At 41.9% G+C, this 144,179-nt stretch overlaps 4 pseudogenes across 1 annotated transcript; 3 read left to right on the top strand and 1 right to left on the bottom strand.

The window, feature by feature from the left end:
* The first annotated feature begins 49,531 nt into the window (after positions 1 to 49,531).
* Positions 49,532 to 115,509, top strand: LOC104666726 (annotated as a pseudogene).
* LOC104666721 lies at positions 99,286 to 99,824 on the top strand (annotated as a pseudogene). Its single transcript, XR_748594.2, has one exon. The product of XR_748594.2 is annotated as a 40S ribosomal protein S23 pseudogene (transcript).
* LOC104666720 lies at positions 99,885 to 101,104 on the bottom strand (annotated as a pseudogene).
* LOC104666719 lies at positions 101,116 to 101,862 on the top strand (annotated as a pseudogene).
* Positions 115,510 to 144,179: the final 28,670 nt, after the last annotated feature.

Raw genomic sequence — 144,179 nt, forward strand, 5'->3', positions numbered from 1 at the left:
TCACCAGCGTGCTGCTTTCTTGTTTGGAAGTGATGATCCTAATTGTTGGCTTGGTATGCCTATGAGAGTCACAATCTCACTCTGTGCTGGGCCCTTATTACACTGTCTGTATTACTCAAAGTATTTATAGAATATGCTTACATTTTATCAACTTCTATTATCCTTCTAAATGTAGGAGACTGAAGACTTTACCCACTACTCAAAGTCTAGCTAACAGAGTCAAAATGACTCCTAGTGGCTGGTTTTCTGTATGAGCATGGTCATAATGCCCGTGAGCTGGGAAAAAAACATGGGTTGAAATTTAACCTGTGAGAAGGGGACAGGCAAGATAATCAGATCATCTGAATGCTGGACCAAAAAGATGTCAATATCCACTCTCTGGGCAGGGCCATGGCAGTAAAGTCACATGACCTGGGAACTGGGCCTAACCGTATGTCACAATGTCTCCTGTGGGCAGGGTTCAGGCAGAAAAGTTACATTACCTGTGTGCAGGGCACAGTATCATGACAATAATATGTCACAATCCACCTTGTGTACAGGGCCCAAGCAGAAAAGGAGAGTCATAATACCTAGTTGATGGGCCCACTGATATGTCACAATGCTCATATTGGAAGGGCCAAGGCAGGAGCATCATATCATTTGAGTGCACGGCTCAGTGATATGTCACAACCCACACTGAGGCAGGGCCCAGGAAGAAAAGTAGAGTCACATTACTTAAGTGATGGGTCCACTTATATGCCATAACGCTCTGCGTTGGCAGGCCCAGGCAAAAGAAGAGAATCATTTAACCTTGGTGATGGGCCCAGTGATACATCACAATCTCCCCTGAGGACCTATGCAGAAGAATAAAATAACTTACATGGTGGGCTCAGGTGTATGTCACAATTCCATTTGTGGGCTTTTGCCTGGCAGGAGGGTCAAATAATTCAAGTGCTGGACAAAGGTATATGTCACAATCACACCAGCAAAAAATGTCCAGAAAGAAAATTTAAACTTTCACACATTTTCTGGCTCCAGGTAGGAAAGTCAAGACCTCCTGTGAGTTGGATCTAAGTACATGAGTCACAGTCTTAATAATGGGCTATATCCCTGCATGAGAGCCACAATTCTAAACACAAATTTCTCAGTGTATGAGTCACAGTCTCACAGCATGCTGAATCCTGGTCTTTGAGTCACTACCTTACCTGTGGACCAGATGTATTCATGAGTCACAATTCCAACTTTCGACTACCTGCACATGTGAGGTTCACAGCCTCAACAGTGGACGGTTTCCATGTGGGAGGGTGACAATGTTTACTGTTGGCTGAGTGTGCATAGGAAAGTCACAATTTCACCTGTGTCCTGGGTCCTGTTATGACACTCTCTGTCCCAACCAAGGGCTTTATATGGTATGAGTAATAGTCACAATCAGCTTTGAGACCTTCATGCTGGTGTGAACCAATGATCGTACCCATTGTTCTGTTACCAGGTATGTATCAACATCTCTCTTATTGGTTAGATATATTTATGACAGTCATCACAGTGCTTGTAAGCTGCCTCCATATCAAAAATAAGTCACCATAGCAACTGTCCCAGGACACAAATGAAAGTCACAAATCCAATTGTGGACTATGCCTGTGAGATTTAGGACCTCACCAGTGGGCTCTGTCCGTGTGTGAGGGTGACAACCCTGTTGTCAGCTGGGTTTGCCTATGAGAGTAATAATTTCATGTGGGTACTGGATCCTGTAACTAAACTCTAAATGCCACACAAGGGCTTTAGAGAATATGCTTGAGTGTCACAATCTTATGTGACCTTTCTTCACCCTGAACCTCATGCTTCTTCACCCAGAACTTATCCATTGCCCTAAGCCTAGAAAACAGAAGCCAAATCTCCCCTATTGACTGGGTCCATATATAAGGGCTATCATTACACACACCTCTAAACTCAGCCTAGATATATGCCACAATACCTCCTGTGTACAGAAATCAGAGAGTCACATCACTTTGGTGCTTGACCAAAGATATGTCACAATTCTACTCATAAACAGGACCCAGGAAGATGTGTCACAAATGGCCACTGTAGGCAGGAGTCACATCACTCGGGTGGTTGACCCAGCTATATGTCACAATCTATTCTGTTGGCAGAACACAGGCAGGAAATAAGAGTCACATCACCCACGTGCTGGGTCTAGTTTATATGTCACAATCCTCCTGTAGGCAGGGTCAAAGCAGAGCACAAAAATCATATCACTGAAATGATGGGCCCAGTGATATGTCACAATTCCCACTGAGGGGAAGGCCCAGGGGGAAAAAAGAGTCAAATCACATAGGTGATGGGTTCAGGTATGTCACAATGCCTTTTGTGGGAACAGCCTAGGCAGGATTGGAGAGGTACATAACCTACATATATGGCCCGAGATACGTCACAATCCCCCCTGAGGACAGAGCCCAGGCAGGAGCATCAGATACTCTAGGTACTTGGCCAAGATAGATGTCAAAATCTCAACTATAGAATGGGCTTCTGCAGGAGAGTGAAATTCATCAGTTCTCTGGCAAAGATATATGTAACAATCACCCCACCGGAAGATACAGACATAAGATTGACAATCTTGCACTTGTCCCAGCTTCAGGCATGAGAGTCAAGTACTCCTGTGAGTTGTGTTCAAGAATGTGAATCGCATTTTTAACCATGGACTAGATCAGTGCCTGAGAAAGCCAACCCCAACTCTGGACAGTGTTTCAGTGGGGCAGTCACTGCCTCATAGGTGTGATACATTTTGGTCTGAGGATACAATCCCAACTGTATCCTACCTGTCACCATCCTACCTGTGAATCCGATCCACCTATAAGAATCACAATTCCAACTTCCGAATACCCCTGAATGTGAGATTCAGAGCCTCAACAGTGGGCTGTGTCCATGTGAGAGGGTGACAATTCTTACTCTTGGCTGCCTGTGCGTACAAGGGTCTCAATCCCACTTGTGCTGAGCCCTGTTATGACACAATCCATACCACCCCAGGGCTTTATGCAGTATGCATAAGAATTGAAATTTCCTGTAAGACCTTAGTGATGATAGAAGCCCACGATCTTACCCATTGCCCTAAGCCTGAGAGTCAACATTTCTCCTGTTGGCTGGGTCCAGGTATGAGAGTCATCCCTGTGACTGTGAGCTGGGTTCAAAAATGTGTCCAAAAACTTGTGGCCAGATCCACATATGACATTCGTAATTCCAATTGTGGACCGTGTTTCCACGTTAAATTCCAGACCTCATCAGTTGGCTCTGTTCATGTTTGAGGGTGACAAACCTAACTGCTGGCTGGGTGTGTTTAAGAGAGCGACAATCTCACCTATGTGCTGGGTCCTGCTATGACACTCTCTGTCCAAGGGCTTTGTATTATAAGCATGTGTATTAATCCTCTGTGAACCTCATATAGGTAGGGGAACCAGGACCTTACCATTTGCCCTAAGTCTAGCTATGTGAATGAATATCTCTTCTTTTTGATGATTCCAGATACAAGATTAATCATCATGTCTGTGAGCTGGGTGCAATAATGAATCACCATCCTACCTGTGGCCAAACGCCTATATGACAGTTACAACTCTAACTGCAGATTGCATCTGCATGTAAAATTTAGGTCACCAGTGGGCTCTCTCCATGTTTGAATGTGATGATTCTAATGGTCAGCTAGATGTGCACAGGAAAGTCACAATCTCACCTTCAGGTGAGCCTTGTATCAGCACTCTCTGTACTATCTTAGGACTATATGAGACATGGGTGGGCTTATCATGTTCTGTGACTTTTGTACAAGTAAGAGACACAAGACCTTATGTGTTGCCCTATGCCTTACTATGTGAGTAAAAAATCACTTTTATGGGCTGGGTTTATGTATGAGAGTCATCATCATGCTTTTGAGCAGGGCTCATGTATATGTCACAAGGCCCACTGTGAACAGGGCCCATGAAAAAGAGTAGAAGCACATTACCTAGGTGCTGGGCCCAGTGATATAATTTTGTTTTGCGGGTAGGGCCAAGACAATAGAGAAATGTCACATCACTAGGTTCTGAACTTAGTCATAAGGAACAGCTATCCCTGAGGACAGGGCCCCCAAAAAATGCCACACTACCTAGGTGCTAGGCCCAGGTATATGTTAAGATCCTAACTGTATGCCAGGCTCAGGCAAGAGAGTTAAAATACTCAGGTGCTGGGCGAAGCTATATATCACAATCATACCTGCAGAAATGTTAAGTGATAAGATTTACAATCCCATACATGTTCCAGCTCTGTGTATCAGAGTGAACTCCTCCTGTGAACTGGGTCTCAGTCAGTGAGTCACAATCTCAAGGGTGGACAGGATTTGTGCACGACAGCCCCAGTCACACCTGCAGACTGCGTCTCGGTAGAGGAGTCCCAGCCTCCAGGTGTGCTGCCTCCTGGTCTGGGGTCATCACCTCACCTGTGGACCACATCCACCTGTGAGAGTCACAATTCCCACTTTTGACTGCTCTGGCTGTGAGATTCAGAATCTCAACAGTGGGCTGTGTCCATGTAGGAGGTTGACAATCCTTACTCTGCATATGTGCAAACCAGAGTCACAGTCTCACCTGTGTGCTAGACCCTGTTATGACCCTCTCAGGACCAATGGGGGACTTTGTACAATATGCATAGTATCATAATCCTCTGCTACCTTTATGCAAGCAGGAGACCCAGAACCTTATGTGCTGCCCTAAGCCTAGTTAACAGACTCAACATCTCTCCATTTGGCTGAGTCCAGGTGAAAGAGCCATCACCGTTTTCTAAGCTGGATCCAGAAATGAGTCACCATCTCACCTGTGATCATATTTCAATATCACAGTCACAATCCCAGCTGTGAACTGTGTCAGTTTGTGTAATTTAGGACCTCACCAGTGGGCTCTGTTTATAAGTTAAGGTGATGGTACCGTCAGCGGTGTCTGCATAACAAAGTCACAATCTCACCTGTGTGCTGGGCCCTGTAATGAATCTCTGTAGACCAGAGGGCTTTATACAGTATGCATGAGGGTCATAATCTTCTGTGACTTTCATACAGATAGGAGACCCAGGACTCTATTAGTTTCCTTAAGCCTAGCTATAAGAGTCAACAGCTCTTTTATTGGCTGGCTCGAGGTATGAGGGTCATCACTGTGCCTGTGCGCTAACTCCATAAATAGGTCAACATCACACCTGTGGCTGGATCTACACATGACAGTCAAAATTCCAACTGTGGACTGTGTCCGTGTACAAGATTCAGGACCTCACCAGAGTTCTCTGTCCACGTGCAATGATGACACTCATAACTGTTGGCTGGATGAGCATACAAGAGTCACAATTTCACCTGTGTGCTGGGTGCAGTTATATGTGAAATTCTCACCTGTGGAAAAGAAACCAGCTAGGAGAGTCACGTATTTTAAGTGCTGGGCTAAAGATATGTTACAACATCCCCCATGGGCAGGGCCCAGGAAGGAGAGTTAAATTACCTGTGTGCTGTGACCAGTGATATGTCACAATGCCTTCTATGGGAATGGCCTGGCAGGAGTTTTAAATTACCTTTGTGCTGGTCCAAAAATATGTCACAATCCCCCTCAATTGGCATGACCTAGAGAGAATAGAAGAGTCAGAGCACCTGAATTATGGCCATAGAGATATATCACAATACCTCCTGTGGGCAGGGCCTAGGATGGAGGGTCACATCACCTGCAATCTGGACTCAGTAAAATGATTCAATCTCCCCTGTGGCCAGGGTCCAGACAGAAGAGGAGAATCATATCACCTAAGTGCTAAGACCTGTGGTATGTCACAGTCCATTTTGGGGGGACAGAATGCAGGCAAAAGAGGACAGTTACATCACCTAGGTAATGAGTTCAGAGGAATGTCACAATACCTACTGTGGGCAGGGACCAGGCCATACGGTAACATCACTGAGGTGCTGGACTCAGTGGTATCTCATAATGGCTCTGTGGCCAGCGTCCTGGCAGAAAATAAGAGTCACATGACCTAAGTGCTGGGCCCAGTGACATTTTACAACACCCTCTGTGGGTAGGGCTCAAGCATAAGAGCCATATCACTTAGGTGTTTGACCCAGGTATCTGTCACAATCCCCTCTGAGGGCTGGGCCCAGGCAGGGAAGTAAAATTACTCAGGTGCTAGGCTAAAGTATATGTCACAACAACACTTGTGGGAAGGTCCAGGGCTAAGATGCACAATTCCACACATGTCCCAGCTTCAGGTAAGAGTCAACACCTCCTGTGAGTTGCATGCAAGTACATGAGTCACAGTCTCAATGATGGACTGAATCCATGCATGAGAGTCCCAATCCCACCTGCAGGCTGTGTCCTGGTGTCAGAGTCAAAGCCTCACAGGTGTGATGAACCTTGATCCTAGAGTCATCATCTACCTGTGGACAAAATCCACAAGTATGAATCACAATTCCACTTTTCAACTGCCTCCAGATGTAAAATTCAGAAGCTCGTCAGTGGTCTATATTCATGTGGGAGGGTGACACTTTTTACTGTGGGCTGGAAGTGCACATAAGAATCACAATTTCAGTTGTGTTCTGGGTCCTCTTATGACACTCTCTTTACCTCCATAGGGCTTTACATTGTTTGGGTGAGAGTCACAATCCCCTCTGAGACACTAGTGCTGTATAAACTCACAATCTTACCTCTTTTCCTAAGTCCAGGTATGAGAGTCAACACCTCTCATATTGCTGGGTCCAAGTATGAAACTCATGACTGTGCCTCTTAGTTGGGTTCAGAAATGAGTCACCCTCTTACCTGTGGCTGGATCCACACATGACATTAAAAATTCAAACTGTGGACTCATCTGGGAGTGAGATTCAAGACCTCACCAGTGGGTTCTGTCTGTGTGTGTGGATCACAATTCTTATTCTTGGCTGGGCGTGCATTTGAGAGTCACAATCTCCACTTTGTGCTGAGTTATGTAATGACACTCTCTGTACTACCTTAGGGCCTTATACAATATGAGTGAGTTTGATAATTTTCTGTGACCTTCATACAAGTGAGAAACCCAAAACCTTGCCTCTTGCCATAAGCCTAAGAGTCAACACATTTTCTATTGGCTGGGTTCATTGTGCAAGTGAGTTGGGTTCAGAAATTTGTCACCATCCACCTGTGGCTGAATCCACATATGAGTAACAGTTTCGATGGTGGAATAGGTTCATGTGTGGATTCAGGACCTCAGCAATGGGCTCAGTCTGTGTGTGAGGGTGGCAATTCAAACTGTTGGCTAGGTGTGTATAGGAGAGTTACAATCTCACATGTGGACTGGGCCCTGTAATGACCCTCTGTATTCCCCAAGAGCTTTATACCATATGTGTAAGTGTCATAATCTTCTGTTACCTTCTTACAAGTAAAAGACCCAGACCCCTAAGCCTAGCTACCAGAGCCAACATCTCTCTTATTGGCTTGGTCCAGGTATGAGAGTTGTCACCATTCCTGTGAGCTGAATCCAGAAATGAGTCACCATCCCACTTCTGACAAGAAATGTGTATGACGGTCACAATTCCAGCTGTTGATGTGTTCACATATAAGATTCAGGACCTCAACAGTGGTCTTTGTCCATGTGTTATAGTGATGATAGTAACTGCTGTCTGGGAATGCACACAAGAATAAAAATCTCATCTGTGTCCTGGACCACGTTATAGTTCACAATGTTACCGCTGGGAAAGGCTAAGAAATGAGAGTAACATCACCTGAATTTTTTACCTGGAATATGTCTCAATCTCCCCTATGCACAAGACCCAGGTTGGAGAATCAGATCACTTGTATGCAGGGCCTAGTGACATATTATAATATTTTCTCTAGGTACAGCTCAGGCAGGAGAGTCACATTTGGGTGCTGGGCTCAGAGATATGCCACAATCCCTGTTTTGGGCATGTCTCCTGCAACAGAGAAGAAGCACACTATGTAGAAAATTGGTTCAAAGATTTGTCACTATGTTTCCTTTTGGTGGTGCACAGGCAGGTGAGGAGAGTCACATCACCCAGATAATGGGCCTAACAATATATCACAATGCTCCCTGATGGAAGGGCAAAGACAAGAAAGTCACATAACCTACGTGAGAAAACCTGACATATGTCACAATGCATGTTATGAGTAGGGATCATGGAAAAGGGGAGAATCACATAACCTAGGAGTTGCACCAAGATATATGTCATAATCCCAGTGGGCAGGGACTAGGCATGAGAGGCGAGTCACATCACGTTAAATGCTGGGGTTAGCGATATGTCACAATCTCCACTGTGTACAGGTCCCAGAATAAAGAGTCATACCATCTACATGTTGGGACCAAAGATATATATCAATGACTCTTGTGGGCAGGGACCAGGCAGGAGCGCCACAGCACCTGGGTGCTGGGCCCAGTGATATGTCACAATGTCTTCCATAGGTAAAGCCCAGGTAACAGAGAAGACTTACATCAAATAGTTGATGGGCCCAGAGATATTTCACAATGCCCCCTGTGAACAGGGTCCAGGCAAGAGACTCCTATCAACTTTGTGCTGGGCCGCTATCTTTTGTGTGAGCAGAACATAGGAAAAAGGGGAGCCTTGGCCAGGCGCGGTGACTCATGCTTGTAATCCCAGCACTTTGGGAGGCTGAGGAGGGTGGATCACCTGAGATCAGGAGTTCGAAGCCAGCCTGACCCACAGGATGAAGCCTCATCTGTACTAAAAATACAAAATACACCAAGTGTGGTGGCAGGCACCTGTAGTCCCAGCTGCTCAGCAAGCTGAGACAGAAGAATTGCTTGAACCCAGGAGGCGGAGGTTGCAGTGAGCCAAGATCATGCCACTGCACTCCAGCCTGGGTGACAGAGTTAGACTCCATCTCAAAAAAAAAATAATAGTAATAATAAAGAGAAGTATCATATCAGCTGAGTACTGAGCCCAGATATGTCACAATCTCCCTGTGAGCAGAATCCATGCTGAAGAAGAGAGTCAACATACATGGATGATGGGCACAGAGATATTTCACAACATCCCCTGTAGGAAGAGCACAGGCAGAAGTGTAACATCACTTGAGTGTTGGACAGTGCAATATGTCAAAATAGCCAATGTGGTCAGGGCACAGGCAGAAATCACACAACCTGGGTGCAGGGCCTGACAGTGCATCACAATGCCCTCTATGGGCAGAGCCAAGGCAGGAGGATAGGTCACATCAGCTAAGTGCTTGGTCAAGTGATATGCCATAATCCCTACTGGAGGCTGGACCAAGGCTGGGAAGTCAAATTGCTCAGATTCTGGGCATACATTAGAATCACACCTACAGGAAGATCCTGAAATGAAATTAATAATCCCACACATGTCCCAGTTTCAGGTATTGTAAGAGTCAACACCTTCTGTAGGTTTGGTTTAAGTACCTGGTTAAGTCACAATATCAACAATGGACTGGATTTGTACAAAAAAGACCCAATCCCTCCTGAAGATCCCTCCTGAAGACTGTGTCCCCTTATTGAAACCACAGCCTCATAGCTCTGGGGAATCTTGGTCTGAGAGTAACCAACCCCTCTATGGATCAGATACACATATAAGAGTTAATTCTTCAACCTCCCATTGCCTCTGGGTGGGAGATTCAGAGCCTCAACAGCGGGCTGTGCTCATGTGGAAGGATGATAATATTTACTATTGGCTATCTGTGCATAAGAGTGTCACAATATTACCTGTGTGCTGGGCCCTGTGAGGACAATCTCTCTACCATTCAAGGGCTTTATATGCTATGCATGAGAGTCAGAATTTGCTCTGAGACCTCCATGCTGGTATGAATCCATGATTGTACCCATGGCCCTAAAGCCCATGTATGAGAGTCACCATCTCTTTAATTGACTTGGTCCAGAGAGAAGATTCCTCAATTGTCTATGAGATGGGTTTAGGAATGAGTCACCATCTCAATTGTGGTTGGATGTTTACATGTGACAGTCACAATTCCAACTGTAAACTGCGTCCATGTATGAAGTTCAAGACCTCACCAGTAAACCGTGTCCTTGCATGAATGCAATAATCCTAATAATTGGTGGGGTGTGCACACAAGATAAACAATCTCACCTGTGTGCTGGGCCCTGTAAAGACACTCTGTGTATCACCTGAGGGCTTTATACAGTATGTGAGGGAGTGGAAATTCTCTATGACCTTCCTACAAAAAGGAGACTCAGGATTTTACCCATTTCTCTAAGCTTAGTTATAAGAGACAGTATCTCTCCTGGTGACTGGTATGAGAGTCACTCTTGCACCTGTAAGCCAGGCCAAGATGTATGTTACAATCCCATTTGTCAGTAGACAGTGAGCAGGATGGTCACATCACCTGAGTGCTGGGAAAGGGTTATGTCACAATTATTTCTGAGGCCAGGGACCAGGGATAAAAGAAGTATCACCTTATTACTAGGCCAAGGGATATGTTCCACTGTTTTCTGTGGGCAAGGTGCAGGCAAAACAAACTCATCGCCTTCTTGCTAGGCCCAGTGATATGTCACAATTTTCCCTGACAGCAAAGTGGAGGATAAAAACAAGCATCATATCTCTTAGGTCATGATGCAGAGCTACATCACAAGGCCTCCCGTGGGCAGGCCACAGGTAGAAATTGCCAATTTCCTAGGTGTTGGAGCCCGTGACATGTCAAAATAAACAATGTATGCAGGGCCCAGGCAGGAGAGAAGAGTCACATAGCTTAGGTACCGACCCTAGAAATACATCCCAATTTCTTCTTGGACAGAGCCCAAGAGACAGAAGAGTCTTATTACCCAGGTGTTGGGTCTAGCTGTATGTCATAATATTCCCTGAAGGGAGAGATCAGGGAGCAGTGTAACCTCACCTAGGTGGGAAGCCCAGAGATGTTGCTGATTCTATGTAAGGCTCAGGAATAAGAGAAGAGTCAAGTAACCTAAAACTAGGCTAGATTATATGTTGCAATTACCCAAGTGGGAGGGTTCTCATGAGAAGAGAGTCACATCTTATAGCTGCTGAGCTAAACGATGCATCACAATTCCCACTGTGTACCGGTCCCAGAAAGAAGAGGAGAGTCCCATCATCTAGGTGATGGGCCCAGAAATATGGCATAGGCATCCTGTGGGCAAGTAACAGGCAGAATTATCTCAGCATCTCTGTGGTAGGCCCGGTGTTAAGTTACTCTCCCTTCTATGGGCATGACCCAGGCAGAAGAAGTCATATCGCCTAGGTGCTGGGCCCAAAGATACATCACAATATGTTTTGTAGGAAAAGACAGGGTAAAAGAAGAGACTCACATCAAATAGTTGATGGGTCTAGAGATATGTTACAATCTGTCTGTGGGCAGGGTCTAGGTAGGAGACTCAGTCACTGTGGTCCTGGGCACGACACTATGTAAAAATACTTTATTTTGGAAGAGCCAAGGCAGAAGAATATCACCTGTCTGTTAGCCCAGTGACATGTCACAATATCCCCTGCAAACTGAACCTTGAAAGAAGAATAGAGTAATGTCAGCTAGGTGCTGGTCCCAATTATTGTCAAAATCCTTCTTTTGAGCAGGAATTGGTAGAAGAGGATTATCAAAACACAAAGTTGATTGGTGCATAGGTACATCACAAAAAACCTTGTAGGCAGGGCCAGGCAAGACAGTTACATCACCTGGGTATTGGACTCAGCAACAGGTTAAAATGGCCCATATGGGCAGGGCACAGGAAGGGGAGTCACATAACCTGAATGTGGTGCCAAGTGATATGTGACAATGCCCCCTGTCGGCAATGTGAAGTCAGAAGAGACTCACATCACCTGGATGCAAGGCCAAGCAATATGTCACAATGCTCCCTTTTGATAATGCCAAGGCAGGAGCATGCAGCTGCATCACCTAATTGCTGGTTTCAGTGAAATTTTATAATTTCAGCTGTGGGCTGGGCCCAGGGAGTAGAGTTAAATCACTCAGGTGATGTGAAGAATCTATGTCACAATCACACCTGCAGGAATGTCTAGGTATGTGATTAACAATCCCATATATGTCTAGGTTCTTGGTATAAGATTCAATAGCTGGCCAGGCGTGGTGGCTCATATCTGTAATCCCAGCACTTTGGGAAGCCAAGACAGACAGATCACCTGAGGTCAAGGGTTTGAGCTTTGGTGGCCAACATGGTGAAACCCCGTCTCTACTAAAAATATAAAAATTAGCCAGGTGTGGTGGCAGGTGTCTGTAATCCCAGCTACTCTACTCAGGAGGCTGAGGCAGGAGAATTGCTTGAACCCAGGAGGTGGAGGTTGCAGTGGGCCAAGATCATGCCACTGCACTCCAGCCTGGGCAAAAAGAGTGAGGCTCCATCTTAAAAAAAAAAAAAATTCAATAGCTCATGTATGTTGGGCCTAAGTAAAGGAGTCACAATCAAAGTGGTAGAACAGTCTGTCCATAAAAGCCTTCATTCCTCGTGTGACCCGTATCTCCTTAGTGAAGTCACAGCCTCAGACTTGTGTTGAATCTGAGACTCACCTTCCCACCTGTGAATGGGATCCAGGTATGATAGTCAATTTTCTGACTTTTGACTCCCTTTGAGTCAGATTCAGAAGCTCAATCATTGGCTGTTTCATGAGAAAGAATCACAATCTTTACTGTTGACTGAGTGTGCATATGAATGTCACTATCTCACCTGTGTGCTGGGCTCTGTTGGAACACTTTCTGCACCACTTGAGGGCTTTATAGAGTGTGCATAAAAGTCACAGTCTGCTCTGAGACCTTTCTGCTTTTGTAGACCCATGGTCATACCTGTGATGCTAAGTTCAAGTGTGAGTATAGTTGGCAGGGTTCAAATTAGAGTCCTCACTCTCTAGTCAACAGGGTCTAGACTGGAGAGTCTTCACCTGCCTATGCACTGGATTTGTTAATGAGTCACCACCTTACTTGTGGCCAAATGTTAATATATGACAGTAACAATTCCAACTTTGAAAGATGCCCACCTGTAAGATTCAAGACCTCACTAGTTGGCTTTTGCCATGTGTGAGGGTGACAATCATAACAGTTGGCAGTTTGTGCAGTTTAGAAACAATCTCACCTGTGTGCTAAGCTCTGTGAAGACACTCTTTGTGCCACCCAAAAAGTTTATAGAACACACTAAAGATTTGTAATTCATTATGACATTCATACAAAGAGGAGGCCCAGGGTCTTGTTTCCTAAGCTATGCTACAAGAGACACTATCTCCCCTATTGGCTGATTCCAGGTATCACCATAGCACCTATAAGTTTGGCCAGGATATTTGTCGCAATCTCACCTGTAGGTAGAAAATGAGCAGAAGAGTCACATCACCTGGGTGCAGTATGAGGGATGTCACGATATTTCCTGGAAGCAAGGCACAGGCAAAAAGAGTCACATAACCTGGTGGCTGAGCCCAGTGATATTTCACAACGCTCACTGTGGGAAAAGACCTGCCAGAAAAGACACATCACCTGGTTACTGGGTGCAGCGATATGTCACAATCTTCTCTATGAGCAGGCTCCAGGCAGAAAAAGAGTCACATCACTTAAATGATAGATGCAGACATATGTCACAAGGTCACCTATGGGCAGGGCTTATTCAGTAGCCTCTGATCCAATCCTGTAGGCGTTGGGTCCAGTGACATGTCACAATACCAAAAATATGCATGGCTCAGCAAAAGAAAAGATTTACATCATTTACGTGCTGGATCCAGTGATATGTCACAATCCTCTTCTTTGGCATGGCTCAGGAAGAAGCAGAGAGTCACATCACCTAGGTGTTGGACCAAGCCATATGTCACAATACGGTTAATACAGGGCTCATGAAAACAGGAGAGTCAAATCTCTTAGGTGCTGGAAACAGTAGTACATCACGATTTCTCCTTTGTCAGAGCCACATCACCTAGGTGACTGATCCAGTAATATGTCACATTTCCCTTGAGAGGTGAGCCCAGGCAAGAGACTCACATCATTTAGGTGAGAATCCACAGATGTGTCACTATTTTCCCTGTGAATAAGGCTCAGGGAGAAAAGGATAGTCACATCATTTAAATGATGGGCCCAGAGGTAGATTACAATGACTCCTGGGTACAAAAACCAGGCAGAAGAATTATATCACCTGTGTGCTGGGCCCAGTGATAAGTCACCTTCCCTTGTGTGGGCATGGCTTCAGCAGAGGAGAAGAGTCACATCACCAAGGTTCTGGTTCCAGAGATATGTCACAGTCTCTCCTATTGCCAAAGAAAGGGTAGGAGAGGAGGGTCAAATGAAGCAGTTGATGGACCCAGAGATATGTCACAATGCCCCCCATAGGCAGAGTACAAGCAGGTACCTCCCAATTCTTTAGATGTGGTGGCTAGGGACATGTCACAATACTTAAAAAATGCAGAACCCAGGCAATAAAACAAAGTCACATCACCTAGGTGCTAGGTTCAGTGATATGTCACAATCCCTAATTCAAGAGGGGAGATCAAAAGAGTCATATAACCAAGGTGTTAAATGTAAAGATATATCATAATACTCCTGTGGACAGAGACCATTCAGGAGAGTCACATTATCTTGATGTTCGACCTAGCCATATGTCACAATACACAGCATATCCAGGGCTCAAGCAGGGAAGAAAAAATCACATTGTCCAGTTGCTGGGTTTGATAATATGTCACGATCACTTGTTTTTGTAGAATCCAGACAGAAGAGTCACATTTCCTAGTTGATGGAGGCAGAGATAAGCCGAAAGGCTCCTTGTGGGCAGGACCCAGGCAGGAGGCTCTCACGCCCTAGGTGTTTGTCTCAGACATAGGTCACAGTACCAAATATACACAGGGCCCACGCAAACAAGGAGAGTCATAACACCTTGGTGCTAAGTTTAGTGATATGTTATGATCCCCACTTTTGGCAGGGCCGGGACACACACACATAAAGTCACATCACCTAGGCAGTATAAAAAAAGATATGTCATAATACCCCTGTAGTCAGGGTCCATTCAGAAGAGTCTCATCACCTAGGTTTTAGACTCAGTTATTTGTCACAATACACAATTTATGAAAGACTCAGTCAAAAGAGGAAAATCACATAACCTAGGTGCTGGGTTCAGTGATACATTACAATCTCTCCTTGGGTAGAGTCCAAGCACTAGAAAGGAGTTACATTACCTAGGTACTTGGTCCAGGAATATGTCACAACACCTCCTGAGGAAAGAGCCCAGGAAGGGGAGTCACATCACCTAATCGAGGGGTCCAAAGATATTTCCCAGTGCTCCTTGTAGGTAGAGCTGAAAAGAGTCACATAACCCAGGGACTGGGCCCAAAGTCACAACCACCCAAGGTGGCAAGTCTCTGCTATGAAAGGAGAATCATCACATAGGTGCTGGGCCAAGCAATATGTCACAATCCCCACCATAGGAAGGTCTCAGAAAAAGAGAAGAGTCACATTATCTCGGTGATGGGCACAGGAACATATCACAATTACCCTAGGCAGAAGTGTTACTGTCACACGTGTCCGTGTGAAGAGACCACCAAACAGGCTTTGTGTGAGCAATAAAGCTTTTTAATCACCTGGGTGCAGGCCGGCTGAATCCAAAAAAAGAGTCAGCAAAGGGAGATGGGGTGGGGCCATTTTATAGGATTTGGGTAGGTAGTGGAAAATTACAGTCAAAGGGGGTTGTTTTCTGGTTGGCAGGGGTGAGAGTCACAAGGTGCTCAGTAGGGGAGCTTTTGAGCCAGGGTGAGCCAGGAAAAGGAATTTCACAAGGTAATGTCATCAGTTAAGGCAGGAACCAGCCACTTTTACTTCTTTTGTGATTCTTCACTTGCTTTGGGTCATCTGGATGAATATGTGCAGGCTTGGGCTCAGAAGCCTGACATTCCTATCTTCTTATATTAATAAGAAAAATAAAACAAAATAGTGTTGAAATGTTGGGGCAGCAAAAATTTTGGGGGGTGGTATGGAGGGATAATGGGTGATGTCTCTCAGGGCTGTTTTGAGTGGGATTGGGGCAGAGCGGGAACCTAGAGTGGAAGAGATTAAGCTGAAGGAAGATTTTGTGGTAAGGGGTGATATTGTGGGGTTGTTAGAGGAGGATTTGTTGCAGGTGATGGCCTGGATGTGGTTTTGTATGAATTGAAAAACTAAACAGAAGACACAAGGACTAAGAACTGGGAGGACCCAGGACATCCAATTAGAAAGTGCCCAAGGGGGTTCGGCGTAATTACTTGCTTGGTTGGTGGTGAGTTTGGAGCTCTACCCTTGACAGAGACCTCCTTTTTAAGTTGGAGACTGAGTCTGGTGAGGTGTGTTTTTAATAGATCATTAGTCTGTTCTACCTTTCCTGAAGATTGAGGACAGTAAGGGGTATGAAGGTTCCACAGAATACCCAGAGCCTGAAAAACTGCTTGGGTGATTTGACTAATAAAGGCTGGTCCATTATTGGACTATATAGAGGCGGGAAGGCCAAACTGAGGAATTATGTCTTACAGAAGGGAAGAAATGATGGCAGTGGCCTTTTTCAAACCCTATGGGAAAGACCTCTACCCATCCAGTGAAAGTGTCTACCCAGACCAAGAGGTATTTAGTCAGGAGTCTCGAACTCCTGACCTCAGGTGATCTGCGCACCTTGGCCTCCCAAAGTGCTGGGATTACAGGTGTGAGCCACTCGAAACCAGTCTGGCCAACATTGCGAAACCCCATCTCTACTAAAAATACAAAAATTAGCCGGGTATGGTGGTGTGTGTCCATAATACCAGCTACTAGGGGTTTGAGGCCGGAGGATCACTTGAACTTGGGAGGCAGAGGTTGCAGTGACCCGAGATCCTGCCACTGAACTCTAGCCTGGGCAACAGAGCAAGACGCCATCTCAAATCAACAACAACAACAAGAAAACTTTGAACAGTCACAAGAAAGATTGTCCAGGCTGTCTAGATTCCCTAGACTAGCTGGAAACTGGTGCTTGCAACATCCCATATCCCCTAGGAGTTCACTGCTGCAGTCTCAGTCTCAGGTACACATCTGCCCATGTGCCATTCAAATGAAACAACCGTTATCATGGAACCAGAGTTCCTGCAATGGTGGTACTTCAGTCTGGGGTGCAGTAGTGACCAGCTAGCAGGGCCTTGGCTGCGTAAACCAAAAGTTATCTGAGACAGTCTCAATGTAGAAAGCTTACTTTCCCAAGGTTAAGGATGAGCCCGTGACGCAGCCTCAGGAGGTCCTGGTGACATGTACCCAAGGTGGTCAGGGTACAGCTTGCTTTTATACATTTTAAGAAGACAAATTAGCTGAGTTTTTTGGCATATGCCTGTCATCCCAGCTACTCAGAGTCCGACACAGGAAAATTGCTTGAACTTGGGAGGTGGAGGCTGCAGTGAGCCAAGATCACACCACTGCACTCCAGCCTGAGTGACAGAGTGAGACTATGTCAAAAGAAAGAAAGAAGACATAAGACATCAATCAAAATGTATAAAATGTACATTGGTTTCACCTGTTAAGGGGGGTCAATTTGAGATTAGGGCTGCCAGGTCATAAGTAAATAAAAGACAAAAGGATAAATTCTTTGGAGTCCTTGATCAGCCTTCCACTGAATACACAATTTAGTCTGGCTCAGTGAATCTGCATTTCTAAATTAACAATAGGGGCCAGGCATAGTGGCTCACGTCTATAATCCCAGCACTCTGGGAGGCTGAGGTGGATGGATCACTTGAGGTCAGGGGTTCAAGACCAGCCCGGCCAACATGGTGAAACCTTGTCTCCACTGAAAACACAAAAATTAGCTGGGCATCGTGGTGGGCACCTGTAATCCCAGCTACTGGGGGTCTGAGATAGGAGAATCACTTGAACCTGAGAGGTGGAGGTTGCAGTAAGGTGAGATCGCGCCACTGCACTCCAGCCTGGATGACAGAGTGAGACTCTATCTAAAAAATATGAAATAAATTAGCAGTAGGGCAGAGGAGGCAATCAGATATTCATATGTCTCAGGCAAGTCTCAGAGGGATGACTGTGAGTTCTGTCTGTCATTTTTCACGTAAGAAATGTCTTTGTGGGCAATTTGTGAAGAAGGTATGTAGCTTTTTTTAATCTTTGAGACTATCTTGTTTAGAAATAAAATGGAAGGCAGGTTTGCCTGACATCGCTCTCAGATTGACTTTTCCAGTGGCCTAGTAATTTTCAGATCACGAGATTTATTTTCCCTTCACAGCAGTGACCCCTTTTATTATCAAGTGTATCTGTTTAAACTAGACAGACTAAAACAAGATGTTTATTCATAAGTTACAAACGGAGGTTAATAGAAAACTAATAACACAAATATAACTATTCCTACTTCTTTCAAAATAGCCCATCCTAATTCTTCCACTTCTTATTCACTGTAATTCAAATAGATTTTTTTTCATAATTTCATAGTGGATCTTAATATCAGAGACATTCAAACCAGAGCAACTCCATCTCAAAAAGTGGCTGGGTAAAATGAAGCTGAGACCTACTGGGCTGCATCCCCAGGTTAGGCATTCGTAGTTACAGGATGAGATAGGAGGTCAGCACATGATACACTGCACTTAGCAAAATGTCACCATCTTCCCTGCGAGCAGGGCACAGGCAGAATAGAGGAGTCACATATTTAGGTTATGGATGCAGAGATTTGTCACAAAGGCCCTGTAGGTGGGGTCAAGAAAGGAGCTTCCCATCCCCTAGGTGCTGGGCCCAGCAATGTATCACAATACCCAATACACAGGAAAAAAGTAGAGTCACATCTCCTAGGTGCTGGGTCCAGTGATATTTCACAATCGTTCTTTGTGGCAGTTTCTAGTCAATAAAGGAGAGTCACAACACTTAAGTGATGAAAAAATAATATGTCATAACACGTTTCTGAACAGAGCTCATGCAGGAGACTCATAGTACCTAGGTGTTGGACCCAACTATATGTCACAATACACAATGTATGCAGAGACCAGGCACAAAAAAACAAAAACAAAAATAAGTCACGCCAGGAGTGGTGGCTCACACCTGTAATCCCAGTACTTTGGGAGGCTGAGGCAGGCAGATCACGAGGTCAGGAGACCGAGACCATCCTGGCCAACATGGTGAAATCCCATCTCTACTAAAAATACAAAAATTAGGCCCGGTATGGTGGCTCACGCCTGTAATCCCTACACTTTGGGACGCCGAGATGGGTGGATCACCTTAGGTCTGGAGTTCGAGACCAGCATGACCAACACAGTGAAACGCCATCTCTAGTAAAAATACAAAATTAGCCAGGCATGCTGGTACATGCCTGTAATCCCAGTTACTTGGAAGGCTGAGGCAGGAGAATTGCTTGAACCCAGGAGGCAGAGATTGCAGTGAGCTGAGACGGTGCCACTACACTCTAGCATGGAGACAGAGCCAGACTCTGTCTCAAAAAATAAAAATAAAAAAGTCCCATTTTGGGGCCAGGTGCAGTGGCTCACCCCTGTAATCCCAGGACTTTGGGAGGTTGAGGCAGGCAGATCACCTGAGTTCAGGAGTTCGAGACCACCCTGGCCAACATGGCGCATATCCATCTCTACTAAAAATACAAAAATTAGCCAGACGTGGTGGCAGGCACCTGTAATCCCAGCTACTCAGGAGACTGAGACAGGAGAATCACTTTAACCCAGGAGGCGGAGGTTTCAGTGAACCATTGCACTCTCCCTGGGCAATAGAGTGAGACTCCATCTAAAAAAAAAGGGGGGGGGGTCATATTTTGTGCAGAGTCCAAACAGTAGAAGAGAGTCATATCACCTAAGTTCTGGGTCCAGAAATGTCACAGTCCCTTTGAGGGAAGACCTGTGGCAGAAAATTCACATCATCTAGGTGAGAGGCTCAGAGACATGTCACAATGACCCCCGTGGGTAGGGGCTCAGGAAGAAGAGAAAGATCACATAACCTGAGAGCTGGGCTCAGCTACATATCACAACCACCCAGGGTGCAGGGCCAAAACATGAGAAAAGAGTCACATCACATAGGTGCTAAACCAAGTGATACATCACAATCCCCACTGTGGACAGGTCCCAGGAAGAAGAGGAGTCACATCATCTAGATAATGGGCCCAGAGATATGTAACAATAACCCCTTTGAACAGAACCAGGCAGAAGTATTACATTCCCTGTGTGCTGATCCCAGGGAAAAGTCACTCTCTTTTATGGGAGCATGGCAATGGCAAGAAAAGAGTTACATAATCTAGGTGCTGGGCCCAGAGATATGTCGCAATCTCTCCTATAGGCAAAACCTAAGTAAGAGAGTCACATCATACAGATGATGGGTTCACAGATATGTCACTATGTCTGCTGTGGGCAGGGTTCAGGAAGAAGGCACATATCACCTCGGTTCTGAGCCTGACAATATGTCACAATACATGATGAGGAAAGAGCCAAGACAAAAATGTAACATCACCTTGGTGTTTGGCCCAGCAGTATGTCACTATCTACACTGTGAGCAGAACCTAGGTAGAAGAGAAGAGGCACATCAGCTGGGTGCCAAGCCCAGTGACAGGTAGCAATCCTTTCTGTGAACAGGGACCTGATAGAAAGAGAGAGTCACATTACCTGTGTGATGGGAACACAGATAGGTCATAATGCTTCCTGTAGGCAGGACCCAGGAAGGAGAGTTACATCACCTGGATATTGGACATAGCAATACGTCACAATGGCCCATGAAGGCAGGGCAAAGGCAGGAGAGTTGCATAATCAAGTTACGGGGCCCAGCAATATATCCCAATGCCTTCTGTGGGCAATACCGAGGCAGAAGTACAGATCACACAACCTAGGTGGTGGATTCAGCAATGTGTCACAATCTGATCTGTGGACTGAAAACCAGGCAGGTGAGTCAAGTCACTCAGGTGCTGGGCAGAGGTCTATGTCACAATTACAGTTGCAGAAGAATGTAGAGATAAAGTTAACAATCCCACACATGTCCCATTTCTAGGTATTATACTTAACACGGTTTTTTTTTTTTTTTTTTTTTTTTTTTTTTTTGAGATGGGATCTCACTCTATCGCCCAGGCTGGAGTACAGTGGTGCAATCTTGGCTCACTACAACCTCCACCTCCTGGGTTTAAGTGATTCTTCTGCTTCAGTCTCCTGAAGAGCTGGGACTACAGGCATGCACCACCACATCCGGCTAATTTTTGTATTTTTAGTAGAGACGGGGTTTCACCATGTCGGCCAGGCTGGTCTCAAACTCCTGACCTGTGATCTGCCTGCCTTGGCCTCCCAAAGTGTTGAGATTACAGGTGTGAGCCACCACTCCTGGCAAGTCAACACCTTTTGTTATGTTCAGTCTGAGCACATGAGTCACAGTCTCAATGGTGACTGCATACATTAATGAGAGCCTCAATTGTTGCTGGGGACTGTGTCCCCTCAGTGGAGTCAAAGCTACACAGATATGCTGAATCTTGGTGTGAGAGTCACCAACCCACATTTGAACTAAATCCATGTATGAGAGTCAATTTTCCCACTTTTGGCTAAGTCCAGGTGTGATATTCAGTACTTCAACAGCTGTGTTCATGTGGAAAGATGACAATCTTTACTGTTGGCTGGGTGTGCATAGGAGTGTCACAATGTCACCTGTGCACTGGGCCCTGTTAAGAACTCACTGTACCAACTGAGAGCTTTATACAATAGGCATGATAGTCACAATTTGTTTTGAGACCTTAGTTCTAGTGTGGACTCATAATCGTGCCTGTGGACCTAAGCTCGTGTATTAGAATCAACATCTCTCCAATTGGCTGAGTCCAGAGAGACGAGTCCTCATCTGCCCATGAGCTGGGTTTAGAAATGAGTCACTAACTTAACTGTGGTCACATAATTACATGTGACAGTCACAGTTTTTACTGTGGACTGCATTCAGGTTGCAGCAAGCTGAGATCACGACGCTACGTGCCAGCCTGGGTGACAGTGTGAGACTCCATCTTAAAAAAAAAAAAAAAAAGAAAGAGTGGTGATTCTCTATGACCTTTGCAAATAGAGGTGATTCAGGATTATGTTTGCTTTTCTAAGCCTGGCTAAGCCTGTCACTAAGAGAGTGACAAAAGCCAAAATATGTCACAAGACCTCCTGTGAGCAGCGCCCAGGCAGGAGCCTCCCATTTCCTAATGTCAGACCAAGTGATTTGTAACAATATGCAAAATATGTACCATTCAGGCAAAAGATGAAAGCTACATCATCTGGGTGCTCGGTCCAGTGATACATCATAATGTTTTTTGGCAGGCTGCAGGCTAAAGAAGAGTCACATCACCTACGTGATGAATGAAAAGATAGGTCATAATACTCTTGCGGTCAAGGCTTATATAGAAGACTCGCATCACTGGGCTGACAGACCTGGCTATATGTCACAATAAAAAATCTATGCAGAACCCAGACAAGAGAAAAGAGTCCCATCACATAGGTGCTGGGCCCAGTGATACACCACAATCCCTTTTTGGTCAAAGTCCAAGTAGTAGAGGAAGTCACATCATCTAAATGCTGGCTCCAGCAACATGATACAATACCCTCTGAGAGGAGAGTCCAGGCAGAAAAGTCACATCACCAAGGTTAAAGGCCCTGAGCTATTTTATTTTATTTTTTTAAAGAAGAAGACTTTTATTATTATTATTATTATTATTATTATTATTATCATTATTATTATCATTATTATTATGTTTGAGATGAAGTCTCTGGCTGTCACCCAGACTGGAGTGCAGTGGCATGATCTCGCCTCACTTCAAGCTCTGCCTCCTGGGTTCATGCCATTCTCCTGCCTCATCCTCCTGAGTAGCTGGCACTACAGGTGCCCCCCACCATGCCTGGCTAATTTTTTTGTATTTTTAGTAGAGATGGGGTTTCACCATGTTAGCCAGGATGGTCTCGATCCCCTGATGTCGTGATCTGCCCGCCTCTGCCTCCCAAAGTGCTGGGATTACAGGCGTGAGCCACTGCACCCGGACTGTTATTTCATAATGTTATATGTTTGTAGGGCTCCAGAAAAAGATAGAAGTCGGATAACATAGGAGCTGGGCTCACCTATATAGCACAATCACTCCAGCAGGTAGGGCCTAGGCATGAGAGAAGAGTCACATCACAAAGATGCTCAGCCAAGTGATATGTGGTTACGAAAAAAAAAAAGGAGAGATCTATCATCTAGGTAATTGGCCCAGAGATATGTCACAATGACCACTTGGGCAGGGACCAAGCAATAGAATTACAAGGACCAAGTGAAAGAATTACATCCCCTGTGTGCTGGAATCTTCTGTCAATAAATCTCTCTCCCTTCTGTTAGCATGACCCAAGCCCAAAGATATATTACAATCTAACCTATGGGCAAAGCCCAGATAAAAGAGGAGAGTCACATAAAATAGCTGATGGGCTCAGAGATATGTCAAACTATTTTTAGTAAGTGGGATCCAGGCAGAAAACTCACATCATCTAGGTTCAGGGCTCAGCAATATGTCACAATGTCTTACATGGGCAGGACCAAGAAAAAAAAAAAAAGAGTAATATCCCTTTGGTGCTAGGTTCAGCAATACTCCACAATCTATTTTTTAGGAAAACTAAGAAATAAAAGAAGAGTCACATCAGCTATGTGCTGTGAAAGGTCACAATCCTTCCTGTGAGCAGGGAGCAGGTAACAGAGAGTCACATCACCTGTGTGATTGATGCAAAGTCATTCCAAAATGCCCCCTGTAGGTAGGGTGCAGGCATAAAAGTTACATCACCTGGTTGTTGGACCCAGTAATATCTCACAATGGCCCAAGTGGGCAAACCACAGACAGAAGAGTCACATAATGTCTGTGCAGGGTCGGGCAATATGTCACAATATCCTCTGCAGGCAAAAAAGAAAAAAAAAAAAAAAGGAAAAGATCAGAGTAATATCAGCTAAGTGCTGAGCATAGCAATATGCTATAAATTTCCCATATTTGTGACAGGGCAGAAGAAGTCACATCACCTGGATGCTGGGTCCAGTCATATTTCAACAATCTTTCCTGTAATAAAGACCCAGGCAGGAGAAACACATCATCTGGTTGCTGTCCACAGCAATAAGTTACAATTTTTCCTGTAGGCAGGGTGCAGGCAGAAGAGGAGAGTCACATCTCCTAGGTGATGAGTGCAGAGATATGTCACAATGCCCCCCACAGGAAGTGCCCAGGTAAGAGACTCCCATCCCTCAGGTGTTGAGTCTAGCAATATATCACAATACCAAAATATGTGTGGCCTCAGAAAAAGAGGAGACTTACATCACCTAGATGCTAGGCCAGTGACATTTCACAATTTCTCTGTGAGCAGAGACCAGGCAGGAGAAGAGAGTAACATCGCCATGGTGATAGGCATTCTGTTATGTCACAAATATGCCTCCTGGCAGGGCCTAGGAAAATAATGTTACATCACCTGGGTGTTGGACCCAGCAATATGTAACAATGTCTAATGTGACATATTTTGCCACAATATGGCACAAAATATAGGGCACAGTGGCAAAGTCACATAACATGGGTGCAGGATCCAGCAATATATGACAATACCCAAAATTTGTGGGGTCCCCAAAATAGAGGAGAGTCACATCACCTAGGTGCTGGCTCCAGTGATATATCACAGTCTTACCTTTGGACTGTGACCAGGTAGAAAAGTCAAGTCACTCAGATGCTGGTTAGAAGCATATGTCACAATCACACATGCAGGAAGGTCCAGTGATGAATTAACAGTCCTGCACAGGTCCCAGTTCCAGGTGTGAGAGTCACCACATTTTCTATGTTGGGTCTAAGCATGGTAGTGACAATCTCACCAATAAAGTGGATCCATGTATGAGATTCTACATACCTCCTGTGAACTGTGTTCGCTGTGGCCTTAAGCCCAGGGATGAGAGTCAGCATGTCCCCAATTGGCTGGGGGACACATTGACTCCCATTCCTGGGCTTAGATAGATAGAATGCTCATGGGTTCAGATAGAAGAATTCTCACCTGCCTATGAACTGGATTTAGAAATGAGTCATCATGCCAGGCCAGGTGGCTCACGCCTGTAATCCCAGCACTTTGGGAGGCGAAGGCAGGTGGGTCACCTAAAGTCAGGAGCTTGAGACCAGCCTGGCCAACATGATGAAACCCCATCTCTACTAAAAATACAAAAAATTGGCCGGGCATGGTGGCGGGCACCTGTAATCCCAGCTACTTGGGAGGCTGAGGCAGGAGAATCACCTTAACCCAGGAGATGGAGGTTGCAGTGAGCCAAGATAATGCCATTGCACTCCAGCCTGGGCAGCAAGAACAAAACTCCATCCCCCCCAAAAAAGAAAGAAAAAAGTCATATTTCCAACTCTGGCCGGATGTTCACATATGACAGTCACAATTTCAACTGTGGACTGTGTTCATATGTGAGATTCGGGACCTCACCAGTGGGCTCTATCCATGTGTGAAGGTGACCATTTTAATAGTTGCTGGGGTGTGCATATGAGAAACACAATGTCACCTGTGTTCTGAAGCCTAGAATGGCACTCTTTGTACAGTTAGAGATTTATATAGTATGTAAGAAAGTGGATATTCCCTATAACCTTTGTAAAAGAAGGAGAGCCAGCATTGTACTAATTATTTTAAGCCTATCAATAAGAAACAGCGTCTATCCTACTGGCTGGTTTGAGGTATGAGAGCCACCACACCCAGCATGATGGCTCATTTCTAAATCCAGTTCATAGCCAGGTGAGAATTCTTCCATCTGAACCCGTGAGGTATGAGGTATGAGCGTCATCATCACATCTGTGAGCTGGGCCAAATTATTTTAAAACCTCATCTGTGAATACGGAGAGACAAGAGTTACATCACCTGGGTTTTTGGCCAGAAATACATCACAATCTTTTCTTAGGGCAGGGACCACACAGGAGTGCCACATCAACTGAATACTCAGCCAGGAATATGTTATGACTTTCTCCTAAGCAGGACACTGACAGTAGAGTTGTATCCCCTGGGTGCTGAGCCCAGCAATAGGTAACAATGCTCTCTGTGGTCAAGGCCCAGGTAGGAGAAACACATCACCTGGTACCTGGGCCTAGTGACAATTCACAATTTTTCCTGTGAGCAGAGTGCAGGCAAAAATGGAGAGTCACATCTCCTAGGTGAGATTGATGAAGAGATATGTCACAAGGCCCTCCGTAGACAGGGCCCAGGCAGGAGCCTCTCATTTTATAGGTGTTCAGCCTGGCAAAATGTCCTAACATGTGAAATATTCAGGGCACAGGCAAAAGAAAAGAGTCACATAACCTGAGTGCAGGGCTTAGCCGTATGTCATAATCCACCCTGTGGGCAGCACCAAGGCTGGAAGAGAAAGTCATATCTTCAAGGTGCAGAGTCAAGCGATATGTCACAATTTTATCTGTGGACTGGGTCAAGGCAGGAGACTCAAATCACTAAGGTGCTTAGCAGATGTACACAATCACACCTGCAGGAAAGTCCAGGAATGAGGTTAGAAATTCCATATGTGCCCAGGTTCTAGGTATGAGAGTCAACACCTCCTGGATGTTGGATCTATTTATTTATTTGTTTGTTTGTTTTTGTTTGTTTGAGATGAAGTCTTACTCTTGTCCCCCAGGCTGGGGTGCAATGACATGATCTCGGCTCACTGCAACCTCCACCTCCCGGGTTCAAGAGATTCTCCTGCCTCAGCCTCCAGAGTAGCTGGGATTATAGGCGTCTGCCACCACACCTGGCTAATTTTTGTATCTTTAGTAGAGATGGGGTTTCACCACATTGGCCAGGATGGTCTTGAACTCCCGACCTCTGGTGATCTGCCCACCTCACCCTTGCAAAGTGCTGGGATTACAGGCGTGAGTCACCGTGGCCAGCCTTGGATGTTGGATCTAAGTGTGTGAGTCACAGTCTGAATGGTTGACAGACTTTTTGCAAGCGAGCCACAATTTCTTCTGCAGACTTGTCCTTTCAGTGCAGTCACAGCCTCACATGTGTGCTGAATCTTGGTCTGGGGGTCACCAACCTACATATGAGAGTCAATTATCTAACTTTTGACAGCCTCTTTGTGTGATACTCAGAACCTCGACAGTGGGATGTGTTTATGTGGGAGAATGACAATCTTTACTGTTGCCTGGGTATGCATTCGAGAAACACTATCTCACCTGTGTGCTGTGTTCTCTTATGACACTCTCTGTGTCACCTGAGGGCTTTATACAATATGCAAGAATGGTGATCCTCTGTGACCTTCATACAAGAAAGAGATCCAGAGTCTTTTCTGTGGTTCCAAGTCCAGATATGAGAGTCAACATTCTCCAAATGGCTGGGTCCAGAGAGGAGAGTCCTCACCTTCCTATGAGCTAGGTTTAGAAATGAGTCATCATCCCAACTGTGGGCAGAAGTTCACTTATGACAGTGACGATTCCAACTGTGAACTGCATTCATGTATGATTCAGGACCTCACCAGTGGGCTCTGTCCACATGTGAGGATGACAATTCTGAAGGTTAGTGGGGTCTGCATAGGACAAACGCAGTCTCGCCTTTGTGCTGGGTCTTGTTATGACATTCTCTGTTACACACTAGGTCGTTACAGATATGAGAAAGTGTAATTCTCTATGACTTTTGTACAGAAAAAAGACCTTCCTTATGTTCCTAAGCCTGCCTTGGAGCAGCATTATCTCTCCTATTGCCTTCTTCGAGGTATGACAGTCATCATTACATCTTTGTGCTTGGCCATGATATATGCCACAGTCCTACCCGTGGGTAGACAGCAAGGACAAGAGTGAAATTAACTGTGGACTGGGCCAGGGTTATGTCTCAATCTTCCCTGAGGGCATGGACCAGGAAGGAGAGTCACATCACTGGGCACTCAACCGAGGATGTTACAATTTCCTCCTAAATTGGGCAGAAGAGTAAGATCTTCTGGACATGGGCAGAAGAGTAAGATCACCTGGATGCTGGGCGAGGAGATAGTCACAAGACTCACTGTGGGTGAGGCCCAGAGAGGACAGACACAATACCTGGTTCCTGGGCCCAGCGATTGTCACGATCTTCCCAGTGGGCAGCACGCAGAAGTAGACAGTTTCATCTCCTGGGTGATGGATAGAGAAATACGTCACAAGGCCCCCTGTGGGAAGGGCTCAGTCAGGAACCTTCCAACCCCTAGGTATTTGTTCTAAGGATATGTTACAACATCCAAAATATGAAGATCGCAGGCAAATGAGGAGAGTCATATCGCCTAGGTGCTGGACGCACTGATCTGTCACAATCTTTTCTTTTGGCTGGCCTCAAGCAGAAGAGAAGAGTCACACCACCCAGATAACAAATACAAAGATGTGTTATAATATTTCTGTGGGAGGGTCCATGCAAGGCAGTCACATCACCTCAGTGTTGGACCTAGAGACACATTGCAGTACACAACATATACAGGGCCCAGGCAGTAGAGGAGAGTTACGTCACCTAGGTTCTCAGTTCAGCAATATTTCACAATACCCCCTGAGGGGAAGGCCTGGGCAAAAATGTCATATTACCTAAGTAAGAGGCTAGGGATATGTCACAATGCCTTCTGTGGGTAGGGCTCATAAACAAGAGGAAAGACATAACCTAGATGCAGGACTCAGCTTTATGTTCCAATCACCCCACTGAAAAGGGCCCAAGCAAGAAAGAAGAGTCACATCACATAGGAGCTACATCAAGTGATATATCACAATTCCCACTGTGGACAAACCTCAGAAGAGAAGAGTCACATCGTGTAGAAAAAAGAGGGCATTTACCTGGGCTTTGCCCATAGGAGAACTTGCAATGGGTAAAGAGATATGTTACAATGCTTCCTGTGGTCAGGGTTCAGGCAGAAAACCCACATAATCTTGGTGCTGGACCCAGAAGTATGTTTCAGTGTCTTCTGAGGGTACAGCCAGAGCAAAGAAGTAACATCGTCCTAGGGTTAGATGGCATGGTATGTCAAAATCTCATTTGTGGGCAGAAAGTACCCCCTGTGTGTAGAGAGAAGGCAGGAAAAAAAAAGGCACATTCCCTCAGTGATTGGTGAATATATATATTACAATGACTTCTGTAGACAGGGTCCAGAATGAAGTTACATCACCTGGGTGTTGGACTCAGCCATATGTCACAACCGTCCATGTGGGAAGGACACAAGCAAGAGAGTCACATAACCTAGGCCTAACAATATGTTACAGTACACCTGTGGGCAGCGTCAAGAAGAGGAGACTCACATCACCTGGGTGCATGGCCCAGTGATATGTCACAATGCCCCCTGTGGACTGTATCAAGGCAAAATAGAGTGACATTACCAAAGGTCTGGGTCCCATGATATGTCACTATGAGCTGGGTCCAGGTGAGAGAGTCAAATAACTCAGATGCTGGGCAGACTCACATGTCACAATCACACCTGTAAGAAGGTCCTGTGGTGACATTAAAAATGACATTGTCAGTTGGGTGTGGTGGCTCATGCTTGTAATCCCAGCACTTTGGGAGGCCAAGGCAGGTGGATCATATGAGGTCAAGAGTTCGAGACCAGCCTCGCCAACATGGCAAAACCCTGTCTCTACTAAAAATACAAAAATTAGCTGGACATGGTGGTGTAGTCACAGCTACTTGCGAGGCTGAAGCAGGAGAATCACTTGAACCTGGGAGGCGGAAGTTGCAGCGTGGGTAACAGAGCAAGACTCCGTCTCAAAACCAAAAAAAAAAAAAATGACATTGTCTTGAATCAAGGAATGAGAGTCAACACCTCCTACATGTTGGGTTTAAGTACAAGGAGTCACAATCTCAGTGGTGGACTGGATTTGTGAATGAGCCTCAATTTCTCTTGCAAACTCTGTGCCTTAGTGAAGTTACAGTCACAAAGGTATGCTGAATCTTGGTTAAAGAGTCACCAACCCAACTGTGGACACAATCTATGAGTGAGAGTCCACTTTTCAACATTCAGTTGCCTCCAAATGTGAGATTCAGAACCTCAGAAGTGGGTTGCATTCATTTAAGTGAATGATGTGCTGTTGACTGGGTGTGAATATGAGTGTCACAATCTCACCTGTGTGCTTGTCTCTGTCAGGACACACTCTGTACCACTTGAGGGCTTTGTATGATATGCACGAGTCGCAATCTGCTCTGAGGCTTTTGTGCTCCTATGGACCCATGATCTTATGTGGCCCTAAGTCTAGGTATGAGAGTCAACATCTCTCCAATTGGCTGGGTCCAGAGAGGAGAGTAGTCCTCACCTGCCTATGAGCTGGGTTTAGAAATGAGTCACCATCTCAACTGTGGCCAGATGTTCACATATGATAGTCACAATTTCAACTGTTGACTGCATCTGCACATGAGAATCATGAACTCATCAGTGGTTCTGTCCCTGTGTGAGAGTGATAATTCAAAAAATTGGCAGGGTGTGCTTACAAGAAACATGATCTAACCTGTTTGCTATGTCTTCATCTCTCTCTGTACCATCCAAGGGCTTTATACAACATACGAGAGAGTAGTAATTCTCTATAACCCTCATACAGAGAGGAGACCCAGGATTTTATTCCTTTTTCTAAGCCTAGCTGTGAGAGACAGTATCTCTTCAATTGGCTGGTACAAACTATTACAGTCATCACACCTGTGATCTGGGCCAAGATACATGTAACCAACCAACTTGTTGGCAGAAAGCACTCAGGAGAATCACATTTCCTGGATGCTGGACCAACGGTATAAAAAGTTCTTCCCCGAGGGCAGTGACCAGGCAGGAGAGTCACATCACCTAGGTTCTCAACCAGTGATAGGTGACCATTTCTTCCTGAAAGTAACACATGGAGGAGACACACAACACCTTGTGGCTGGACCCTGCAATATGTCATAATCTTTCCTGTGGGCAGATAGAAAAGGAGTCACATCTTCTATGTAATGGATGCAGATAAATGTCACAAAAACCCTTGTGGACAGGGCTGAGGCAGGAGCCTCCAATTTTTTAGGTGTTTGGTCCAGCGAAATGTCACAATACTCAAAAATGTGGTTCTCAGGCAGAAGAGAAGAGTCATATTGCCTAAGTGCTAGTTCCAGTGATGTCTCAATCTTTCCCTTTGGCAGTGTCCAGGGTGAAGGAAGGATTCACATAGCCTAAGTGATGAAGGAAAATATATGTCCTAATATGCCCATGAGCAGTGCCTATGTGAGACAGTCGCATCAGCTGTATGTTGAACCCAGTGATATGTCAAAATACACAATTATGCAGGGCCCAGGCAGAAGAGAGTGTCATAACCTAGGTGTCAGTCCCAGTGACACATCACAATACCTGATTTTTGTTTTGTTTTGTTTTGTTTTTTGTTTTGGCGAAGTCTCACTCCGACAGCAAGGCTGGAGTGCAGTGGTGTAATCTTGGCTGACTGCAACCTCCACCTCTTAGGTTCAGGGTCCAGGGATATGGCCCAATCCCTCTTTTTGTCAAGACCCAGGCATAAGTAGAGAGTAGCATCACCTGGGTGATGAAAGAAAAGGTACATCATCATACCCCTGTGGGCAAAGCCCATGCAGGAGAGTCGCATCACCTAGGTGTGGGGCCCAATGACACATTAAAATCTCTTCTTGGGTATATCCCGAGCAGTAGAGGAGAGTCACATCACCTAGGTTCTCAGTCCAGCAATATATCACAATGCCCCTTGAAGGGAGGGCCCAGGCAGGAGAGTCACATCACTTAGGTTAGAGACCAAGAGACATGTCACAATGTTCCCTGTGGGAAGGGCTCAAGAAGAAGAGAGTAACATGACCTAGGGGCTTGGTCAAGCTATGTGTCACAATCATACCTGTGAGCAGGGTCTGGGCGTGAGAGGAGAGTCACATCAAGTAAGTACTGGGCCATGTGATGTATCACAATACCCATATAGACAGGTCCCAGGAAGGCATCACCTAGGTGCTGGGTCCAGAAATGCATCACAATGTCTCTTATGGGCAAACACCAGGAAAAAACGGGGAGGGGAAAACATGAACAATCTGATGGGCCAAGAGATATGTCACAATGCCCACCGTGGGCAGGGTCCAGGCAAGAGACGCACATCACCTTGGTGTTGGGCCCAGGAATATGTCATAATGCCTTCTGAGGGCAGACCCAAGGTGCCCAATAACATGTTACAATCTCTGCTGCAGGCAGAACCTAGAAAGAAGAGTTGGGTCACACCAGCTAGGTACTGGGCCCAGCAATATGTCAATAATAGTTTTTGTGAGAAGGAAGTAGGCAGGAGAAGAAAGTCACATCACCTGGGTGATGGGCAAAGAGATATGTGACAATGTCTCCTACAGGCAGAACCCAAACAAAAGAGTTACATCACCTGGGTTTTGGACCCGGCAAATATATCACAGTGGCCCATGTTGGCAAAGCACAGGCAAGAGAGTCACATAACCTGTAGGGAGCAGCAGCAATATGTCACAATGCTCACTGTGGGCAGCACCAAGGCAGAAAACAGAACTTCCATCAACTGGGTGCGAGGCCTAGTGATATGTCATAATGCCCCATGTGAAAGCACAGAAGCAAGGGAATAGAATCACATCACCTAGTTTCTGGTCCAGCGATATGTCACAATTTCATCTGTGGGTTAAATCCAGGCAGAAGAGTAAACTATACAGAGTCGTATGGCACAATCACGTTTGCATATACAGAGGCCAGGCCCAATCACGCTTGCAGGAAGGTTCACAGATGAGATCAACAATTCTGTACATATCCCACTTCTGTGGGCACCAGCAAGGCAGGAGAGGAGACTCACATTACCTGGATCCAATGCTCTGAAATATGTTACAATGTACTTTTTGGGTAGCACCAAAGCAGGAGAATAGAGTTATATCACCTAGGTACTGGGTCCAGCAGTACGGCACAATCCTATCTGCAGGTTGGACCAGTGCTGAAGAGTCACATTACTCAGGTGCGAGGCAGAGGTGTATGTCAAAATCACACCTGCAGGAAGGAAAGGAGATGAGATTAACAATCCTGTACATATCCTGATTCTAGGTATGAGAGTCAACACCTCCTGTATGTTGGTTCTAAGTACACTAGTCTAGTCACGATCTCTGAAATGAACTGTTTCATGACAGACTCAATTTCTCTTACCACTGTGTCTCCTTGGTGGAATCACAGCTTCACAGGTTGATCAAACTTTAGTCTGAAAGTCACCAACTTACCTTTGAACTGGATCCACATGAGAGTAAATTTTCCACCTTGCAACTGTGTCTGTGTGTGAGATTCAAAACCTCAACAGTAGGCTGTGTTCATGTGGAAAGATGACAACCTTTACTCTCGACTGGGTGTACATATGAGTGTCAAAATCTCAACTGTACTCTGGGCCCAGTTAGAACACGCTCTGTACCAGCCAAGGGTTTTATAAGGTATGCATAAGAGTCACAGTCCTCTGTGACTAGGAGACATTGGTGCCAGTTTGGACCCATGATTGTGCCTGTGGCTCTATGCCCAGTTATTAGAGTTAACATCTCTGCAATGGCTTGGCCCACATGTGAGAGTTGTCCCCTGCCTATAAGCTTGGCTTACTAAAGAGTCGCCACCTCTGCTGTTGCTTGATGTTCACATACGACAGTCACAATTTCAACTCTGCACTGCATCCACCTGTAAGATTTAAGACTTCACCAGTGGGCTCTGTCCATGGTTGAGAGTGCCAGTCTTTTTTATTTTTATTTTTGAGACATGCTGTGTCACCCATGCTGGAGTGCAGTGGCAAGACCTTGGTTCACTGCAACCTCTGCCTCCCAGGTTCAGCCAATTCTCCTGCTTCAGCCTCCAGAGTAGCTGGGATTACCACCACACCCAGATAATTTTTGTATTTTAGTAGAGACACGGTTTCACCATGTTGGCCAGGCTGGTCTTGAACTCCTGACCTCAAGTGATCCACCCACCTTGGCCTCCCAAAGTGATGGGATTACAAGCATGAGCCACCAAACTGGCCGACAGTCTCAATAACTGGCAAAATGTGCATACAAAAAACATAATTGCATCTGTTTGCTGGGCCCTGTTACGACATTATATTACCTGAGGGCTTACACAATATGTGAGAGAGTGTAATTTTCTCTGACCATCCTAAAGAGGAGAGCCAGGATTTTATCCATTTACCTAAGCCTAGCTGTGAGAAACAGCATCTCTTCTATTGGCTAGCTTGAGTCATGAGAGTCAACATTGCACCTACGATCTAATAAAGATATATGTCACAGTCTCACCTGTGGATAGGGCATGCACAGGAGAGTTACATCATCTGGGTGCTGGGCCAGGGATATGTCACAATCTTCGCTGAGAACAGGAACCAGGCAGAAGAGTTATCACCTGGGTGGTTGGTCAGAGAAATGTTACAATTTCCTCCTGAAAGCAAGGCACACTCAGTAGAGTCCCATCATCTGGGTTCTAGGCCCAGTGATATGTCACAATGCTCCCCGTGAGCAAAGCTCAGGCAGGAGAGACACACCACCTGATTTCTGGGCCAAAAGATATGTCACAATCTCTCCTATGAGCAAAGCCTTGGTATAAAAAAAGAGTCACATCAAACAGTTGATCCTCCCAAAGATATGCCACAATGCTCTCTGTTATCAGGGTTCATACAAACAACCCATGTCACCTTGTTGCTGGGCCCAGCAATATGTCACAATGCCTTTTGAGGTCCAGGCCAAGACAAAACAGTAATGTCACATTGTTGTTAAGCTCCACAAGATGTCTTAATCTCTCTTGCAAGCAGAACTTATGAAGAGTCACATTTGTTTGGTACTGGGACAAGTGATATGTCAAAATTCCCCGTGTGAGCAGGGACCAGGCAGGAAATGAGAGTCACATCATCTGGGTGATGGGTGAAGAGGTATGTCATGATGTTCCAGAACCTAGGCAGTAGAATTACATTACCAGGTGTCGGACCCAGCAATATGTCACAATTGCTTATGTGGTCAGGGCACAGGCATGACAGTCATATAACCTCGGTGTAGGCCCAGATATATGTCACAGTGCCCCCTATGGGCAGTGTCAAGGCAGGAGAGGAGACGCACATGACCTCTGGCTATTGGCTAGTTTGAGGCATGAGAGTCAACGTTGCACCTGTGATCTAAACAAAGATATATTGTTTCCCTGGGCTGGTCCGAGGGAAGACAGATTACTCAGGTGCTGGGGAGAGGAAAATGTCACAGTTAAATCTGCAGGAAGGTCCAGGGATGATACTAACAATCTCATACATGTCATGATTTTAGGTATAAGAGTTTAACCCCTTCTATATGTTGTGTCTAAGAACAGGAGTTATAATCTCAACAGTGGACTAAAATTGTGCCTGAGAGCCTCAACTCCTCCTGCGGACTTTGTCTAATTAGTGAAGTCACAGCATCATAGGTGTGCTGAATCTTGATCTGAGTGTCACCAACTCACCCATAGACTGGATCCACATCTGAGAGTCAAGTTTCCGACCTTTGACTGCCTATGGGTATCAGATCCAGAACCTCAAAAGTGAGCTGTGTTCATGTGGGAAAATGACGATGCATACTGTTGGGTGGGTGTGCATACAACTGTCACAATCTCCTGTGTTCTGGGCCTTGTTAATACACTCTTTATACTACCTAAAAGCTTTATAAACTATGAATGAGAATGACAATTAACTGTGAGATCATATTTGTAAGCACCTATGACTGTATCTGCGGCCCTAAGTCCAGATATGAGCGTCAACATCTCTCCTATTGGCTGGGTCCAGACAGTAGAGTCCTCATCTGCTTATGTTCTGGGTTTAGAAATGTGTCATCATTCCAATCGTAGCTGGAGGCTCACATGTGACAGCCACAATTCCAACCGTGGACTGTGTTTGCATGGGAAATTCAAGACCTCAGCAGTGGTCTCTTTCTATGTGTGACGGTGATAATCCTAATGGTTGGTGAGGTGCACATATGAGAAACACAATTTCATCTGTTTGCTGTGCCCTGTGATGACACTTTCTGTAACACTTGAAGGCATTATATGATACGTGGGTGGGTTGCAATCCTTTATAACCTTCATACAAAGAGAAGACCCAGGATGTTGTTCATTTTTCTAAGTCAAGCTATGAGAGACAGTATCTCCACTAATAACTGATTTGACATATGAGAGTCATTATTGCACTTGTAAGCTGATTACAGTATATGTCACAATTTCACCTGTAGGTAGGGAGCTAGCAGGAGAGTTACATCACCTGGATTTCAGCCAAGGATATCTCACACTCTTCCCTGAGGGGGGGAGCCAAGCAGGAGTGTCACATCACCTGGGTGCTCAGCCAGGGATATGTTACAATTCTCTCCAGAAAGCACAGCACAGGCAACAGACTCACATCACCTGGGTGCTGAGCTCAGCACTGTCACATTGCTCCCTGGGGGCAAGATAGAGGCAGAAGAGCCACATCACCTGGTGTCTGCTTCCAGGAATATGTCACAATCTTTCCTGTGCAGGCCAGGGTACTGGCAAATATGAAATGTCACATCTTCTAGGTCATGGATGCAGATATATGTCACAAGGTCCCTGTGGGCAGAGCCTAGTCAGGAGCTTGCAATCCCATAGGTTTTAGACCTAGTAATGTTTTATAATACCCAAAATATGCGAAGCCCAGGCAAAACAAGAGAGTCACATCATCTAGGTGCTGGGTTCAGTGATTTGCCATGATTCCCCCTTTTGGCAGGGCCTAGGCAAAAGAGAGAATTATATTACCTGGGTGATGAATGAAAAGATATGTTATAACACCTCTGTCAGCAGGGCCCATGCAGGAGATTATTCACATCACCAAGGTGTTAGAAACAGTCGCATGTCACAATACACAATGTGCAGGAGGAATTAGTCAGGAGACGAGAGTCACATTCCTTAGGTGCTGGACCCAGCAATATATTACAATCCCTCCTTGGGAAAACCCCAGGAAGTAGAGGAAAGTCACATTACCTGGGTAGTAGGCCCAGTGATATGTCTCAATGTTGTCTGTGAAAAGCATTAAGGCAAGAGAAGACTCACATCACCTAAAAGCTGGGTCCAGCAATGTGGTACTATCCCATCTGTATGCTGGGCCCAGGCAGAAGAGTCAAATCACTCAGGTGCTGGGCAGAGGTGTATGTCACAGTCACATCTGCATGAAGGTTGAGGTATGAGATTAACAATTTCACACATTTTCTAGATCTAGGTGTGACATATAACACCTCCTGGATGTTGGGTCTAAGAACATGAGTCACAATCTCAGTGATTGTCTGGATCTGTGTGAGAACCCCAATCCCTCCTGCAAACTGTGTCCCCTCAGTGGAGTCACAGACTCACAGATGTGCTGGATCTTGCTCTGAGAGACAACTCCCTTATGAATGGAATTTACACATGTGATTTGATTTTTCAAGTATGTCTGCCTCTGGGTGAGATTCAGAACCTTAACAGTGAGCTGTGTTTATGTGGAAGGATGATAGTCTTTACTGTTGGCAGCTATGCGTATGAGTGTCACAACCTCCCCTGTGTGCTGAGTTCTGTTAGGACATTCTCTGTACCTCTTGACAACTTTACATAGTATGTGAAAGAGTGTTAATTCTTTATGATCTTCATACAAAGAGGAGACCCAAGCAAGACATTACTCATTTTCCTAATCCTCGCTATGAGAGACAGTATATCTGCTATTGGTTGCTTTGAGATATGAGAGTCATCATTGCACCTGTAAGCTGGGCCAGGCTATGCATCACAATCCCACCAGTGAAGAGGGGCTGAGCAGCAGAGTCACATCACCTGGGTTTGGGGGCAGTGATGTGTCACAAACTTCTCTGAGGGCAGAGACCAGGCAGGAGTGTCACATCGCCTGGGTGCTGGGCCCAGTGATATGTTAAAATGTTCTCTGTGGGCAAGACCCAGGCAGGAAAAACACATTACCTGATTGCTGAGACCAATGATATGTCACAGCTCTCCCAGTGGTGAGGGTGCAGGCAGAAGAGAGGAGTTAAATCTCCTAGGTTATGGATGCAGAGATATGCCACAAGGCCCCCTGTGTGCTGGGCCCAGGCAGGAGCGTTCCATCCCATGGCTGTTGAACTCACTGAAATGTCACCATACCCAAAAGGTGCCAGGAACAGGGAAAATGAAAGGGTCACATCACCTAGGTGATGAAAAAGATATGTCATAATACTTCTGTGGGCAGTTCCCATGCCTTAAAGTCACATCACTTTGGTGCTGAATCCAGGCATATGTCACAACACACAATGCGTGCAAGGCTGAGGCAGAAGAGGAGAGTCACATCACCTAGGTGGTGGGCGCAGCAATATATCACAATTCCTCTTGGACAAAGCCCAATCCACAGAGGAAAGTCACATCGCCTATGTACTGGGCTCAGCAATATGTCGCGCTAGCCTTTGTGGGGAGGGCCCATGCAAGAGAGTCACATCATCTAAATGATGGGCTCAAAAATATGTCAAAAAGCCCTCTGTGGGTGGGATTTAGAAAAAAGAAAATCAGATAACCAGAGGCTGGGTCCAGCTATATTTAACAAGCACCCCAGTCGGCAGTGCCTATGCAGGAAAGAAGAGTCACATCACCTAGGTGGTGGGTTCAGTGCACCATATTGAGACCTTGTCCCTACTAAAGTAACAATACTTTTTTGGCATGGCCCAGGCAGAAGAGAAGTGTCACATCGCCTAGGTGATTAATAGAAAAATATATTATAATACCCCTATGAATGGGGACCATGCAGGAGAGTTGCATTACCCAGGTGTTGGAGCCAGTGACATGTCTCAATACACGATGTATGCAAGTCCCAGGCTGGAAAGGAGAGTCACCTCATCTAGGTTCTTGACAGAGTGATACAACACAATCCCTTTTTGGGTAGAGAACAAACGGTAGAGAAGAGTCGCATCACCTAGATGCTGGGCTCAGCAATATGTTACAATACCCCGAGAAGAGGGTCCAAACAAGAGTCACATCATCTAATTGAGGGTCTCAGAGATATGACACAATGTGCCCTGTGGGTAGGGCTCAGGAAGAAGTGTGGAGTCATATAACCTTGGGGCTGGGCCCAGCTACATGTCAAAATCACCCCAGTGAGCAGGGCCCAGGAATAAGGAGACAGTCACATCATGTAAGTTCTGGGCCAACTAATATATCATATTCCCCACTGTGGAAAGGTCCCAGGAAAAAGAGAGTCATATAATCTCAGTGATGGGCCAAGATATATGCTACAGTGACTTCCGTGAGCCAGAATAAGAATCACATTACCTGTGTGCTGAATTCATAAATAAGTCACTCTCTCTTCAGTGGGCAAGCTCCAGGCTGGAGAGGAGAGATGTCACCTTGGTGCTGGGCCCAAAGTCATGTCACAATCTCTTTTTGGGCAATATCCAAGTAAGAGAGGAGAGTCATATAAAATAGTCAAAGGGCCCAGAGATATGTCACAATGCACCTTGTAAGCAGGGTCCAGGCAGGAGACTCACATCACATGGGTTCTGGGCCCAGCAATACACCACCATGCCATCTGAGGGCAGAGCCAAGACAAAAGAGTAATGTCACCTGGCTGGGCGCGGTAGCTCACACCTGTAAACCCAGCACTTTGGTAGATTGAGAGGGGCAGATCACCTAAGGTCGGGTGTTCGAGACCAGCCTGACCAACATGGAGAAATGCCGTCTCTACCCAAAATACAAAAACAAACAAACAAACAAACAAACAAACAGAATATCACCTTAGTATTAGGCTCACTGACATGTCACAATATCCTCTGCGAGCAGAACCTAAGGAGGAGAGACATGACAGCTAAGTGTGAGCCCAGTGATATGTCACAGTCCCTTCTGTGAGCAGGGGCCAGGAAGTAGACGAGAGCTGCATTACCTGTGTGATGGGTGCAGGTATACGTCACAATGTCCTCTGCAGGCAGGGCCTAGGCAGTAGAGTTACATCATCTGGGTGTTGGACCCAACAATATGTCACAATGACCCACATGCACAGGGCACAGGCATGAGAGTCACATAAAGTACGTGTGGGGCCCAGTGATATGACACAATGCCCCCTGTGGAAGAGCCAAGGCTGGAGAAAAGATTCACACCATCTGGGTACAAGACCCAGCGATGTCACAATGTCCCCTGTGTGCAGTGCCAAGGCAGTAGAATAATCACATCACCTCAGTGTTGGATCTAGTGATATGTCACAATCTCTCCTGTGGGCTGGGCCAGGGCTGGAGCACCAACTCTCTCTGGTGCCGGGCAAAGTCATATGTCATAATCACACCATCAGGAATGTTCAGGGGTGAGATTATGCATCTGAACTGGGAGGAATCAACACATCAAAAATATGACCAGACCATCCACGGTGGCTCATGTCTGTAATCCCAGCACCTTGGGAGGCCAAGGTGGGAGGATACCTGGAGCTCAGGAGTTCAAGACTACCCTGGGGGCTACATGGTGAGACATCTTTATTAAAAAATGATAATTAAAGTTTAAAAAGTAATATATATAACCAGAGCCTAGACAACATACTGAGACCATGTCGCTACTAAAAAAATAGGTAGATAGATAGATAGAGCCAGGCACCGTGGCTCACAGCTGTAATTCCAGCACTCTGGGGGCCAAGGCTTCACTCAAAAATTAAAAAAAAAAATAAAAAATAAAAATAAAGAAGAAAAAAGAAATCTAAACAGCAATTTCAGTGTGCAGGAAGGAGCATGCAAGAGATAAAAGAAACAGAAAAAATAAATAAATAAATAAAAATAAAACAGCGGCTGGGTGGGTGGCTCAGGCTTGTAATCCCAGCACTTTGGGAGGCCAAAGTGGGCTGATCTGGGAGGCCGAGGCGGGCTGATCACCTGAGGTTGGGAGTTCCACACCAGCCTGACCAACATGGAGAAACCCCATCTCTACTAAAAATACAAAATTAGCCAGGTGTGGTGGTGCATGCCTGTAATCCCAGCTGCCTGGAAGGCTGAGGCAGGAGAATTGCTTGAACCCAAAAGCGGAGGTTGCGGTGAGCCGAGATTGCGCCATTGCACTCCAGCCTGGGCAACAAGAGCAAAATTCCGTTTCAACAAACAAACAAACAAAAAACAGCAGCTCAAGGTACTGTGGAAACAAACTTGATGTGAGGCTAGGAAAACAAAACACAAAACAAAACAAAACAAAAACAGAAAGATTCTCCGAGCCTCAGTTACTCGGGAGGCCGAAATGAAAGGATTGCCAGGGTGAACCCGGGAAAGTGGAGGCCTCAGTGAGCAGTAATCGCACTCTCTACTGGATTTTAGCGGTTCTGCAGCCGACGAGAGCCATCTGGTCCACCTTAAACATTTCAAGCTGGTGGCCAAGTCCTACACTATTGGCCGACCCAGCGGCCGGACTGAGAAGCCAGCAGGCAGATCAGCGGATCCACTCTACAGGCCAAGGGTGGCTCTCGCGGCCTGAAGCTGTTTTTCTGGCATCTAAATCGCCAACCTTTCTTCCCACCGCGCCCCCAACCCGCGTCTGCTGATTAATGTGGGCAGTGTAAAGAGGAGAAAGGGTTCAAGAGCAGGGATTGCCCCCGCGGTGACCACCCCACCCATGGGGTGGGAGAGGGCCGGGACCCAGACGGCCACCCCGGGCCCTCATAGCCATACCTGGGATGGGGCCTGGGCCACACCCGTGGACACCTGGGCCTCAGCCATCCACACCATGCTCCCCCAGCCCTGTTCCAGCCCGGGGATCTAGCTGCCACCACCCCCACTCCCAGGAATGAGGGGAGGAGCCAGGAACCAGAAGGGCAGGAGGCCAAGCAGGGGAGCTGTTATGCCCAGACCGTTTGTTCCCCGAAGAAGACCACCAGAATCCAGAGTCAAAGCCAAGCGGCAAGGATCTTTAATGCAAGTTCGAACTTGGTCCCTCCGTTCTACAACATACAAGAGGGCCCTGAATGATGCTTTTTATAGCCCGATGCATACAGGATATGTAAGGTTACAGAGGTACAAAGGAATTCTTTTGGTTGCAGCATTACAACTGGTAATTGGTTAATACAATTAACAGTTTTCCATTTGTTCCCACACATTTAGTAAAACTACAAATGGTTGTGACCTTATCAGGGGCTCTCTAGGTGGTGTTTCTGAGATGTGTGTGGAGGGGGGATGTGTTTGTGTTGGGCTCAGGAAGTTGGGACAAAATAGGGGATTGTGTTTGTACTGGGCCCAGGACTAAGATATGTGGCAGACACCGGTAATTACAGCAGGACAGAGACTTTCACAACGTTTGTCCTTACAATGTCTGGAGTCCATAGATAACCTAATCGGTTAGGTCCGGGGTCGTCTTTAACTAGGCTCAGGGCGCCACCCAGGCTGTCAGGGCGCCGCCCAGGCTGCTTGCCTGTGGACTTCATTTCTGCCTTTTAGTTTTTTTCATTTGATCTCTTTCATTCCCCCCTTTCTCAGGTACATCTGGAGCCAATCTTGGGTCTTGTAAGTCTGATTCTGTTTCAGCGCTTACAGGTTGGTATTGGGCTCTGAGGACCATGAGCTGTATGGTGTCAAACCTTTCCCTGACAAACCGCAAAATTCTGTTAATAACACAAGGTCCTATGGTAAGCAGAAATAGTAGACTTAGCAGGGGTCCAAGGAAGGGGGATAACAGGGGAAACATAGAGGAATTTTACCATTGTCATCATGACACTGAGATTACAAACTTTACAAAGTAATACAATATTACAAAGTAAGTGGGGGCAGGATGAGAGCACAGGATGGTGTTAACATTAAAATTGCTAATAAAATTTTGGGCACGCATAGTCATTGATAACATTTTATCAGGAAATAGGGTTTGAGAGCAGACAACCTGACTGACCAAAATTTATTAGGTGGGAATTTCCTCATCCTAATAAGCCTGAGAGCACTACAGGAGGCCGGGGCTTATTTCATCCCTTCGGCTTCAACTGTAAAAGGCGGCACGCCTCCAAGGGGGTCGTTTATAGGCCTTCCCTCAGAGTGCATTTTCTTTCTCAGGGATATTCCTTGCTGAGAAAAAGAATTCAGCGATATTTCTCCTATTTGCATTCAAAAAGAGAAGAAATATGGCTCTGTTCCGTCCGGCTCACCGGCGGCCAGTTCAAGGTTACCTCCCTTGTTCCCTGAACATCACTGTTATCCTGTTCTTTTTTCAAGATGCCCAGATTTCATATTGTTCAAACACACATGCTCTACAAACCAGTTGTGCAGTTAACTCAATCATCACAGGGTCCTGAGGTGACATATATCCTCCTCAGTTTACAAAGAAGATGATGGGACTAAGAGATTAAAGACACAGGAAATTACAAAAGTATTAAAGTAAAGACAGACATAAGAAATTACAAAAGTATTAATTTCGGAGAACTAATAAAATGTCCATGAAATCTTCATATTTTATGTTTTTCTGCCGTGGCTTTAGCCAGTCCCTCCATTCAAGGTCTCTGACTTCCCGCAACATTCTCTCTCCCTTTTTCTCTATATAAATGTGCCATGGCGATGAAGGCTAGTTCGTTCTCTCAATTGTGGCATAGGATTTTTTTTTTTTTTTTGACTGGTCCAGCACACTAAAAACAAACCAATTAAACAGAGACACATAATTCCAAAATTTACTGCAGTAGAGTTCTCAATAGACCTAATCCAAGTCGTGGGGTTTAATCCATAAAGAATTTTATTTTTTTTTCTCACTTGATCTAATGCCTCAGTTCCAGGCACAGTGACTTTCAGAGGCTTCAAAATTTGTTGTTCTAATTTAGAAATGTCTAAAGTGAGATTATCTCCTCTTCCCTGTAGATGGCGTTTTGCCATGTCCCAGTGATGTTTAGACTCATTATAAACTTGGGGTGTAATACAAAAATCTGAAGTATTCCAGTCACACTGTAACTGGAAACAATACCTAATGGAAATATTTATCATCAATTCTTTTTCCTCCGGTTAGGCAGGGCAACAATCTCTGTGGGACCAGGTACCTACACACTATTATTAACATATGTTTTAATAGGATTATCCATCCATGTGACTGCCCGAATTAAGGGCGGGAAAGGCACATAAGCCCAGTAGGTATAATTAGCTGCAGCTGCTCCTGCAGGCATGGGGAGACTTACCACCGCTGATACAACCATTAAAGCTGCAAGCAGCATTTTTTTTTTTTTTTTTTTTTTTGAGGTTTGTGTCACCTTTGTGCTGGCTAGGCTTTTTCTAGCTAACAGCGTCAGCTTCTTTAACTGTGCCCAGGTTGGCAGCTTTGCCTTCCTGGTGCGTGGTGACTTTATCTGTTTTTCTAATATCACCACTTGATTTATCCTGCGAGTCAATGGTGCTCGATTGCGGTGTTTCCGTCTCCATGGAGGCGCTTTTCTTTGCATCTCCGATGGGTTCATTGTAGAACTTCAAATGTTTAGTGGGTATCCAAATAGGAAGCTGATTTTCTCCTAGTGAAACACAAGCAAAACTTCTTCCCCAGGTTATTACCTTCCTCTATTTCTCATGTCCTATTTTTGTTGTAACAAAGTGAACAGTTGGTTTTACTGATTATCTATGCTATATTTAATCAGAGCTGTCTTAACATCCTTTGTAGCCTGTACTACATATACAGAATCTGATATAATATCAGCAGGTTGATTAAAATCTTTTAACACTGTAATGACTGCAACCAACTCTGCCCTTTGAGCTGATTGATATTGAGTTTTGACTACTCGCTCCTTTGGCCCTGTGTAAGCTGCTTTTTCATTGCTGGAACCATCAGTGAATACTGTCAGAGCATTTTCTAAAGGTTTATGTCTGGTAATTTTAGGTAAAATCCAAGTAGTCAATTTTAGAAACTGGAAGATTTTTGTTTTTGGGTAATGATTATCAATAATTCCCACAAAATCAGCAAGGCCAATTTGCCATGCACCAGAACTGATAAAGGCTCGTTTAACTTGTTCGTTCCCTGAGGTAATACTTTCCACTGAAACCTGGTGGCTGGTTCTTTATTATTTATGGCTGGTATAGTAAAGGCAAATTTTTCACAATCTTGCTCTGCCAGAGGAATGGTAAAAAAGCAATCCTTAAGATCAATTATAATTAAAGGCCAGTCTTTTGGGATCATGGCTGGAGAGGGCAATCCAGGTTGGAGAGGCCCCATGGGTTGAATTACAGCGTTTACAGCTCTTAAGTCCATTAACATACACCATTTGCCTGATTTTTTTTTTTTTTTTTTTTTGTATTACAAATACAGGAGAATTCCAGGGTGAGAATGAAGGCTCAATGTGTCCCTTTGCTAATTGTTCCTTTGCTAATAAGTGTAAAGCCTCCAGTTTTTGCTTTGGTAGCGGCCACTGATTTTCCCATACCAGTTTTTCTGTTTTCCAAGTTAATGGAATGGGTTTAGGAGGCTCTACAGTGGCCGCCCCTAAAAAGGATATCCTATTCCTTTCCTTTCTTGATTTTTCTCAGTCTCAATTGGGACTTTAATGCCGTGTTCATTTTTTCCTAATCCCTTTCTTGGTATATATCCCATCTTAGTCATGATTTTTTTGACTCATGGGGCTGTATAATGGAGCGGGCATAATGACTTCTGCACCCCCTTAAACATAAGGGAGTGGCTGGACAATAGGATCATTGTAGGGAGGAAATCAGCAGTAAGACGTATAAACAAAAATCCCTGTAACATGAATAAGTTTAAAGGAAAATGCTGCGCCTTGAGATGCATATGCAAACATCTCCATAAACCTTTTAGCAGCATTGCTCCAGCAAGTCCCACCTTATTCCTAAAGGCGTTTTTTTCCTTGCTCAGTAAACAAATCACACAATGGGTTTTACACCGAGATGTTCCATTGCCCAGGGATGGGCAGGATTTTTAACCAGCAAGTACTTGCCTTCAAGCACTTGTTTAACAAAGACACATCCTGCACAGCCCAATATCCATTAAGCCTTGAGTCACCACAGCACATGTCTCTGGCAAGGACAAGGTTGGGGGTAGGGTCACAGATTAACAGCATCTCAAATACAGAACCAAATGGAGTCTCTTATGTCTACTTCCTTCTATATATAGACACAGTAACAGGCTGATCTCTCTTTCTTGATTATCCGGCCCTAAACAATATAAAATCATTGTACTTTCATATCCTTCTGAACTGTGCCTATGCCGACAAGTCTTGTAACAGCCTTTTGTTTAGGCCAATTTTTTTTTTTTTTTTTGCCACTGATTTAAAGCAATGACAGAGATATCTGCTCCTGTGTCTACCAACCCTTCAAACTGTTTTCCTTGAATAATGGCCTTACACACAGGTCTGCTTTCAGAGACCAGACTTGCCCAATATGCAGCTTTTCCTGCCAGATCAGTGCTTCCGAACCCTCCTGTTCTTTTTATTTTACTGTTTCCAACTTTAATATAAGGTAGGAGTAATAATTGAGCAATCCTGTCTCCTGGACTGGCACTCCAAGGAATTGAGGAACTAATAACCAATTGAATTTCACCTTCATAGTCTGAATCAACCACACCAGTATGAATTTGAACTCCTTTTAGATTTAAACTTGATCTTCCTAAGATTAGTCCTACAGTCCCCTCAGGCAATGGGCCGTATACCCCTGTGGGGATTTTTTTTTTTTTTTTTTTTTTTTTTTTTTTTTTTTTGTGTAGGCTCTCCTGGAAGCAAAGAGACTGCTTGTAAAGTACACAAATCTACTGCTGCACTGCCACTTGTGGCGGGGGATAATTGCTGTATTGTGATAACTGGCTTATTCCCTGAGACATTTGCGACAGTGGGGGTTGTTATTCCTGAAAACCCTGAGGAACAAAGGGTTGAATTTGGAATGCCCCAGTTTGTTGCGGGGCCTGAGGCTGGCCCCTCCTCTCATTTCCTGACAGTGAAAGGAGGGGCAGGCGGTTCCTGGGTCTTGGATTTTTCTCCCAGGCCCTAAGGCAGATAGCCCTGATTTGCTCAGTGGCCTCATTTGGCATTATTGCTTGTTGGTCAACAGTGCTCCAATTTTGACCTATTCCTAATAGTTGATCTGCATCTATGTTAATTGGAGGATTGGCAGTCCTATTTTTTCGGACCTGTACTTGTGCCCCATCAATCCCCCAAGTCTTAAATTGTAAAAATTGAGAGGGTGAGAGTGATGATTTTGCCAGAATCTCCCAATCATAAGGAATGAGTCTATGTCCATGAGCAATGGAATCTAATAATGTTCTCATGTAAGGAGAGTTGGGTCCATACTGTTTTACTCCTTCTTTCATTTCTTTTAGCATTTTTATAGAAAAGGACTGATATCTGGCTTCAGCTACGGGAGGCTCTCCCTCTTTTTAAGAGAATTTTTATAAAGCTGCGATAAGAGGCATATTTACTTTTAGTTTGCCCCATTGTTACCCTAGGTTCTTCCGAGCCCACAAGCTTACCACAAGGCTGACTGTAGACGTACTCGGGAGTCTCTCGTCTTGTCCAGCGTACCTTTACCTTAGAGAAAAGCTTCCACGTTGGACGCCAGATGAAGGGGTGGTCTGCCCTTCCACACCTGTGGGTGTTTCTCGTTAGGTGGAACAAGAAACTTTAGAAAAGAAGTAAGACCCAGAGACAAAGTCACCAGCGCTCAGCTTACAGAGGACCCACGCCAGCCCTTCAGAGTTACTTTCCCTTTCAGTGGGTCCGGGTGCGCTGGCCGCCTCCCGTCCGCCTGCTCCCTCCCACGGCTCAGCCTGGGGGGGGGCTGAGGCCTGCGGCCCGGAGAGGTACGGAGGGGGTTCTGTGGACAGTGGGTCCTCGCTATCAGGTAGAACAGGATGGGGGGGGGGCAGTCGGTTGCTTGGATTTTAGCGGCCGAGCAACCAGTGCCTTACAGGGTTCAGAGGCTAATTGGAAAGGGGACAGCCAAGGGGGCGGGTTCCCAGCTAGATCCTGCCATACGAGGATATATGGGATATGATCCGGGTGACTAGCATGCCCAGGCTGGAAAACCTTGGACTTTACTTTACTCTAGTGATGACAGGAAGACAGAATGTCCCTTCGGGTGGCCACCCTACGTTAAGGGCGGGCCACTCGGAGCAGCACAGAGTAATTAGCTTTCCCTTCCTGATGTCCATACCAAGATCATGGCCCCTTGCCCTAACATCCTTGAAATTACTTGTAAGGAGAGATAGGGGAGTGCTCTGGGTATTACCCATCCTGAACAGTAGCGCCCGGAGTGGCGTCTGGAACAGGTCCTGCAAGGGAAAAGTGAGTTGCGGAACAGGTCCTGCAAGGGAAAAGTGAGTTGTGGAATATCAACAACAAGTTTACGTCAGTCGCAAGCGCGCTCCAGAAATCTGGGTCAGAATAAGTGCAAACAAGAATCAGATGAGCGCCGGGGGAAGTCTCCCACCGGTCTCCGCTGGCTGTCCTATAGCGCGTCCGCCAGGACTTATGCCAGCTTTCAGCTTCAGACCTCACGAGTCACAGATTCAGAGCGGACTTAGCCACGAATTCAGACAGGCTAACAGCCTCAGGCGGACTTAGAGAGCCGCAGGTTCAGAACGGACACAGACAGACAAACAAAGACTAGCCAGCTCACCTATTAGCAGATCGATCCTAGTAGATCCGTTGATCGGGGGTCTGGTGGGCTTGGGGGAATCCCGGGAGAGCCCCCAAATGTTATGCCCAGACCGTTTGTTCCCCGAAGAAGACCACCAGAATCCAGAGTCAAAGCCAAGCGGCAAGGATCTTTAATGCAAGTTCGAACGTGGTCCCTCCGTTCTACAACATACAAGAGGGCCCTGAATGATGCATGTGGCCGCTTTTTATAGCCCGATGCATACAGGATATGTAAGGTTACGGAGGTACAAAGGAATTCTTTTGGTTGCAGCATTACAACTGGTAATTGGTTAATATAATTAACAGTTTTCCATTTGTTCCCGCACATTTAGTAAAACTACAAACGGTTGTGATCTTATCAGGGGCTCTCTAGGTGGTGTTTCTGAGATGTGTGTGTGGGGGGATGTGTTTGTGTTGGGCTCAGGAAGTTGGGACAAAATAGGGGATTGTGTTTGTACTGGGCCCAGGACTAAGATATGTGGCAGACACCGGTAATTAGAGCAGGACAGAGACTTTCACAACGTTTGTCCTTACAATGTCTGGAGTCTATAGATAACCTAATCAGTTAGGTCCGGGGTCGGTCTTTAACTAGGCTCAGGGCGCCGCCCGGGCTGTCAGGGCGCCGCCCAGGCTGCTTGCCTGTGGACTTCATTTCTGCCTTTTAGTTTTTTTCATTTGATCTCTTTCAGAGCCCCCCAACCCGAGGCACCCACCGCGAAGCACGCTGTCCCTTTTGGCGCTCGGAAAGCCCACGGGCGAACCCCTCCCGGACCCACCCCTCTCGGGCCTTCAGAAAATGGTACAGGACGGCCCCAACTCTCCATGGGGACTTGGAAATAAACTCGGCAGGAACCTCAGACAGCAGGACCCACGTGGGCGTCCCCGGCCCCCGGTCAGGCCTGGTGGGTCCCGCGGTCAGGCCTCGGCAGTTGCGGTGCGCTTGAGATCAGCCGGGGCAGACCCACACTCGGCTTGGGGTGGGAGCGTGGGGACAGCCTCCCAAGCCACAGCCCTGCACGCCGGACCTCCGACTCACAAGGGACGCGCCAGAGCTCAGGCCCCATCGAGACAGTTCAGCTGAAGGCTGCAGGCCTTCCCGAGCTCCTCCCAGCTCACAGCTGGGACGGTCCCCTCCCTCGGCAGCTGCCGCTGGAGCTCTGGAGGACAAGAGAACTTAGAAAGGTGGCCTCAGATGGAGCCTGACAACCGGCGACAACCAGCGACAACCGGCGTGAATGTTAGCAAGACAGATGGAGATGGCAAGGGCAGCTCGTGGACGAAATGGATCCACCCGACCCCAGAAATGATCCCCAAAACGTGGCTCTGCATAGACCACTACAGAGTCCAGTCAAAGACAACCCGTGGGTGTGGGTGTTTGGAGATGCATCTCGGAGGGAGAAAGAATGACCAGGACACGGTAGTGGGTGGTTTAGGACACAGGGAGATACAGAATGAGGAGACTCTCCCAGAATCCACACAAAGACGGAAAGAGGAGGGTGGAAAGGAAGGAAGGAAATAAAACAGAGAGAAAAAAAAAGAAAGAAGAGGCAGAAAAAAATGAAGGAGAAAGAAATATCAAAAGAAACATAGAGAAAATAATGAAAAGAAAAAGGGAAGATGAAGAAGGAAGGAAAAAGATGGAGAGACACAAAAAGTAAAGGAAGAAATGAAGGTATGAAGGAAAGAAGAAAGAGAGGGCAAAAAAAAAAAAAAAATACAAAGCAAAAAGAAGAAAATAAAAGAGGGTAGGGCATGGTGGCTCACACCTGTAGTTCCAACACTTTGGGAGGCTGAGGTGGGAGAATCGCTTGAGCCCAGGAGTTTGAGACCAGTCCTGACAACACAGTGAGGCCCTGCCTCTACTAAAAGTTAACCAGGCATGATGCCATATTCCTATAGTAAGACAGAAGGAAGGCAGGAGAGAAGGAGGAAAAAAAGGGAGGAAAGCAGGAACATAGAAAGGCAGGAAGGAAGAAAAGAAAGAACAATAGAAGTTAGGAACCAAGTTCTACAAGGAAGAAATGTTTTTTTTTTTTTTTTTTTTGAGACGGAGTCTCGCTCTGTCGCCCGGGCTGGAGTGCAGTGGCCGGATCTCAGCTCACTGCAAGCTCCGCCTCCCGGGTTTACACCATTCTCCCGCCTCAGCCTCCTGAGTAGCTGGGACCACAGGCGCCCGCCACCTCGCCTGTCTAGTTTTTGTATTTTTTAGTAGAGACGGGGTTTCACGGTGTTAGCCAGGATGGTCTCGATCTCCTGACCTCATGATCCACCCATCTCGGCCTCCCAAAGTGCTGGGATTACAGGCTTGAGCCACCGCGCCCGGCCGGAAGAAATGTTAAAAAGAAACAGAGAAAAAGAAAGGAAGAGAGAAATACAGGAAGAAAAAGGGCAGGACATTAAGGAAGAGATGGAAAAGGAGAAATTATGAAAATAGAAAGAAAAGGAAAAAAAGTAGAAAGATGAAAATATATCTCTAAAAGAATAATAGGCCAGGCATGGTGGCTCACGCCTGTTATCCCAGCACTTTGGGAGGCCCAGGAGGGTGGATCACGAAGTCAAGAGATCAAGACCATCCCAGCCAAAATGGTGAAATCTCATCTCTACTAAAAATACAAAAGTTAGCTGGGCGTGGTGACAAGTGCCTGTAGTCCCAGGTACTTGGGAGCCCGAGGCAGGAGAATCACACACATACACAAAACCTGTTGCCTCAGATTTTAAACACGCACATGTGTTCTGTAATCCAAGCTCATTGGATTATGAGGGCTGTTGTCAGAAATGTTACTGAGAGGAATATGTATAAATTAAATCACATTTAAGGTGATGCTTATAATGCCACTTGAGTGGGAAGTAAGAGTGGAGTTACAGGCACCCAGCTGGGATTTACCCATACCAGGTTGTTTCTTTCTTTTTTCTTTTTCTTCTTTTTTTCTTTTCTTTTCTTTTCTTTTCTTTTCTTTTTTTTTTTTTTTTTTTTTTTTTTTTTTTTTTTTTTTTGAGATAGAGTCTTGCTCTGCCACTCAGGCTGGAATGCAGAGGCATGATTTTGGCTGATTGCAACCTCTGCCTACTGGGTTAGAGCAATTCTCGTGTCTCAGCCTCCCGAGTAGTTGGAATTAAAGGCACATGCTACCATGCCCGGTTAATATTTGTATTTTTAGTAGAGACAGGGTTTCACCATACTGACCAGCCTTGCCTTGAACTCGACTTCAAGTGATCCGACGGCCTCGGCCTCCCAAAGTGCTGGCATTACAAGTATAAGTCACTGCACCCGGTCAACCAATGCCAGTTTCTAGGCTCATGAGAGTGGGGCCCAGGTAAACATCACCTGTCATTGGTGACAGAAGGAAAAAGGCTGGAGGGAAGACCAGGTAGGGGAGAGGTGCTAGGCTGTGGGGCTAGGCCCTGGGCATGCTGGACCCATTAGGTCACTGAACATCTATCTGGCTGGCCACCTGCCCCGTCACATCAGTTGAGGAAAGGGGATTGGGCAGCACTCTTCATAAGTCCCACTGTGCTGTAGAATGGAGGAGTGCTTACAAATTGCCATCTTAAGGTAGGTTTCAGAGGGAGCTGGACTCTCTTGGAGAGCTAATGAGATGGCAGGAAGGCAGTCCCCCAGGTAAACCTTAGGGACAGAACCTGTGAAGTAAGAGGGGGTGTGTGGAGGTGGCCTGTCCCTATGAGAGGGGGAGTTTAAAGCTATTACAGGCCAGGCGTGGTGGCTCATGCCTATAATCCCAGCACTTAGGGAGGCTGAGACGGGCAGATCACTTGAGGTCAGGTGCTGGAGACCAGCCTGGCCACGACTGCGAAACCCCAGCCCTACTAAAAATACAAATATTAGCTGGGCACTGTGGCACGCGCCTATAGTCCCAGCTACTCCGGAGGCTGAGGCAGGAGAATTGCTTGAACCTAGGAGATGGAGGTTGCAGTGAGCTGCGATGGTGCCTCCGCACTCCACCCTGAGCGACAGAGTCTCACTCTGTCTCAAAAAAAACAAAAAAAACAAAGAAAAGAAAAACACATTTCAATTCTACTGTCAGTTCCTCTGAGCCAACTGGAAAATAGATGTCCTTCACCTTGAAGTTTTTTTTTTTTTTTTTTTTTTGAGACAGAGTCTCGCTCTGTTACCATATTGGAGTGCAGTGGCCTGATCTCGGCTCACTGCAACCTCCTCCTCCTTCAAGCCGTTCTCCTGCATCAGCATCAGCCTCCCTAGTAGCTGGGACGACAGGCGCAGGCCACCAACCTGGCTAATTTTTGTATTTTTAATAGAGACAGGGTTTCACCATGTTGGTCAGGATGGTCTCTATCTCTTGACCTCAAGATCCGCCCGCCTTGGACTCCCAAAGTGGGGATTACAGGCCTGAGCCACTGGGCCCGGCCACCTTGAAGTTTTAAGTGACACCCAAGGATAGCCACTAGTGTCTTGGCTAAGGACGCCTCCTGCGTGCTTCCCGCCCCCAGTTTGATTTGTAGACTCCTGGTTGTGTTGTCGTAAACACGCTTTCCTCTGACCTTGTCCAGTGAATACGGTTCACACGGTTAACAGGACTTCTTGAGAGGGGTTACCATGTTGAGAATAGATTGGGTTTAGGTAACATTTTGCCTTCTTATCACCTGAGAGGCCATTGTTTCTGGTTGATTCTGTAAGCGTATTAGTGCTGTCAGACTTCTTTGGACAATTCAAATCAAAAGGGGCTGTGGTTTTATAAAGGAAACAAAGGCTTTACATGTGAAATCCTTCTTTTATTTTCTACTTCTCTTAGGTGAAAATTTTTATTTTATTTTATTTATTTATTTTTGAGACAGAGTCTCGCTCTGTCACCCAGGCTAGAGTGCAACGGTGCGATCTTGGTTCCCGCCTCCCGGGTTCAAGGGATTCCCCTGCCTCAGCCTCCCGAGTAGTTGGGATTACAGGCGCCCACCACCACGCCCGGCTAGTTTTTGTATTTTTAGTAGAGATGGTCGCCATGTTGGTCAGGCTTGTGTCGAAGTCCGGACCTCAGGTGATCCACCTGCCTCTGCCTCTCAAAGTGCTAGGATCACAGGTGTTAGCCACCGCTCCCCGAGGCCTCAGTTCACTTGTTCATTATCAGTATTCACCAGGCAAGTGACACCTCCTACTTGAGCCCGTTTCCCTCTCCATAAAAAGCACTAATACTGGGGAGGGTGGGATTGGGAGGTGGGTCCTGGAGCTCTATCCAATCAGTGGCACTGGCGTAGGAATCGCCCAATCAGGCGCGCAGTTGGAGAGGAGGGCGTGGCTTCCGGCATTTGGCCGGGTATTTGTCTCTCCCTCCCGCCAGAGCTTGGGATTGGTCTCCACTGTTTCCCGTCCTCTACCTTGGGACCTCCCCCAGCCCGGGGACTTTGTCTCTGTTGCCCTGTGCTCTGCAGGTCCTGGGAGATGCACAGCTAAGATGCCAGGCCATCCTGGAAGCTGGGAAGTGGTGCGTATGCGGGGTTGGGCATCCCGAGAGGGGAGAGCGGACTGTGAAACCGGCAGGACACGCCTCCCCACAGTCGGCTCCCGGGTGTGCCGACCTCAGTCCTCTCTGGCACAGCTCAGCCCCAGGCCTCTCTGGCCGCAAGATGGCGGCTGGGCCCGCAGCTGGGACCCCCAGCGTCTCGCTTGGTCCCAGCGGGGCGCCCTGTCTGGACCTCCCTGGGCAGCTCTGCGCCCGCAGCCCCGAGTATTTCCTGGAGCGTTTAGGGATGCCAGGCGGGTCATCAGGGCAGAATCCCGACTCGGTGTGTGCGTGGGAGGAGCTGCGACCTGTGGGGTTCCCAAGCTTTCCTGTTAATTTTTTTTTTTCTTTTCTTTTTCGACAGTCTCGCTCTGTCGCTAGGGTAAAGTGCAGTGGTGTGACCTCGGTTTACTGTAAGCTGGCTCTCCCAGGCCCAAGCCTCCCAAAGTGCCGGGATTACAGAGTTGAGCCACCGCGTCTGGCCTGATATATTTATAAGAAATGCATTCCAGTTGGGTTTTAGATTTTTTAAATTTATGAACACAGGGGACTAGAGCCTCTTTGGTCTAATTTCCTGCTCTTTAATTATTTTAACACTCCACAGGAGAACTCGTTTTACTCTGTGCCTTCCTGATGTATGGCAAGCAGGGGTCTAATCCACCACTTTTTTCCCTTAGCCTAACTCAAGCTTGCAGTAAAATGATAAATTTCCACTTTTGTTCCTACATTCTCAAATGTGGGATATGAGGCCAACTTCCCCTCTCCAATTTACCACACTACCAACTATTTATCCTTTATTGTACATTAGAGACACGGTATTTTAATTGTTAATCATGATTTTACACAGCAGTGGATGGGGCAGGTTTTTAAAGATTTGTTTTCTTTCTAAACGTTTCACATGAGAAAAAAGTAGAAAATAGTCCTCTCACACTTCACTGTAAAAAATAAAATAATTATCTCTGCCTCTCCCACTTTTTTCTTCTCAAGGCACACACACCTTATTAGTACGTCCTTGGGGTGAAATTTTGCTTTGGACAAATTACAAAGCAAATTACAGGGCCCTTTACAGCAGCCCTCCAGTCTTTTCTTGGTCATGAGTTTCAGAACTGTCTGGGATAACCCAATGTGCCAGTAGTGACCATATCTCTTGGAGTGTCTAATGAATATCATCCCCTGGGTCATTTATTAGAAGACAGCCTAAGGAATGGGAGTGTAGCCTCTCAGAGGAGCAACTAGGTGACCTTGGCCTGAGGACAGTCTCCTGGTATACCATTGTCTAAAAAGCTAACCACTTAGAACATTAAGGTTTTTTGTTTGTTTGTTTGTTTTTGTCAAAGGAATGCTTATGCACCATTAGTGGGAGTTTAAATTAGTTCACTTGTCGTTGACAGTGTGGCCATTCCTCAGAGACCTAGATAAAGCAATACCATTCAACCTAGCAATCCAATTATTGGATATATACCCAAAATAATATAAATCATTCTGTTATAAAAACACATGCATGTGTATGTTCATTGCAGCACAATTCACAATAGTAAAGACATGGAGTCAACCTAAATGCCTGTCAATGATAGACTGACTAAAGAAAATGTGGTTCATATACACCATGGGATATTGTGCAGCCGTAAAAATAATGAGATCATGTCTTTCGCAGGAATGTGATGGAGCTGTAGGCCGTTATCCTTAGCAAAGTAACACAGGAACAGAAAACTAAATACCACATATTTTCACTTAAAAGTGAAAGTTGAATGATGGCAACACAGGGACACAGGGGCATAATCCGTACTGGGGTCTATTAGAAGGAGGAGGGAGAGGATCAGAAAAAGTAACTAATGGGTACTAGGTTTCATACCTGGGTGATGAAATAATCTTCACAACAAACCCCCGTAACACACATATGTAAAAAATGTGCATAGATAAAAATGTGTCTGGAACTCCTGACCTCAGGTAATCCGCCCGCCTTGGCCTCCCAAAGTGCTGGGATTACAGGCGGAGGTTTTTAAAAAATTTTGGTAGCTTTTCCCATGATTCCCTAAGAGTTTTTTTTTTTTTTTTTTTTTTTTTTTTTTGAGATGGGGTCTCACTCTGTCACCCAGGCTGGAGTGCAGTAGCAGTGTCTTGACTCACTGTAATCTCCAACTCCTGGGTTAAAGGAATCCTCCTGCCTTAGCCTCCTGAGTAGCTGGGATTACAGGCATGTGCCAGCCAACACACCTGGCTAATTTTTGTACTTTTAGTAGAGATAGGGCTTCACCATGTTGGCCAGGCTGCTCTTGAACTCCTGATGTCAAGTGATCTGACCGCCTCGGCCTCCCAAAGTGCTGGGATTGCAGGCATGCGCCACCACGCCCAGCAAATTTTGTATTTTTAGTGGAGATGGGGGTTTCTCCACGTTGGTCGGGCTGGTCTCCAAGTCCTGACCTTAGGTGATCCACCCGCCTTGGCCTCCCAGCGTGCTGGGATTACAGGCGTAGCCACCACACCAGGCGTATTACTTTATTTCAACTAGGTGAGTAGTCAAGAAAATAATCTTAAATTCACAATCTACTTAAAGATTGAATATATATATAATTTTGTGAGAAGAACACTTGTTATTTGAAGTTAATTTTTAAAACATTTTGTAACTTTTTCAGGTTTTAAATTTTAAAATTTTTTAAATTTTAAATTGTGGTTAAAAACATACAATAGTCATTTCAAACATTATTAGGTGTACAGTTTACAAGTGTTAAGTGCAGTCCTATTGTTTTGTAAGAGGTTAGAGATTATTTTTGTCTTACAAAAGTAAAAGCAAATACTCATTAAACAACAAATTGTCCTTTCCACCTCTCTTTAGCTCCAGAAGAACCCCATTTCACTTTCTTTTTTCATGACTTTGACTAAGTATTTTATGTAAGTGTGATTATACAATGTGTCTTTTTTGACTATTTTATTTTACTTGACATAATATCGTAAAGATTTATCATTATTGTAATATTTGTCAAGATGTCCCTATTTAATTAATTTATTTATTTAGAGTCGAAGTCTCGCTGTATCCCCCAGGCTGGAGCGCAGTGGCGCCATCTCGGCTCACTGCAACCTTTGCTTCCTGGGTTCAAGCAATTCTCCTGCCTCAGCCTCCTGAGTAGCTGGGATTACAGGCACGCATCACCACGTCCAGCTAATTTTTGTATTTTTAGTAGATACAGGTTTCACCATGTTGGTCAGGCTGAGATGACCCTATTTCAAAAGACTGAATAATATCCTATTGTATGTATATGCTGCATTTGTTTAATCTACTCATTTGTAAAGGGACATTTGCTTCCAGTTGTTATCTTTTGTGAGTAATACTGTGCAAGAATGTACAAATATCTATTCCATGTTTTGCCTTGACTATGGGATATTTTGAATACACTGATTTAGTGTCATGTATATGCTCTTACTTTTTGTTGTTGTTGTTTTGAGACAGAGTCTCACTCTGCCACCCAGGCTGGAATGCAGTGGGGTGATCTTGGCTCACTGCAACCTCCGCCTCCCGACTTCAAGTGATTCTCCTACCTCAGCCTCCTGAGTAGCTGGGATTATAGGTGTGCACCACCATGCCCGACCATGTTTTAAAAATAAAACATGGTTTTATTTTTGGTAGAGATGGGGTTTCACCATGTTGCCCAGGCTGGTCTCGAATTCCTGGCCTCAAGTGATCCAGCTGCCTCGGCCTCCCAAAGTGCTGGAATTACAGATGTGAACCACTGTGCCTGGCTATCCTCTTACTTTTATTGCCTGATCTTTTGATGTTGTATTCCCAAAATCATTGCCAAAACCCGTTGTCGTGAAGCTTCCCCCTTTTGTTTTGTTCTAGGAGTTTTACAGTTACAGATTTTATGTTAAAGTCTTAGTTCATTTCTTTTTCTTTTTCTTTTTTTTCTTTTTTCTTTTTTTTTTTTTTTTTTTTTTTTTTTGAGGTGGAATCTTGCTCTGTCACCCAGGCTGGAGTGCCGTGGCACAATCTTGGCTTATTGCAACCTCTGCCTCCTGGGTTCCAGTGATTCTCCTCCCTCTGCCTCCTGAGTAGCTGCGATTACAGGTGCACACCACCACTCCTGGCTAAGTTTTGAATTTTTAGTAGATACGGTGTTTCACCATGTTGGCCAGACTGCTCTGGAACTCCTGACCTCAGGTGATCCAGCCAACTCCACCTCCCAAAGTGCTGGGATTACAGGCATGAGCCACCGCGCCAGACCTCTTTTTCTTTTTCTTTTTTTGAGAGTCTCACTTTGTTCCTGAGACTGGAGGGCAGTGGTGCAATCTCGGCTCACTGCAAACTCTGCCTCCTGGGTTCAAGCGATTCTTGTGCCTCGGCCTCCTGAGTAGCTTGGATTACAGGCATTTGCCACCATTTCCAGCTAATTTTTGTTTTTGGTGGGGTTTTTTTGTTTGTTTGTTTTGTGTTTGTTTTGTTTTTGTTTTTTCTGAGACGTAGTCTCACGCTCAGTCGCCCAGGCTGGAGTGCAATGGTGCTATCTTGTCTCACTGAAACCTCTGCCTCCCAGGTTCAAGAGATTCTCCTGCCTCAGCCTCCCAAGTAGCTGGGATTACAGGGGTGAGCCAACACACCCACCTAATCTTTGTAGTGTTAGTAGAGATGGGGTTTCACCATGTTGGCCAGGCTGCTCTCGAACTCCTGACCCCAGGTGATCCGCCCTCCTCAGCCTCCCAAAGTGCTGAGACTACAGGCGTGAAACACCGTGCCTGGCTAATTTTTGTATTTTTATTGGAGATGGGATTTTGCCACATTGGCCAGACTGTACTTGAATTTCTGGGTTCAAGTGATTCAGCCACCTTGGCCTCCCAAAGTGCTGAGATTTCAGTCTGGAGCCAACACGCCCAACCTTATCATTTATTTATTTGTTTATATACAGACTCTTGTTCTGTCACCCAGACTGGAGTATAGTGGTGCAATCATAGCTCACTATAACCTCAAACTCGCAGGCTATCTTTCCACTTCAACTTCCCTAGTAGCTGGGGATACAAAAACATGCCACCATGCCATGTCTTTGTTTTTGTAGAGACAAGGTCTCATGTTGTTCAGGCTGGTCTTGAACTTCTGACTTCAAGTAATTTTCTTGTCTCAGTCTTTCACACTGTAGGAATTACAGTCATGTGTCACCACATCTGGCCTTTGCTAACTATTTTGTAGTATGCAACACTTTTTTATTCATCATTGTCATCCTACTGTGTAATAGAAAACCAGAACTTACTCTTCTTATCTAATTGTAACTTAATATTTGTTAAGTAAACTCTTCCCATCCTCCCACTTTAATCTCTGGTGACACCTGTTGTATTCTTTGCTTCTAGAAACCCTTTATTTCAGAGTCCTTGTGTGAGTAAAATTATGAGATCATGAGGTATTTGTCTTTCTGTATATGACATTTCACTTAACATGATATCCTCGAGGTCCACTCACGTTGTTGCAAATAGCAGAATTTTTTTTTTTTTTTTTTTTTTTTTTTTGAGATGGAGTCTTACTCTGTTGCCCAAGCTGGAGTGCAGTGGTACAATCTTGGCTCACTGCAACCTCTGCCTCCCAGGTTCAAGGAATTCTCCTGCCTCAACCTCCCAAGTAGATGGGATTACAGGTGCCCGCCTCCATGCCCAGCTAATTTTTTGTATTTTGGTAGAGACGGGGTTTCACTGTGTTGCCCAGGCTGGTTGCAAACTCCTGAACTCAGGCAGTCCACCCACCTCAGCCTCCCAAAGTGTTGGGATTACAGATGTGAGCCACAGCACCTGGCATAATTTTTTTTTTAATTACTAAGTAGTATTGTATTGTGTATGTATACCACATTTTCTTTTTTCCTTTTTTTTTTTTTCTTGAGACAAAGTCTTCCTCTTGTTACCCAAGCTGGAGTGCAACAGCATGATCTCGGCTCACTGCAACCTCTGCCTCCCAGGTTTAGGCGATTCTCCTGCATCAGCCTCACAAGTAGCTGGGATTACAGGCATGTGCCACCACGCCCGACTAATTTTGTATTTTTAGTGGAGATGGGGTTTCTGCATGTTGGTCAGGCTGGTCTCGAACTCCTGACCTCTGCCCACCTCAGCCTTCGAAAGTGCTGGGATTACAGGTGTGAGCCACCAGACCTGGCCTTTTTTCTTCATTCATTTATCTGTTGCTATACATTTGAATTGATTCTATATCTTAGCTTTTATAGATAGTGCTGCAATAAACATGGGTATGCAAATATCTTTTTGAAACATAGATTTTCTTTTTTTTTTAGATATATACGCAGTAGTGGCCGGGCACAGTGGCTCACACCTGTAATTCCAGCACTTTGGGAGACTGAGGCTGGCTGATCGTGAGGTCAGGAGTTCGAGACCAGCCCAGCCAATATGGTGACAACCTGCCTCTACTGAAAATACAAAAATTAGCCAGCCGTGGTGGCACATGCCTGTAGTCCCAGCTACTCGGGAGGCTGAGGCAGGAGAACCACTTGAACCCAGGAGGTGGAGGTTGCAGTGAGCCGAGATTGTGCCACTTCACTCCAGCCTGAGGGAAACAACGAGACTCCGTCTCAAAGAAAGAAAAAAGATATATACCCAGTAGTAACATTACTGGGTCATATAGTAGCTCTATTTTTAATTATTTGAGGAACCTCCATACTATTTTCTACAATGGTCATAAATATTTACACTCCCGCCAACAGTGTATATGTGTTTCCTCTTTATTACATCCTCATTAGTACTTGTTTTATTTTTTTAATTATAGCCATTCTAATAGGAGTTAAGTTGTATCTTGTAATTTGGGTTTGTATTTACCTGGTGATTAGTTTATGTTGAGCATCTTTTTATGTACCTGTTAGCCATTCATACGTCTTTTTTTGATAAATGCCTGTTAACATCTACATATTTTTAATAGATTTTGTTTTATTTTAGAATTTCAAAGTTTCTAAGATAATTATGAATACTAACTCCTTGTCATATGTATAGTTTGTCCATATTTTCCTTCATTTTTTAGATTGTCTCTTCACCCTCATAGTTGTTTCCTTTTATATGCAAAAGCATTTTAGCTTGATGTAATCTCATTCGCTTAGTTTTGCTTTTGTTTCCTATGCTTTTGAAGTCTTATTTTAAAAATTATTTCCCAGTCTAATGTTTTAAAACATTTTTTCTGTGTTTCTGTTTAATAGTTTCATATTTTGTGGTATTACATTTGAGTCCTTAATTCATCTTGAGTTGATTTTTGTATATAATGGGGGTAGGGATCTAGTTATATTCTTCTGTGTATAGATATTTGATTTTTCCTGCCATTTGTTGAAGAGATTGTCTTTTCCCCAAAGTGTGTTCTCACTACCATTGTTAAAAACTAGTTGGCTTTAGGTGCATAAATTTGTTTCTGAGCTTATTGGGCACATTGACTATGTGTTTGTTTTTATGTGAGTACAATGCTGTTTTGGTTACAATAGCCGTGTAGCAAATTTTGAAGTCAGATACTGTGATGCCTTCAGCTTTGCGCTTTTTAAAAAATATATAAAAATATTTCCTAGACAAGTGGCAGATTACATTTTATAAACAAAACCGTCTTTGAAAATACTGGCTGATTCTTCTTTAAAACATACAAATAGGTCTTTTAAAAAAACTTAAGTTCAGGGGTACAAGTGTACGTTTGTTGCATTGGTAAACATGTGTCATGGGGGTTTGTTGTAAAGATTAAGCCTAGTACCCATTAGTTATTTTTCCTGATCCTTTTCCTGCTCCAACCTTCCACCCTCTGAAAAGCCCCAGTGTGTGCTGTTCCCCTCTGTGTGTCCATGTGTTCTCATTATTTACCTCCCACTTGTAAGTGAGAACCCAAGAAGTGGAGGTTGTGGTGAGCCAAGATCATGCCATTGCACTTCAGCCTGGGTGACAGAGTGAGACTCTGTCTCAAGAAAAAAAAAATAAAAGGAAAGTATTGCAATGTATCACTGAGACTGACACCTAGGTTATGATACTCTCTCCTGCCTGAGCCCTGCATAAATTGTATGTTTTGATGTATCACTGCATTCAGCATATAGCTGACGCAACTCTAGCACATAGACCCTGCTCATGGGTATATTAGGACATACATTTTTCTTCATCACCTACGTTATGTGAATCCTCTTCTTCCCAGATCCTGCCAAAAGGAAAGATTGTGACATATCACTGGAACCAGCACTTAGGCAATGTGACTTTTCTGCTCTGCCTGAGAACCACATTTTTTGGTATTGTGACATTTCCCTGTGCAAACACCTAAACAATGGGAGGCCCTGCCTCAGCCCTCTCCACAGGGGTTCTTGTGACATGTATCTGCATCCGTTACATAAAAAATGTGACTCTGTTTCTACCTGTTCCCTGCTTGCAGGAAAGATTGTGACATAGTCCAGGGTCCAGCCACCAGGCGATGTGTCTCCTGTATGTGCATTACTTTTAGGAAGAAATGGTAACATACCATTGGTTGAGAACTCTGGTGATGTGACTCTCCTGCCTGATCAGTGCCCTCAGGGAAAATTTTACATATCATTGGCCCAGCATCCAGGTAATGTGACAGTTCTGGGTACTTTCTGTCAACAATTAGGTTGGTAACGTATATCTTAGTCCAGCTCACAGGGGTGATGATGACTCTAATACCTTGTACCAGCCAGTGGAAGAGATACTGTCTCTCATAGCTCGACTTAGAAAAAGGAGTAAAATCCTGGGTCTCCTCTCTGTTTGAAGGTTATAGAGAATTACTATGCTCTCGCATATTGTATAAAGCCCTCAGATGGTACAGAGAGTGTCATCAAAGGACAAAGCAAACAGATTAGATCATGTTTCTTGTAAGCACACTCTGTCAATTTTTAGAATTAGCACTATGACACAGAGACAGAACCCACTGAGGAGTTCGTGATTCTCATGTGCAGATGCAGTCCACAGTTAAGATTGTGATATCATATGTGAACATCTGACCACAGTTGAGATGGTGACTCATTTCTAAACCCAGCTCATAGGCAGGTGAGGACTCTCCTCTCTGGACCCAGCCAATTGGAGAATGTTGACTCTCATACTCAGACTTAGAGCCACATAAGATCGTAGGTCCATAGCACCACAAAAATCTCAGAGCAGATTGTGACTCATGCATACCATATAAAGCCCTCAAGTGATACAGAGAGTGTCTTGACAGGGCAAAACACACAGGTGAGATTGTGACACTCATATTCACACCCAGTCAACAGCAAAGATTGTCATTCGCTTAAATAAACACAACCTTCTTCTGAGGTTCTGAATCTCACATTGGGAGGCAGTTGGAAAATGGAGTCTGTGTGGATTCTGTCCACAGTTGGGTTGGTGACTCTTTAACCAAAATTCAGCACACCTTTGTGGCTGTAACTTCACCAAGGCACAGGGTTTACAAGAGAAATTGAGGCTCTCATGCACAAATCCATTCCACCATTGAGATTGTGACTTCTTGTACTTAGACCCAACTTGCAGGAGATGTTGAGTCTTATTCCTTGACTAAAGACCTTGCCATTTTTAACGTCACCAAAGGACCTTCTTATAGGTGTGATTGTGACATGTGCCTCTACCCAGCATCTGAGTTATTTGACTCTCACCTGGGCCCAGTACCCAGTGACATATTAGGGGACACCGACCGACCTTTGGTAATGTCACTCTATTCTGCCTTGATACAGCCCACAGGAGGCATTGTGACATATCACTGGGCCTTGCCCTCAGGTGATGTGAGTTTCCTCTTCTTGGTGATGCCCGTAGGTGTATTGTGACATATTGTTGGGCCTAAGTTATGTGACTCTCTTGCTTGTGTTCTTCCCACTTAGGCTATTGTGACATATGCCTGAGGCCAACACCCAGATGATGTAAGTCTTCATCCTGGACCCTGTCTACAGAAGTCATTGCAATATGTGTCTTCACCAATCACTGAGGTCGAACGCCCAGTGATGTGACTCTCCTTCCTGGTCCATGCTCTCAGGGAAGATTGTGACATACCCCTGGCCCAGCACAGAGTTAATGTCACTCTTGTGCTTGCTCACTACACACGGGTAGGATTGTGACATATATCGTGGCCAAGCACAAAGATGTAATGATGACTATCATACCTCGAAGAAGGCAGTAGGATAATGTTGCTCCTAGATAGGCTTAGGAAAATGAAGAAGTCTTCTTTCTGTACAAATCTCACTCTCTGACATATATAAAGCCCTAATATGTTACAGAGAATGTCATAACAGGGCCCCATCACACAGGTGTGATTGTGTTCTATACACAGCCCACCAATCTTTAAAATTGTCACCCTCACACATGGACAGAGCCCACTGGTGAGGTCCTGAATCACACATGAATGTAGTTTACAATTGGAATTGTGACTGTCTTCAGTGAACATCTGGCCACAATTTGGATGGTGAATCTTTTTTTTTTTTTTTTTGAGACAGAGTCTTGCTCTGTCACCCAGGCTAGAGTGCAGTGATGCAATCTTGGCTCACTGCAACCTCTGCCTCCTGGGTTCAAGCAGTTCTCCTGCCTCAACCCCCTGAGTAGCTGTGATTTCAGGCATCTGCCACTACACCCAGCTAATTTTTGTATTTTGAGTAGAGACAGCGTTTCACCATGTTGGCCAGGCTGGTCTCGAAATCCTGACCTCGTGATCCACCCACCTTGGCTGGGATTACAGGTGTGAACCACCATGCCCGGCAGTGATTCATTTCTAAACCCACCTTGTTAAAAAGTGAGGACTCTTCTATCTGGACTAAACCAATTGGATAGATGTTGATGCTCATATCTGGACTTGGAACCACAGGAAAGATTCTGGATCTTCTTGGACAAAGGTCACAGAGGATTGCCACTCTTACATATTGTATAAATCCTTAAGTGAAACTGTATCATAAGAGAACATAGCACATGGGTAAGATTTTGTGTTTTGAATGCACACCCAGGCAACAGTAAAGATTGTCATTCTCCCATAAACACATCTCACTGTTGAGATTCTAAATGTCAGACACAGAGACTGTCAAAAGTTGAATAATTGACTCTTGTGTGGATCTGGACTACAGGTGAACTGGTGACTCTCAGAGCAAGATACAGCACACATATGAGTCTGTGACTTCACTGAAAGGACAAACCTGCAGAAGAAATTGTGGCTCTCCTGCTGACATTCTGTCAACCATTTATATATGACTCACATACTTAGACCCAACATACAGAAAGTGTTGACTCATACCTAGAACCTACACATATATGGAATTTCTACTCTAATTCCTGGACTTTTCTGCAGGTGTCATTGTATGCATCCGCTAACCACCTTAGTGATTTCACTTTCCTACTTGGCCCAGCCCACAGATGTGAGTGTGACATATTGCTTGACTCTGCACCTTGATGGTGCAATCTCCACTCACTCCAGCCTCTGCCTCCTGGGTTCAAGCGATTCTTCTGCCCCAACCTCCTGAGGAACTAGGATTACAGGCACGCACCACCACACCCAACTAGTTTTTGTATTTTTAGTAGACGCGGGGTTTCACCATGTTGGCCAGGCTGGTCTCGAACTCCTGACCTCATGATCCGCCCGCCTCAGTCTCCCAAAGTGCTGGGATTACAGGTATGAGCCACCATGCCTGGCCTAGCTGGGCCTTTCACCAAGTTGATGTGAGTTATTTTTCTTGCCTCGGTACTGTCCACAGGGTGCACTCTAACATATTTCTAAGCCCTTCACTCATGTTATGTGACTCTACATTTTTGCCTGTGCCCTATTTTGCATGTTAGGACATATACAAGGCCCAACACCTATAAAATGAGAGGCTCTGGGGGCACGCCCAAGATGGCTGAATAGGAACAGCTCCAGCCTCCAGCTCCCAGTGTGAACAACACAGAAGACGGGTGATTTCTGCATTTTCAACTGAGATACTGGGTTCATCTCACTGCGGTGTGTCGGACAGCTGGTGCTGGTCCATGGGTGCAGCCCGACCAGCGAGAGCTGAAGCAGGGTGAGGCATTGCCTCACCTGGGAAGCACGAGGGGGAAGGGAATTCCTTTTCATAGCCAAAGGAAATTGAGACACACAACACCTGGAAAATCGGGTAACTCCCACCCTAATACTGTGCTTTACCAAGGGTCTTAGCAAATGGCACACTAGGAGATTATATCCCACACCTGGCCCAGAGGGTCCCATGCCCATGGAGCCTACCTCATTGCTAGCACAGCAGTCTGAGATCTAACGGCAAGGCGACAGTGAGGCTTGGGGAGTGTCCACCATTGCTGAGGCTTAAGTAGGTAAACAAAGCTGCCGGGAAGCTCGAATTGGGTGGAGTCCACCGCCGCTCAAGCAGACCGGCCTGCCTGTGTAGACTCCTCCTTTGGGGACAGGGCATAGCTAAACCAAAAGCAGCAGAAACCTCAGCAGAGGTAAATCTCTCTGACACCTTTGAAGAGAGCAGTGGAGCTCCCAGCACGGAAATTGAGAGCTGCAAATGGACAGACTGCCTGCTCAAGTGGGTCCCTGACCCCTGAGTAGCCTAACTGGGAGACATCCCCCACTAGGTGCAGACTCACACCTCACACGGCGGGGTACACCCCTGAGACCAAGCTTCCAGAGCAAGAATCAGCAACACTCGCTGTTCAGCAATATTCTATCTTCTGCAGCCTTCGCTGCTGATACCCACGCAAACAGGGTCTGGAGTGGACCTCAAGAAAACTCCAACAGACTTATAGCTGAGGGTCCTGACTGTTAGAAGGAAAACTAACAAACAGAAAGGACACCCACACCAAAACCCCATCAGTATGTCACCATCATCAAAGACCGAAGGCAGATAATAGCACAAAGATGGGGAAAAAGCAGTGCAGAAAAGCTGGAAATTCAAAAAATCAGAGCGCATCTTTCCCTCCAAACGAACGCAGCTCATTGCCAGCAATGGAACAAAGCTGGACGGAGAATGACTTTAACGAATTGAGAGAAGAAGGTTTCAGTCGATCAAACTTCTCAGAGCTAAAGGAGGAACTATGTACCCGGCACAAAGAAACTAAAAACCTTGAAAAAAGAATGGATGAATGGGTAACTAGAATAATCAATGCAGAGAAGACCTTAAAAGAACTGATAGAGATGAAAACCATAACACGAGAACTATGTGACAAATTCACAAGCCTCAGTAAAGTAACCAACTCGGATCAACTGGAAAAAAGAGTATGAGCGATTGAAGATCAAATGAATGAAATGAAGGGAGAAGAGAAGTGTAGAGAAAAAAGAGTAAAAAGAACAAAGCCTCCAAGAAATAGGGGATTTTGTGAAAAGATCAAATCTACGTCTGATTGGTGTGCCTGAAAGTGATGAGGAAAATGGAACCAAGTTGGAAAACACTCTGCAGGATATCATCCAGGAGAACTTCCCCAACCTAGTAAGGCAGGCCAACATTCAAATTCAGGAAATACAGAAAACGTCACACACATACTCCTTGAGAAGAGCAGCTCCAAGACATAATTGTCAGATTCTCCAAAGTTGAAATGAAGGAAAAATTGTTAAGGGCAGCCAGAGAGAAAGGTCAGGTTACACACAAAGGGAAGCCCATCAGACTGACAGCAGATCTTTCAGCAGAAACTCTCCAAGCCAGAAGAGAGTGGGTGCCAATATTCAACGTTCTTTCTTTCTTTTCTTTTCTTTTTTTTTTTTTTTTGAGGTGGAGTCTTGCTCTGTTGCCCAGGCTGGAGCGCAGTCACCAGATCTCGGCTCACTGCAAGCTCCGCCTTCCGGGTTTACGCCATTCTCCTGCCTCAGCCTCCCAACTAGCTGGGACTACAGGCGCCCGCCATCTCGCCTGGCTAGTTTCTTTTTTTTTTTCTTTGTATTTTTTTAGTAGAGACGGGGTTTTACCATGTTAGCCAGGAAGGTATCGATCTCCTGACCTCGTGATCCACCCGTCTCGGCCTCCCAAAGTGCAGGCTTTACAGGCTTGAGCCACTGCACCCGGCCTATTCAACGTTCTTAAAGGAAAGAATTTTCAACCCAAAATTTCATATCCAGCCAAACTAAGTTTCATAAGTGAAGGAGAAATAAAATTCTTTACAGACAAGCAAATGCTCAGAGATTTTGTCACCACCAGGCCTGCCCTACAAGAGATCCTGAAGGAAACATGAAACATGGAAAGGAACATCAGGTACCAGCCATTGCAAAAACATGTCAAAATGTAAAGTCCATCGATGCTAGGAAGAAACTGCATCAACTAGGGGCAGAATAACCAGGTAATATCATAATGACAGGATCAAGTTCACACATAACAATATTAACCTTAAATGTAAATGGACTAAATGGTCCAATTAAAAGACACACACTGGCAAATTGGATAAAGAGTCAAGAGCCATCAGTTTGTTGTATTCAGGAGACCCATCTCACACGCGGAGACATACATAGACTCAAAATAAAGGGATGGAGGAAGATCTACCAAGCAAATGGAAAACAAAAAAAAGCAGGGGTAGCAATCCTAGTCTCTGATAAAACAGACTTTAAACCATCAAAGATCAAAAGAGACAAAGAAGGCCATTACATAATGGTAAAGGGATCAATTGATCAGGAAGAGCTAACTATCCTAAATACATATGCACCCAATACATGAGCACCCAGATTCATAAAGCAAGTCCTTAGAGACAGACATGCAAAGAGACTTAGACTCCCATACAATAATAATGGGAGACTTTAACACCCCACTGTCAACGTTAGATAGATCAACGAGACAGAAAGTTAACAAGGATATCCAAGAATTGAACTCAACTCTGCACCAAGCGGACCTGATAGACATCTACAGAACTCTCCACCCCAAATCAACAGAATACACATTCTTCCAGCACCACATCTCACTTATTCCAAAATTGACCACACAGTTGGAAGTAAAGCACTCCTCAGCAAATGTAAAAGAACAGAAATTGCAACAAATTGTCTCTCAGACCACAGTGCAGTCAAACTAGAACTCAGGACTAAGAAACTCAATCAAAACCGCTCAACTACATGGAAACTGAACAACCTGCTACTGAATGACTACTGGGTACATAACAAGATGAAGGTAGAAATAAAGATGCTCTTTGAAACCAATGAGAACAAACAGACAACATACCAGAATCTCTGGGACACATTTAAAGCAGTGTGTAGAGGGAAATTTATAGCACTAAATGCCCACAAGGGAAAGCAGGAAAGATCTAAAATTGACACCCTAACATCACAATTTAAAGAACTAGAGAAGCAAGAGCAAACACATTCAAAAGCTAGCAGAAGGCAAGAAATAACTAAGATCAGAGTACAATCGAAGGAGATAGAGACATAAAAAACCCTCCAAAAAATCAATGAATCCGGGCTAGCAAGACTAATAAAGAAGAAACGAGAGAAGAATCAAATAGATGTAATAAAAAATGATAAAGGGGCTATCACCACTGACCCCACAGAAATACAAGCTACCATCAGAGAATACCTCTATGCAAATAAACTAGAAAACCTAGAAGAAACCTAGAAGAAATAGATAATTTCCTGGACACTTACACTCTCCCAAGACTAAACCAGGAAGAAGTTGAATCCCTGAATAGACCAATAGCAGGCTCTGAAATTGAGGCAATAATTAATAGCCTACCAACCAAAAAAAGTCCAGGACCAGACGGATTCACAGCCGAATTCTACCAGAGGTACGAGGAGGAGTTGGTACCATTCCTTCTGAAACTATTCCAATCAATAGGAAAAGAGAGACTCCTCCCTAACTCATTTTATGATGCCAACATCATCCTGATACCAAAGCCTGACAGAGATACAACAAAAAAAAGAAAATTTTAGACTGATATTTCTGATGAACATCGATGCAAAAATCCTCAATAAAATACTGGCAAACCAAATCCAGCCGCACATCAAAAAGCTTATCCACCATGATCAAGTGGGCTTCATCCCTGGGATGCAAGGCTGGTTCAACATACACAAATCAATAAACATAATCCAGCATATAAACAGAACCAAAGACAAAAACCACATGATTATCTCAATAGAAACAGAAAAGGCCTTTGACAAAATTCAACAGCCCTTCATGCTAAAAACTCTCAATAAATTCGGTATTGATGGAACACATCTCAAAATAATAAGAGCTATTTATGAGAAACCCACAGACAATATCTTACTGAATGGGCAAAAACTGGAAGCATTCCCTTTGAAAACTGGCACAAGACAGGGATGCCCTCTCTCACCACTCCTATTCAACATAGTGTTAGAAGTTCTGGCTAGGGCAATCAGGCAAAAGAAGGAAATAAAGGGTATTCAGTTAGGAAAAGAAGAAGTCAAATTTTCCCTGTTAGCAGATGACATGATTTTATATTTAGAAAACCCCATTGTCTCAGCCCAAAATCTCCTTAAGCTGATAAGCAACTTCAGCAAAGTCTCAGGATACTAAATCAATGTGTAAAAATCACAAGCATTCTTATACACCAGTAACAGAAAGAGAGCCAAATCATGAATGAATTCCCATTCACAACTGTTTCAAAGAGAATAAAATACTTAGGAATCCAACCTACAAGGAATGTAAAGTACCTCTTCAAGGAGAACTGCAAACCACTGCTCAGTGAAATCAAAGAGGACACAAACAAATGGAAGAACATACCATGCTCATGGATAGGAAGAATCAATATTGTGAAAATGGCCATACTGCCCAAGGTAATTTATAGATTCAATGCCATCCCCGTTAAGCTACCAATGACTTTCTTCACAGAATTGGAAAAAAACTGCTTTAAAGTTCATATGAAACCAAAAAGGAGCCCGCATTGCCAAGACAATGCTAAGCCAAAAGAACAAAGCTGGAGGCATCATGCTACCTGACTTCACACTATACTACAAGGCTACAGTAACCAAAACAGCATGGTACTGGTACCAAAACAGAGATATAGACCAATGGAACAGAACAGAGCCCTCAGAAATAATACCACACATCTAAAACCATCTGATCTTTGACAAACCTGACAAAAACAAGAAATGGGGAAAGGATTCCCTATTCAATAAATGGTGCTGGGTAAATTGGCTAACCATAAGTAGAAAGCTGAAACTGGATCCTTTCCTTACGCCTTATATGAAAATTAACTCAAGATGGATTAGAGACTTAAATGTTTGACCTAAAACCATAAAAACCCTAGAAGAAAACCTAGGTAATACCATTCAGGACATAGGCATGGGCAAGGACTTCATGTGTAAAACACCAAAAGAATTGGCAACAAATGCCAAAATTGACAAATGGGATCTAATTAAACTAAAGAGCTTCTGCACAGCAAAAAAAAAACTACCATCAGAGTGAACAGGCAACCTACAGAATGGGAGAAAAATTTTGCAATCTACTCATCTGACAAAGGGCTAATATCCAGATCCGATAAAGAACTCAATCAAATTTACAAGAAAAAAACAGCCCCATCAAAAAGTGGGCAAAGGATATGAACAGACACTTCTCAAAAGAAGACATTCATACAGCCAACAGACACATGAAAAAATGCTCATCATCACTCACCATCAGAGAAATACAAAACCATAATGAGATACCATCTCATACCAGTTAGAATGGCAATCCTTAAAAAATCAGGGAACTGGTCCTGGAGAGGATGTGGAGAAATAGGAACACTTTTACACTGTTGGTGGGACTGTACACTAATTCAACCACTGTGGAAAACAGTGTGGCGATTCCTCATGGATCTAGAACTAGAAATACCATTTGACCCAGCCATCCCATTACTGGGGATATACCCAAAGGATTATAAGTCATGCTGCTATAAAGATGCATGCACACGTATATTTATTGTGGCACTATTCACAATAGCAAATACTTGGAGTCAACCCAAATGTCCATCTGTGATAGACTGGATTAAGAAAATGTGGCACATATACACCATGGAATACTATGCAGCCATAAAAAAGGATGTGTTCGTGTCCTTTGTAGGGACATGGATGCAGCTGGAAACCATCGTTCTCAGCAAATTATCACCAGAACAGCAAACCAAATACCGCATGTTCTTACTCATAGGTGGGAATTGAACAATGAGATAACTTGGACACAGGAAGGGGAACATCACTCACCAGGTCCTATTGTGGGGAGGGGGGGAGGGATAGCATTAGGAGATATACCCAATGTAAATGACGAGTTAATGGGTGCAGCATACCAACATGGCACACGTATACATATATAGCAAACCTGCACGTTGTGCACCTGTACCCTAGAACTTAAAGTATAATTTAAAAAAATAAATAAATAAATGAGAGGCTCTTCCCTGGGCCCTGTATACAGAGGGCCTTGTGACATATCTCTGCATCAATCACCTCAGAAATGTGACTCCGTTTTTGCCTGCACTCTGTCCACAGGAAAAATTGTGACTTATCACTAGGCCCAGGTACCAGTTGTTGTGTCTCTGGTAAGTGAACCTTGACCACAGAGAAGATTGTTACCTATTGCTGGGCTCAGCCCCTAGGTGGTGTGACTATACTGTCTGTGTCCTGCTTTCAGGAGAAGACTGTAACATATTCCTGGTTGAGTATTCAGGTGATGTGACACTCCTGTGTAGTCCCTGCCTTCAGAAAAGATTGTGATGTATTCCTGGCCAAAAACTCAGGTGACGTGACTCTTATCTCTCCCTATTCACAAGTAAGATTGTAAAATGCCTTCGTCTAGCATTTCTTTTTTTTTTTTTTTTTTTTTTTTTTGAGATGGAGTCTCTCTGTCACCCCGGCTGGAGTGCAGTAGTGTGATCTCAGCTCACTCCAACCTCTGCCTCCTGGGTTCTAGGGACTCTCCTGCCTCAGCCTCCTGAGTAGCTGGGATTACAGGTGTACACCACCAATCCCGGCTAATTTTTGTACTTTCAGTAGATACTTGGTTTCACCATGTTGGCCAGCCTGGTCTCGAGCTCCTTACCTCAAGTGATCTGCTCTCCTCAACCTCTCAAAGTCCTGGGATTACAGCATGAGCCACCATGCCTGGCCACAAGTGTGATGATGACTCTCATACCTCAAAAAAGCCTGTAGAAAAGATCCTGTTTCTTATAGCTAGGCTTAAAATCATGAGTATGATCATGGGTCTTCTTGTATGAAGGTCCTAGAGAAATACCACTCTGTTTTATGCTATATAAATCTCTTATTATACAGAGATTGCGATTCCAGGGTTCAGAACACAGGTGAGATTGTGTTTCTCATATGCATACCCCAGCAACCATTAAAATTGTCATCTTCACACATGGACAGAGACCACTGGTAAGTCCTGAATCTCACACATGGAAAAAATCCACAGTTACAATTGTGACTGTCATATATGAACATGCATCCAGAGCTGAAATGATGAGTCATTTCTAAATCCAGTTTATAGGCAAGTGAGAATTTTTCTATCTGAACCTGAGAGAATAAAATATTGTTTTGAATTAGACAAAATAGAGCTAAAAGTTCAAACAAGTGGTGGAAGGATTGTAAAAATCTTGCAAAGAATTCCATGTGTGGATATATTGACTAAATTCAATAAGGTACTACATGGTTTTTCTGTAAATAAAAAATTGAAATCAAAGCACAAGGTACTTGTAGTGCACTAATCTGCTTTTCAGCAAAATTTGTTAAAGTTTATAAAAGATTGTTGCTTCTTTAAAATTTCTGAGTCATTGTTACAAAATAAGTAATTTATGATAATCTGAAATTCTATTTTATAACATCAAGTGTTTCAAATCTCTAACACTTAACATGCTTCCCAAAATCAAACTTTAGTTTCAAACTTGCCTTTCCTGATTCCTGGCTTTTCGATGCTTCAGATGGTCCCTGGAGTATCCAAAAGAGAGGTAAACAGAATTATTTGACATATTTAGGTACATGAGATTGGCAAAATGGTGTTTATTCAATCTTCTTTGGTTTATATTTTGGTGAATAATACTAACATATGTTCCAAAATTATTTGGGATTTCTAAAATTTTAATATATGGTATCAATGATAATAAAGGTTGTAAAGTTATTGTAAACCACAGAGATAGCCAAACTTCTTCGTCAATTGTGTTTCTAACTATAACTAATCTAGACATTTTGTTATTCACTGACAAGTGTTGTCTTGTTTTAATTCTTTTTAAAAGATGGTTTATATTAAGGTATAGAACGTTCACAGGTGCTCTCAAATACAGGTTTCTGATAGCCTTGGAGATTGTGACATTGGAATAAAGGAAAAAAGGACAGGATTCAGGGCCAGGTGTGGTGGCTCAGGCCTGTAATCCCAGCACTTTGGGAGGCTAAGGCAGGTGGATCATGAGTTCAGGAAATCGAGACCATCCTGGTTAACACGGTGAAACTCAGTCTCTACTAAAAATACAAAAAATTAGCTGGGCATGGTGGCTGGCACCTCTAATCTTCGCTGCTCCGGAGGTAAGGCAAACCTGGGAGGCAGAGGTTGCAGTGAGCCGAGATCGCGCCACTGCACTGCAGCCTGGGTGACAGAGAGACTCTGTCTCAAAAAAAAAAAAAAAAAAAGCTCAGGACTCATGAGGAGCTAAAATGTTCAGGAATATCAAACAAAACAAGAGTTAACTAACTGAACTGAACTCAGAAAACTAAAGCAACCTTTTTGACTTTTGCTTGGTATATTGCTGATTCTTATTTCATTTTTTAGAGTCAAGGAAACTTTTTTTAAGTATTTTTGCCCTTCAATAATTGAGTAAAGTATACTCCTATGAACAAAATTTGGAATATGTTTGTTTTTCTCTGCCTGTTTCCTCTAGAATTTGGAAACTATCTGTCAGTATTCTTAACTTATGGCAATATAGTTGTATGAGTGCAATAAGAATCCATTTTCTTTAGCAACAGGATGCAATTGGAGAAACTGTTTTTTGTTTGTTTATTTTAATGAAGACTCTGACTGAAAGGGTATGCTTCCCTTTAAAGAGTCAAGCTTGACTTGCAGAGATGATAAAAACCCCTTGAAAAAACTGCCCTCATATCCTTGTCTACACAGTCTCTGTATAGCCTTCCTGACCTGTGGTCAGTGAAAAATATCACTTTTTAACAGACTTAAGAGCTCCAAGTTTATCTTGGGACCTTAAGAGGAAAGGATTACCCAGCTCACAGGCATTTGAGGATACAAACACATGGCTGTGCTCAGCTTTAGAAGGTCTTATTCCTTGTGGAATAGATTTCCATCAAAGCCAATCTAAAAGACCTATGTAGAGATAGTCATTTTTGCTCTACCTTATGCAAATAATCAGGGCAAGTACAGGACTAAAGTCTATGTTGCAAACAACTCAGTGCTGTTATTTTTTTTTTTTTTTTTTTTAGATGGAGTCTCGCTCTGTCGCCCAGGCTGGAGTGCAGTGGCGCAATCTTGGCTCACTGCATCCTCCGCCTCCCCGGTTCAAAGGTTCAAGCAATTCTCTGCCTCAGCCTCTTGGGTAGCTGGGATTACAGGAGTCTGCCACCATGCCATGCTAATTTTTGTATTTTCAGTAGAGACAGGATTTAGCCATCTTGGCCAGGCTGCTCGTGAACTCCTGACCTTGGGTTCCACCCACTTCGACCTCCAAAGTGCTGGGATTACAGATGGGAACCACTGTATCCAGCCAGAACCAAATATATTCTACAACAATATTTTATACATTTATTTCTACATGGATTATATAAGTTGGGCTTTCCAGCAGAAAAGGAAAAAAAAAAGCATATGTCTCAATGAGAGCACACAATTGTGAGAAAGGCAACCATGCAAAGAAAAATTGCAAAGACTTAGTGCTCGTGAGGATTTAGAGCAACTAAAACTAGAAATGTAAAATGATACAGTAACTTTGGAAAACAATTTAGTGGTTTATTGTAATGTTATATATATACATTTAAATGTTACCAGGATGTCCATTCCTAGGTCATTACTAAAGCAAAGTGAAAACTAATGTTGAAACGAAAACTTTTTGTGGCTGTGTATTGCTAAGTTTATTTTTAATTGCAAAAAGCTAGATATAAACCAGATGCTTTTCAGCAGTTGAATAAATAAACTGTGGTGCATCCATAGCAACAGAATCCTAGTTGTTAATATCAACAACATAAAACAAATTGTTGATCCACATCACAGTATGCATGAGTCAGAAATCCATTTCTCCAGTGAAGGAAGTAAGATCCAAAAGGCTACATATTATATGATCCAATTATATGGCATTGTAGAAAAAGAAAGTTACAGATATTGATTATAATCAAGCTAGGCTTGATGGCTCAAACCTATAATCTCAGCATGTTGGGAGACTGAGGTGAGAGACTTGTTTGAATCAGGGATTTTAAGAGCAGCCTGAGCAATATAGCAAGACCTTCCTGAGAAAGAAGAAGAAAGCAGAAGGAGAAGGTGAAGGGGAGAAGGAGAAATAGAAGGAGGAGAAGGAGAAAAGGAAGCAGAAGAAAAAAGAGGAGGAGGAGGGAGAAGCAGGAGGAAGAGAAGGAGGAGAAAGAAGAACAAAAAGTAGTAGTAGTTAGGACAATGAAACAGTTCTGTGTGGTACTCTGAAGATGGGTGTGTGACTCTAGACAGTTGTCAAATCTTATGAAACTGAACATCACAGAGAAAAATTTTTCTCTCTGCAAAACAACACAAAACAAAACAAAAACAAATGATTTGGAGTATATTTAGATACAATGTAGAAAATTTTAAAAAGAGCTTAACCTGGCCGGGCCCAGTGGCTCAAGCCTGTAATCCTGGCACTTTGGGAGGCTGAGACGGGTGGATCAAGAGGTCAGGAGATCGAGACCATCCTGGCTAACATGATGAAACCCCGTCTCTACTAAAAAATACAAAAAAAAAAAAAAAAAACTAGCCGGGCGCGGTGGCGGGCGCCTGTAGTCCCAGCTACTCAGGAGGCTGAGGCAGGAGAATGGCATAAACCTGGGAGGCGGAGCTTGCAGTGAGCTGAGATCCAGCCACTGCACTCCAGTTTGGGTGACAGAGCAAGACTCCGTCTCAAAAAAAAAAAAAAGAGCTTAACCTAATAGAAATGTATTACATAACCCTATTAAAGAAGGTTGGAATGAGGCCAGCGTGGTTGCTCATGCCTGTAATCTCAGCACTTTGGAAGGCCGAGGTGGGTGGATCACCTGAGGTCGAGGATTTGGGACCAGCCTGACCAACATGGAGAAACCCTCTCTCTACAAAAAATACAAAATTAGCCAGTTGTGGTGGCGCATGCCTGTATTCCCAGCTCCTCGGGAGGCTGAGGCAGGAGGATCACTTGAACCTGGAGACATACGTTATGAAGAGCCAAGATCGTGCCTTTGCACTCCAGCCTGGGCCACAAGAGCAAGAACTCCATCTCAAAAAAAAAAAAAAAAAAAAAAAAAAAAAAAAAGGTTGGAATGAAAGGTCTTAATTTAAATCACTTTGAAAAACAATGTTTTGATTGAATACTGCAAGAGTTAAAATCTATATGCAAACTGTACTCTTGTTGGTGTTGTTTCTTCATAAGCATATGAATTAGCAATTTTTAAAACTATATGTTGTCATATACACACACACACGTAGTAATTACTGCCTGTTTTTTGAACTTGAAAAATGTTAGCAACAAAGGGAGAATTTTAGAATAAATGATGTAATGCTGGACTGGAGTTGCACATGTTTTTGTTTTTCAGACAGAGTCATTGTCACCCAGGCTGTAGTGCAGTGGTGCATTCCTGGCTCACTGAAGCCTCCACCTCCCAGGTTCAAGTGATTTTCATGTTTGAGCCTCCTGAGTAGCTAGAATTACAGGTGTGTACCAACTTACCTAATTTTTGTATTTTAGTAATGATGGGGTTTCACCATGTTGGCCAGGCTGGTTTCAAAATCCTGGCTTCAAACAATCCACCTGCTTTGGCCTCCCATAGTGCTGGGATTACAGGCATGAGCCACCATCCCCACTAGGAATATTTGGATAAATGCATGTTTCATAATATCTTCATTTAGAGAGAGACAGAGAAAAAGAGATTTATTCATACATGAGTGTATATTGGTAAGTACATTGCCAAACTCTGTCTGCTGAAAGGTTTCAGAAGCAGTGACACCCCAGTATTAATGAGCATACCCAGCTCTCATATTATGATTTCTAAGTACTATTCGTCAATAAGAGGAATAACACTGTAGTAAAAATAGGTAAGTCTAGCACTGGAATGGAAAATCCAAGTTAAGGTAGAGTATCTTGTGAAGCCAGAAAGTTAAAAGTACTTTATGAACAACAGAAGAAGACATGTCAAATGAAGCCAATCTGAAAGACTTTCTGGCAGCCCAAGCTAGAACAATGTGAGAAACAAAATAAATAATCATAGCCTTGGATTATAGCTCTTTAAATAAAAGAAATGCCTATGAGTCCATTAAACATATTGATTTTTTTAATATTGGATAGGAAAACATGGAAAGTAAAAAAATCTACAGAATTCCAAGTACTAATCAATGTAGATGGATAATGCAATATAGGAAATCAGTAGGACACCACAGTAATTACTGTCGACAAGATGTGTTGGGGAATGCAGAAATTATGGGTTAAAGTTAAAGGAGAAACAGTATTTACACAGCCTCAAAGTATCTGCAATATATATATATATATATTTGAGACGGAATCTTGCTCTGTCACACAGGCTGGAGTACAACGACACAGCCTAGGCTCACTACAACCTCCACATCCTGGGTTCAAGTGATTCTCCTATCTCAGTCTCCTGAGTAGCTGGGACCACAGGTGTGTGCCACCATGCCCAGCTAATTTTTGTACTTTTAGTAGAGATGGGGTTTCACCATGTTGGCCAGGCTGGTCTCAAACCTCCGATCTTTTGATCTGCCCGCCTTGACCTTCCAAAGTGCTGAAATTACAGGTGTGAGCCGCCACACCTGGCCTGTTTTTTTAATAAGACTTATGACTCCCACCTCAGACTTCCAAGTATCCTGGACCCTTTGGTGAGATCCTTTCTCTAGTTTTAAAAACTACCAAAACAACAACAGCAACAAAACAAAACAAAAACCACCATAGCTCTGTTTTTTGTTATTTTTTAAAAGTAGAGACAGGGTCTTCCATGTTGCCCAGACTGGTCTCGAATTCTTGAACTCAAGCCATTTGCCCTTTTATGCCTTCCAAAGTGCTGGGATTACAGGCAGTGTATTACTTGGTAAAAATTCATTAAGCTTTGCAGGAATGAATTATTTCCACATATATTTCTGTATGCATGTTTTATATCAACAAAAAGTACATAGTACCTATTTGCCCAAAATGCTAACTCGACCTCAGAATAATGGCAGCATTTTTTGGTTTGTTTATGGTGGAACACAGGACATGATCGTACAGATTGTAATATTCCAAGGGGAATATTACAGCTGTACCCCTTGGGTGAAACTGTAGGTCTTTTTATTTTTATCTCAGTCTGGTTCATGGTATGTTTTTTATTTTAAGAGAATGCAATTGTTTTTGTTGTTTGTTTTTTCCAGAAAAATTTCCCCTCACAGCAATGATTGCCAATGCCGAGGCACCTAGCACAGTGCCTTGCTCAGTGGGTACTCACTATATATGGAACTGGTTTGATTAAGGCACAAAACCAACAGCAAGATTGGTTCAGTGAAGAAGAATAGTTTAGTAATACTGGTTAGACTAAAAGGCCATGACTTAGCAGCAAACATTTTTACATTCATTTGAGAAATAATTTGCAATTAGGTCATCAAAAAATGTTAATTTACAGTGGTGGCATTTAAGCTTGGCTGCACTCTGTCATCACCTATACAGATTAAAATCACACTGTTGCTCAGGTTCAACTCAAGCAATTCTGATTTAATTAGGGTGTGGCAACCTGTTTTTAGGGGATTTTTTAACACCACCCCACCCCTCTTCACCCTATCGCTAGTGATTTTTACACGCAGTCTGGGATGGAAAAAATGTATTCAGGGTGAGGGATGGATTCACTGTGTGTGATTTCCATATGTGCTGCTGAGATTTGCCCCACGGCTGCTTCTGACTTGGGGATCTTGAAAAACAACACTGCCATTGTAAAAATCAAAAGACAACTTCAAGATGTACTGAAATACTTTGCTAAATTGCAACAGAATAAAATGTCTTCTTAGCAGATCCATCTATAGTCACTTGAATTCAAGGTAAGAGATTGTTTCAGGCACAGTAGTTTTAGTAAGTGTTGAAAATCATAAATAGCCTACACATATCAACAAACTATTTTAATCCTTTGACATATTTGACAGGCTTTTCTAAATCAAATTTTAGCTTACAAATTGTCTCTTTTTTTTTTCTATTGTCCTGGCTGGAGCACGGTGGTGTGATCTTGGCTCACTGCAACCTCTGCCTCCCAGCTTCAAGCAATTCTTCTGTCTCAGCCTCCCAAGTAGCTGGAATTACAGGTGTGTGCCACCATGCCTGGCTAATTCTTGTATTTTTAGTAGAGACGGGGTTTTGCAATGTTGGCCAGGCTGGTCTCAAACTTCTGACTTCAGGTGATCTACCTGTCTCTGCCTCCCATTAAGTGCTGGGATTATAGGCATGAGCCACAGCAAACAGCTGAGAAATTGTGTCTTTTTTGACCCCTAACTTCTGGATGCTATAAAGAGCCAATGCCAATGCAGCACATAAAAGAATAATAAACAGAATTATTTTTTGTGTTGAGTTACATGGAAAGCATTGTCAAAAATGTTTGAGCTTCAACTTAATATTTTAAAACATGTTATTAATGTTTATTTCAAAATGTATGAAATTTCTTTCTTTTTTTTTTATGAGACAGAGTCTTGCTCTGTCACCAGGCTGGAGTGCAGTGGTGCAATCTTGGCTCACTTCTGCCTCCCGAGTTCAAGTGATTCTCCTGCCTCCATCTCCCAAGTAGCTGGGACTACAGGCACACTCCACCACACCCAGATAATTTTTTTTCTTTTTTTTTTTGAGACGGAGTCTCCATCTGTCACTCGGGCTGGTGTACAATTGTGAGATCTTCGCTCACTGCAACCTCCGCCTCCAGAGTTCAAGTGATTCTCCTGCCTCAGCCTCCCGAGTAGCTGGGATTACAGGTACATGGTTTCACACCCAGATAATTTTTGTATTTTTAGTAGAGATGGGGTTTCACCATGTTGGTCAGCCTGATGAACTCCTGTCCTGACCTGGTTTTGAACTCCTGAGCCCACCTTGGGCTCCCCAAGTCCTGTGATTACAGGTGTGAGCCACTGCAGCCAGCCTAATTTTTGCATTTTTAGTAGAGATGGGGTTTTGCCATGTTGGCCAGGATGATCTTGATATTTTGACCTTGTGATCCACCCACCTTGGCCTCCCAAAATGCTAGGATTATAGATGTGAGCCACTGCGCCTGGCCAATATATGAAATTTCTAAAAATCTTATATATCTGAGTATATGCTAATTGTCATAATTATGGTTGTTAGGATAAATAATTGTAGGCTGAATATACAATCCATTTATTTGTATTTGTTTCTTTATAACCATTTTTTTTTTTTTAAGACGGAGTTTCACTGTTGTTGCCCAGTCTGAAGTGCAATGGTGTGATCTTGGCTCAGTGCAACCTCCGCCTCCCAGGTTCAAGTGATTTTTCTGCCTCAGCCTCCCAAGTAACTGACATTACAGGCATGCACCACCATGCCTGGCTACTTTTTGTATTTTTAATAGAGAAGAGGTTTCACCATGTTGATCAGTCTGGACGGTCTCTAACTTCTGACCTAGGGTGATCCACCCACCTTGGCCTTCCAAAGTGTTGGGATTACAGGCGTGAGCCACGGCGTCCAGCCTCTTTATAACCATTTTAAGTCATTTCCATAGTTAATGGTCTATTTCTAATGTAGTTTCTCAAAACTCCAAAGGCTTGTGAAATTGTAAAGTATTGTGTCTTTAAGGAGGTTTATGAAAATTTGAGTAAAGTCAAGTATAGGTTTCTGATCAGTTTGGGATTTTATTGTTTGGATTGGGTAAGGATTGTGAGAATCCTAATGAAGAGATTGATTCTTATAAAACTGCTAACCCAAGCAAAACAAAGATTAATTAAATATTAGAAACATATTCTGCCACATATTATGTTAAATCAGCCAGTACTGAAATTTTTTAGACATATCGTTTGAATTAACTCTGTGGCCTAAGTCAAATTACCTATGAAAACCCCTCAGTCATCAGTGTTATGCACCTAAATTGGAGAAACAAATCTGGTATTTAAGAGGACGGATTTATTGTTAAGTGTGGACTCTTGGAGAATCCAGACAGCCAACAGCCACTTGTTCATTCCTGAGTTCTTAAAGCTTCCATTATTAACAGCTCTGCATTCCATTACTCACCACAGAAGAGAGAAAATAATCTAAATTAAATATAACTTAAGTGTGTGTCTGTTTGTGTGTGGTGACCCTTCTAAATTACTAAAATAGGTTAATATCAATTTTTTTTTGTGAAACATAATCCCACATTTCTGTTACCTGATGAGCCATTTAAACATTTATACAGAAATTTTTTTTTTTTTTGCCATTTTTAATGCATGTTTTCTTGTATGAATTTTCTCATGCAAGAGGATTGATGTTATAACAGTAACTAAAAGGATATTAGGATACTTGTTTTCTCATGGAACATTTGTGAAAATATCTTCAATGATGAAGATACTTATTTCTCTAGACAAGTTCTAAAACTGTTAAACAAGATATTAGTCTGGGCGTGGTGGCTCACGGTTGTAATCCCAGCACTTTGGGAGGCCAAGGTGGGTAGAACACTTGAGGTTGGGAGTTCAAGACCAGCCTGACCAACATGGTGAAACCCCGTCTCTACTAAAAAATACAAAAAATTAGCTGGGCATGGTGGCGCATGCCTGTAGTCCCAGCTACTTGGGAGGCTGAGGCAGGAGAATTGCTGGATCCCAGAAGGTGGAGGTTTCAGTGAGCTGACATCGCACCACTGCACTCCAGCCTGGCAACAGAACAAGACTCTGTCTCAAAAAAAAAAAAAAAGAAGATATTATAGATACAGTAGTATTGAGCAAAGCCAACTAAATAGACTGGATTGCTTTTGTAATTGCAGATTGATGACATATCAGATCCATTTAGAGTGGAAAAAATACATTGGCCATTTAAAAATAGTAATTGAAAGGCCTATGCACCTAAGAGAACCTCATGTATCTTCTGCTACTGAAGTCTAATATTACTAAATTCAACAAGGCTTTAATGCATTATGACAAAGCATATGAAAGCCTTAAGGTGAAGAAAACCTTAACAGTCTACTGACTGAGGACACTAAAACCCTTTTTTATCTAGAACCCAGAGATTGAGTCTGCCTGCCATCTACACTGAAGCAAGACTTCAAGACTTTGAGCACTGGGTTGATAATCTCACAACGTAGAAGGGCCCCTCTAAACTCTTTAATTGTAAACCCATAGGATATCTTAAAGTAAAGCTAACCAGAAAGGTTTCTCCTAAAAAGCAGATGGACAACTTTATGTAGATAGCTTTTTTTATAAGATCAAATATCAAGACACATCTGCTATCATGATACTCTTAGTTAAGTCTGTTTATGGCTCTACAAGCAATGGAAATTAAAAAAGCATCTTTTGTGTGCACTCATTGGCTATACTCATATGTAGAGAATTTTGCAGCTGACATATATGGAAAACCATAACATCTTTTATAGGTAAAAAAATGAAAGGTAGGCCAGGCACGGTGGCTCATGCCTGTAATCCCCAGCACTTTGGGAGGCTGAGGCGGGCAGATCATGAGGTCAGGAGTTCGAGACCAGCCTGACCAACTAGTGAAACCCCATCTTTACTAAAAATACAAAAATTGCCGGGCGCGGTGGCTCAAGCCTGTAATCCCAGCACTTTGGGAGGCCGAGACGGGTGGATCACGAGGTCAGGAGATCGAGACCATCCTGGCTAACATGGTGAAACCCCGTCTCTACTAAAAATACAAAAAACTAGCCGGGCGAGGTGGTGGGCGCCTGTAGTCCCAGCTACTTGGGAGGCTGAGGCAGGAGAATGGCGTGAACCCGGGAGGCGGAGCTTGCAGTGAGCTGAGAACCGGCCACTGCACTCCAGCCTGGGCGACAGAGTGAGACTCCGTCTCAAAAAAAAAAAAAAAATACAAAAATTAGCCAGTGTGGTGGTGCACTCCTGTAATCCCAGCTATTCAGGAGGCTGAGGCACAAGAATCGCTTTAACCCGGGAGGCAGAAGTTGCAGTGAGCTGAAATCACACCGCCACTCTCCAGTGTGGGCTACAGAGTGAGACTTTGTCTCAAAAACTAGAAGAAAAAAAAAAAAATGGAAGGCCATTGTGGATGAGAAATTTTAATGAGACATTTGTTGTCTTGTAATATCAGAACCAGAATGTATGTCCACTGCTCTTAACCTGTTTCACAAGTTAAAGAGAACTTATTCAAAATAGGTTAAAGAGCATTGCCAGGATGCTGTCACTTTTCTAAATGGGCATCCTTTGATAGGTCTTTTTTCCCCCCTGGTTTAGAGTAAATGAGGCAATGGTTAGAAATTTATCCCCTATCATAGGGCTTTATAGCAGATTACACTGTAAAGGCTATGGTTACACAGTAGACTTTACATTTTTTACTAAAGTTGTGCTGAATAATAGAATATCTTTGGATTACTTACTGTATAAACAGAGAAGTGTCTGCATTTGCTAATACTTGCAGTTGCACATGGAGAAATATATTGGGTATTACAGAGATGCAGTTGCAGGGGATTAATGAACAGGCTGTTTGATTAAAGTAAGTAGACTATAACTAATTATTTGATCTATTTAATGTTGATGGTTCATGAGGACCCTTGCTAAAAAGCATGTTTCAAACTTGGTATTATCCTCGTGATAGTCAAAATAGTAGTCTCTCTGCTGCACTGTATTCTCTCAAAAGTTGTAAATGTTTCCATACAGTCACCTGTAGAATATCAAATTGTCGCTCCTTAACTGGAAGGACAGAAACTCGAAGACATATGTGACTATGACGAAACCATAACCTGTGAATGATATAAGAACAAAGACCCTAAATAATGGAAACAGAGTGATACTAAGGCCCTGAGTTTTGGTTACACTGTGCACTGTTGACAATTTTTTGAACAAAATTATTAGAGACTGTCATTCTGGACTGAGCTTGTGCACTAGGTCCATATAGAAAAAAACAAACCAAAATGAGTCACTCATGCCAACTGTGACATAATCACACTGAAAATTTAAGGAAATAGGTAGATTCTAATACAGGCCAGGTTTTGTTTTTCTTCTGTAAACAGCAAATTTCAATACAAGGAGTTTCCCTCTGCTCAAACCTTTAAAAATAATAATAAAATAATAACCTGAATTTCTTGATTCCACTTTACAAAACCCACAGTTCTGCTGTTTCATGGTGGAATCTCAGACCAAGTGCATTTTTGATTTTGACACAGTGTTATCAATGTCTAAAGTTTTGGTCTATCAAAATTGAGTAGATGACCAAAAAAGGAGAAGCTGTTTAATTATACTCTAAATTAGCTACCCCCTTTCATGTTTAAGTTTGGTCAATACGTTTTGTTGTTTTGTTTTGTTTACATAGTAAACTGAAACTTAACTGAATGTGTAAATAGACTGTACTCATTTTTGTACCAACCACTGTGTTTTGACCAACAAAAGGATGTCAAATGTTCAAACCATGTTTAAATAAGGAAAATCTCAAGCTGTAATCAATCTAGCTGTTCCTGTATTTCATTTCCATTTTCTGATGTCACGTGGCTTCTTCTGTCCCTAAATCTTTCACCATCATGTGGCCATGCTGGAGTCTTTCAGAGCCTACTTTGGATCCACAGCTACTCAATTTGCAAATCTCTCTTTGCCCAATAAAACTCTGTTAAATTTAGTTTATCTGAAGTTGTTTTTCTTTTAGAAGTTTTCAGATTTATTCTCTAATCAAAAATGAATAATCTGTTGTTGGGCTTTGATTTTCGAAACTCATCCCTCAGCTATTTTTCCAAATTACTCTATGTCCTTTCAAAATGTTTCTACAATGTTTTTGAGATGGGGTCTCACTCTGTCACCCAGGCTGGAGTGTAGTGGTGTAATCAGTTATGGCTTACTGCAGCTTTTGCCTTCCATACTCAAGCCATCCTCCTGCCCTAGTCACTGAGTACCTCAGACTACAGGCATACAACATCATGCTTGGCTGATTTTTTTTTTTCATGAAGACAGGATCTTACTATGTCGCTCAGGCTGCAGTTGAATTGCTGAGCTCAAGTTATTCTCCCATCTCAGCATCCCAAAGTGCTAAAATTACAAGTGTGAGCCACCATGTGCTTCTGCAATTTCTTGACAGGATTATTTCCAATAATAAACAGTACTATGTGGGCACAAATCTTAAAAAATAAAAAAAATCTGTCTTCTATTGCAGAAGTGTCACTTTCCAGAATTTCAACGGTCTGTAGCAGTTACTCTAGTAATATAGTTTGATCTGTGGAGGTGGGTGAGCTTTGGAGTCAGAATTTATCCTGAGGTTCAGCCCAGTCAAATAGTATTTTTTGGGTCTTTGGACAAGTTCCTTGATGTGAGAGAGTTGTATAAACCACATATGCAAAAAAGGCAGAATGATACTAATTGCAGAAATTGCAGCAATTTTTCATCCCTCCTATATCTTTTGCCAGGTACTTTTACAGCTGTTCCCATTGAGATATGGAATCTGTTTTCCAAACCCTAGATAGGGCTGACCTTATTTCCTCAGTACCGTAGAAACTTGTGAACATGACCGTGTGCTAGTTTGGGGCCTAGGCTCAAATGGTCTTGAATGCTTCTGTTTTTCTTTCAGAATGCTGCCATCTGGAGGATAACATAACATGGGGGAGTGGGGGAGAGAAGCAAAGTGCCTCTGTTGACAGCCCCAGAAGAAGAAGCTCATCACCAGAAGCAGAAGATCACCCCCAGAAGCACAGCTGCCTAGTCAACAAGCAGCTGATGATACATGTCTGAAGGAACTCAGCTGGGACCAGAAGAACGGCCCCAGTGAGCCCAGCCTAAATGACTGACCATCTCAATTATGACCTAATAAGTTTTGGATGGCTGGTTATGCTGCAATAGTTAACTAATACATGCACCCAATGCAGATACGTGTCATGGTTTAATGACAGGTTGGTTACTAGTTACCTTCTAACAGTGGCCTCCATAAAGGTACTAATATTTTCCCCTGTTTTAAAGTTAGATGTGTTGAAGATAATGTTGAGTAATGCTGCAACACATATAGACATGTATGCATGTGATTGGTCCTTACGAAGTTCCCCACACACAGGAGAAAACGTAAAACCACAGCCTGACACTTAGGGCCTAGTCTAAATAGCAAAATAATTTTGCCTTTAATCTGTTGTCTTCATATCTAATATTGGAGGTCAAGACTGTGGACAGATCTGAAGACACAGAGTTTTCTTCCTCTGTGGCCCCATCATCTTTTATTCGGTGATCTCTGGAAGAAAGGTCGTCAACAGGTACTGATCTACCTGTGGTTATTTAATTCTGCTCCTTCCTTCCTTCCTTCCTTCCTTCCTTCCTTCCTTCCTTCCTTCCTTCCTTCCTTCCTTCCTTCCTTCCTTCCTTCCTTCTCTCTTTTCTTTCTTTCTTTCTCTCTCTTTCTCCCTTCCTTCCTTTCCTTCTTTTTGTTTCCCCCCTCCCTTCCTCCCTCCCCCCCCCTTCCTTCCTTCCTTCCTTCCTTCCTTCCACCTCACTCTGTCACCAGGCTGGAGTGCAGTGTGTCACGATCTTGGCTCATCGCAAACTCCACCTCCCGGGTTCAAATGATTCTCTCGCCTCAGCCTACGAGTAGCTGGGATTACAGGCGCGGTCCACCACGCCCAGCTACTGTTTTTTATTTTTATTTTTAGTACAGATGGGGTTTCACTTGTTGGCCAGGCTGGTCTCAAATTCCTGACCTCAGATGATCCACCCGCCTCGGCCCCCCAAAGTGCTGGGATTACAGGCGTGAGCCACCACGCGCAGTCTATATTCTTTTGATTTGTGAACATTCATATAGCATACTATTTATAAAGGCATATGATCTTACACAGAAGGTTAAAGCCAATACCCTCTGGGGTGGTCCTGGCTCAGTTCAGGGAGGAAGCTCTGCCTGGAAAGGCTGCAGCCTACCCTCTTGCTCTTCATTCCCCCCAGCATCTCATCACATCTTCTGTCACTCAGGGCCGGAGGGGGCGGGGCCTTAAACGTTATCCAATCAGGGGCGCTGGGCTGGGGACCATCCAATCAGGCACGCAGCTGGAGCACAGCTGGCGGCTTCCGGGATTTGGCGCGGCCTTTGTCTCTCCCTACAGCAGAAGCTGCAGGTCTCGTCTGTCGTCTGCTTTGTGCACTCTCCTGCTAGAGGCCCAGCCTCTGTAGCCCTGAGAACTGCGGGTATTGGGAGATCCACAGCTAAGACGCCAGTGCCCCCTGGAAGCCTAGAAATGGTGAGAGTGCCGGTCTGACATCCCGAGAGAGGGAACGGGGCTGGTTGGAACCAGTGGGAAGTGGCTGTGGCGGGACTCAGGCCTCCCCACAGTCAGCTTCACAATCTGCGCCCCGAGTTCTTGCCCACCTCGGCCTCAGTCCCCTTCAGCCATAAGATGGCGGCTGCGCTGACAAATGGGCCCAGGCGTCCTGTCTTCCCTGCAATGTGCTCCCTGGCCTGGAGTCCTCTGTGGGCAGCTCTGCACCTGCAGCGCCGTGTCTCTCCCAGATTGTGCAGGGACCAGGGAGGATCGTCAGGGGAGATTGTGCAGGTACCAGGGAGGATCGTCAGGGGAGAATCCTGACTCGGGATGCGGGTTCATGAATGGGAAGAGCTTTGGTCCATGGCATTCTCAATTCCTCTTTCCTTCTGTTAAAAATTTATGGGAGTCGCCGCCAAAATATTAACGAATTTAATTAAAGAGTGATTCTAAAATTGTAGAGCGCCGAGCTATGGGGTGTAGTTGTTATCCATGGGACGGACTTGAAGGAAAGACTTTTAGAAGATGCATGATGCAGAAACCCAAATTCAAAACTCGGTAAGGTACAGGTACGTAGTTTCTAAATTAGCACCTATAGGGTACACATTTTCTGATTATGTAATCAGAGCTTAATAGGCAGTTTATAGTTTGTTACGCCTAAACTTTGTTTTCCCCAATGTAGTAATTTACAAAAAAATACATTTGGGTTACATTTTTTCTTTTTTAAAGTAGGAATCCAGGCATCGCAGCCACATACCTCGAATTGCCTGTTACGCAGCCACATACCTCGAATTGCCTGTCACTTAACTATATTCACACTCCACAGGGGACTGATCTTCTGCATTTTTTTTTCATGTTTCTCACACGGAGTCTCAAGTCTACCCCTCAACCCCTCCAGCCTAACTCTGACTTGCATTAAAATACTAAATTTCCAATTTCTTCTGATTATCCCAAATACCAACTTTCCTTCCCTAATTCACATTATTAACTATTTATCCTTTAGTGTAGACTTTTGATACTATATTTTATTTTTTGACAAACCATTGGGTGGGACATTTAAAAAGATTTGCTTTCTGTTTGTAACTATTGCCCTAGAAAATAAACCAAAAAATAATTCCCTGACACTGTATTGTAAAAAAATCTTTGTGCCTTTTTCTTTTGTCTTCCTGCACAGAGATCTTATGAAAATGTTTTGCAGTCACTTTTTTTTTTTTTTTTTTTTTTTGGTTTTTGTTTTTTAATCTTGATGGGATGATGTATCCTCAGCCACCTTTCAGTTTTTTCCTGGTCCTGGTTTTCAGTACTGGCTGTGAATGAACCAGGGTACACACCATGGCTATGTCTGCTAGAGTGTTTGATGATTATTAGCTTCTGGGTCATTTTCTCTCACAGGACAACAAGAGGTATGAAGTGCAGTCTCTCAGGAGAGCAGATGGATGCCCTGGGGCTAAGGGGAATCTCCTGGTGTACTCTTGCTTTGAAAAGCTAACCACTTGAGACATTAAGATTTTCTTCACCCAACCTAGCTTCCCTTTCTTAGAGACACATTGCAGGTCAGCCAATCTTATGCTGGTATTGAGGGAAAAACAGAAATGATTTCTGCCCCTTGGATTCTCTGAGATTCCTGAAAAAAATAGTATCCTAAAAGACAAAAAATAAAAAACAAAAACAACCTGACCCCAGTGAGATGGTGCAAAAAAACTTGCAAAGTAAAATGCACTTGGGGCACTTAGTGGGGACATACTGCAGTGTCTCCTGAGAGGGCACAAAAGAGGTGAGTTTCAAAAATAATTAATCATACATTTCAGTTGTTTGAAATTCTCGTTTATGTTTACCTTTTTCTGTAAGTTTTTTTTTTGTTGTTGTTGTTGTTGTTTTTTGTGGGAGGGGTGGGCTGGGTGGTTTCGAATAGGATTTCAAGACAGCTTTTAGAATGCTACCAAATAAAAGAATAGGTAAAATCTCTTTGCCATTTTGGATGTAGAAAGTGCATACATTTTGCTGGGAGCAGTGGCTCACACCTGTAATCCCAGCACTTTGGGCGGTCGAGGCAGGCAGACCACGAGGTCAGGAGATCGAGAGCATCCTGGCTAACACAGTGAAACCCCCTCTCTACTAAGATTACAAAAAAATTAGCCGGACTTAGTGGCCGGCGTCTGCAGTCCCAGCTACTCTGGAGGCTGAGGCAGGAGAATGGCGTGAACTCGGGAGGCGGAGCTTGCAGTGAGCCAGGATCGCGCCACTGCACTCCAGCCTGGGCGACAGAGCTAGACTCTGTCTCAAAAAAAAAAAAAAAGAAAGAAAGAAAAGAAAAAAGAAAGTACATAACTTTTTATAAGAAAATATTGTAGATAATCGGTGAATTACAAGATTTATGGAAACATCGGTTGTTATTTTTGCAGGGCAAATTTGTGACAGTGAATATCTCTGTTCTATATCCTGTTTTCTTAATTTCTGAGTTTAATGCTAAATTTTATAGAAAGAAAAAGAATCATCTGCAAACAGAGATTGTTTGATTTCCTCTCTTCATGTTTGGATGTATTTTATTTCTTTCTCTTGCCTGAATGCTCTGGTTAGGACTTTCAATTTTATGTTGAATAGTAGGGGTGAGAGAAGGCATACTTGTCTTGTGCCAGTTTTCAAGAAGGAATGCTTCCAGCTTGTGTCCATTCAGTATGTTGGCTGTGGGTTTGTCATAGATAACTCATTTTGAACTATTTACCTTCGTGCCAAGTTTGTTGAGGGTTTTAAACGTGAAGGATATTAACTTTTATTGAAAACTTTTTCTGTATCGAAATAATTTTGTGGTTTTTATCTGTAGTTTGTTTATCTGATTAATCACACATATTGATTTGTGTCTGTTGAACAAACCTTGCATCCCAGGGATACAACCTACTTGATCATAGTGAATTAGCTTTTTAATGTGCTGCTGGATTTGGTTTGCTAGTATTTTGTTGAAGATTTTTACATCAATGTTCATCAAGGATATTAGCCTGAAGTTTTCTTTTTTTGTTTTATCTCTGCCAGATTTTGGTATTAGAATGATGCTGTTGCTGGGAGTGGTGACTCATGCATGTAATCCCAGCACTTTGGGAGGCTGAGGTGCATGGATCACGAGGTCAAGAGATGGAGACTATCTTGACCAACATGGTGAAACCCTGTCTCTACTAAAAATACAAAAAGTAGCTGGGTGTGGTGGCGCATGTCTGTAATCCCAGCTACTCGGGAGGCTGAGGCGGGTGGATTGCTTGAACCTTGGAGGTAGGGTTTGCAGTGAGCCGAGATCGTGCCACTGCACTCCAGCCTGGCAACAGAATGAGACTCCATCTCAATAAATAAATAAATAAATAAATAAATAAATAAATAAATAGAATGATGCTGTTTTTATATAGTGAGTTGGGGAGGAGTCCCTTCTCAATTTTTTAAAATAGTGTTCTAAGATATAATACTGGTTTTTCTTTGTACATTTGTTAGAATTCAGCTGTGAATCTGTCTGGTCCTGGATTTTCTTTCTTTCTTTCTTTCCCAGATGGAGTCTCGCTCTGTTGCCCAGGCTGAAATGCAGTGGTGGGATTTCAGCTCACTACAGCCTCTGCCTCCCAGGTTCAAGCAATTCTCCTGCCTCAACCTCCTGAGTAGCCAGGACTGCAGGCCAGTGCCACCATGCCTGGCTAAGTTTTGTATTTGTAGTAGAGACAGTATTTCACAACATTGGCCAGGCTGGTCTCGAACTCCTAACCTCAGGTGATCCTACCACCTCTGCTTCCCAAAGTGCTGGGATTACAGGTGTGAGCCAGCATACCTGGCCAGTCCTGGGCTTTCTTTTGGTTGGTAGGCTGTTTACTACTATTTCAATTTTGGAGCTTGTTATTGGTCTACTCGCTGATGCATTTTGTTGTTTTTGTTCAGTTATGGGAAGATGGATTTTTCCAGAAATTTATCCTTTTTTTTTTTTTTTTTTAAGATTTTCTAGTTTGCATAGAGATGTTTATAGTAGACTTCAATACTTATTCATATTTTTGTGGGGTCAGTGGTAATGTCCCTTTTGTCATTTCTAATTGTGTTTATTTGGATCTTATTTTTTCACTAATCTTATTAGTGGTTTATCTTACTAACTTTTTCAAAAGATTTAACTCAATAGATTTCTTATTTGTATGACTTTTCATGTCTAAATCTCCTTCAGTTCAGATCTTCTTGTCTTCTGCTAGCTTAGGAGTTGGTTTTCTCTTGCTTCTTTCATTCTTTTATTTATGATGTTAGGTCATTATATGGACATCTTTCTAACTTTCTGATGTGAGCGTCAAAAAGTGCTATAGATTTCCCTCTTACCACTGTCTTAGCTGTGTTGCAGAGATTCTAGTATGTTGTATCTTTGTTCCCATTTGTTTCAAAAAAACTTCTTAATTTCTACCTTAATTTCATTATTTATTCAAAAGTCATTCACATGCAGATTGTTTAATTTCCATGTAATTGTATAATTTCAAGTAGTTTTCTTGGTGTTGAATTATATATTTATCAAGCTGTGGCCTAAGAATATGTTTGGTATGATATGGGGATTATTAAATTTGCTGATAATTGTTTTATTTCTGATGTGTGGTCAGTTTTAGAGTATTTGACACGTGGTGGTGAGAAGAATGTATACTATGTTGATTTCAGATGGAGAGTGTTGTAGATGTCTATTAGGACTGTTTGGTCAAGGTTTTAGTTCTGATAGCTCTGTTAATTTTCTGCCTCGATGATCTGTCTAATAGTATATGTGGGGTGTCATAGGAGTCAGAATCTAAGTCTCTTCATAGTTCTCTAATAACTTTTTTGTGTGTGTTTGTGACAGTCTCACTCTGTCACCCAGGCTAAAGTGTAGTGGCGTGATTTCAGCTCACTGCAACCTCTGCCTCCTGAGTTCAACAGATTCTCCTGCTGCTTCAGCCTCCTGGGCTGCTGGGATGACAGGAACGTGCCACCACGCCCGGCTAATTTTTGTATTTTTAGTAGAGACCAGGTTTCACCATGTTGGTCAGGCTGGTCTTGAACTCCTGACCTCGTGATCCACCTGCCTCAGCCTCTCAAAGTGTTGGGATTACAGGCATGAGCTTCCATGCCCAGCAGAACTCGTTTTATTCATTTGCATGCATGGATTTTTAATAACATTTTTTCTGTCTGCTTTTTTTCATAAACATTCTTTCAAGTGCACACAGTATGCCCAAGGCTACATCTTAGATGTCTGCATCTAGTGTCTACTGAAATTCAGACGTCAAGTGTTCAAGAACATGTCCAGAGACTTGGCTGTTTTAGAATAAATTATAAATTATAGATGAGAGGCTTTATTCTCTTACCTGAAAGTAAGGGAGGATATTTCATTCATCTCTCTTTTTTTTTTTTAAAACATTTAGATTACATGTAGATAGTTTTCTCTGCTTTTTAGAAATATATGTAAATCATAGTAACAGCTATATAAACCTTTTGTTATTCTTTCTGACTCAGAATTGTCTTCATCTAGGACCTCAGAACCATTGCTTTGTTTTCGCTTTGGCAAAGGTTTTTTTGTTTGTTTGTTTCTTTTGCTTTTTGTTTGTTTGTTTTTTAGTCTTTTAAAATAGACACAAATTTGTTTAAAGCTTTTTTTTTTAGACAGAGTTTAACTTTTGTCACCCAGGCTGAAATAAAATGGCACGATCTGAGCTCCCTGCAACCTCTCAGTTCAAGTGATTTTCCTGCCTCAGCCATTCAAGTAGCTGGGATTAGAGGCTCCTGCCACCACTCTCAACTAATATTTTGTATTTTTAGTAGAGATGGGGTTTTTCCATGCTGGCCAGGCTAGTCCCGAACTCCTGACCTCAGGTAATCCACCCGCCTTGGCCTCCCAAAGTGCTGAGATTACAAGCATGAGCCACCACACCTGGCTGTTTAAAGCTTACTTTAAGAGCATACAAAAGTTGAGCACAAAGATAAGATTAAATTTTGCAACACAGAATGATAAAGAATAAAAAGGATACTGAGTAAATTTTTTTGACACAAAACTGATTATCCAAGGTAATTATCTCATATTTGCAGACTGAAATACTTACACTGCAAAGGCAAGAACAGTTCAGTTTATTCACTAAATAGTGGAGTCTGTAGGTGTACCTTGGTTTCTGTTACTTCAGAACAATTAGTATAGTTAGGTGTAGTGTTTGTAGACAACTTGCATTCACATAAATTAAATAACATTTTGTACAATAGTATGAATAGAAGGCCACAATATTTGAATAAATCCCTTAATTAGTCATTTTAATATTGTTATTTATACTCTTGAAATATAAAGTGTTTTAACTGAATTATGGTTATAGATATTTTCAAAGTTCTACATACATTATGACAAATACTTTAAAAGTATTATTATTATTATTATTTTTATTTTTGAGATGGAGTCTCGCTCTGTCGCCCAGGCTGGAGTGCAGTGGCCAGATCTCAGCTCACTGCAAGCTCCGCCTCCCGGGTTCAGGCCATTCTCCTGCCTCAGCCTCCCAAGTAGCTGGGACTACAAGCGCCCACCACCTCGCCCGGCTAGTTTTTTTTTTTTTTTTTTTTTTTTTGAGACGGAGTCTCACTCAGTCACCCAGGCTCACTGCAAGCTGCGCCTCCTGGGTTCACACCATTCTCCTGCCTCAGCCTCCCAAGTAGCTGGGACTACAGGTGCCCGCCGCCACACCCGGCTAATTTTTTGCATTTTTAGTAGAGACGGGGTTTCACCATGTTAGCCAGGGTGGTCTCGATCTCCTGACTTCGTGATCCGCCCGTCTCAGCCTCCCAAAGTGCTGGGATTACAGGCTTGAGCCACTGCGCCCGGCTAAAATTATTTATACTTAGATATTTATAGCTAATATCCAAAGAAAATTCACTACAAAATTGTTACAGTAGATATTAGTTTGACTTTCTTATTAATTTATCCAGTAGGGATAATTATAGGTAAACATGGTTTGTGTCTTTCATTTCACTAAATTCAAATGCTGCTATTACAGGACAAATAAACATGATGGGTGATGTGACGACCCAAAACCATAATAACTCTTCAGTTAACTATGTTGTAAGCTCAAATATATTCCACTGTATTACAAAGTCAGATTCCAGTTTTTTATGAAAAACTGCTGGTGAAAATTGTCAGATGTATTCCAGTATAGATCCTCAATTCACTGGTTAGGAGATGGGAGGGCAGAAGACATGAAAAAGAACCCTTGTAAAATTCTGCTGAGAGCATGCCTTTTTTTTTCATAAGGCTTATGATTCTCATGCTGACATGCTGAGAGTAGCTGTGCATTTTGAGAGTTTCAAAAAAAATTCCTTTTGGGGGACTATCTTCTGACCAAGTTTATTAGTCTTACATCTAATCTGAGTTTTTCTTGAAGATGCTTTTAACTTATTTTTTCTTTCAATATAATCTTGTTAGATTGAGAGCTGTTTTTCTCTCCAGTGCTTTGAGTGTCTGTTTCAGAAGCCCTGTTAGTATCCCATGGTCTCTGTGAATGAGATGGGTTGTCATAGGGAGAATTCTTGGAGTTATCTCCATCTGGATTCATGCTGGAAATCTAGCAGCATTTTTTTTTTTTTTTATGTCACCATTATAAATAGAAACTAAGGTTGAAATACTGCTCCCATTCCCATTACTGTGAAGGTGCAGTTCTTCTGAGAGTAAATTGTGAAGGAGCCCTGCAGGCTCTTCTCCCTGCAGCCCAAGCTTCACTCTCTGATGTGATACTAGAATGCTGCTGTGGCATCAGGGTTCATGTAAGATGTGAGCTAGCAGCTTTGAGCTGTGTGTTGTGAACTGTGTTTCAATGGAAGTTGGTAGGCATAAAGAGAGGACACTGGCCATCAGGAGAATGCAAGCAGTGTGCTCGAACCCATTCCTCGGGGAGTAAAGAGCCATTGCTTTAAAATGAATATAGCCAAAACCATAACACCCTATTCAACAATTCCAGTAGGAGAGTGAGAGCCTATCTTATCAGCAGGGACCTGGCTTCAAGTTGCAAAATTACCTCCTGTCGTGAAAATGTAAAAAGTTTATTTTGTCATTGCATAACCAATTAGCATACATGGATGGCCTCCCTAATTACCAGTGAATTTAGGATGAACTATACATGACATCATGCTGTAAATTCTTCTACTTTTGGACAAGTTATGGTGATTCTCTCTCTGTCTTTCAAATCTCGTAAGCAGATTCACTGTGATGCATGTCCCATTCTGGTTTAATTTTGTAATAAAACAGTATACTTTCTGTTCTAACATTGTGGAGTTTCTCTGGGGCTGGAGAAAGTTTTTATTTTATTATTTCCCACATACTGTCTAGAACTACCAGAATTTCACCACATTGACCAGGCTGGTTATGAACTTGTGACCTCAAGTGATCCACCTGGCTCAGCCTCCTAAAGTGCTGGGATTACAGGTGTAAGCCATCACCCCAGCCACAAATTCACTTGTACCTGTATAGATTTCAGACAACTAGAATCTTTGGTCCCAGGTTAAAATCCTCAAGCTTGGTCCAAATAAACTGTCTACTTATATTCATGTTGTGTCATCTGTTTTTCCATTTCTGTAAACTATTATCTAGAAGAGCACCTTCTGTGAGGGGACCTCTCTTTCAATTGTACTTTACTTGCTGTAACACCCAAAAATGCAGAGTGAGGTTAATCCCACCCAGAATCTGCACATAAGTTCTGTCCTCTGCCTGGTAGTTACAAGACAGGCCAAGACTTTGGACTGAAAATGTACAGAAAACTAACTAGAGGCATTTTCTGCATTGTGAAATGTCAACAGAGACATCTTGAAGCTTCCCTTTGAGAGTGTGGCTTTTTGAGCTCTTCATAACTACTTCAGTGACCTGCTACATGTTCTACATTCTGTGAGAGGTTCCGAGAGTAAATAGAATCTGATGGCCAAATCTGTAAATGTAAACAAGCATCTTAGGAGTGAAAGATCAAGGCCAGAAAGTATCCAGAGCCATAACCACAACTATACCTACCAGTAAAATGCAAGACTTGAGTATTCTTGTCCTTCCTGTTACTCAAGAGCTAGAATCTGGACAGGTGATCCAGGTTCTGGAGCTCCACCAAAGCAGTTCCATTTTTTATTTAGAATCAACCTGTCTCTTCTGCCTGGCTTATCATTGGGCAGTCAACCTGGGGTAACTGGGAACCCTCTCACAATTACCTAGCCATCTTTGAAACATTTGAGAATATCCAGAGCAGAATTTTATCAGGCTGACAAGAGTGGTTAATTCTACTTCTTTCTCAGTGTAAAAGAAATGAGTCATTCTATGTTTGTTCCTCCCTCATACAAGAGATAATTTTTGCTGGTACTCAGATGACAGTTTCCCCAGTTTTCTTGTACTTGGGTGAAAAAGAGGTCTGGAAACCAAAACAGAGAAACTGATTGCTTTCATTTCATATTATCATTAGAAAAATAGGTAGAGCAGTTATGGGGTTCTTACCATACAGAAACTTTTAGTCTAGGCTAGTGATATGGCTTGGCTGTGTCACCACCCAAATCTCATCTTAAATTGTAACTCCCACAGTTTCTACATGTTGTGGTAGGAACCCAGAGGGAGGTGATTAAATTATGACAGCAGGTCTTTCCTGCACTGTTCTCATGACAGTGAATGAGTTTCACAAGATCTGATGATTTTGAAAATGGGAGTTTCCCTGTACAAGCTCTGATTTTGCTTGCCACCATCCATGTAAGATATGACTTGCTTCTCCTTGCCTTCTGCCATGATTGTGAGGCCTCCCCAGCCATGTGGTATTGTTTAAGTCCATTAAATCTCTTTTCCTCCCAGTCTCTGGTGTGTTTATATCAACAGTGTGAGAACAGACTGATGCAAAAAATTTTTACCAGTAGAGTGGGACATTGATGAAAAGATACCTGAAAATGTGCATGTGACTTTGGAACTGGGTAACGGGCAGAGATTGGAGCAGTTCAGAGGTCTCAGAGGACAGGAAAATGTGGGAAAGTGTGGAACTCCCTAGAGACTTGTTGAATGGCTTTGACCAAAATGCTGATAATGATATGGAAAACAAAATACAGGCTGAAATGGTTTCAGATGGACATGAGGAACTCGCTGAGAATTGGAGCAAAGGTGACTTTTCCTATGTTTTAGCAAAGAGACTGGTGTTATTTTGCCCCTTCCCTAGAGATTTGTGAAACTTCAAACTTGAGAGAGATGATTTAGGTTATCTGGCAGAAGAAATTTCTAAGCAAGACAGGTCTCAGTTGAGCCGGGGATGCCAGTCTGTGTTCTGCAGGATAGGTTTTGTTAAAGTTGTTAAGAATAATGCCTATTTTAAGAGATACCAAATGAAATTTAGAGGACAAGAGGGTAGAACTAATTATTATTCTTGGAAATGCTTGGTGATACAGGATAAAAATAAATACAACACACCTAAATACAGGATGATAGTTTTTTTGTTAGTTGGGTTTTTTAAAGCATAATACAGGAGTGGATTTATTATAGCTACTCCAAATGTTAAAGAGTGATACAATGACCACAGAGTTAAAAATTCTCACTGTTATTGCTGTTTATTTGACAATAATTAGTTTAGTCTACAAATTTAAGGCAGACATACTAATGCATTTGCTTTTCTTCAGAATTCACAAAGATTACATAAAATCTATCCCAAAACTTCTAAGAAATATTCAGTAGTTAAAAATAAGTCTGATTAAGATGCTTTATTAGTATACATGAATGAACTAAGGTGGTATATAATGCTTTTTTAAAACAAAATTTTTAAAAATTCAATAAAGGCAATCTATCTTGTTTGAATAATGCATTCTGAAAAGGTTAAACTTCAGAAATTATTTAAAGGTAAATAAGATTGGCATCCATAAGGAATACTATTTATAAACTAAATACAGTTATAGAGGCTACTTTAAAGAAAAATAAAATTTGGACTTCTGAGTATGATGAGTGCACAATAATGGACCACTGTCTTGGGGAACACAGTTCAGCATTACACCACACAGACTGGCATTGCCTGTACATGGCATTGCTCCGTTTTTCTCAGAAAAAGAGTAGGTCCATTTTATCGGCTGTTTTTTATTTGTTCCCAGGGAGCATAAATGCTTAACATCATTAAGAAAACAAAAATACTCTTTCACTCAGGCCGGTGGCGCCGACAGGATGGGCAAGTGTCGTGGACTTCGTACTGCTAGGAAGCTCTGCAGTCACCGACGAGACCAGAAGTGGCATGATAAACAGTACAAGAAGGCCCATTTGGGCACAGCCCTGAAGGCCAACCCTTTTGGAGGTGCTTCTCATGCAAAAGGAATCGTCCTGGAAAAAGTAGGAGTTGAAGCCAAACAGCCAAATTCTGCCATTAGGAAGTGTGTCAGGGTCCAGCTGATCAAGAATGGCAAGAAAATCACAGCCTTTGTACCCAACGACGGTTGCTTGAATTTTATTGAGGAAAACGATGAGGTTCTGGTTGCTGGATTTGGTCGCAAAGGTCATGCTGTTGGTGATATTCCTGGAGTCCGCTTTAAGGTTGTCAAAGTAGCCAATGTGTCTCTTCTGGCCCTATACAAAGGCAAGAAGGAAAGACCAAGATCATAAATTTTAATGGTGAAAACACTGTAGTAATAAATTTTCTTATGCCAAAAAAAAAAAAAAAAAAAAAAAAGAAAACAAAAATAAAATCTGAAGGAAGGCAGCCCTTTTCAACAGGAAGGCAGAATGTGGCTTACGTGTCTCTGTTTAGCACTACCAGACAGTTTGGCAGCAACTGTAGTTAGCTTTTGCATGATTCAGTTCTAACTCTGCCAGTTCCAATAATTTTTACTGAATGCAGCCACACTTCTTGTCTTAAAATCTATAAGTTCTTGTTTTGCAGACTGAGATTTTTGTTTTCAAATTTCTGACTACATAATTGTTGGGAAGTTTTAGCCAGCAGAACATCTTTATTTTTTGCTCTTGCTTTTTCCAGTGCTTTATTAGCATTTTCATAATCCACTAGTGACCTAGACCTTCAATACAGGAGATCCTTAGCAGCTTGAGTTTCTCTTAAGTAATATTTTTAAGGGTCAGAAAGTTCGAGGGCCTCATCAGCAGACACTCACGCTTCTATTTTTCTTGTTTCATCAAACATTTCTGAAACTTTGAGAAAAAACTTTCATATATCTGTAGAATCCCAAGTTCCTAAAGCATATAATGAAGAACCAATTCTATTGTAATCATCTGCAGCACTTTTGTGGGATCTTGTCATTATACCAGAGTTAACAGATGCATCCTTAACTCAGTTATGATATTCTAAAAGAAATGTTCGTTCATGCTCAAAGAAATTATCTACATCCTTTACTCCTGAAACAATTACTCCATCTGCTGATTTAACCATGTTTTTAAAGAAATCTTCAAGTTTCTCTTTTTATTTTTCCTCGCACACTCAAATCTTGATTATATTCCAAGAAGACATGGAAATTTAAATATTTTCTCAAAATAGGATGTGCTGTCACATGACATAGAAACACTTCATGCATCGCAACTATCTTCTTGAATATTCCCAAGTATTCAGCTTCCAGTTCCTGTTTCATCTTTGTGAATTCTTCATTTGTCATTGACCCTTATTCTCCAAGCTTCTGTACTTTTTCCCTTGAAGCATCAAAATCAGGTCTTGGTGGTGCTGGTGAAATGATGTAACCTGCAAAGTCTTCATTTTTAACAAAGGAAGTGCAACGCCAGATAAATTGCTTGTGTTGCTGAACAACAGAAAACTCATTTTGTTTAAAATTTGGCAATAAACTTTTTGTGTGAACAGTGAATTTTACTTTATCCCACTCACTAAGAGCATCAGAGATGTCCACCTGCAGAGGAGGATCACTTTGAAGATCTACATTTATTGTTTTAAGTCCACAGTTCTCTTCCCAAGAGGAAGTCAGGGCCATCATCCAGGTCTTCCATCATGGCTGCTCCCCAGGATGATAGTTTGTGTAACAAACAGAGATATTGTCAGATTGCATACATCCATATAGAATAGGACATGATAGTATGCACAGCATATGCACGTAAACTGCCAAAATGTGATGTGAAGGTTGGCCTAAGCGATTACACTGCAGCGTATTGTACTGGCCTGCTGCTAGCCTACAGACTCCTCAGTAGGTGAAGATCTGTGACCTATGGCATGGACAAGATCTGTGAAGGCCAAGTGGAGATGACTGGCAATGAATACAATGTGGAAAGCACTGATGGTCAGCCAAGTGCCTTTACCTGCTATTTGGGTGTAGGCCTTCCCAGAACTACCACTGGCAATAAAGTTTTTGTTCCTGAAGAGAGCAGTAGATGGAGGCTTGTTTATCCCTCACAGTACCAAACAATTCCCTGGTTATGATTCTGAAAGCAAGAGATTTAATGCAGTACTACACCAGAAGCACATCATAGGCCAGAATGTTGCAGATTACATGCACTACTTAAGGAAGGAAGATGAAGATGCTTACAGGAAACTGTTCTAGCAATACATAAACAAAAGCGTAACTCCAGACATGAAGGAGATGTATAAGAAAGCTCATGCTACTATGTGAGAGAATCCAGTCTATGAGAAGAAGCCCAAGAAAAATGTTAAAAAGAAGTGGAACCATCACAAAATGTCCCTTGCTCAGAAGAAAGGTCGAGTAACTCAAAAGAAGGCAAGCTTCCTCAGAGCTTATGAGTGGGCTTCTGAGAACTAAACCAAACAATTTTAATGAGGCTTTTTCAGATGAAGAAAATAAACTTATTGACAGCAAAATTTAAAAAGAAAAATTAAATTTATAAGCAGCAAAACATTCAAGAGATTACTTGGGTTCTGTTAAAAGCATTCAGTTTTAAAATGGAAACAGAGCATTAAAGTTTGGAAAATTTGCAGCCTGACAATGCAATAGAATAGAAAAGCTCATTTTTTGGAGGAGAAATTTAAGCTAGCTGTGGGAAAAATGTCTCCAGGTCATGACAGACAGAGGTCTTCTCCACAGCCCCTTCCATCACAGGCCCAGAGGCCTAAATGAAAAAGATGGCTTTATGGGTCAGGTCCAGGGCTTCCCTGCTCTGTGAAGCCTAGGGACTTGGTACCCTGTATTCCAGCCACTTCAGTCATGGCTAAAAGGGGCCAAGGTAGAGCTCAGGCTGTTGCTTCAGAGGATGGAAGCCCCAAGCCTTGACATCTTCCATATGGTATTGAGCCTGTGGGTTCGTGGAAGTCAAGAATTGAGGTTTGGCACCCTCCACCTAGATTTCAGAGATATACAGAAACCTCTGGATGTCCAAGCAGAAGGTTGCTGCAGGGGTGAAGTCCTCATGAGAACTATCTGCTAGGGTTGTACAGAAAAAATGTGGTGTTGGAGCCCCCACACAGAGTCCTTACTGGGGCACTGCCTAGTGGAGCTATGAGAAGAGGGCCATTGTCCTCCAGATTTCAGAATGGTAGATCCACTGACAGCTTGCTTCATGTGCCCAGAGAAGCCACAGACACTCAACACCAGCCCATGAAGGCAGCCAGGAGAGAGTCTGTACCCTGCAGAACCACAGGGGTGAAGCTGCTCAAGATGATGGGAACCTAGCTTTTGCATGATCATGACCCAATGCAAGACATGGAGTCAAAGGAGATCGTTTTGGAGCTTTAAGATTTGACTACCGGCCGGGCGCGGTGGCTCAAGCCTGTAATCCCAGCACTTTGGGAGGCCGAGACGGGCGGATCACGAGGTCAGGAGATCGAGACCATCCTGGCTAACATGGTGAAACCCCGTCTCTACTAAAAACACAAAAAACTAGCCGGGCGACGTGGCGGGCGCCTGTAGTCCCAGCTACTGGGGAGGCTGAGGCAGGAGAATGGCGTAAACCCAGGAGGCGGAGCTTGCAGTGCGCTGAGATTCGGCCACTGCACTCCAGCCTGGGCGACAGAGCGAGACTCTGTCTCAAAAAAAAAAAAAAAAAAAAAAAAAAGATTTGACTACCTTGCTTGATTTTGGACTTGCATGGGGCCAGTAGCCCCTTTGTTTTGGCCCATTTCTCCCCTATGGAATGACTGTATTTACCCACTGCTTGTACCTCCATTGATCAGGGAAGTGACTAACTTGCTTTTAATTTTACAGGCTCATAGGCAGAAAGGACTTACCTTGTTTCAGATAAGATGTTGAACTGTGTTGGCCGGGCGCGGTGGCTCAAGCTTGTAATCCCAGCACTTTGGGAGGCCGAGACGGGTGGATCACGAGGTCAGGATATCGAGACCATCCTGGCTAACATGGTGAAACCCCATCTCTACTAAAAAAAAAATACAAAAAACGAGCCGGGCAAGGTGGCGGGCGCCTGTAGTCCCAGCTACTCGGGAGGCTGAGGCCGGAGGATGGTGTAAACCTGGGGGGCGGAGCTTGCAGGGAGCTGAGATCCGGCCACTGCACTCCAGCCTGGGTGACAGGGTGAGACTCCATCTCAAAAAAAAAAAAAAAAAAAAAAAAAAAAGATGTTGAACTGTGGACTTTTGAGTCGATGCTGAAATGAGTTAAGACTTTGGGGCCGGGCGCGGTGGCTCAAGCCTGTAATCCCAGCACTTTGGGAGGCCGAGATGGGCGGATCACGAGGTCAGGAGATCAAGACCATCCTGGCTAACACGGTGAAACCCCGTCTCTACTAAAAATACAAAAAACTAGCCAGGCGAGGTGGCGGGCGCCTGTAGTCCCAGCTACTCCGGAGGCTGAGGCAGGAGAATGGCATAAACCCGGGAGGCGGAGCTTGCAGTGAGCTGAGATCCGGCCACTGCACTCCAGCCTGGGCGACAGAGCAAGACTCCGTCTCAAAAAAAAAAAAAAAAAAAAAGACTTTGGGGTACTGTTGGGAAGGTATGATTGCTTTTGCAATGCAAAGACATTAGATTTGGGAGGGGCCGGGGTGGAATGACATAGTTTGGCTGTGTCCCACCCAAATCTCATCTTGACTTGTAATTCTCACAAGTCATGGTAAAAACATGGTGGGAGATGTTTCAATTATGGGAGTGGGTGTTCCCTGCACTGTTTTTGTGATAGTGAATGAATTTCAGAATATATGATGGTTGTAAAAATGGGAGTTTTCCTGCACAAGCTCTCTCTTTGCCTGCCACTATCCATGTAAAATGTGACTTGCTCTTCCTTGTCTTTTGCCATGATTGTGAGGCCTCCCCAGCCACATAGAACTGTAAGTTCATTAAATCTCTTTCTCTTCCCAGTCTCCAGTATGTCTTTATCAGCAGCGTGAGAACAGACTAATAAAAACTAGCAACTGAATAAAAGGTTGAATTATGCATCATATAGTAGGTAAATAAATGTGTGCAAAAAAACTTGGGCTTTATTTCGGCCACATTCTTTATATTGTTGTGACTTTTGGTGTTTTTACCTGAAGGACTATTTATGAACAGAAGGGTTGTTATTATTATTTGTATTTCTTTTACCTTACTAAAAAAACATATTCATCTTTTAATAAAATTATCCTAGGAAACCTTAAATGATTTGTTTAAATGGCTTATTAGTATATGTTATAAAATTGACAGGGAAGTGGCTATAAAAGGTTTAAATTACACAAACTCTGACATACAAATTTCTCTTAGGTAAGCTTAGGAGAAACAAAACTGGAAATACCCCCATTGGCATAGAGAACCAAATTCTTGCTAGGGTCCACTCCCTGTCCCAGTCCTGTTCAGATTCACCCCTTTTGAAGACCTTATTTAGGTCTGGCCCTACCCTGGAGTCTCACCTCACAGAACTGATTAGAAAAAATCAGTTTTGGGTGATGAATCCTGTTCCACTTTTAGAGCTGGTGCTTACAATTTTCTGAAACAGAAAAGCAGATACATGAGAAATATAAAGCATGAATTTTAGCATCTTTTTAAAATTATTAAAACCAGTGCTTGCAGAGACATTTTATTTAGCAACTTGTTTTCCGTTCCTGCAGAGCTAGTAGTTGCTCCCCAAGCCACAAGAAGTAAATATAAACACAATAAAAATTCCTGTAAGTTATATTAAATGCTTCATTTCTCTCTTCCTCTCATCTGCTTATGTTTAGCTTTTATTCTACACATTTTTTAAAAAGGTCAATGACAGTGAAACAGAAAAAAAATCTGGGTCATTTTTCTAAATACTGGGAATTATTGAACACTTGGTATCAATACACAGTGTGTTATTAAGATTAAATCCTGTAATGTGCTATCACAGTGCCCTGCAGCATCTTATTGAGCATGTAGTACTTGAATAATAAACATTGCATTACTACATGTGTACATGTTGTTTTCTAAACGCAGATTTAAACATTGTTGCTTTCTAAATTCAAAAACAAAAAACAAACAAAAAACATTGTTGCTTTGTTTCTTCTGTAAACTTAAAGCCGGCAAAGATTATAATACTTTAAGGTGGAGATTGGTTGTCCTTATTTATACCAAAAGTATTTGCGTTGTCACAAGACTGCTGAGTGTAAGGAACTCGGTGGTGTGGCTGCTTGCTCTAACTAATGCTAATAATGACCCCAGGTGGAGAAACATCAGCATTGATAGGAAACTTGTTTATAACACCCATTCATGTACCCTTTCAAAACCTGCAGAATCACATTTCATAGAATAGGGTCAAAGTTACCAAGTGATTTGTAATCTTGTTAAAGCTGGAGAGGCAATGCTTAAATGGTTATAATCCCAGGCTTCTAATTAGAATCATGTGACTCAAAGTTGAAGCCAGAATCAAATATGAGGGTTCAAGATACATTTATGATAATTAATTCTCACCTTTGCATTAACAGGTGGTCCCAGAACCTGTTCTGTTTGGGTTTCTTAAGAACTGGGCAGTGTGGCCCACATTTTTATTACTGTAGCAGAAATTGCTGGTGTCTGTGGCAGGGGAGGACACCTGAGGACAGGAAAGGAGAAACTTGTATTTTTACATCTGTGGAGCAGCTTGTTCCTGATTATCTTCTGTTATAAAGGACAGAAATGGGTAGAATTTTTCTGTATTGGTCCTACCTACGAGTGTGGTGGTAGCAGGTAAAGATGTGGTGCTTACATCTTTCAAGGCATATTCTCCAGATGCAGATGTAATTTTTTTCAAAAATCTCATCTGAGAAGAAATTCCAGAGAAAGAGGAGAAGATAAAAAATGGATTTTTTTCAGCTAAACATGCCTCAGAGTAAGAGTCGTGTCCATTCTGCCTGCTAGAATGCCATGCCTTTAGTACTTAAAAAACTTTAATTCTCTACTTGTGCTTTTCCTCTTAAATGAGTTTGTTGTAGCTACATTTTAAAATTCTTATAATTGTCAAGGATCTCTGAAAAATATTTCTTTCCTATGTACCAGAGCCTTCTCTACATTCTGTACATCATGGCTTCTTATATGCCATGCAGTATTCTCACCATGAATTTATAATCTGCATCATTAAAAATGTTCCCTTTGTGGCTGTTGAACATGGGACGGTGTGGATGCTCAAGATTCCTATTGGGGAAAAGCTGGGGTTCTTCATAAAAATAAAGACCATTTAATATTGAGGTTCTGTCTCTGTTCTCCATCAGCTCTGTGTAGAAAAGGATGAAGAAAATGCTTATTTAAACAAGATGGCATTTATTACCCAGTAAGTTCTGAAAAAAATTATTAGGAGATACTTGTTCTCCAGGGTGCTAAAGAAAGACTATTTAAAATAACTATTAACTATTAACAATTATAGAACATGGGAGATACCTGTATTTTGAACTTTGCATAAAACTGATGTTTCTTTATAGTTAAATTCAGGCTGTAATTTACTTTTGGAGGGCCACTATTACCACAGTGATGCTGTGCATCAGCACATAATTAAAAATTGTCTTAGTCCAGTTTATATTAATAACTCACTTGATTAATGAAGCTCTCTGACAGATTTCTTCAATATGGAATTAATTATTTCTCTCTTCATTAGTAAGTTTCTTTATGCAGCTGATATACAGAAAGCATCACATTTAATCTGGCAGCTGCCCTTCTTTCTCATGTTTTCTTTGTCTTTATCTGCCTTTGGAAAATGAAAGCGCTAATGTTTGTTACAGGCCAGAAAAACTGGAAAAAAAGACCACAGACTCTTCCAATTACTCCAATTTGACAAAATAGCCTTCTTAGGCCATAAATATTGGCATCACTGGTGATCCTGGTTTTTTTGTTTTTTTGTTTTTCAGACAGAGTTTCACTCTTGTTGCCCAGGCTGTAGTACAAGGGCAAAATCTTGGCTCACCACAACCTCTGTTTCCCAGATTCAAGTGATTTGCCTGCCTCAGCCTTCCCAAGTACCTGGAAGTACAGGCATGCGCCACCATGCCTGGCTAATTTTGTGTTTTTAGTAGAGACGGGGTTTCTCCATGTTGGTTAGGCTGGTCCGAACTCCCGACCTCAGGTGATCTGCCTGCCTCAGCCTCCCAAAGTGTTGGGATTACAGGCATGAGCTACCACACCAAGATCCAGAAACTCAGGCTTTATTCCAGACCTTCTGTCACAGACTGCATTAACAAGATCTTCAGTTTATTATACACATTAAAATTTGTGCAGCACCTTCTAACTCAGTATGACTTTTCCATCTGAAAAGTTTGCACAACTCTTTCTGTATGATGTAAATATAGCACTCAAAAATGTACATGTTACTGTTCATGTCCTACTTCATCATCTGGAAAAGTATCATATATACACTGATATTTTGGATCTTATGCCACTCTCTTTTCTCGGAGTTAGAGTATACATGAGAGAATATTTCTGTGTTGAAAGTTATTACATAATTTCAGTCACCCCTATAAGTAAGACCCAGTTATCTTTACTCTTATTTCACCTTGAGTCAAATGTAAAATTCTGCCCATGGCCACTTGGTAAATATGTGTGTGTGTTTATGTGTTTCAGGGAGCATTGACATTTAGAGATGTGGCCATAGAATTTTCTCTAGAGGAGTGGCAATGTCTAGACACTGAGCAGCAGAATTTATATAGACATGTGATGTTAGATAACTACAGAAACCTGGTCTTCCTGGGTGAGGATAACCTTAATACACAATTGCTAATATACCTTATAAGTTTCACTTATTTTTGTAAAAATGTTATGCTTTCGGATCCCAGGTTGTTTTTTTGTTTGTTTGTTTGTTTGTTTGTTTTTTGTCTTCAGGATTTGTCCATGTAGAAAAGAATTTCAAAATGTTTTATTTTGACCTTTACTTTCCACTTTCCTGAGCTGATTTGTTTTCTTCACTCTAGATTAGGGTTAATTTTAGAAATTTAGTTGCAACTTATTATTGCCCACATCTTAAAATTTCATTACCACTACCAATTTTTGAATTAGTACAAGGTAGTTAAATTAAGAACCTATAAAATTAAAATATTTAAAAATATTTAGCAATTTTTCTTTATTTTTAAATTTTTTTTTATTTTTTTGGAGACAGAGTCTCTGTCATCTAGGCTGGAGCACAATGGCACAGTCTCAGCTCACTGCAACCTCTGCCCCCTGGGTTCAAGTGATTCTCCTGCCTCGGCCTCTTGAGTAGCTGGGACTACAGGCATGTGCCACCACACTTGGCTCATTTTTTAATATTTTTAGTAGAGGCAGAGTTTCACTATGTTGGACAGGCTGGTCTCGGACTCCTAACCTCACTCTGATCAACCTGCCTCAGCCTCCCAAAGTGCTGGGATTAAAGGCATGAGCCACTGTGCCCAATATATTATAGAAATTTGTTATAAATTATTATTTTGGGGTTAATTTACTAGAATATTCCATTACATTCTCTTTACTGAGAGCATTACTAAGTTGGTAATTGGAGAATATGAGCAAAACTCATGTTATTTTTCATAAAACAGGTATTACTGTCTCAAAGTCAGACCTGATCACATGTCTGGAGCAAGAAAAAGAGCCTTGGAATGTGAAGACACATGATATGGTAGCCAAACCCCCAGGTAGGTGAGAGTAAATACAATAGACAAGACTGATAAGAGATCTACAGTTAAAAAAAAAAAAACAGTTTTAAAAATAATTTGGGAAGCTGTTTTACAAAGGAAATTGTTTCTGTTTCTTTTTATTTATTTTGCTTTTAAAAACATTTTTTTTTCCTCTCACATAGAAACATCTTTTGCTTTATCTTTATTAAATCTCTAAAAATTCTTCTTTCCCTTTGGTAATCTTACTTTAAGTTTACAGTGAGAGCCAAAGTCCATTCATGGCATATAATAGACTGCACAATCTGACTCCTTTTCCATTGTTTCTGGAAACACACAGATATTTGCATAATTTTGAGAAACTTTATGCCGAACTATTTTTATTTTATTTATTTATTTATTTTTGAGACGGAGCCTCACACTATCGCCAGAGTCAGAGCGCAATGGTGCAATCTCTGCTCACTGCAACCTCTGCCTCCCGGATTCATGTGATTCTCCTGCCTCAGGCTCCTGAGTAGCTGGGATTCCAGGCATGCACCACCACACCCAGCTAATTAAACTATTTTTTAAGTTCTCTTTTTGCATTATGGCTGAAATATGTGAGTAGTGGTTTCTGTTTCATTTGTTATTTATTTATTGCTAATTTTCTGCACATTCCATGCTGTTTTATTACTATAGTTTTGAAATATAGTTTGAAATTATACAGTATGATGTCCTCTTGCTATTTTTTTTCTTTCAAGATAGCTTTAGCTATTCAAAGTTTATTGTAGTTTTATGTAAATTTTAAAATCATATTTTCTATTATCTTAAATAACTGGAATTCTGATGGGAGTTGATTGAATCCAGAGACACCTTAGATGACAAGGTACTTTGGCCTGGGCACGGTGGCTCACACCTGTAATCCCAACACTTTGGGAGGCCAAGGCGGGTGGATCATGAGGTCAGGAGTTCGAGACCAGCCTGGCCAACATAGTGAAACCCTGTCTCTACTAAAACTACAAAAAATTAGCCAGACATTGTGACAGGCACTTGTAAGCTACTTGGGACGTTGAGACAGGAGATTTGGTTGAATCCAGGAAATGTAGCTGGCAGTGAGCCAAGACTGTGCCACTGCACTTGATCCTGAGCAAGAGAGCAAGACTCTTGTCAAAAAGTAAAAATAAAAAATAAGGCACTTTAGCAATATTTATTCTTTCAATTAATAGACAAAATATTTTTAAATTTATTTGTGTCTTCTCTAATTTTTTTAATTGACCTTCAGTGCTATGTTTAAGCTATGTTTAAGTAGAAGCATTGAGAATGGGCACAATATAGTTGTGCATTGGTCTCTGTGGATTTTAAGAAGCAAACACCTCTTCAAGTTTTTATAAACTGGCTTCAAGATGTAAAGATATTATTTTGTTGTGTGCCCAGGGTGATAGAATGCCCTCTGGGCTTGTAGTGGAGAGGGGTTGTAGCTTGGTCACAAGGCTGCTGGGTCTTCACTAGGGTCCAACTTTAGCTGACTTGTTACAAGGGGCTTGGGTAATTGTAATTCCCATTATATTTTTGGCAGAGTGAATATCCTTTAGGACTTTGCTCTGTAGGGTAAACACTAGGGCAGATTTCTGCAGTTGGTTATACATATATGGTGGGCTTTATATCAAAATGTAGATGAAAATGGCTTTCACTGGGTACCAGAAAGTATTTCCCCAGGTCTGTGTGTGGGTTTCTATGTAGGTAGAACTGACCATGAACTGTGGCTCAAAGAACTGGAACTGAGTCATGGAAGTGCTTCAGGGAAGACAGTAAGGACCAAGGTCTGCAGTCTTGTCTGCGTGGCTATAAATGAGTGTCTTTCTCCAGGCCTCTGAAAAGGCAGGACCTCTTCCAGTCCTTGGCTGGGAAGAGTTTTGGATGGTTTCCTGAGTAGCTGAGATTACAGGCACCTACCACCATGCCCAGCTTGTGTTTTTAGTAGAGACAGGGTTTCACCATGTGGCCCACGCTGGTCTTGAACTCCAGGGCTTAAGCAATCCACCTGCCTCAGTCTCCCAAAGTGCTGGGATTACAGGTGTGAGCCACTGTGCCCGGCAATTGGTTTAATTCTGTAACTTTGTTATGTGTGTTTAAATCAGAAACTATAAAGCCTCCAACATTGTTCCCCCCCCTTTTTTTTTTTTGAAGATTGCTAAGTACTTTATTGTCTGTTGAGATTCTACATAATTGAGGGGTTGCTGTTCAAAAATGCAATGAGAAATTTGAAAAACATTGCAATAAATCTGTAGATTACATTGAGCAGGATGGACATATTTACAATATTAACTATTTCAGCCTTTCCACAAGAGCATGCTTAAGAGTGTGTTGTTTAATTTTTATATATATTTGTGAATTTTTTCATTTTTTTTCCTCTTATTATTTATAGTCTCATTCCATTTTGGTCATATAAAGTAATTTATAAAATTTTAGTTTTAAAAAATGTGGTAAACTTTTTTTTGGCCTAGGAAGTTGTCTATCAAGGAAAGTGTTCTATGAGCTATTGATAAAAGTGAGTATCCTAAGGTTGTTGAGGGGTGCCCTCTATACCTTTGTTAGGAATAATTGTTTTATACTCCCTTCAAGTTGTCTGTTTTCTTACTAATATTCTGTCTTGTTTTATTTTTATTACAGAAAGTGCAATATAAAATATACTGTAATTATATTGCTCTCTATGTGTTTCTGTCAATATTTGCTTTATATGTTTGGAGACCTAATGTGAGATATATGTATGTACACACACACACACAGAAACACACACACACAGAGACATACGTGTATATACAAGTGTGTCATAGGCTCCCAGTGAATAAATCTATATTTTTTTAAGGTCTTATTTTGTCTCTTTAGAGTTTTGACTTCAAGTACATTTTATAAAATATGACAGTTTTTGACTTAAGATGTAACTTGCATAATATTATTTTGGCCTCTTCTGCTCTCATTTGATTAATATTTGTGTACTTCCATCTTGTCTAAAGCAGGAGAATGGTGTGAACCCCGGGAGGCGGAGCTTGCAGTAAGCCGAAATAGTGCCACTGCACTCCAGCCTGGGTGACAGAGTGAGAACCTGTCTCAAAAAAAATATATATATATATATATTTTTTTAATGTGGTATATTCATTAACAGATGTTTATAATAATTGCTATGCTTTTATCTTTCAAATTTTAGAGAATAATTTAAAATGTTTTCTGCACCATTATGATAATGCTACAAAATCCTTTTTTTATGTACGTGCCTATTTTTCTCAAAAAGTAATTTATTTTTATTTGATTATGTGGTATTTTCTTGAATCCTTTTATTTTTCATTTAAGGAACTGCTTTCAGCATCTTTTATATGTTTATGCAGTTTTATAAGTATATGCAGTGCCAATATACCTTTTCAGAATTTGGCTATTTTGGAACATAATTTTTTCATTTTTCAGGACAGATTTGCTGATGGTATTACCCTCACTTGAAAACTATTTTTTTTTTTCCAGTACTTTGACTACATCACACAGTTTTTTTCTGGCCTGCAAAATTTTTTTGACAATTCACTGGTTGTATCATAAGATCATGTTTGTATATGACACATCAGTTTTATATTGCAGCTCCCAAAATGCTCTTTCTGTCTGTGAGTTTTGAAATTGTGCTTATATATGTGTTACAAATATCTTTGTATGTATCCTAGTTTGTTTGTTAAGCTTTTTCATGTTTACATTATTTTTCTTACTGAGAGATTTTTCAGTTTTTATTTCTTCTTGTATTTTTTACCCCCATAATTTCTATTTTTCAAATTTTTTCAATATTTTGTTCTTATCTTCATTTTTGATTTTCTATAGTTGTCTGTGTTCCTGTTTCATTCACTGAATATTCAATTTTTAATCAATTTTTAAAATTAATGTGTACATTTTTTCTGTGGTTTCCTTCTGAAAATTTTATATTTTTGATGGAATTACATTGCCCTGTTTTGTGTACATTGTAATCTTTAATTGAGATTTGGACATTTAAAAAAGCTACCCATCACAGTCTTTATAATGTAGTTCTGTCCTGACATAGTCTAAAAACAATCATTTTGGCTACACATTCTGGGAGTCTCTCAGACATGTTCTTACAATGTGTCTTGTCTAAAATTTTGTGTTTGCTTTTAGTTAAAGGAGTTTATTTGTGTTTCTTCTTAAAAATCAGTAGGCCAGGTGTGGTGGCTGGTGTCTGTAATCCCAGCACTTTGGGAGGCTGAGGCGGGTGGATTACAAAGTCAAGAGATCGAGACCATCCTGATCAACATCGTAAAATCCCATCTCTACTAGCAATACAATAATTTAGCTGGGCATGGTGGCATGTGCCTGTAGTCCCACCTACTTAGGAGGCTGAGGCAGGAGAATCGTCTGAACCCAGGAGACAAAGGTTTCAGTGAGCTGAGATTGCACCACTGCACTCCAGCCTGGGTGACACAGCAAGACTCTGTCTCAAAAAAAAAAAAAATTGGTAATCACTTGCTACATTTGTTCTCTGTGATACCACAGTCTCTCTGATGCTGTAAAACTTAGTTTTTGTCTCAGCAGGCTCATACTGTCATTTTAAAGTATACCACCATTTCTTTCAGAACCTTTTGTCATAAGATACAGAAACCAGTGTCTGGAAAAGCCCCTATCAACCAGAAATAAAGATGTATGTGCCAGTATTTTACTTGTCTTTTAAAAAGGAAACCAGGAGTTGGCAGTTTACTTCTAAAGTCACTATGTTAAAATGGAGGAGAGGAAGAGCTCTGTTGGGTAAAATGTAACAGACTTTCTTTTTCCTCTATATAGCTCTTTGCATTGTGCTCACCTGGGGCACACTCAACTTACTTTTTTACAAATGTACTTTGGATTTTTGTTATATTTATATGTTTATGAAGAAATTAGGGCCTGTGGTATTTTGCTATGCCATCTTGTTATGTAGTTTGTGTAACTTTATAGGTTAGGTTTATAAACTATACTCAGTCTAGTACATGGAGTAATTTGTAATTTTTATATCTTTCAGTTATATGTTCCCATATTGCCCAAGACCTTTGGCCAGAGCAAGGCATAAAAGATTATTTCCAAGAAGTCATGCTGAGACAATAGAAAAAATGTGGACATGAGAATTTACTGTTAAGAAAAGGCTGTAAAAGTGTGGATGAGGTTAAGATGCACAAAAAAGGTTATAATAGACATAACCAGTGTTTGACAACTACCCATAGCAAAAGATTTCAATGTGACAAATATGTGAAAGTCTTTCATAAATTTTCAAATTCAAACAGAAGTAAGATAAGACATACTTCAAAGAAACCTTTCAAATGTAAAGAATGTGGAAAATTATTTTGCATTCTTTCACACTTAGCTCAACATAAAGAAATTCATACTGGAGAGAAACCCTACAAATGTAAAGAATGTGTCAAAGCCTTTAATGAGTCCTCAAACTGTACTACACATAAGAGAATTATTGAGAGAAAACCCTACAAATGTAAAGAATGCGGCAAAGTCTTTAACTGGTTTTCACATTTTACCACACATAAGAGAATTCATACTGGAGAAAAACCCTACCAATGTGAGAAATGTGGCAAATCTTTTAACCAATCCGCAAACCTTACTACACATAAAAGAATTCATACTGGAGAGAAACCCTATAAATGTGAAGAATGTGGCAAATCATTTAACCAGTCCTCAAACCTTACTGAACATAAGAAAATTCATACTAAAGAGCAACCATACAAATGCGAAAAATGTGGCAAAGTTTTTAAGTGGTCCTCAACCCTTACTAAGCATGAAAGAATTCACACTGGAGAGAAACCCTACAAATGTGAAGAATGTGGCAAAGCTTTCAACCAGTCCTCAAACCTTACTACACATAAAAGAATTCATACTGGAGAGAAACCCTACGAATGTGAAGAATGTGGCAAAACTTTTAACCAATCCTCAACCCTCACTACACATAAGATAATTCATTCTCGGGAAAAAAATCTACAAATGTAAAGATTATGGTAAAGCTTTAGGTGGTTCTCACACTTTGCTAGGCATAAGACAATTCATACATAAAATTGTAAAGACTGTGGCAAAGCTTTTAAACAATCTTTATACCTTACTACACATAAGATAATTCATGCTGAAGAGAAACCCTACAAATGTGAAGAATGTGGCAAAGCTTTTAACCAGTCCTCAAATCTTACTAAACCTAAGGTAATTCATACTGGAGAAAAACCTACAAATGTAAAGAATGTGGCAAAGCCTTTAACCAGTCTTCACACCTTACTACACATAAGATCATTCATACTGGAGAGAAACCCTACAAGTGTTAAGAATGTGGCAAAGTGTTTAACAAATCCTGTATTATTAACAGACATAAGATGATTCATACCAGAGAGAAACTCTAAAAACCTGAAAGTTGTAACAATGCTTTTTACAACACCTAAAACTTTTCCAAACATCGAAGACATGCTGGTGAGAAATTCTAGAAATATGAAGAACGTGACAAAACCAGTACATTGTTGTCACATTTAATTGTAGGTAAGGTGATTCATACTGGAGAAAACTTCTACAAGTGTGAACAAAGTGGCAAAATTTTTAACCAATGCTCACATTTTATTGCACAGGACAACCTTTATACTTGAGAACAAATATACAAATATAAAGAAAGTGAAAACTATTAATATCTGCTCACATCGACTCAATATCAGAGTTCATACTTAATAAAATCATTAAAAGTGCAATTACTGTTCAAAGATTTTTCAGAAAACATAAGCCTTTACACTTCAGAAGATGATTTATTTTGAAGACAAACATTAAAATATAGAGTTATAGTAACTTTACCTGTATCACAATCTTATTGTACTCATTTTATACTAGAGGCAAACCCTGAAGCCATTGCTCAAACTTTGTTCAACATTATACAGAGAATTTGTATTAATGAAAAACTTTCCAAATATATTTTGAAAACACATTTTTTTTCAAAAACTACAGCTTAGAAAACTTCAGAGAGTTTATACTAAAATATATTTTTGCAGATGCAATAAATAGAAACAAATTTAATCCAAAATTAAGTCTATGTGAGGCCAGGCACAGTCTCTCACACCTGTAATCCCAGCACCTTGGGAGGCTGAGGTTTTCATTTCAATAATAATTGACATTGATAATTTCTTAATGTATCTACTGGTCATATGTATGTACTTTCTTGAAAAATATTTATGCCTCTTGCTCATTTGTAATAGTTTTTTGTTTTTTTTTTGAGACGGAGTCTCGCTCTGTCGCCCGGCCTGGAGTGCAGTGGCCAGATCTCAGCTCACTGCAAGCTCCGCCTCCCGGGTTTACGCCATTCTCCTGCCTCAGCCTCCCGAGTAGCTGGGACTACAGGCACCCGCCACCTCGCCCAGCTAGCTTTTTGTATTTTTTAGTAGAGACGGGGTTTCACCGTGTTAGCCAGGATGGTCTCGAACTCCTGACCTCGTGATTCGCCCGTCTCGGCCTCCCAAAGTGCTGGGATTACAGGCTTGAGCCACCGCGCCCAGCCTGTAATAGTTATTTGTTGTTTGTTGTGCAGTCATTTAAGTTTCTTACGTATTTTTGATATTAACCCCTTGACACATGTACGATTTACAAATATTTTGTTCCAATTTTTAGTGGACTTACCTTGTTGATTGTGTCAGATTCTGTGCAACAGCATTTTAATTTGTAGTAATCTGGCTCTTGTTTTTCCTTTTCTTCCCTGGGATTTTGAGGTTAAATTTAAAAAGTCACTGCCCAACCAATGTTATGGGGCTTTTACTCTATTTTTTGTACTAGTTTCCAGTTTTCAGGCCTTACATTTAAGTAATTTATTTTGAGTGGTCAGGCATGGTGGCTCATGACTGTAATCCCAGCACTTTGGGAGGCCAAGGCAGGCAGATTACATTAGGTCAGGAACTCGAGACCAGCCTTGCCAACATCATGAAACCCCATCTCTACCAAAAATACAAAAACTGGGCATGGTGGCACCCACCTGTAATCCCAGCTACTCAGGAGGCTGAGGCAGGAGAATCACATGAACCTGGGAGGCAGAGGTTGGAGTGAACTGAGATCGCGCCACTGCACTCCATCCAGCCTGGATGACAGAGTGAGACTCTGTCTCAAGTATTAATCATAATAATTTATTATGAGTTTTATGAGTTGGTTTTCATATATGGTGTGAAATGATAGTCTCATTTTATTACTCTACCTGTGGCTATAACATTTTCTCCATGCCATTTATTGAAGATACTGTCCTGTCTCTAAGAAATAGTCACCGTTATTTAAAATCACTTAGCCGTAAGTAAATGGATATATTTCTGGTCTTATTTTTTTCCTCCTTCATTGCCCTATGTGTCTGTTTTTATTCAAGTACAATACTGTTTTTGTTACTATAGCTTTACAGTATGTTTCAAAGTCACGTAGCGTGATATATTTCCTTTTTTTTTTTTTTTTCTTTATTTGGCTATTCAGGGTCTTTTGTGGTACTATATAAATTGTAGATGTATTTTTAAAAATATTATGTCACTGATATTTTCATTGAGATTGCATTATATCTGTAGATGATTTTCTGTAATACAAATATTTAACAGTATTAATGCCAATTCATGAATAAGTAATATTTTTATTCATGTATTAATTTCTTTAGTATTCTTTAAAGTATGATGTAAGGTGTTTCAAATTTTTGGTTAAATTTATTTCAAAGTATAGTTATAGTTATTGTAGATGGAATTGTTTTTAAATTCATTTTGAGACAGTTGTCAGTACATAGAAATTCTGACTTTTGGATGTTGCTTTTGTATGCTGCAAGTTTAATAAATTTGTTCATTCTAATAGGTTTTAGTAAACTCTTAAGCTTTTCTTTACTTATGATTATGTATAGAGATAAAATATTATACAGGAATAATTTAACTTTTTCTTCTCAACTGGGTGCTTTCGATTATATTGTTCAATGTGTCTTTCTTGGACATTTAGTATTATGTTTAGTAAGACTGAAGAAATGGCACATTGTTGACTTGTTTTAGATCTTAGAGTAAAATCTTACAACATTTCCCTGTTTAATATGTTATTAGCTCTGCATATTTTGTTATACGTGACATTTATTGACTTGAGGTGCCTTTTTCCTATACCTAAATTTTTCAGAGATTTATCATGAGGAAATGTTGAATTTTGTCAAGCATTTATTCTGCATCTATTTAATTTTAAAAATGTAAAATCACAATGAATTCTATATAAATTCAAAAATTTTCAAAAACTACTATGAACATCTCTATGCATGCAAACTGAAAAATTTAGAGAAAACTGATAAAGTTTTCACTACGCACAGCTTTCTAACATTGAACCAGTAAAAACCAGAAGCCTTGAAAAATGTATAAAATACATAATGACATTGAATAATAAAAAAACTATCAATCATAAAAAGCCCTGTGTGATATAAAATTATAGCCAAATTTTACCATATATACAATGATGAGTTGGTACTAAGCCTACTAAATGTATTACAAAATATCAAGATGGGATTCCACCCTAACTTGTTATATAAAATCAGTATCATCTTGATAGCAAAATATAGTGAAGACACAACAAAAAAGAAAACTACAAGCCAGTATTTTTATAAATGTTGAAAAATATTATTCGTGAAATAATAGTAAACTGAGTTTACTTACAATCATGTGAGCTTCATTCCATGTAAGGATGTTTTTTCACATGCAAGTCATTAAGTTTTCTTCACCATGTAAAGATAAGCCAAAAATTAAATGATTGACATAATAGATGCAGGAAAAAACATTCAAGAAAATTTAATATTGATCCATGAAAATATTCTCAACAAACTAGACATTGTTGAAACATACTTCAAAATAATAAAAGCCATCCATCCCAAATCTTCAAGCCACATCATACTAAACAAGCAAAATCTGGATGTATTCTCCATAAAAGTAAGACAAGAATTTCCACTCTAAATAGTTCTATTAAACATAGTTCTGACAGTTCTAGGCCGGGTGTGATGGCTCTTGCCTGTATTCCCAACACTTTGGAAGGCCAAGGTGGGCAGATCACCTGAGGTCAGGAGTTCAATACCAGGCTGGCCAAGATGGTGAAACCCTGTCTCTACCAAAAATACAAAAGTTAATCGGGTGTGGTGGTGCATGGCTGTAGACAGGTATTTGGGAGACTGAGAAGGGGAAATGCTTGAACCTGGGAGGAGTAGGTTGCAGTGAGCTGAGATCGTGCTACTGCACTCCAGCCTAGGTGACAAAGCAAGTAAAATTCATAGAGAAGAACAGGAAAACTCAAATAGCCAAGGCAACTTTAGACATTAAAAAAAAAGAAAAAGAAACCCTGAAGGCCTCCCACTACTGGACTTTAAACTGTACTAAAAGCTACTGTAACAGTATAACATGTTTCTGGTACAAAAAAAAAAGAAGAGAGAGCCTTGAAAAAAAGCTACACTTTTACAATCAACTAATTTTTGACAAAGTCAACAGAAATAAAGGAGAAATAACTCCTATTCAATAAATTGTACTACTGGGAAAACTAGTTAGTCATGCAGAAAAAAAGTGGACCCCTGTCTCTTCCCATATAAAAATTGTAACTCAAGATGGATTAAAGACTTATCTATGAGTCTTGGAGCTACAAAAATTCTAGAAGAACACGTAGAAAATACTCTTTTAGACACTGGCCTCTGGTAAAAATTTATGAATAACACCTTAAAAGTGAGTGCAAATAAAAATCAAAAGGCTGTGCACCGTGGCGCATACTTGTAATCCTAGCACTTTGGGAGGCCAAGGCGGGTGGATCACCTGAGGTCAGGTGTTCAAGACCAGCCTGGCTCACATGGCAAAATCCTCTCTCTACTAAAACTACAAAAAATTAGCCAGGCGTGGTGCCTTGTACCTGTAATCCCACCTACTTGGGAGGCTGATGCAGGAGAATCACTTGAACCAGGGAGACAGAGGTTGTGGTGAGCTGAGATTGCACCACTGCCCTCCAGGCTGGGCAACAGAGCAAGACTCCATCTCAAAACACTAAAATAAAAATAAAAAATGGCATCTAATTAAACTAAAGACCTTTGGCACAGCAGAAGTAATTCAACAAAGTAAACAGACACCATACAATATGAAATAAGATATTTGCAAACTACACACAACAAATAATATATAGAATTTATTTAAAAATTAATGTAAAAACAAATGATATGAATAGATACTTCTCAAAGGAAGACATAAGTGTTTCCAGTAAACATGCCCAAAATGTTCAACACTTCTAATCATCTTAGAGATGTAAATCAAAATGAAAATGTGATACCATTTCATACCAGTTAGAATAGCTGTTATTAAAAACCAGAAAATAACAGATTTAAAGTTGTAGAGAAATGCCTATCTTTATAGATTGTTGGTGGGAATGCAATAAAATTTAACCACTGTGGAAAGTAGTTTGGAGATTTCTCAAAGAACTATAAATAGAATTGTCATTTGACCCATCAGTGCCTTTATTCCCAAAAAGAATAAATTTTCTTTGCCAAAAAGACATCTGTACCCACATGTTTATTCTAGCATGATTCACAATAGCAAAGACACAGAATTAAACCAGGTACCTATAAACCGTAGATTGGATATGAAAAATGAGGTACTTACACACCCTGCAATACCATGCAGCCACAGAAATGAATGAAGTAATGTCCTTTGCAGCAACATGAATGCAGCAGATGGCCATTAATCTAAGCAAATTAACATAGATCAGTAAAACAAATACCACATGTTCTCACTTAGATGTGGAAGGTGAACATTGGATGCACGTGGAAACACAGATAAAATCAATAAACACTGGGAATTCTAAAAAGATGGAAGAAGAAAGGGAGACAAGCATCAAAAAACTACTTTCTGGTGTGATGTGCACTACTTGGGCAATGGGATTATTAAGTATCCAAACCTCAACACCATGCAGTATCCCTATGCTACAAATCTGCACGTGTACTCCCTGAATCTAAAACAGAAATAAGATGTTTTGTAGTATAATATTATGTTTCTTTAGCTCCAAGTTAATGGTTGGAATTAGCAGTGTTAGACAGAAGTATTTACCTCTTAAGGCATGGGGTAAATGTTTTTATACCAGGTCTCCCACGTTTTGTAAGCTATCCTCTCTGAAAGCTCTTTGCCTATAGCCCAAGAAGTGTTTTATTCCCAAGTGTGCAGCTGAAATAAATGACTATCTCTATTTTTTTATGTATTAAGTGTAGACAAGAATATATCGTTAGTTACTCTACTCTTTTTGAGGAAAAGTGGTATGTGGTTTAATCACTTTTATTTTTAGAATGAATCGTTTTTTAAAAATGTGAGGCTATGAAAATCATGTTAAATTACTGAATAAGGAAAATAAAACATTTTTCTTAAGCATAAAAGTCTTACGGCCAAACCCCAAGAATGATGAAACAGATTAAGACCACACTGCTGCAACCATTTCATCACACTCATTCTGGTAAAAACAAAATAATAATAATGAGTCAGAAGGAATTTTTAGAATACTTTTTTTATTCTATCGCAGTGTTAAATTTTTATTTGTCTTTATTTGCTATATAGAAGTCTGTACTTCAGCAAAAGATGCCATGAATTTCTAGCTAATATGCTCACACATATATTCTCCCTAGAAAGGTACTGCTGTGTTTACAATAAATGTGGAGCATTGATAATCTTCCTTGTGCTGCTATGTTTGTATAAAATAAGAAGATTTATTCAAGTCTGACTCTGCAAGTAAAGCAGAGTCAACCATGACTTTTCTAGTTTCAACAGCCACAGCCTCTGAAATTTAGTATAATGTCCACTATGAATAATGATGGCATTTCAAAATTGAGAAAAAGAAATTGATAACTTTATATTTTTATTTTATCATTTAGTTGATAAAAATTTATAGTTTCTAAATTATATGTTAAACAACTTGAACATGCAGATACCTAAAAGATTCATTTAGATGATAGTACTACTATTTAATAGCCTATAATTGTGTATCACATTTGCTGCTTTGGGCTTCCTGGAAAGCAGTTATTTAGCTTCTACATGTAAATGGAAAAAAGGCTTTCTATAATCCTAATCATACAGATCTTTTAAGATTAACACTATGTGTAGATTTGAATAAAATTCATAGGTTTGTAAGTAAGATAAATGTTAATAGATTTTATCAGAAATTGGGCATAAGACAATATAAGGGGTGGTCTCCTCCCTTACTTCTCCCCTTTGAGAATCTCACTCAATAGTGGGGGTTCTCACTTTTATTCTGACCACCCATGTCTTCTTGCAAGACAGATCAATAGTGGTTTATATCGTACACTTGTGCTGAAGCATTTTGGTGAACTAAGGTAGCGATGAAGCCTATCATTTGAAGAAGTACAGGTAGAAAACAAGGGAGCAGTATACAGGTTTCCATTACTGTTATAACTCCTATTATAAGAGTTTTAAATCTTTTTAGTGCTGGGAACCACTTCCCAAACATGGCCCTAGGACTAAATGCATGCTGCACTTGCACAGGCACATGTGCCAGTTTTGTCATTTCTAACTATGTCTTCAACTACTTGCCCTTGGTCATCTATGTGTAGACAGCTATTAGTAAGGTTACATTTTCTACAGACCCCCTCCTTCAGCTGCTAGCAAGTAGTCGAGAGCCAATCTATTTTGATAGATAGCATTTCTCATCAACTTTCTTGCCAGGCCAGAATAGTCAAGGCTCTGCTGGTCTTATTAGTGATTATTTTTAAGAGAGCTTGTAACTGTATGATTTGGTTGAGCATGTAAATAGGTGTCAGGTATCCCCACAAGCTATCTTGTGCCCAAGTACCAGGCCCATAATATTGTACAATTCTCTCAGGGTGCCATTCATTATCTTTCCTATTTTCTGTAACTATGCTTCTCTTTTTGTGGGAAGCATAGACCGGGAAGCCCAGGAGTTCCCCTGTCTGTATGGGCAGTAGGAATAAAGATAGTTTAATAGTGCCAATAACACAACTACTTGCCCACTATTTGGGTAATTTGGCATAAGGTCTTTGCCCACATATCCAGTATAATCCAGTGGGGGCTATCCAGTCCCAGTGGGACTCTGGGTGGGTCCACACAGTTTGCAACTTTGGGAATTTTTTAAATGGATTTTTCTTAATGTGGTTTGAACTATACTAGGTGACTCTTTTTGTAGTACTATTATACAGTTTTTGCCCAAGGAAACTGAGTCTTCCCACAGGAAGGGTGAAGTCCTTCCCCACTCTTGCTATACAGTATTGTCTAAAGATTGAGGCTTTTAGGACCCAGAAGTTATCAGGGTGATTCTTTTGAGCTGGGAATTTATCAGGAACTGGGTCTGTGGGTACTAATTCTCAGGCTTCCCATGGCCATTGATCTCCCATTACAGTTCCTCCACATATGTAATGTGAAGTGACATTGAGAGACTGGGCTACATGCTCGGCTATTGGCAAAAACAAAATTCTTGTTTTTCCTAGAGTTTCTGGTGCTGGCACATTCAGTTCATCATAGAAAGTTTGAAATACTGGCTCAGGAGAGTGTTTATAAACTCCTCAAACCAAGATATTTACTTGAGGATCCAGTTCAGCTCCATCAGGTTCTAGGGTTACACATTCCTCTTTTTACCAGTGAGAATTAAGGGGGTTGGTTATTACTAGTTCTAAGGGGTTACACTGACCACTGGTACAGGAAGGGCCACTTTTCCCTTTCTGAAGGTGGACAGGATTCTTTCCATTTTTTACCCAAGTAGCCTAAATGGCACAAGACCAGTATCCACATATATTTCCACACAGTCCTAATTCATGGCAAATGTACTTATTTTCTGCCATATAGCTTCTTTTTTTAAATTAAGAGAACCATATCCTATTCCTAACATTACTATTAATGACAGCACAGACATCAAATTTCAAGGTGACTTGTTTGGGCACCCCTTTTTCTTCTGTTTTGGCTAACACTTTACTCGTATCATTCATGAGCCCTCACCAGTCCTCAGTCCTTAATCTTATTTTTAAAACTGTAGTCATGGAAGGCTCAGACAGGTCATAACACACATCAGGTTGGTCATTTCCTGGGCTACATACCTTGTATAGAATAACATTACACAAACAAGTTCTTTTTAGAGTTCCAGTACCTTATAATAACCATAAAATAATATGGCAACCTTTTGTCCTACCTAAGTGACTTGATGTATACACTGGGAAGAGTCCTCAGTATGAGGAAGGTCAGTTGAAGTCCTTACTGTAAACGTGCAAATTTTAAGGAAAATGAGGCCTGTGATGTGATTTCTCATGCTTCAGCTGTGCGTGGACCAGTCAGCTTCTGGGTGTGACTGGAGCAGGGCTTGTTGTCTTCTTCAGAGTCACTTTGCAGGGGTTGGAGAAGCTGCTCCCACCCACGTACAGCTCCCAGTCTACTGATGTTCAAGGATGGTCTCGGTGGTTAGACGTGCTAGAATAAACTGAGTCCAACACGTCTACACAGTTATGTTCACCTGGGCTCTCTGATACCGAGAGCAAGGGGGCGGGGTTTAGGGTGTTGTAGACTTCAATAGTTATGCAGGAATTTTCACATAGCAAGCTTTGGTACACGGTTAATGTAACATTTGTTAACCAATGATGTCCTGTGATAGTTATTAAAGTTACCACAGCATGGGGGGTCTTTATATTCAGATTTTGCCCAAGGGTTAGTTTATCTGCTTCTTGTGCTAACAGGGGCTTTTCTGCCAGACCCCTCAGACATGAGGGCCAGCCTTTGGAAACCCCGTCTAGTTGTTTTGAGAGATAGGCCACTGGCCTTCACCAGGGCCCCACAGTCTGGGTTAAAACTCCAACTGTCATTTTTTTTCTCTTTCTGACATATAGGGTATAAAGGGTTTCGTCAGGTCAGGTCACCCCAGGGCTGGGGTTGACATGAGATTTTCTTTTAACTCATGAAAAGCTTGTTGCTGTTGACTGTAATACATGTAGTTTATTCAATCTACATTTCTATTAACTGTCACCCACCAAAATGTTGATGCAAATCCTGCAGTTATTTGATTTTAAGCTTTAAATTGATCCGGTATTCCCCGTGGGACTCCAGTTGCATCTAAATAGATATGAGAGTCAAAAGACCCATAAGGGGCTTTTCTTGCTTTACGATGTCTTATTTTTCCTCCTTCTGGTTGATGAAATGCCAGGGTGAAAGGGATAGCCAATTGGATTAAAATGTAAGTGCCACTCCAGTTATTTGGCAGAGTACCCAGTAAAGGTCCACCACAATACCACCACACATCCACTCAGAGATGAACAAGGGCTGACTGATTGATAAGCTCTTGAAAATTCTTAAGCTCACTGCATCCCTTCAGTTCTCCAAGGAACACTAAGTTTCCTCCCTGTCATGAGAGACATGAAGTGAACTTAGTGTTGGGAGATGGAAGCTAAGTGTCCCTCGGGGGTTGAGCCACAGGGTACTGGACTTTGGGATATAGCAGAGAGAGAGCTTGGCATGACTTGTAACTCCAGGCTGTAGAATCCTGGGAAAGAGCTACCATGCAGCCCATGCCTGGTCGGCTGGAGGACCACCCTAGTGGAAAGGGGACAATCTGGGCCTCTGGCCTGCCGTGCACACAAGCATAACAATTGCTTTAGTTTAACATGCAGATGGAATACTTGATCCATTCCAACCAGTCATTTGCATCTTGGTATCCTGTCTTAATTGCTGCCAAAGTTTGTTTTAAGTCTTTAACTTCTATGATCCTCTAGTGAAATGAATGTATGATTTTAGGAAATTATAAATACAGTTAGGGCATTCCATCCTTGCTCTTTAGTGGTCCACAGAATGGTGGACCAACTACAGTATAAAATCCCTACATTGGGGGGCAAGAATCCTGGATGATACTGGAGTCTTTATAGAAATTTCCCCAGATTAAATGATCCTAATTTACTAATGCCCAGTATTCGGAGAGTCAGGATTGACAGAGGTACTTTTCTGAAGTAGAGAGCTGTGTAAGGCAAGCATTAAATGCAACAGTTTGAGGCAAAATTGACTTGGTTATGTTAACAACTAGATGGTCAGCAATAGAGTGAGGAAAGAAGCAAGAGTAAGAGAATAGATGAAAGAGTTAAATGTTTCTTAGCTTTAGTTCGGTAGGGTTTTCCCCTGGGACTACGGAGGGGGTGGTGCTTTCTTGACTTGGGTGTGATGAACCCATCCTTTTTTCACTATATGAACAACAGTCTCGGTGGTTAGCAGCACAAGGTAGGGTACTTCCTAGGTTGGCTCGAGTTTCCTTTTTTTTTTCACCTTTTGATAAGAATGTGATCTTCAGGCTGGTGCTAGTTTATCAGAAATTCTAGAGTTGGTACATGTGCTAAAAGACTTTTAGTTTTGAGAGAAAGGAAAGTGGAAGATAAACCAGGTATATAATTTTTAGGAAATTGACCTGGGGACATCAGCAGTGGACTTTATGGTCCTTGGTGCCTTTCTACTGAGAAATTTCCTTTGGCACCCATTTTTTTATTAGATTTTAGACCAAAGAAGCCAAACACCATTTTATATTTGACAATGCTTCCTGTATGATTTTTATACCAGATAAGCTAAATTTGACCTTTATATTAGTGTGTTATTAATGTTAAACTTAGTTTTAATAAAACTTTGTTGACATATTTATTCAATTTTTAATGTCAGACCATAAAGTAAGATTTTAATAGACTCTTTTTAACCTTTTTAAATTTTTGTTAAAGGGTAGGTTAGTGCTTTAAGAAAAACTTGTTGTGTTTATACTTTAATGTCCAGTTCACAGAAAAACACCCCTTTAACTTTAGCTAATATGTTTACACACAGAATTTTCTTTACAATTAACGTTTCAAAAGTTGCTTAAAACTTCAAAACAATTTTTAGTCTTTTAATATAGGTAAAACTCCATATTCTTATGCCTCCTTATAATCCTTTCACCAAAGGTATATTTCACTTTACCTATACACCTTGCACATAAACTGTTTCTTCAATAGTACTTAGGAGGCCTTATTACTTTTAAATTATACATTTCTTGCATAACATTTTTTTTAAACATTTTTCTCTTTCACGACTTTTGCAGACAATTCTTCGGCATGCCTCAACTTTCTGACTTATTACAAACATTTCTTTCTTTAAACAACCAGTTAATTTATTTCAGGACAAGAATTTACCATATAACATTATTTTTACATAAATTCTGCCCCCCACCTTTTTTTTCAAAGATGATAACCATTCTTTTCCAAAATGAACTTCTTTTATTTCTGTGGACTAGACTGTCTAAGGCCACAAGATTAGAAGTTACTATAATACATGTTACAGTTAACTTTTAGCAAACTTTGCTTTTGTTGAAAACCTTGTAAGTTTGGGATTTCAATTATCCTTTGCTATTAATAAGCCCTTGTTAAGTCCAAGTTAACTTAGAATTGGTATAGATGACTTTTTTTTTTTCTTTAATTACCTGGGAGGAACCATCTATCGTTCTGTCCTGAAGGGAGTTCCTCCTAGGTCTGGTCGGACCTTTGCATGGTAATTAAGATTTAGATCCCCTGTTAGGAAACCTGCTGAGTTAAGGGAGTTTTCAGTGGTTAATGTTAAATCAACTTTTTTTGGTTTGTTTGTTTGTTTTAAGATACTTCTGAACTGGTGAGGTATGCTCACAATGAGGTTTCCTCTAAAAGTTATTTTTCTACTTTCTTGTGTTAGCAAAGCAGTTACCACTACATATTGAATGCATTTGGGCTATCCACAGATTAGTAGGCTAAGGTTTTATGATAGGAAGGCTACACAGGTTTTCAGTGGCCTCAGTGCTTTCAGGATACTCTCTTGTTTACACTGACAACAAAGTGATATTGGAGTGTTAAAGGTTTATGGAGAATATCTTTAATTACCAATCATAGCTTTTAAATTTACCTTGGCTTTTAAAGGAATATGGTACACTGTTTTTTTCTTAACTACTTGTATATGTCTCTTTCTTTCTTTCTCTCTTTGATTTTCCATCTCTTTTTCTCTTTGACTTTCCTTTTGTCTCTGTCTCTCTCTCTGCCTCTCTCTTTCTCTCTCTCTCTCTCTCTCTCTTTCCTTAACTCCCTCTTTGTCTCTGTCTCTTCCTCTTTCTCTCTCTGCTGGTCTTTCCTTGCCTCTGCCAGCCACTTATGCTGCTGTTCTCTCAACCACTTTGGGGAGTGGGGGTATCTAAAACCATCTGTGAGCAAATGTCTATGTACAGGAACTGGTCTGGGTGTCTTGGCTTATAGGATACCTTGTGCCATACCTTTGAAACAAGGGACCTGTACAGGCTTCCTTCTGATGGCCAACCCACCTCTAATGCTAACCAGTCTATTTCACACAATGTTCTAAGATTTTCCTTACATGCTTTCTTGTAATTTTTCAACATAGTTCCTAGTGCAGTGGGCTTACTTTGTGCCTGACTCATGCTTCTTTGAGACAAAACACCATGCTCACACCACATGCACACCACAAAACAAAGAACAGTTAAAAAGGGCACACACACACTTTTAAAGTTTACACCAAACCAGAATCAAAACTAAAATCAGAGCATGCAGAAATCCAAGCCAGACAAAACCAAAAACAAAGCATCAAGCAATCCAAGTCAAGTCAAAAACAAAAACCAAAGTACCAGTACAGGCACGCCACGGGTGATCAGGCCACGCTTCCACTCAAATGGAGTGGGCAAGTTCTGAAGACTGCTCTTACCAAGTTTCAGATGTCTGGACTCCAAGTGCCAGTTCCTTCCCAGTGTTCAGTCACTGCATTGATCCTCAATGGAGGCCTGCCACACACTGCTCTGGAGAAGCATTCCACCAGGGCAATTGCCTACCTGGGAGCCCCTCAGAATCCGCGTCACTTAACCTGGCCGGAGTCCCCAGCAGGGATGCTCCACAGGGCAGGCCTAAGCTGCCTAAGGGGCTGCCTCAACTTGGTTCAGTCAGTGAACCAAGAAATGTAACAGGACAAGCCGCAGACAAAACCCTCAGACACCAAGTTAAAGAAGGAAGGGCTTTTTTCAGTCAGGACCTTTAGCAAGACTCATGTCTCCAATGACCAAGCCCCACAAGTGAGCCATTTCTGTCCCTTTTAAGGGCTTTCAACTCTAAGGGGGTCCATATGAGAGGGTCATGATCCATTGATAAGCAGAGGGTACATGACTGGGGCTGCATGCACTGGTAATCAGAAGAATGGAACAGAACAGGACAGGGATTTTCACAATGCTTTTACATACAATGTCTGGAATCGATAGCTATCATGACTGGTTAGGTCACGGATTGATCTTCAACCAGGCCCAGGGCATGGCAATGGGCTGTCTGCCTGTGGATTTCATTTCTGCCTTTTAGTTTTTACTTCTTTCTTTGGAGGCAGAAATTGAGCATAAGACAATATGAGGGGTGGCCTCCTCCCTTGGTGCCAGCTCTCCCACTTATGGGCTGTATGACCTAAATATAGCTTCTTGCCTCTCTGTGCTTGGCCCTAAAGCAGTACTGTGAGAATAAAAGTGCCTAAATCGTAAGGTTTTGATTAAATTAAAGCAATTAATGCAAATACAGGTGTCAGAAAAAATGCCCAGCACATAACAAGTGTACAGGATATTTAGTAGCTTTTATTTATTGATTCTGTTAGATCCCTGATTGGATAACGTTCAAGGCCCCGCCCCCTCCGGCCCTGAGTGACAGAAGATGTGACCAGATGCTGGACTGAATGAAGAGCGAGAGGGTAGGCTGCCCCCTTTCCAGGCAGAGCTTCCTCCCTGAACTGAGCCAGGTCCACCCCATTTCTTCTGGGATGAATGCTTCTGGGGATGAGCTTCTGTTTCTGGGGCTGTCAACAGAGGCACTTTGCTTCTCTCCCCGATTCCCCCATGTTATGTTATCCTCCAGCTGGCTAACATGTGCTTTGCTCATGAAGATGACAGCATTCTGAAAGAAAAACAGAAGCATTCAAGATCATTTGAGCCTAGGCCCAAAACTGGCACGTGGTCATGTTCACAGGTTTCTACTGTCCTGAGGAAACAAGGACTGCCATATCTAGGGTTTGGAAAACAGACTCCATATATCACTGGGAGCAGCTGTAAAAGCACCTGGCAAAGAATATAGAAGGGATGAAAAAATGCTACAATTTCTGCAATTAGTATCATTCTGCCTTTTTTGCATATGCAGTTTATACAACTCTTTCACATCAAGGAACTTGTCCAAAGACCCAAAAATACTAATTGGCTGGGCTGAACCTCAGGATAAATTCTGACTCCAAAGCTCACCTACCTCGACATATCAAATTATATTACTAGAGTAACTGCCACAGACCCTTGAAATTCTGGAAAGTGACACTTCTGCAATAGAAGACAGATTTTTTTTTTTTTTTTTTAAGATTTGTGCCCACATAGTACTGCTTATTATTGGAAATAATCCTGTCAACAAATTGCAGAAGCACATGGTGGCTCACACCTGTAATTTTAGCACTTTGGGATGCTGAGATGGAGAATAACTTGAGCTCAGCAGTTAAACTACAGCCTGGGCAACATAGTAAGATCCTGTCTTCGTGAAAAAAAATCAGCCAAGCATGATGTTGCATGCCTGTAGTCCGAGGTACTCAGTGACTAGGGCAGGAGGATGGCTTGAGTATGGAAGCCAAAAGCTGCAATAAGCCATAACTGATTACACCACTACACTCCAGCCTGGGTGACAGAGTGAGACCCCATCTCAAAAACATTGTAGAAATATTTTGAAAGGACACAGAATAATTTGGAAAAATAGCTGAGGGATGAGTTTCGAAAATCAAAGCCCAACAACAGATTATTCATTTTTGATTAGAGAATAAATCTGAAAACTTCTAAAAGAAAAACAGCTTTAGATAAACTAAATTGAAGAGAGTTTTATTGGGCAAAGAGGGATTTGCAAATTGAGTAGCCTGTGGATCCAAAGTAGGCTCTGAAAGACTCCAGCACGGCCACATGATGGTGAAAGATTTATGGACAGAAGAAGCCACGTGACATGGAAATGAAATACAGGAACAGATAGATTGATTACAGCTTGGAATTTTAATTATTTAAACATGGTTTGAACATTTGACATCCTTTTGCTGGTCAAAACAGAGTGGTTGGTACAAAAATGAGTACAGTTTATTTGCACATTCAGTTAAGTTTCAGTTTACTATGTAAACAAAACAAAACAATGGAATATATTGACCAAACTTAAACATGAAAGGGGGTAGCTAATTTAGAGTATAATTTTTTTTTTTTTTTTTTTGAGATGGAGTCTCGCTTTGTCTCCCAGGCTGGAGTTTGGTGGCGCGATCTCGACTCACTGCAAGCTCCGCCTCCCGGGTTCATGCCATTCTCCTGCCTCAGCCTCCCAGTAGCTGGGACTACAGGCGCCCGCCACCATGCCCAGCTAATTTTTTGTATTTTTAGTAGAGACGGGGTTTCACCGTGTTAGCCAGGATGGTCTCGATCTCCTGACCTCGTGATCCATCCACCTCAGCCTCCCAAAGTGCTGGGATTATAGGCGTGAGCCACCGCGCCTGGCCAATTTAGAGTATAATTAAACAATTTCTCCTTTTTTGGTCATCTTCTCAATTTTGATAGACCAAAACTTTAGACATTGATAACACTGTGTCAAAATCAAAAATGCACCTGGTCTCAGATTCCACCGTGAAACAGCAGAACTGTGGGTTTTGTAAAGTGGAATCAACAAATTCAGGTTATTATTTTATTATTTTTTTTAAAGGTTTGAGCAGAGGGAGACTCCTTGTGTTGAAATCTGCTGTTTACAGAAGAAAAACAAAACCTGGTCTGTATTAGAATCTACCTATTTCCTTAAATTTTTGGTTCGATTATATCACAGTAGCATAAGTGACTCATTTTGGTTTTTTTTTTTCTGTTTGGACCTAGTGCACAAGCTCAACCAAGAATAATGGCCTCTAATAATTTTGTTCAAAAAATTTTCAACAGTGCACAGTGTAACCAAAACTCAGGGCCTTAGTATCACTCTGTTTGCATTATTTAGGGTCTTTGTTCTTATATCATTCACAGGTTATGGTTTCATCATAGTCACATATGTCTTTGAATTGCTGTCATTCCAGTCAAGGAGCGACAATTTGATATTCCACAGGTGACTGCATGCAAACATTTACAACTTTTGAGAGAATACAGTGCAGCAGAGAGACTACTATTTTGACTATCAGGAGGATAATACCAAGTTTAAAACATACTTTTTAGCAAGGGTTCTCATGAACCATTAACATTAAATAGATCAAATAATTAGTTATAGTCTACTTATTTTAATCAAACAGCCTGTTCATTAATCCCCTGCAACTGCATCTCTGTAATACCCAATATATTTCTCCATGTGCAACTGCAAGTATTAGCAAATGCAGACACTTCTCTGTTTATACAGTAAGTAATCCAAAGAAATTCTATTATTCAGCAAAACTTTAGTAAAAAACGTAAAGTCTGTTGTGTAACCATAGAATTTACAGTGTAATCTGCTATAAAGCCCTATGATAGGGGATAAATTTCTAACCATTGCCTCATTTACTCTAAACCAGGGGGGAAAAAAGACCTATCAAAGGATGCCTGTTTAGAAAAGTAACAGCATCCTGGCAAAGCTCTTTAACCTATTTTGAATAAGTTCTCTTTAACTTGTGAAACAGGTTAAGAGCAGTGGACATACATTCTGGTTCTGATATTACAAGACAACAAATGTCCCATTAAAATTTCTCATCCACAATGGCCTTCCATTTTTTTATTTTTTTCTATTTTTTGAGACAAAGTCTCACTCTGTAGCCTAGGCTAGAGTGTGCTGGTGTGATTTCAGCTCACTGCAACTTCCGTCTCCTGGGTTAAAGTGACTCTCGTGCCTCAGCCTCCTGAATAGCTGGGATTACAGGAGTGCACCACCACGCTGGCTAATTTTTGTATTTTTAGTAAAGACGGGGTTTCACTATGGTGGTTAGGCTGGTCTCGAACTCCTGATCCGATGATCTGCCCGTCTCAGCCACCCAAAGTGTTGGGGATTACAGGCATGAGCCACCGTGCCTGGTCTGCCTTTCATTTTTTTACCTATAAAAGATGTTATGTTTTTTCATATATGTTGGCTGCAAAATTCTTTACATATAAGTATAGCCAAAGAGTGCACACAAAAGATGCTTTTTAAATTTCTATTGCTTGTAGAGCCATAAACAGACTTAACTAAGAGTATCATGATAGCAGATGTGTCTTGATTTTTGATCTTATTAAAAAAAAGCTATCTACATAAAGGTGTCCATCTGCTTTTTAGGAGAAACCTTTCTGGTTACCTTTACTTTAAGATCTCCTATGGGTTTAAAATTAAAAAGTTTAGAGGGGCCCTTCTAAGTTGTGAGATTATCAACCCAGTGTTCAAAGTCTTGAAATCTTGCTTCAGTGTAGATGACAGGCAGATTCAATCTCTGGGTTCTAGATATTAAAGGGTTTTAGTGTCCTCAGTCAGTAGACTGTTAAGGTTTTCTTCACCTTAAGGCTTTCATATGCTTTGTCATAATGCATTAAAGCCTTGTTGAATTTAGCAATATTAGACTTCAGTAGCAAAGATATATGAGGTTCTCTTAGCTGCACAGGCCTTCCAATGACTATTTTAATATGGCCAACATACTTTTTCCACTCTAAATGGATCTGATATTTCATCAATCTGCAATTACAAAAACAATCCAGTCAATGTAGTTGGCTTTGCTCAATACTACTGTATCTATAATATCTTCTTTTTTTTTTTTTTTTTTTTGAGACAGAGTCTTGTTCTGTTGCCAGGCTGGAGTGCATTGGCGCGATGTCAGCTCACTGAAACCTCCACCTCCTGGGTTCCAGCAATTCTCCTGTCTCAGCCTCCCAAGTAGCTGGGACTACAGGCATGCACCACCATGCCCAGCTAATTTTTTGTATTTTCTAGTAGAGACGGGGTCTCACCATGTTGGTCAGGCTGGTCTCGAACTCCCAACCTCAAGTGTTCACCCACCTCGGCCTCCCAAAGTGCTGGCATTACAGCCGTGAGCCACGACACCCAGACTAATATCTTGTTTAACAGTTTTAGAACTTGTCTAGAGAAATATGTATCTTTATCATTGAAGATATTTTCAGAAATGTTCCATGAGAAAACATGTATCCTAATATCCTTTTAGTTACTGTTATAACATCAATCCTCTTGCATGAGAAAATTCATACAAGAAAACATGCATTAAAAATGACAAAAAAAATTTCTGTATAAATGCTTAAATGGCTCATCAGGTAACAGAAATGTGGGATTATATGTTTCACACAAAAAAATTGGTATTAACCTATTTTAGTAATTTAGAAGGGTCACCACACACAGACACACACTTAATTTATATTTAATTTAGATTATTTTCTCTCTTCTGTGGTGAGTAATGGAATGCAGAGCTGTTAATAATGGAAGCTTTAAGAACTCAGGAATGAACAAGTGGCTGTTGGCTGTCTGGATTCTCCAAGAGTCCACACTTAACAATAAATCCGTCCTCTTAAATAGCAGATTTGTTTCTTCAATTTAGGTGCATAACACTGATGACTGAGGGGTTTTCATAGGTAATTTGACTTAGGTCACAGAGTTAATTCAAACAGCATGTCTAAAAAGTTTCAATACTGGCTGATTTAACATAATATGTGGCAGAATATTTCTCTAATATTTAATTAATCTTTGTTTTGCTTGGGTTAGCAGTTTTATAAGAATCAATCTCTTCATTAGGATTCTCAAAATCCTTACCCAATCCAAACAATAACATCCCAAACTGATCAGAAACCTATACTTGACTTTACTCATATTTTCATAAACCTCCTTAAAGACACAATACTTTACAATTTTGCAAGCTTTTGGAGTTTTGAGAAACTACATTAGAATTAGACCATTAACTGTGGAAATGACTTAAAACGGTTATAAAAAGGCCAGACGCAGTGGCTCATACCTGTAATCCCAGCACTTTGGGAGGCCAAGGTGGGTGGCTCAACCTAGGTCAGAAGTTCGAGACCATCCAGCCTGATCAACATGGTGAAACCTCTTCTCTATTAAAAATACGAAAATTAGCCAGGCATGGTGGTGCATCCTTGTAATCTCAGCTACATGGGAGGCTGAGGCAGAAGAATCACTTGAACCTGGGAAGCAGAGGTTGCACTGAGCCAAGATCACACCATTGCACTCTAGACTGGGCAACAACAGTGAAACTCCATCTTAAAAAAGAAAAAAAAAATTATAAAGAAATAAATAAAAATAAATGGATTATATCTTCAGCCTACAATAATTTATCATAATAACCATAATTATGACAATTAGCATATACTCACATATATTAGAGTTTTAGAAATTTCATACATTGGCCAGGCACAGTGGCTCACGTCTGTAATCCTAGCACTTTGGGAGGCCAAGGCAGGTGGATCACAAGGTCAAAATATCAAGACCATCCTGGCCAACATGGTGAAACCCAATCTCCACTAAAAATACAAAAATTAGGCTGGATGCAGTGGCTCACATCTGTAATCACAGGACTTGGGGAGCCCAAGGCGGGCTCAGGATTTCAAAACTAGGTCAGGACAGGAGTTTATCAGCCTGACCAACATGGTGAAACCCCATCTCTACTAAAAATACAAAAATTATCTGGGTGTGAAACCATGCACCTGTAATCCCAGCTACTTGGGAGGCTGAGGCAGGAGAATTACTTGAATCATGGAGGCGCAGGTTGCAGTGAGTCAAGATCTCACAACTGCACTCCAGCCTGGGTGACAGATGGAGACTCCGTCTCAAAAAAAGAAAAAAAGAAAGAAAGAAAAAAAAATTAGCTGGGTGTGGTGGTGTGTGCCTGTAGTCCCAGCTACTTGGGAGACTGAAGCAGGAGAATCGCTTGAACTTGGGAGGTGGAGGTTTCAGTGAGCCAAGATTGCACCACTGCACTCCAGCCTGGTGACAGACCAAGACTCTGTCTCAAAAAAAAAAAAAAAACCAGAAATTTCATACATTTTGAAATAAACATTAATAACATGTATTAAAATATTAAGTTGAAGATCAAACATTTTTGACAATGCTTTCCATGTAATTCAACACAACAGATAACTCTGTTTATTATTCTTTTATGTGCTGCATTGGCATTGGCGCTGTATAGCATCCAAAAGTTAGGGGTCAAAAAAGACACAATTTTTCAGCTGGGTGCTGTGGCTCATGCCTATAATCCCAGCACTTAATGGGAGGCAGAGACAGGTAGATCACCTGAAGTCAGAAGTTTGAGACCAGCCTGGCCAACATTGCAAAACCCCGTCTCTACTAAAAATATGAAAATTAACCAGGCATGGTGGCACACACCTGTAATTCCAGCTACTTGAGAGGCTGAGACAGGAGAATTGCTTGAACCTGGAAGGCAGAGCTTGCAGTGAGCCAAGATCGCACCACGTGCTTCAGCCAGGGCAACAACAACAAAAAGAGAGACAATTTGTAAGCTAAAATTTGATTTAGAAAAGCCTGTCAAATATGTCAAAGGATTAAAATAGTTTCTTGATATGTGTAGGCTATTTATGATTTTCAACACTTACTAAAACTACTGTGCCTGAAACAATCTCTTACCTTGCATTCAAGTGACTATAGACGGATCTGCTAAGAAGACATTTTATTCTGTTGCAATTTAGCAAAGTATTTCAGTACATCTTGAAGTTGTCTTTTGATTTTTACAATGGCAGTGATGTTTTTCAAGATCCCAAAGTCAGAAGCAGCCGTGGGGCCAATCTCAGCAGCACATATGGAAATCACACACAGTGAATCCATCCCTCACCCTGAACACATTGTTTTCATCCCAGACTACGTGTAAAAATCACTTGGGGTAGGGCAGAGAAGGGTGGGGTGGTGTTGAAAAATCCCCAAAACACAGGTTGCCACACCCTAATTAAATCAGAATTGCTTGAGTTGAACCTGAGCAACAGTGTGATTTTAATCTGTATAGGTGATGACAGAGTGCAGCCAAGCTTAAATGCCACCACTGTAAATTAACATTTTTTGGTGATTTAATTGTAAACTATTTCTCAAATGAATGCAAAAATGTTTGCTGCTAAGTCATGGCCTTTTAGTCTAACCAGTATTACTAAACTATTCTTCTTCACTGAACCAATCTTGCTGTTGGTTTTGTGCCTTAATCAACTCAGTTCCATATATACTGAGTACCCACTGAGCAAGGCACTGTGCTAGGTGCCTCGGCATTGGCAATCATTGCTGTGAAGGGAAAATTTTCTGGAAAAAACAAACAACAAAAACAATTGCATTCTCTTAAAATAAAAAACATACCATGAACCAGACTGAGATAAAAATAAAAAGACCTACAGTTTCACCCAAGGGGTAGGGCTGTAATACTCCCCTTGGAATATTACAGTCTGCATGATCATGTCCTGTGTTCCACCATAAACAGACCAAAAAATGCTGCCATTATTCTGAGGTAGAGTTAGCATTTTGGGCAAATATGTACTATGTACTTTTTGTTGATATAACACATGCATACAGAAATATATGTGGAAAGCATTCATTCATGCAAATCTTAATGAATTCTTACCAAGTAATACACTGCCTGTAATCCCAGCACTTTGGAAGGCCAAAAAGGGCAAATTGCTTGAGCTCAAGAATTCGAGACCAGTCTCAACATTGTGAGACCCTGTCTCTACTTTAAAAAAATAACAATAAACAGAGCTATGGTGGGGTTTTTTTTGTTTTTGTTTTTGTTGTTGTTTGGTATTTTTTAAAAGTAGAGAGAGGATCTCACCAGAGGGTCCAGGATACTTGGAAGTCTGAGGTGGGAGTCATAAGTCTTATTAAAAAAACAGGCCGGGTGTGGTGGCTCACATCTGTAATCTCAGCACTTTGGAAGGTCAAGGCAGGCAGATCAAAAGGTCAGAGGTTTGAGACCAGCCTGGCCAACATGGTGAAACCCCATCTCTACTAATAAAGCACAAAAATTAGCTGGGCATGGTGGCACACACCTATGGTCCCAGCTACTCAGGAGGCTGAGATAGGAGAATCACTTGAACCCAGGACGTGGAGGTTGTAGTGAGCCTAGGCTGTGTCATTGCATTCCAGCCTGTGTGACAGAGCAAGATTCCATCTCAAAAATATGTATATACATTGAAAATGGTATTTATAAATATTTGGATGCAGATACTTTGAGGCTGTGTAAATACAGTTTCTCCTTTAACCCATAATTTCTGCATTCCCCAACACATCTTGTTGACAGTAATTACCGTGGTGTCCTACCGATTTCCTATATTGCATTATCCATCTACATTGATTAGTACTTGGAATTCTGTAGATTTTTTTTTCTTTTTTCTTTCCATGTTTTCCTATCCAATATTAAAAATTCAATATTTTTAATGGACTCATAGACATTTCTTTTATTCAAAAAGTTATAATCCAAGGCTATGATTATTTATTTTGTTTCTCACATTGTTCCAGCTTGGGCTACCAGAAAGGCTTTCAGATTGGCTTCATTTGTTATGTCTTCTTCTGTTGTTCATAAAGTACTTTTAACTTTCTGGCATCACAAGATACTCTACTTTAACTTGTATTTTCCATTCCAGTGCTAGACTTACCTATTTTTACTACAATGTTATTCCTCTTATTGATGAATAGTACTTAGAAACCATAATATGAGAGCTGGGTATGCTCATTAATACTGGGGTGTCACTGCTTCTGAAACCTTTCAGCAGACAGAGTTTGGCAATGTACTTATCAATATACACTCATGTATGAATAAATCTCTTTTTCTCTGTCTCTTTCTAAATAAAGATATTATGAAACATGCATTTATCCAAATATTTCTAGTGGGGATGGTGGCTCATGCCTGTAATCCCAGCACTATGGGAGGCCAAAGCAGGTGGATTGATTGAAGCCAGGATTTTGAAACCAGCCTGGCCAACATGGTGAAACCCCATCATTACTAAAATACAAAAATTAGGTGAGCTTGTACACACCTGTAATTCTAGCTACTCAGGAGGCTCAAATATGAAAATCACTTGAACCTGGGAGGTGGAGGCTTCAGTGAGCCAGGAATGCACCACTGCACTACAGCCTGGGTGACAATGACTCTGTCTGAAAAACAAAAACATGTGCAACACCAGTCCAGCATCACATCATTTATTCTAAAATTCTCCCTTTGTTGCCAATATTTTTCAAGTTCAAAAAACAGGCAGTAATTACTACGTGTGTGTGTGTGTGTGTGTATGACAACATAGTTTTAAAAATTGCTAATTCATATGGTTATGAAAAAATAATACCAACAAGAATAGTTTATGTATAGTTTTTGACTCTTGCAGTATTCAATCAAAACATTGCTTTTCAAGGTGATTTAAATTAAGACCTTTCATTCCAACCTTTTTTTTTCTTTTTTTTTTTTTTTTTTTTTTTTTTGAGACAGAGTTCTCACTCTTGTGGCCCAGGCTGGAGTGCAATGGCACGATCTTGGCTCTTCGTAACATCTGCATCCAGGTTCAAGTGATTCTCCTGCCTCAGCCTCCCGAGGAGCTGGGATTACAGGCATGCTCCACCACACCTGGCTAATTTTGTATTTTTTGTAGAGACAAGGTTTCTCCATGTTGGTCAGGCTGGTCTCAAATCCTCGACCTCAGGTGATCCACCCACCTTGGCCTTCCAAAGTGTTGAGATTACAGACATGAACAACTGCGCCGGCCTCATTCCAGCCTTCTTTAATAGGGTTAGGTAATACATTTCTATTAGGTTAAGCTCTTTTTAAAATTTTCTACATTGTATCTAAATATACTCCAAATCATTTGTTTTTGTTTTGTTTTGTGTTGTTTTGCAGAAAGGAAAATTCTCTGTGATGTTCAGTTTCATAAGATTTGACAACTGTCTAGAGTCACACACCCATCTTCAGAGTACCACACAGAACTGTTTCACTGTCCTAACTACTACTACTTTTTGTTCTTCTTTCTCCTCCTTCTCTTCCTCCTGCTTCTCCCTCCCCCTCCTCCTCTTTTTTCTTCTGCTTCCTTTTCTCCTTCTCCTCCTTCTATTTCTCCTTCTCCCCTTCGCCTTCTCCTTCTGCTTTCTTCTTCTTTTTTAGTAAGGTCTTGCTATATTGCTCAGGCTGCTCTTAAAATCCCTGACTCAAACAAATCTCTCACCTCAGCCTCCCAACATGCTGAGATTATAGGTTTGAGCCATCAAGCCTAGCTTGATCATTATCAATCTCTATAACTTTCTTTTTCTACAATGCCATATAATTGGATCATATAATATGTAGCCTTTTGGATCTTACTTCCTTCACTGGAAGAAATGAATTTCTGACTCATGCATACTGTGATGTGGATCAACAATTTGTTTTATGTTGTTGATATTAACAACTAGGATTCTGTTGTTATGATGTTAGGATTCTGTTGTTATGGATGCACCACAGTTTATTTATTCAACTGCTGAAAAGCATCTGGTTTATATCTAGCTTTTTGCAATTAAAAATAAAGTTAGCAATACACAGCCACAAAAAGTTTTCATTTCAACATTAGTTTTCACTTTGCTTTAGTAATGACCTAGGAATGGACATCCTGGTAACATTTAAATGTATATATATAACATTACAATAAACCACTAAATTGTTTTCCAAAGTTACTGTATCATTTTACATTTCTAGTTTTAGTTGCTCTAAATCCTCACGAGCACTAAGTCCTTGTAATTTTTCTTTGCATGGTTGCCTTTCTCATAATTGTGAGCTCTCATTGAGACATATGCTTTTTTTATTTCTTTTTCTTCTGGAAAGCCCAACTTATATAATCCATGTAGAAATAAATGTATAAAATATTGTTGTAGAAAATATTGGGTACTGGCCAGGTAAGGTGGCTCCCACCTGTAATCCCAGCACTTTGGAGGCTGAAGTGGGTGAATCCCAAGGTCAGGAGTTCACGAGCAGCCTGGCCAAGATGGCTAAATCCTGCCTCTACTGAAAATACAAAAATTAGCAGGGCATGGTGGTGGGTGCCTGTAATCCCAGCTACTCAAGAGGCTGAAGCAGAATATTGCTTGAACCTGGGAGGCAGAGGATGCAGTGAGCTGAGACTGCGCCACTGCACTCCAGCCTGGGCGACAGAGCGAGACGCCATCTAAAAAATAAAATAAAATAAAATAACAGGACTGAGTTGTTTGCAACACAGACTTTAGTCCCATACTTGCCCTTATTATTTGCATAAGGTAGAGCAAAAATGACTATCTCTACATAGGTCTTTTAGATTGGCTTTGATGGAAATCTATTCCACAAGGGATAAGACCTTCTAAAGCTGAGCACAGCCATGTGTTTGTATCCTCAAATGCCTGTGAGCTGGGTAATCCTTTCCTCTTAAGGTCCCAAGATAAATTTGGAGCTCTTAAGCCTGTTAAAAAGTGATATTTTTCACTGACCACAGGTCAGGAAGGCTATACAGAGACTGTGTAGACAAGGATATGAGGGCAGTTTTTTCAAGGGGTTTTTATCATCTCTGCAAGTCAAGCTTGACTCTTTAAAGGGAAGCGTACCCTTTCAGTCAAAGCTTTGGTTAGAATAAACAAACGAAAAACAGTTTCTCTAATTGCATCCTGTTGCTAAAGAAAATGGATTCTTATTGCACTCATTCAAACAACTATATTGCCATAAGTTAAGAATACTCAGATAGTTTCCAAATTCTAGAGGAAACAGGCAGAGAAAAACAAGCATATTCCAAATTTTGTTCATAGGAGTATACTTTACTCAATTATTGAAGGCCAAAAATAGTTAAAAACAAGTTTCCTTGACTCTAAAAAATGAAACAAGAATCAGCAATATACCAAGCAAAAGTCAAAAAGGTTGCTTTCGTTTTCTGAGTTCAGTTCAGTTAGTTAACTCTTGTTTTGCTTGATATTCCTGAACATTTTAGCTCCTCATGGGTCCTGCGCTTTTTTTTTTTTTTTTTTTTTTTTTTTGCTTTTTTTTTTTTGCTTTTTTTTTTGAGATGGAGTCTCTCTGTTGCCCAGGCTGAAGTGCAGTCATACGGTCTCGGCTCCCTGCAACCTCTGCCTCCCAGGTTTGCTTCAGCCTCCCGAGCAGCTGAGATTAGAGGTGCCAGCCACCATGCCCAGCTAATTTTTTGTATTTTTAGTAGAGACTGGGTTTCACCGTATTAGCCAGGCTGGTCTCAATCTCCTGAACTCATGATCCATCTGCCTTAGCCTCCCAAAGTGCTGGGATTACAGCCGTGAGCCACCACACCTGGCCCTGAATCCTGTCCTTTTTTCCTTTATTCCAATGTCACAATCTCCAAGGCTATCAGAAACCTGTATTTGAGAGCACCTGTGAACGTTCTATACCTTAATATAAACCATCTTTTAAAAAGAATTAAAACAAGACAACACTTGTCTGTGAATAACAAAATGTCTAGGTTAGTTATAGTTAGAAACACAATTGTCAAAGAAGTTTGGCTATCTCTGTGGTTTATAATAACTTAACATAAAAACCTTTATTATCATTAATACCATATACTAGACTTTTAGAAATCCTAAACAATTTTGGAACATACATTAGTATTATTCACCAAAATATAACCTAAAGAAGATTGAATAAACACCATTTTGCCAACCTCATGTACCCAAATATGTCAAATAATTCTGTTTGCCTCTCTTTTGGATACTCCACGGGCCCTCTGAAGTATCCAAAAGCCAGGAATCAGGAAAGGCAAGTTTGAAACTGAAGTTTGATTTTGGGAAGCATGTTAAGTGTTAGAGATTTGAAACACTTGATGTTATAAAATAGAATTTCAGATTATCATAAATTACTTATTTTGTTACAATGACTCAGAAATTTTAAAGAAGCAACAATCTTTTATAACCCTTAACAAATTTTGCTGAAAAGCAGATTAGTGCACTACAAGTACCTTGTTGTGCTTTGATTTCAATTTTTTATTTACAGAAAAACCATGTAGTACCTTTCTGAATTTAGTCAATATATCCACACATGGAATTCTTTGGAAGATTTTTACAATCCTTCCACCACTTGTTTGAACTTTTAGCTCTATTTTGTCTAATTCAAAACAATCTTTTATTCTCTCGGGTTCAGACAGAAAAGTTCTCACTTGCCTATAAACTGGATTTAGAAATGACTCATCATTTCAGCTCTGCCTGGATGTTCATATATGACAGTCACAATTTCAACTGTGGATTTTTTCCATGTGTGAGATTCAGGACTTATCAGTGGGCTCTGTCCATGTGTGAAGATGACAATTTTAATGGTTGCCGGGGTATGCATATGAGAAACACAATCTCACCTGTGTTCTGAACCCTGGAATGGCAATCTCTGTATAATAAGAGATTGATATAGTATAAAAGAAAGTGGTATTTCTCTAGGACCTTCGTACAAGAAGACCCATGATCATATTCATGATTTTAAGTCTAGTTATAAGAAACAGGATCTCTCCTATTGGTTGGTTTGAGGTATGAGAGTCATCATCACATTTGTGGCCTGGCACGGTGGCTCATGCTGTAATCCCAGAACTTTGAGAGACTGAGGCGGGCAGATCACTTGAGGTAAGGAGTTCAAGACCAGCCTGGCAAACATGGTGAAACCATATCTCTACTGAAAGTACAAAAATTAGCCAGGATTGGTGGTGTACACCTGTAATCCCAGCTACTCAGGAGGCTGAGGCAGGAGAATTCCTAGAACCCAGGAGGCGGAGGTTGCAGTGAGCTGAGATCACACTACTGCACTCCAGCCTGGGTGACAGAGAGACTCCGTCTCAAAAAAAAAAAAAAAAAGAAAAAGACAAAGAAAAAAAGGATCAACATCATCACACCTGTGAGCTAGAACAAGGCATTTTACAATCTTACCTGTGAATAGGGAGAGATAAGAGTCACGTCACCTGGGTTTTTGGCCAGGAATACATCACAATCTTTTCTGAAGGCAGGGACCACACAGGAGTGTCACATCACCTGAATACTCAACCAGGAATATGTTACAGTCTTCTTCTGAAAGCAGGACACAGACAGTATAGTCACACCACATAGGGGCTGAGCCCAGCAATAGGTAACAATCCTCTCTGTGGTCAAGGCCCAGTTACCAGAGACACATCAACTGGTACCTGGGCCTAGTGATAAGTCACAGTTTTTCCTGTGGACAGAATGCAG

The sequence above is a fragment of the Rhinopithecus roxellana genome, chromosome 12 (assembly GCF_007565055.1).
Source record: "Rhinopithecus roxellana isolate Shanxi Qingling chromosome 12, ASM756505v1, whole genome shotgun sequence".
Taxonomy (NCBI): Eukaryota; Metazoa; Chordata; class Mammalia; order Primates; family Cercopithecidae; genus Rhinopithecus; species Rhinopithecus roxellana.